General features: G+C 40.2%; 1 protein-coding gene across 6 annotated transcripts; it reads left to right on the forward strand.

The window, feature by feature from the left end:
• Window positions 1-23,325: 23,325 nt before the first annotated feature.
• On the forward strand, window positions 23,326-97,992 carry CYRIA (CYFIP related Rac1 interactor A). 6 transcript variants are annotated; one of them, XM_077812502.1, is made up of 13 exons: window positions 23,326-23,416; window positions 48,611-48,762; window positions 69,003-69,115; window positions 71,153-71,232; window positions 83,926-84,047; window positions 86,121-86,226; window positions 87,561-87,697; window positions 87,782-87,859; window positions 88,160-88,276; window positions 88,363-88,442; window positions 92,626-92,752; window positions 95,170-95,240; window positions 95,690-97,992. In XM_077812502.1, exons 4-13 carry the CDS (start codon window positions 71,163-71,165, stop codon window positions 95,751-95,753), a joined length of 972 nt encoding a protein of 323 aa, XP_077668628.1. In that variant the 5' UTR covers window positions 23,326-23,416; window positions 48,611-48,762; window positions 69,003-69,115; window positions 71,153-71,162; the 3' UTR covers window positions 95,754-97,992. The 6 variants fall into 6 exon arrangements, with proteins under 6 accessions (XP_077668628.1, XP_077668627.1, XP_077668631.1 ...); XM_077812501.1 differs by lacking the exon at window positions 69,003-69,115; XM_077812505.1 differs by lacking the exon at window positions 69,003-69,115 and having other exon boundaries at window positions 92,635-92,752.
• Window positions 97,993-144,179: the final 46,187 nt, after the last annotated feature.

A 144,179-nucleotide genomic window follows, 5' to 3' on the forward strand; every position in this document is an offset into this window, starting at 1 on the left:
GACCCCTCTGGTTGCAGCTGTGGCAGCAGCCCTACACTTTGGTACTTTCCTTTTACTGTGTTTATTACCAAAACCCCGTTATGGCTGTACCTGACTTTGGGTAAGTAAAACGATACCAAAAATTGATTTGTTTATTAGGCCTCACAAATGTTTGACTCACAACAGAACCTGAGGTTGGGGAACTTTCCTTTCCACATCAGTTATCTGTTCTCTCTGCGGTATCTGATTGTCTGTAGTGCTCTATATGGCACACTTTACTCTGAGTCAGGAATGGACCAGTGTTCCAACATGATGTGACTATGCTGCTCGAAGTGTCATCTTTTGTAGGAGATGTGAAACAAAGAACTTAGTATAAAAAGGGCTGTGAACTCTTTTAATGACTATACAAGGATAAAAATCAACTGATTTGTGCTCTCTCATATAACTGTTTGAGAACCAAAATCCATGAGTTTTTGCATTGCCTACATAACAGTTACCACGCGCCTAGTAATATTTTCACCAGGTTTCCAGCAGAATTCAAATGTATTACAGGAATGAGGCTGAAAATAGTTATAATTGGGCTGCTATTTAACACTATCTTCCAGTGGGTAGTTACAGTGCAGTCTTTATGTGTTCATGTCATTGGCATGTAGCAGTAACATAATTATACTGTTCAATTTATTTTTATATTTCAGTATATATTTACAGCGGCTTTCTAATTGTTACCTGTGAAAAAAAGAGTTCAAAAGTTCAAGTCATGAAACAAGGCGTAACCGAAGAAAAAGAGAAGTACTTCTTTAAAAGGCAATGAAGCATCCTGGCCCAGAGGGAGTGGGGAGACCATATCAGGGCATCCCTCTCAATCTGACAGGAGGGATTTAAGAATGCAATGAGGAAGGAAGGAAATGGAAACTGGCTGACAAACCTCAGATTCTAAATTGAGATATGACCACTCCTGTGTCCCAAGAAACCAATTTTGCATATTGGAAGGAATGTTATATAACAGTTTCAAACCACAAAAGGAACTCGACCATTTCTGTAGAAAGGGATAAAGAAAGCCCCAAAGTTCTACTTCACTGTCAGTGTGTCTCCCTTGGTGCTTTTGATTTTAAGATTCACGGAGACTTACAGATAGAGGACCTCATCCCTACTTTTTATTGAAATCAATGGCAAAACTTCTATTGACTTCAGTGATGCAGGATCAAGCCCCTAATACTTGATCAGGTTCATACTGTGGCATTTAGCAGCTAGCCTAACTAAGGGGCAATGCACATTCAATAGTCCTATGGGAAGCATGGGGGAGGGAGTATTCTCCAGGACACAATCTGTTATGAAGTGGCCTGGTGGGCACAGGGAATGTCTAAGTCATGTCCCCACCTTCCCTCTTGAACCTTTTGGGCAACAAGAACCAAGAGCCTAATCCAAAACCCAGTTAAGCCAATGGGAGTCCTCCCATTAATTTCAACAGGTGTTGCATCAGGCTTCAAGAGAGCTGTCCCGATGTTTTTTCCAATTGCAGGGACTGCAGCTATGACAGGCCTGTGCAAGGGGAAGAGGCTGATCACTGTTCCCATGTGTAAAGATCCTATCACAATATGAGCCTTAATGAACTCTCATCTAGAAACTTGTTCTCTCTAGGATTTATTCCGTTATTTATTTATTATAGCCCTCAATATGTATTAAACCTTAAATGGAGTTGACTTTATTACTACCCCTGGATTCAAATCCCAAATCTTTCAGTATGTAGCCAGCTTTCTTCAACACCACAAATCTTTTAGAATTTCCTGAGTACCACGCCGTTTATTGTGGGCAGTGGAAGAATCCTTTGACGTGACCTTAAACGGAAGAAATTCTTTCTGCCCTATTTTGTTTGTCCAGTAAAGATCCCAGGGCCCTTTTCACTGGGCTAGAGGTTTACCCTGGTGTTCTTAGCCAAATATATCTCTGTCCCTTCATGTCTTACAGCTTGGTGTATGTTAGGCTACATCTACATGGCAAGCGAGGGGTGTGATTCCCCTGCTTGTGGGCACAAACTCATACTAGCTCAAAGACAGCTAGTACAAATATAAATGGCAGTGTAGCTACAGTAGCACTGGTAGCAGCATCGGAGGCACCACTGAGGTGGGCTGAGTACAAACCTGCCTGAAACCAATGTGTACGTACTCGGCACAACTCAGCTATGGCTACGCTGCTATATAGACTCACTACCTCAATGAGAGTTAGCACAAGTATTTGTACACAAGCAAGGGAATCACCTCCTCGCTCGTAGTGGAGACTTGGCCTTAGTTAACCACTGCCCTCTACAATTCCCTGCAGAGATGCTGTGTGTTTGTAGTGGCTAAGTGCTTTGGGGTGGATGGTGCTCTATAAAGGTAAGCTAATGTTATGTTCTAAAACTTTTTGCCAAACCCATGTTTACTTTAACTTTTTTCTCCCCCTCCAAAGAACAACCAGTTTGTTAGATATCATCAATGTGGCTTTTTTTTTATATTCCTGGACCATGCAATGCTATTCTCAACTACTCCCAGCCATTGACATTAATAACGGAATGAGACATAAACAAAACAACATAGTCATCACACATCAAACTGTGAATGGAAAAAAGGGACCAAAAATGCCCAAGTGTTCCTTATTATAAGAACATAAGAATGGCCATCCTGGGTCAGACCAAATGTCCATCTAGCCCAGTACCCTGTCTTCCGACAGTGACCAATGCCAGGTGCCCCAGAGGGAATGAACAGAACAGGTAACCACCAAGTGATCCATTCCCTGTCTCTCATTCCCAGCTTCTGGCAAACAGAGGCTAGGGAGACCATCCCTGCCCATCCTGGCTAATAGCCATTGATGGATCTATCCCCCATGAACTTATCTAGTTCTTTTTAGAACCCTGTTATAGTCATGGCCTTCACAACATCTTCTGGCAAAGAGTTCCACAGGTTGACTGTGCATTGGGTGAAGAAATATTTTCTTTGGTTTGTTTTACTCTTGCTGCCTATTAATTTTCTAACCATCAGAGGAGTGAAGTTTTGGAATAGCCTTCCGAGGGAAGTAGTGGGGGCAAAAGATCTATCTTGCTTTAAGATTAAACTCGATAAGTTTATGGAGGAGATGGTATGATGGGATAACATGGTTTTGGTAATTAAATATTCATGGTAAATAGGCCCAATGGCCTGTGATGGGTTTTAGATGGGGTAAGATCCAAGTTACCTGGGAAAGAATTTTCTGTAGTATCTGGCTGATGAATCTTGCCCATATGCTCAGGGTTTAGCTGATCGCCATATTTGGGGTCGGGAAGGAATTTTCCTCCAGGGCAGATTGGAAGAGGCCCTGGAGGTTTTTCGCCTTCCTCTGTAGCATGGGGCACGGGTCACTTGCTGGAGGATTCTCTGCTCCTTGAGGTCTTTAAACTACAATTTGAGGACTTCAATAGCACAGATATAGGTGTGAGGTTTTTTTTTTGTAGGAGTGGTGGGTGAAATTCTGTGGCCTGCGTTGTGCAGGAGGTCAGACTAGATGATCATAATGGTCCCTTCTGACCTAAATATCTATGAATCTATGAATCTATAATTTCATTTGGTGACTCCCCCAGAGCCATCCTGTCCATAGGACGGACTGGAGCAACTGCCCCGGGGTGCTTTGGGGGGCCCTGCACTTCTGGACATTAATGGGGGGCCTGGGGTTGGCACCAGCGAACAACCCAGCCCTAGCCCGCCCCACTCCGCTGGCTCTCAGTGTCGCTCGGGGGAGGGGGCAGAAGCCGGAAAGAGGCAGGGCGGAGACTTGGGGGAAGGGGTGGGGAGGAGGCCAAGCAGGGTGGGAAGAGGTGGGACTGGGGGTTTGGGGGAAGGGGTGGATGGGGGCAGGGAGGGAAGAGGCAGGGCATGGGCAGAGGTTTGGGGGAAGGGATGGAGTGGGGCGGGACTGGGGCGGAGTGGGGGGTTTCCTGGACCCTTAGCCCCCTAGGGATGGCTCTGGTGACCCCTAGTTCTTCATTATTTACTTTCTCCACACTAGTCATGATTTTATAGACCTCTATTTTATCCCCCCTTAATCGTCTCTTTTCCAAGCTGAAAAGTCCCAATCTTATTAATCTCTCCTCATATGGAATCTGTGCCATACCCCTACTCATTTATTTTACTGCTCTTTTCTGAACCTTTTCCAAGTCCAATATACCTTTTTTGAGATGGGGTGATCACATCTGCACACAGTATTCAAGATGTGGGCGTACCATGGATTTATGTAGAAGCAATATGATATTTTCTGTCTTATTATCTATCCATTTCCTAATGATTCCCAAAATTCTGTTTGCTTTTTGACTTCCACTGCACATTGAGTGGATGTTTTCAGAGAACTATCCACAATGACTCCAAGATCTCTTTCTTGAATGGTAACAGTAAAAATCCCCATCATTTTATATGTAGAGTTGGGATTATATATTCCAGTGTGCATTACTTTGCATTTATCAACATTGAATTTTATCTGCCATTTTGTTGCCCAATCGCCCAGTTTTGTAAGATCCCTCTGTAGCTCTTCGCAGTCTGCTTTGGACTTAACTATCCTGAATAGTTTTATATCATCTGCAAATTTTGCAACCTCACTGTTTAGCCCTTCTTCCAGATCATTTATAAATATGTTGAATAGGACTGGTCCCAGTACAGATGACTGGGGGACACCACTATTTACCTCTCTCCATTCTGACAACTGAACACTTATATCTACCCTTTGTTTCCTATCTTTTAACCAGTTACTGGTCCATAAGAGGACCTTCCCTCTCCCCATACTTTGCTTAAGAGCATTTGGTGAGGGACCTTGTCAAAGGCTTTCTCAAAATATAAGTACATTACATCCACTGGATCATCTTTGTCCATGCTTGTTGACACCCTCAAAGAATTCTAGTAGATTGGTGAGACATGATTTCCCTTTACAAAAATCATGTTGACTCTTCCCCAACAAATTATGTTAATCTGTGTGTTTTATACAGAGGTAGCCTGTTCACAGTGAACCTGATCATAACTTTTCCATTAGAAACCTGATTTTTTTCTTCCCTCTCTCCTACCCCTGAACTTTTCCAAAATTCAGCCTGCCTTGGTGCATAATGCCTATGATATGGAGAACAATTCTTCTGAGAACAGTGACCCTTTAGTAATCCCCTAATTATGTTTTCTTTCTTTCTTTCTTTCTTTCTTTCTTTCTTTCTTTCTTTCTTTCTTTCTTTCTTTCTTTCTTTCTTTCTTTCTATAGATTCTAAGGCCAGAATCTGTGAACATCCTCTGATTTCCTGTATAGCACAGGCCATAGAACTTCCCCAAAATGATTCCTAGAGCATATCTTTTAGTGAAAATATCCAATCTTGAGTTAAAAAATTGTCAGTGATGGAGAATCTACCACAATGCTGGGTAACTTGTTCCACTGGTTAATTGCTCCACCGTAAAAAAATTACATCTTATTTCCAGTCTAAATTTGTCTAGCTTCAACTTCCAGCCATTAGATCATGTTATATCTTTCTCTGCTTGACTAAAAGCTCATTAATACAGATTTATTTCCCATGTAGGTACTTATAGACTGTAAGCAAGTCAGTTTTCTGGCATTTCCCCAGTGCTCCAAGACGTTGAAAACCATGAACCCAGGTTGCTTCATACATGAAGCAGTTGAGGGCCAGATCCCCAATTTACACCAGCTAATGATCTGGCCCTTGATATGTTACACATAACTACTGTATACTCAGATTGTGAATTCAGAGCCAAATTATCTTCAGTGGAGTTGTTTTAGGTTCCAATGTAAATGAGAGCAGAATGTAGTCCTTGGCAGGGAAGGCATTATAGAAAGCAGACAAAGCAAATCAATGTAAACAACACTATTAAAGACAGCTTGAAATAAATTTCACTGTGACTTGTCAGAATTATAAAGCTGTGCCTAGTCACCCAGAAAATTCCTTTTAAACTCCCCACCTGCTAGTTGTCATATTAACCTTTTCTTCAGTACATTTGTGGCTATATGATAATGCACGTTTGAATGTTAGCACTGGCAGAGTTTGCTTGTCATTTTTTTGTTTTAATGACAAAAATGTGCACACATGTGTTTCCTGCCTGAGGTGAGATTCGCATCTACAGGATATGGAAAGTTAGCATGATAAATGTAATGATTGTGTAGAAGGAAGTGCACTCTGGTTAACAGGCATCCTATTGTATTGTACTGTCACCTGACACAATGTGCTGCACACCGTCTCAGGGAAACACCAAAACAAGTCTGGGCATAAACTTCATGTACAGAAATTGGAAACTCTGATAGGAAAAAAAAAATCATGGCTGTGTTTACTCCAGAAAAAGGCTATAGGCCAAATCCTTCCCTTAAATGCAAAGCATTCAGCTCCCATTGACTTCATTAGGAGCTGTGGGCATATGTCAAAGTGCAGAATTTAGCCATAAATATTTGGCAGCAAATATTTTTTGTGCAAATGGACATGTACGCAATAATCCTCAAAAGCTGATATGGAAGAGTGCATTTGAACAAAAAATGGTTGCCCAAAACCTCAGTTAACAATGCTATTCCATAAACATATATGCATTTTAGAGTCCTGGTCTCTGCTGCTTTTATGAAATGTTTCACTTTGGGGTAAAACTCACTTATTATTCTTGTAAGGACTCCAGAAACTCTTCAGTGCTGCAGAACTGCTTAGGTTCCACTGCACAGCCGGAGCAGAGATGAAGACTGGAGGCTATGCATCCCCTTCACAGCTTAGCTCCCCATCAACTATCTGTAGGCTCATTCAGTGGGAAGCATGTAATGGAGGGGCAAGGGTGCAGCCAATGACTCTACAATTATGTGGATTCAAAAACCACAAGCCCCCAACAGAGGGATGCAGAATTCAGTTGCTGGATTAGAATTCATTTTGGAGTTGCAGGGCAAACCTATACCCTGCCTGTGGATTGGCAGTTAGATGTCCACACAAAGGAGTTTTTCAGAGAAAGGCCATTTACTTATTAAGCATTTAATATTCTATTAAGACCCCTATATTTGAAAATTGGGCTGTGATTGTAATAGGAGTCACTGAAAACTGTATGAAAAATTGTTACGCAAATCTGCAATTTTTGCATCTTGGAAGAATACCCACAAAGTGGTGAAAAGATTAATAAGGATTTGCTCAGGGTTATATGTTGTTAATATTTATTAATTTATATTTATACAGTGCCATAGGTATGCATAGTTTATACTTTTTTTTAAATTCAAAATCACCAAAGGATGAGGTTGGATGCTGATTTTAATTAGTTCTATGGTGAACTGCCATGTGTCCTGGCTGGTGCTATTGCAACTGTAGTGCACTGACTGTTTAAAGTTCTCTACAATTCTCTACTTACTCACATGCTGTTGTGTCAGTAAGCATTTGTAGGATACAGGCCTAAGTCAGTTGATGTCAATGAGCGAACTGAACTTTATATCCCCAATGGCCAGTGATGGGACTCTGAGTTACTATAGAGTGCTCTGAGTTACCATAGAGAATTCTTTCCAGGTGTCTGGCTGGTAGGTATTGTCCACATGCTCAACAATTTGGGGTTGGGAAAGAATTTTCTCCTGGTTCAGATTGTTTTTGTTTTCTGCCTTCCTCTGCAGCATGGGGTATGGGTCACTTGCATGTATAAACTAGTGTAAATGGTGGATTCTCCACAACTTGAAGTTTTTAAATCAAGTTTTGAGGATTTCAGTAACTCAACCAGAGGTTATGGGTCTATTACAGGAGTGAGGAAGTAAGGTTCTCTGGCCTGTGATATGCAGGTGGTCAGACTAGATGATCATGGTGGTCCCTTCTGGCCTTAAAGTCTATGGGCAGGTCTACACTACAGCCTAAGTCGATATAACTTACGTTGCTCTGGGGTGTGAAGCCCCCCTCTCGTGAGAGAAAAGTTTAACACTGTCCACACCAGTGCTATGTCGGCAAGAGACACTCTCCTGCCAACATGCTTCCACTTCTTGCTGAGGTGGAGTAATTATGTCAATGGGAGAGTGCATCAGCATACTGCATCTTCACCAGACATGCTACAGCAGTGAAGCTGCATTGGTGTAGCTGTGCCAATGTAGCACTGTAGTGTAGACTTGCCCTATGAGTCTATGAGTCAGGAAATAATCTCTCCTGCCTCTAGTCTGTGATGCATGAATTGAATTCTGTCTGATGATATCGGTCACTGAAACTGATCTTTTCCAGGGTGATAACAAGACTTGCTGCTGACTCAAACCCCTGAAAACAAAATTAGTTAAAGCAAAACAAAGACTTTTGAGACTGAGTCAGAGAATCAGGCTAGCAAGCACTAAAAGATTATATTTATAAATTGTAAAATACAACTGAATGTGGGTGCACAAATGTTGGAAATCAGTTTAAAAGATGACAGGTGTTACAATAAAAAATGCATGAATATGAATTGATTTTTGCCACAGCTGCAGCATATAGATGTTGCTCATTTTACAAATCTCTGGGTAGTAAAAACGTATATTCCTGCAAAGAGCAGACGAGATGGGGAAGCTCTTAGTAAGATCCGATATTCTCTCTGAACTTTGAAATTAATGAGCTATGTAATGCTGCTGGGTAGAAAGCTGTCACTAAGGATAGAGCTGTTTCACAGCAGAGTTGCTTTATTAAAAAAAAAACCTCTTCCTTTCCATAGTCCTGATTCAGAAATGGAGGGAGGAGTTACACTGAACTTGACTGTTTAGCGGACAGTGAGAATGGAGCTATTGTATAAAAAACTGAATATGCCTGTCTGTGCTTCTTTTCACAGAGCTGTACACAGCAATTAGCCTTGAAGAGAGAGGAACCCTCTAAAAAGCTGCTATGAGCTGACTGTCGGTGACTCAAACTCTGAAGAACAAAACCCTGAAGTCATAAAGTTCATAGGCCACAAGAGGTAAATATGCAATTTGTAATCCCATCCTCTGTTTTCTCATTAGCCTCAGGTTAAGCAACAGATTGCAAAAGCCATACAGCAAAGATCATGTCATCATCTATGCACTGTACAGCAATATGCACATTGGTGATGCTTGATTAATAATAAAGACTGCCAGGGCAGCAGAGCTGGAAATGTTTCTCTCATACTGTGACCTGAATTTGCTTATTTGAATAAAACACTCATCACTTCATGGATACTTTTGTATTAGGCATCATCTTTCAGGTGCATGGTTTCCTGGTGGGCAAAATGATAAAATGTGATTCAATCTGAAATGTGATGCATGTTGGGAAAAGTTATCTCGAGTGCAGATTTTCAATGGGAGGAAGAAACCTGCCCAGTGGTGATGAGAGATGTAGGGGCATAACGGATAAGAGATTTGAAATGACATTTGTCACCACATAATTTACTCTTTTATGTTGTTTACTGTGGGTTTCTCCACATTTCTGACCCTTTAGTCTTCTAAGATCTCAGAAGGAAGGGCTCTCAGGAAACTTTCAGGGCAAAGAATGGGGTTTCTTATTTCTGATAGCTAAGCAGAAAAATTAAATACACAGAATGGAACTTCATTCCTCCCCTGTCATCCTCACCCAGACGCTGAGGATGTTCTTATTTAATTTTAGTTTTTCCTGCTAGGGAAACCCTTTCTATAATGTATGCAATATAAGACCTCTGCACCACTTAAATCATGCTTAAGCCCTTGAAACAGGACAGGTCTACTATAAACTTACATCAGTATAACTACATCGCTCCAGTATGTGAAAAGTCAACGGGAGGACTTCTCCCTTGACATAGCTACTGCTTCTAACTAGGCTGACAGGAGAGCCCCTCCCACCGGCGTAGTAGGGTCGTCACTGAAGTGCTATAGCGGCACAGCTGCAGCTGCCCCGCTGCCATGTTTTACGTGTGTGTAGCCCTGCCCTAAGTGATGCACAGGCCCCCTGAACAAGATGAATTCCACTCTCTAAGAATAGCTGAATGATACTGTGTTTCTGCAGTTTATCTGAAGATGAGAAGGGAATGAGGCTCTCCCAGCTCATTCGTTTTCCCCATTGTCTCTTTACAAACAGAAAAGCTGCCTCATTCAATGAATAAAAACTGTGGCTTCTTTTTTTTTCCTTCTTGATCCAGATGGGATTTATGATGCAATCAGTCACTCCCTGCTAAGGCTGTCAAATTAGGCAGCAGTGGCTAATTTAAAAAGTCACAGGTGGAGCTGTAAGCAATCATCAGGAATAGAGGCAGTGAGGGTAATTCTATTAAATAAAAGACCTAAAGCAGAGCTTGGGTTTTACTTCTGGGAAGGTAGGACAGTCTGAGGAAAGCTTCAGTTGCTGGAAACGTAGATTTTGGTGGTATTAAAGATATTATGACTCTTTATAGACTCATAGATTTTAAGGTCAAAAGAGACCATCATGATCATCTAATATGACCTCCTGCATATCACAGGCCACAGAACTTCGCCCACCCACTCCTGTAACAGACCCCTAACCTCTGGCTACGTTACTGTAGTTCTCAAATCATGATTTAAAGACTTCAAATTACAGAGAACCCATGATTTATTCTAGTTTAAACTTGGAAGTGACCAGTGCCCCGTGCAGCAGAGTAAGATGAAAATTCCCCAGGGTCTCTGCCAATCTAACCCGGGGAAAAATTCCGTCCTGCCCTAAATATGGTGATCAGTTAGATTCTGAACATGTGGGCAAGACCCACCATCCAGATACATGGAAAAGAATTCTCTGTAGTAACTCAGAGCCCTCACCATCTAGTGTCCCATCACCACTGGAGATATTTGCTACTAGTGGTCACAGATTGGCTACATGCCATTGTAGGCAGTCCCATCATACCATCCCCTCCATAAACTTATCAGGCTCAGTCTTCAAGCCAGTTAGGTTTTTTGCCCCCAGTGCTCCCCTTGAAAGGCTGTTCCAGAACTTTGCTCCTCTGGTGGTTAGAAGCCTTCACCTAATTTCAAGCCTAAACTTGTTGATGGCCAGTTCTTGTGTCCACATTGGTGCTTAACTTAAAATCATGAAATACCCTTGTTGGAACATTGCAGCAAAACTGTTCTTTATTTCTTAGAATTCAGAAAAACACATAAAAACTCAAAATCAGAGAGACAAAACAGGTGGCTCCCTAAAACAGAGAGGCACAAATTACATCATCTAGAGTGGCTATCTACAGACTAACTGCTGCTAGGCCCAGATTGCACACTTCCCTACAGAGCCCCCTAGCCTGCAAGAAGGACAAGGAAAACCCCCTGAAATTTTTAACACAATTTTCAAAACTAAAAAATTTATTCTAATGTAGTATTTGTATGTAATTCCCTAGGACTTTTTTTTTAAGGTAAAAACAAATTATTATGTATAAATGTAACAACCTTCACATCACCAGCAGGGTTTGAACTGCAGCACAGACTTCTGCCACTTGAACTACAAGACTAACTATCCAGAGTGGGGCCATCTGCTGGGTCTGGAGGGGTGATTAGTGAGAGCCTGGCCCAGCTCTCTTCCCCTCTTCCCCCACTGTTGTTACCAAAGCTCCCAACATTGTTGCTGCTTTGGCATCAGCATGCATGGGCCTGGCTCTTTAGAATGTTCACGTTTAGTGAACATTCCATTACTATTCTGTCACATAGCTGTAATTTTCATGCAGGACACAAGCAAGAAAAGGAAATAAATCTATAATTAATCCAAACCTGAACAGAGATTATGGGATGAGTGAAAGGTACATCTCTACCCATAGGGCTTTGTCCTCGCTGAATTTCAAAAGCCTGCTTGCAAACAATGGAGGTGTTCAAGCATCTTTTTAAAAAATGCTATTATCTTTTATAATTAAAAGTGTTAAATCAACCAAAATATAGGGGTTTCTACCAGCTCCCTCTATAATACATATATAAAACACACACACACACACACAGTCTACAGACTGGCAGAATATTTGCTGATAAAATAACCATGGGTGAAATTCATATCTGTGCTGTAGGTTAGAAAAGGCCTATGCATCACTTAAGGTCTGTGACATAGCAGAGACTGATTGAGTTAGTGTTTATAACTGGAGAGCAGGCTCTGTGAGACAAATACTTTTCCTTGCGAGCAAGTGGGCAGGATAGCAATGCAGAAGGATGGGAAACGGGTAGAGCTTTAGTTCTGTCCCTCACCTCCGAAGTACTGGCCAGCAGAACTATAACTATGCATGTGGGGAAATATGCTGCACAATAGTAAGAACTACAATAAATTATTTCCCACCCCACAGATAAGATAAAGGGAGTGCACGGGAGGAACTCAGACTTTGGCTAATAGTTCCTTCCCAGGGTACCACCAAGGGTGGCACACCTATGCAACACACAGGGATGAGTGAAACTTTCAATCAAGAATCAAGCCTTCAGTTTTTATTGAGCAGGCATATTGAGGAAAATGTGTAATATACCATTCTCCTAGATCCCATCTATAGCTCTTAGCTGTAAAAGTCAGCCATCTTGAATTCTCATTATTCTCGCCGTAGCAAATCATTTGCATAAAATGAAAAGACTAAATTGTTAGGAATCTAAAAATATACTGTTGCCAGGATACATCTTGCTAGATGCAAATGTAACTGTGTTTGTGCAGATCAGCTAAAAATAGTTTGGTACTCAAAAAAATTCTTATTAACATTAGTGGTAAGTGAAACGATATATCCACACTGAGCTACTAAAATTCTGGCTATTTGTTGTGAGTAATATGAAAAATAACTTTTGCATTAGAAAAATGGAACTATTTTACAAGGTAATTATAATTCCATTAATAACCTTTTTCCAGTGCAGGTGCCACAATAGAAGGACCACATTGTAAGGGTAAGTATTCTATTTCAACTTCTAGATGCACTTACTTGTACAATAGATTAGTCATTCATTAATGTTGGTTGCAAGGCAACATCCCCTCCTAAAGAAGCAGCAGCAGCAACAACAAATATTTAACTAGCTGTATATAGCAACACTACTACTATATTGTCAATGCATACATATTTTGTAGAATCACAGCTGAGAATTAGTAAACAAAAGTGCTTTCCTAGGTTTTGATTCTGCACCTATTAGAGTCTATAATCAATTTTTAATATATGTCTACTTATTCCTGTTTATCAAAGAAAATCAGAAGAAATAGAATTATTTTTATTGCAAATAATATACTTTAGAAACATTAAATGATTACAAATTGAACATACACACAGGGGCTTACTTTAAAACCCTATACAAGTTAATTAACTATCATTTCCATTGGGGAAATTGTTTAATTGAGCGAGAGGACTGAGCTAACGCCAAATCAAAGATGAGGGCGATTGGAAATTAATGTATAAAAACATGCACATTGGTAGTGTGTACTGTTTAAATTGCCAGCATGTGGATATTGAATAAATCTTGCTGAATGAATTAGATTTTGCCATTTTAAAAACTGATGTTTTTAATATTTCAGGAAGGATTAAACTAAACATGAATCTATACAGCCAAAAATTGTACTGGAATTACAATGTTAAATAAGGAATAAAGGGAGATGTTTAAATTAAAATAAAGGTGGTTAAAAATAGTATTGCCATGACTTCCAAACAGGCAGAAAAACTTAAACTTAGATACTCAGCTGTATCCAGTTCTATGCCCATCCTGGCCCCAGCACACATGAGGCTGTTCTATCCTATACTGGCTGACTGAGGCCCCTGCAAGAGGCCACTGCCAACCTTGGGCTGTCAGAACACGCTATGGCCATGCCCCCTCCTCAGCTCCTACACTGGATGCCTCAAAAGGAAGTGGCCTAGGAGTTTATTATGCTAAGTTTGTGCCCACTGGGAACAACCTCATGCTGAAGGAAACCCCAGCAATGGAGATCCAGGAGCTCTCTGCTCCATTTGGGGAGCCAGAAGAGAGCTCAGGATTCACCCTTGTACTCAATAGGTTTCTTCCTTGACTGGAGAGACGGGATTTAACAAAAACACAGGAAAACCTATTCTTGAAACAGAAAAATGTATTACAGTGTTGAAAAAGGATATTAGATGGCAAAAGCCAATTGCTCCACATAATTCAGAGACATCAGAAAATGGATTCATCCCTCACATACAGTTCATTGGTTTTGCACAGCCATAATTCCATCCATGGCTTCAGTGGAGTTACTCCTGATTTACATAACTGGGACTGAGAAAAGAATAAAGCCCCTACACTCCAGAAAACAGCTCTGGACATGTTTTTTTTTTTTTTTTCCAGAAGGCTCAGCACCCACAATTCCAGCTAAAGTCACATGTGCAATGGTTGGCAGATTCAGGCTAGATATTAGTATAATTTTTTAGCTTCTTTTTTTTTTTGCCATTTTAACCACAAAATTATGGTCCTCACAGATTGAGGGAGTGATTAAGGATCTGATTCAGAGGTCATGACATTGATGAGAGTCTTTATATTGACCTTAATAGTCTTTGGATCAGGATCTAAATCTTTTTGTTAAAGTGATATTACTTCTTTTTGTCCTTCACGGAGAGGCAAAATGAGCATTAACTAGGTTGTCATTTTATTCCACATATTAGGTCTTGGCTGTAATGCTCAAGAAAAATACTCGATAATCTATTAGTTGTGCAACATCAAAAGCAAATAACTCAATCTCCCATCTGTTCTGGGGCCATTGTTTGCACCCAGATGGCTGTTGATGTGGTTTAACGAAATATTTCAGCAATTGCTACCCTCCAGACAGAAAAGGCTATGCCAGGTGAGTAGTCACTTGCCATGTTTTCAAGATGATGTTATGATTGATTCATACTCAAGAATTATTAAAGAGTCTATATTCCAGCAAATCACTAGATTTTTTTTAAAAAATCATGTTTTAGGTTGTTTTCCAAATGTATCCTTAGTATCTTTTTATTGCTGGTCCCTTTCCTACTCTCATCAAAATTGATGGATGTCAAAACTCATATTGATATCAGGAGGAGGTATTGTTATTGTGATGGCCACCCCCTGGCCAGGATAGTGTAGCAGCTTTCATCCCATATGGTGTCCCCTGCCAATGGTCGCTCCATTGTTGCAGTAGTCTTTCTTAATGTAATTCACAGTGCTCTCTCTTCACAACTCAGCCCTCTAGCTAGGTCACTGTGTGTCCCCCTTGGTAGCCTCGCCGATCAGCTGTCCAGATGGTGCCCCTAACAGCCCTGCACCGCTTCCCACTGGCAGGCAGGGAAATGCAGCCCCCCACTTCTATGCTGGGTTCTAACCCAGGGACCCTGCGTACAGCAACTATGGTCTACTTGCTCCCAGTCCATATCTCTGGACTCCTTCCTCCTTTCTTTCTCTATCTTATGGTCCTATCCCCCTCTGGGTTTGCCGACCTAAATTCCTTCCTCCCAGGGAGCAACTGTAGACTACTCCCTTCCCCGGCCCCGACTTCTTGCCAAACTCTGTAGCCCCAAACAAACCTCCCTTCTCCCAGGAAGTGACTGCAGATTACTTCCCCTGCAGTCCCCTTCTTTTCTTTTCTTTTCTTTTCTTTTCTTTTCTTTTCTTTTCTTTTCTTTTCTTTTCTTTTTCCAGCCTTAGCATGTGGGGGGGTTCTGATCATCACCTACTGCAGTTTTCACATAAGCAAAAATCTATTTCCTCTCACTCAGTCTTGTATCCATAAAAAAGCAAAAGTAATGCTTTATTAATGCTATTAAACTTTCCTGGTACTTTCACTAATCCTTTCAGACTATATTCTTTCACCTTGAGGTATCTCAGTTCTTCATAAAGAATCTTTCTTTCTGTGTAATTCTCCTTGTATTGCAACAGCAGATACTCAACTGTTTCTTCGGCTTTGCATGTGTCGCACAACCAGTTTTTGTACTTGTTTAGTAAATATAAATTACCATTCAGATCACAGTGACCTGTTGGCAATCTAAATTGGAATTTCACTTCTTTTATCTCAGCTGTTAAGTATGCCATTATCCTCAAGTTTCACAGAACCTTCATCCATGATGTAAAACTGGTCTTATTAGTACCCTATATAGCATCAGCAATGTATTCTTGTCTGCACCCCACTTTTTCCCAGCAATACTTTTAAGCAGATGTATCCTGTCTTTTCATTTAGTCTTTATATGATCCTTCCAAGTTGTTTTGTTATCGAACATAACTCCTTAGAACTACATGTATTTTTTCTGTATTGAGATATAGGTTCCATTCTTCCCCAACCTTCCTTTTTGTGAAGATCTTTCCATTTGTTTTACCATGTGTCATAAAAATAAAGGGAAGGGTAACCACCTTTCTGTATACAGTGCTATAAAATCCCTCTTGGCCAGAGGCAAAACCCTTTCACCTGTAAAGGGTTAAGAAGCTAAGATAACCTTGCTGACACCTGACCAAAATGACCAATGAGGAGACAAGATACTTTCAAAGCTGGAGGGGGGGAAACAAAGGGTCTGTCTGTCTGTGTGATGCTTTTGCTGGGGACGGATCAGGAATGCAGTCTCAGAAACTCCGTTAAGTAAGTTAGTAAGTACTCTAGCTAGAAATGCGTTAGATTTCCTTTTGTTTAATGGCTGGTAAAATACGCTGTGCTGAATGGAATGCATATTCCTGTTTTTGTATCTTTTTGTAACTTAAGGTTTTGCCTAGAGGGATTCTCTATGTTTTGAATCTGATTACCCTGTAAGGTATTTACCATCCTGATTTTTACAGAGGTGATTCTTTTACCTTTTCTTTAATTAAAATTCTTCTTTTAAGAACCTGATTGCTTTTTCATGGTTCTTAAGATCCAAGGGTTTGGGTCTGTGTTCACCTGTACAAATTGGTGAGGATTTTTATCAAGCCTTCTCCAGGAAAGGGGGTGTAGGGCTTGGGGGGATATTTTAGGGGAAGACATCTCCAAGTGGGCTCTTTCCCTGTTCTTTGTTTAACACGCTTGGTGGTGGCAGCATAGGGGTCAAGGACAAGGCAAAGTTTGTACCTTGGGGAAGTTTTAACCTAAGCTGGTAAGAATAAGCTTTGGGGTTTTTTCATGCAGGTCCCCACATCTGTACCCTAGAGTTCAGAGTGGGGAAGAAACCTTGACACCAAGTGAGAACTTAAATCCCCAAGTATATCTCCATTCTGAAATCCTCCTGAGTACCTCACTGGTTCTCTCCATAGCTATCCTACGTCTTCTATGTTTGGCCTATATAGCACGGTCATCTGCAAATAGGGTAATACTAATTCCTGCCTGTATATTCCCCAGAAAATCATTAATCATAATATTAAACAGAGTGGGCTGATAACACTCCCCTTTGGAGTGCCATTAATAAGTTTATAAATATTCGACAAAGCCTTGCATAATTCTATGACTTCAGAAGTCTCTTGCCCCCCAGAACAGTCTTCCTTTTATTCTACTTCCTGCTAGTTTATACAGCAAGCCTTTCCTCCATAGCATGTCATATGCTTTTTCAATGTCCAGAAAGACAATTATAATAAATTCTCTGATCCCTCCTGGTTTTTTCTAGTTGTTTCTAATCTTACAATATTATGAACTGTGCATATTCCATTCCCAAAACCAGGACACAGTTTATAATTTCATTTTTTCAAATATGCAACTAATCTCTCATTTATCATTCTTTCCATAATTTTGCCAACACACATGATGTGAGGACAATAGGTCTATATGCAGCAGGTCTTGTAATTTGCCAGGTTCTCCTATTGGTATTCCTCATGTTATTATATAATTTCAATTAAATTCTTAAACTCCCTTATAAGATTTCATACAACTGTCAAGCAGAAATAGTCAGCCATCCTGCATTTTGATGAGTCCCTCTTGATAACCCCAGATCTGGTCATCTAACCTAGCATCTTCTGTAACCTGTGCTCTGAGAAGATTCAAATAATCTATATTTCTCTCAGTTGACATAAACTATCCAGTTTCCTTATTTCAAATTCTGAAGTATATATGTTTCTGTAATAAAGGATGTAGAGAACCTGTTTGGTGATAGCCACTTAATTTACACATGTCTGGGATTTCATTTGGTGACAACAAAATCTGACACCTTCTATAATTACTGTACTCATAGATTACCCACATTCCACCAATAACTTGAATTGAAGGTATTTGAGAATTATATCCTTGGAATTGAAGATTTAAGATTTCTGTAGTAAATTCAATTTTCTTCCCCTTGAAATCTTCCTTTTCAAACAGAACTATAATTGGCTCAGAAAGCTTAATGTTTATAACATATAGAGATTTAAGGCTTGTTTGGGGTGGATATCCCATTGCAGACAATTAGGATAGGTTCCTTCTTCTAACACATACTGACTACCAGAGAAATCTTCTTTATAATATGCAATCCAGCTGCCACCCAAACTCTTTCAAGATGTTATAGCAAATGAAACATCAATATAATTGGTGTTTTTCTCAAATATTTGACTGTAACCTTTGAATTCTGATTATGAAAATAACTGGATGTTGAATTTCCCCATTTGGCTATTGATGGTACCCACAACTATGGACTGAACTGAAGAGATCTTACAATTTGTGGCTCGCCCAACCCTCAGTGCTGGGATACAGTCCTCTATCAAGTATGTATTGGTCTCCTGTAAAGTCAGGATTCTCATAGACAACCCACTCTCCACTTATGGATTGTGTCCTCAACCATTCCAAGTGTCTTTCAAATTGGAAATAATTCCTAAAACATCAATATTGGAACTTTTAGTCCCAAAGTATTTTTCACTGATCATATGGGGGTTTATGAAATCTCCTGGATAGGTTGCAGTGACTGTAGCTCTTCACTGTAACCACCCCAATCTTTCCATTCCTGCTTTTTGTGTGATCTTGGCCTCCCTGTGCCCCACTTCCCTGTCTGTAAAATGTGGGTAATAGTACTTTCTTGCCTCAGAAGGGTGTTGTGAGGACAAACACATTAAAGATTATAAGGAGCTTAGACACTATGGTGATGGGGACCACTAAGTATGCCTTACGTGGATATCCTCTTAGTATCTATACCTATCCCCTACATTCATCTCATGTATTCTAGTTAGATACTGGAGAAATCTGGAGTTTTAAAAGAAAAGTTCACCCATGGCCATGATGTGGCAAAGCAAGTAGAGCTATAGTAGCTTCAGCAAACCTAACATACTGCCTTTATCTGGATGAAAGGCTAGAGCAGGGGTTCTCAAACTTTTTTTGTTGGACTTCCCTTTGAAAATATTTCAGGCTGTGATGACCGCACCCCCCAAAAAAAGTGATAGGAAATTACTGTACGTACTCATAAGAGCACTAAGGGAAGCATGTAATCATTATCCCTGCAGTCAAATATGCTGAAGCCTTTCAAAAAGTGTAAAGCAACAGTTTTCAGGAATAAATATGTGGACATTTAAGAAACATGGCGTTTTTTTTGCAGGGGTGGTAGGGAATAGACAACAGGGCACAGTTTGGGGAGCTGGAAGCCTTTTCCTGTGATTTTGGCAATAATCATAACATTGTCCCAAGGATTGTGGCTTTATACGCAACTATATACAAACAAGTTTCTGGATACTTAATGCGAACGTGCTGCTTCTTTAAGGACACAATTATTTTAATCCAGGGAACTGATATCTTTACATTATTTTTGCCCAGTATTTATTCTTTAAGTACATCAAAGCTGAAAAGCCAGATTTGCATAAGTAAGTGGTTGGAAATGGGAGAAGCACTTTACTTGCTGCAGTTGAGATTTGGGTATAGGCTGCTTTGAGAGAAACTCAGAAGTCAGCCAGAGGCTGGGATTGGAATTGGTGCTTCAGAATGGAATCACATGAGATGTCAATCATTTCCTCTTGAGTTTTCAAGGTGAGAGTTTTATTAGGAGACAACTGGCAGTCAAATAGATTCCTTATCCAATTAAATGTGGTTAGGTCACAATCAGTAACATATTTCAAAAACTGGGCTCAGAGTATAGAGACATGTTCAGTTACGTGTTCTTGTATATCCCCAATAGTGACATCATTGGATGAAAGAAAAGGAGTACTTGTGGTACCCTAGAGACTAACCAATTTATTTGAGCATAAGCTTTCGTGAGCTACAGCTCACTTCATCGGATGCATCTGATGAAGTGAGCTGTAGCTCACAAAAGCTTATGCTCAAATAAATTGGTTAGTCTCTAAGGTGCCACAAGTACTCCTTTTCTTTTTGCGAATACAGACTAACACGGCTGTTACTCTGAAACCTATCATTGGATGAGAATTCCAAGAGACTGTTCAGTGTTGAAAATATTTGAAAATTTTTGTTGTTGACTTGTGACTTCCAGAGATCCAGTTTTTTAGTAAAGGCATTAATTTTGTCATTGAGTTTGAGAATGTTAGTTTATTTTCCTTGTAGTGACTCATTCAATGAATTTAAACAATCATAAATGCCTGCTAGATATGCGAGTGCTACCAACCATTTGATGTCACTTAAATGCTTCGTCAGAGAGGAATCCACTTCAGTCAGAAAAAAATGCACTGCATCTCTCAATTCAAACAGATGAGTTGAACCCTTTCCTGTGTCAGCCAGCAAACCTCTGTGTGCAGTAATAAGTGCTGATGCTCCAATCCCATTTCTCCAAAGAGACTTTTTAAAAGGTCATGAATTCAGTGGCTTTGCTTTAATAAAAATATCAATTGCTACATCTTGATTCAAAATTGATTTAAGATAAGGATCCATGTTCATGCTAGCAAGAGCCTCCCTGTGAATCATTCGGTGTCCACTAGGCTTCTGGGGCCACTTCTGTAAATCTGCCTAGAAGTCCATGCTTGGTACCAGGCATAGCTTTTGCAGCATCTGTGCAGATTCCTACAGAGCTGTTCCAGTTAATGTGTTACCCCATTATAAAGGCAGTGCCTTGCAGAAGAGAAAGTCTTCTTTACCTGTGTTTTCTCAAATGTACCGAACATAGACCAGTAACTGTGCTGCTCCTGAAACATCGGTGGATTCATCAGTCTGTAAGGAAAAGAACTGCTCTTGTTAATCCTTTCCATCACTCGCTCTCATATGTCATTGGACATATTGTCAGTATGACAACTCATTGTATCATTTCATAGTGGAATAGAGCTCAGCTGAGTGGCAGAATCTTTGCCAATCATAATCTCACATATTTGTTTAGCTGCAGGAAGAATAAGAGAGGCTTTTTTGCCCTGGTGATTAAAAGCGAAACACCATAAGATGCCTCCAGAGTTTTGGCTGTCACAGTTGCTGATTTATGTATAACAGTTTTTTGTTGCTCAAGTTCATGAAGAATTCTTTTAAAAAATTCAACATATATAAGTCACTGAATTTCATTTGGTTTTAGGCTGTTACTGCCCAAAACTTCACTGCACAAAACACGCTGGGGACTTGAATATCTTCTGAGCCAGTGTAAGTAAATCCAAATGCCAAAGAAAAACGAGTATTTTCTGTTTTTTTGGGCTTTTTTACCGCTCAGAGTGGTTTCCTTTGTCAGTGAGGACCCTGGGGTTCAGAGGTGCATACGTGTGTCAATTCAGCTCTCACCCAAGGAAAAGGGCACCTTGCTTGCTCTGTCAGCTGAGCACTTGCTCTGGCTCACTGCCTGGCCACCTCGCCAGCCCACTGTCAGTCACCTTCTGCTGCCACCGGCCTCTCTGCTGTGACCTCTGCAGGTCAGTTTCTTAGTGATTTTCAGCTCTTTGCAGGCTGGGCAGAAACACTGCCCTATCAGAACCAATTTCACCTCTCATCTGAGCTCATTAACATAACAAAAATGCTCCTCATGAAGCCTATTTAGCTCTATCTTTGAACAGTGGGGCGGAATAGGTTAAACCAGGCTGGGGACCCTTCGGGAGTGTCCACATTTCCTGGCTAGGACACCTGTCCCCACCCCTCTTACTTTCACAGGGCTCTGGCATTCAAGCCCCTGGCTTAACAAGGTTCTTTCAGCTGAAGTTGACCCCCCTCATTTGGGACAAGTTAAGCACAGTTCTGCTCCCCTTTATTCATACAATACCGACAATAGCAACACTGATAACAGCATTTCACTACCCCTGCAAGTGATTTGTAACCCAACACCAGCCAAAGTTGATTACTTTGAGCAACATTGCTCTATCTGCTGGATATCTAAGCAGAGTAGATGTGTTTATGTAAATACAGTCTGCTCCTGAAGTCTCTCCCCCGCTCCTGAAGTCTCTCCCCCGCCCAGCTAGCTGTCAGGGGAGAATTCATTCAAACCCTGCTTACAAATATGCTACAAAAGGGTCACATTCCATGACAACAAGGCCATTGCTTAGGGAAATGACACAATCAAAATGGCCTTGTTGTCATGGAACGCCCAGCTCTGAAGGCAGAGCCACCGTCACCAGCAGCACAGAAGTTAGGGTGGCTTGATATGCAATTGCCACCTTTACCTCTGTGCTACTGATGGTGTCGGCGCTGCCTTCAGAGCTGGGCACCTGGCCAGCAGCTGTCACTCTCGTAACCCCCCTTTTGGGCTGGGACCACCAGTTTGAGAAACGCTAGGCTAGAGAATCCATTTAGCAGCAGATTGGACCTTCCTGCCCCACCATCATACACAGCCCCAAAATAGGCATCCCAAATCTTGCCTTCCCTCATTCATTAGAACCACTCCAGTACCAGCCATAGGTCTTGTCTTCACTACAGTTTTTATCGGGATAGAATACAACTGTGACATTTATAGTCTGTGCAACAATATAAATATCTTGGTTCAGTGTTGAGCTCTGATGGAAATCTGACTGCGGATGTTAGAAGTCACAGGAACAGCACTGGATGGAAATGGAGGGAGCGGATGGGAATTCTCTGTGGCAAAAATATGCAAAGAAAGCTAAAATAATAATAAATAATAATAATAAAAAAGGTTAGGTCAGCCGTGACGTATGGGTCGGAAAGATGGCCAATGAGGCAGAGAGAAGAACAACTGCTTTGCGCTGCCAAAACGGGAATGCTTTGTGGGTGCTGGGTGAGATGAGGTGATAAGCTATGCAATGAAATGGTATCGGCCATGATGCAGGTAGCCACTATTATGGAAAAGCTGAGGGAATATTGACTGAGAAGGCTGGGTCAGTGCATGGTTTACTCCTCCTCTTACACTGGGCCTGGGGGGTCCCAGTGCCTGTTTCTTCACCTTACATTGGGATTGGGGGGGGTCCCAGGGCTTGTCCCCCCTTTACACTGGGGTTTGGGGTTTCCAGTACCAGTTCCCCCCCTTGCACTACAGTTGGGGGGAGGGGGGATCTCAGAGCTTGTTCCGCTCCCTTACGCTGGGTTTGGGGAGGGCCCCAGGGCCTGTTCTTCACCCCCCTCTCCCCCCGGGTTTGGTTGGTCCCAGTGCCCAATGTCTGCCCGTTAGCTCGGTGAGTGGGGAGGTGGGAACCCGCGGCCCCGTCTGTCAGGCGCGAGGAGGCGGGGCTGGGGGCGAAGTGCCCGCCCATCGCCGGCTGGGAGGCTGTGATAGGCCACCAGGCGGAGGGGGTGGAGCAGTGTGTGCCGCGCCCCCTTGGCTGGGCGGGCGCTGGGGCTGCTGTCGCGCGCGGGGGAGGCGTTGGTGCGGATCCCTGTTGCCGGCGGAGCACCGCGGCTCAGGTAAGGGGTGAGGGGGCGGCGTCCGGCCGAGGTCCCTGCGCCCCGCGTAGGGAGAGGTGGCCCTGGGCCCGCGTCGCCGCTTGCGTTGCCCCGGGAGACCGTGCGGGTGGGCGCTGGGACATGTGGGCGCAGACCAGGCTACGGCTGCGCTCTTCCCTGCGAGCTGCCCCCGCCACGAACTGTCCCCCCCCCCCCTGAATGAGGTGGGGGTCCTGCTGGCTCCGGGCTCCCCCCCCCACCTCATTCGCTGTGGAGGCGGGTGGCAACCAGCGTACTGGGCTGCTGCCGTCCCCCTCCCCCCCCCCCCCCGCCACTTCACTGGGCTTTGGGTGGGGAATGCGGGGCTAATTTGTGTCTTCCCCCCCGGTACATTAGGGGTGGGGCGGGGGCTGCAGGGCCCAGTCTGCTCCCCCTCCCCGCGTAGGCGGGGGCCGCAGGGCCTGGTCTGCTCTCCTGGAGCACTTGCGGGGCTAGCACCGCACAGACACTTAAGCAGATAGGTGGGCAGTCACATCCCCAAAGCGTGGACACGTTTATTTCAAACTATAGCAGGTGGATGAGGCAAGCAAAGTGTGGGGGGGAGAGGGGGGAGGGAATAACGCACACCTATTTGGGTGGTTGAAGGAGTGGGTCCTTCGTGTCCACTGGGCTCTGTGTTGGTGTCCTTTCCCCCCTTTATTATAATTTGTGCATCCAGCACACTGCAAAATGTATTTTAGGCTTTGAACTCACCATTCGCCTATAAATAAGGCGAGGCAGTACCAAGCTGAGACTCCATTCACCCTCTTTTCTTTTAAAAACAAAATGTACTTTGTTTTTATTGTCCCCCTGTGATCATTGAGACTGCTCAGGCCTCACCAATGCAGGAAAGTTTTACCAGTTACATTGGGATAGTTATATCTGTCTAAGCCCTATGAGGACATTCCTATTCTGGTATAAGGGTGCTTTTCTTTTTTTAGCTTAAACCTTTTTCCAAGTAAGGTAAACTAAACCAAAAACTGCCTCTTGTACCAGAGTGGAGTGTACTACCAGTACAACTACTGGTTTTAATTCATTCTCAGGTTATACTGAAAAAATCTTTTTCTTCTAGCTGCTGTGACATCTGACTGTAAAGTGTCTTGACTTTTCCTAGACTAAACATGAAAATACTGAAGTTAGTTATGAGGATGGGTGGAAAAGACTTCTGTAACATTGACTCCACCCTCCTGGTTGAATCCCTAAACACCTCTCCATATTGTGATGTATCTGATGTTGAACTGATACCACACTTATTTTACTCATTTTTTCTAATTTAGCTTTAAGGCAGTCTTCCTTTTATTTTATTGATCTGGCTTTCAATATGCTAAGCTCTCAGCATTCCTATTTTATGTACTGACATTGTATGTTCCATAAAGCACTAGAAAGACTTTCACTTCGCACTTTTTTCCCTTTTTTATTTTTGTGTTGTCCTGTCTTTTTTTTATTATTATTATTATTATTATTATTTATTTTCCCCCTTCTCTTCTCCCAGCATCTCTCCATCTGCTTAGTTAGAAATGTATAATAATCTAAACATCATTTTCACTGTGAGCTCCTACCTGGAGGAATGAAATGCATTTGTCACATAAGACTGGAGAAAAATAAAGCTAATTCCTTGCCTGTTCTGTAAGGTGTGATGTTATTAAATTTTCCTTTTTGGTAAAGTATAGAGAATACTTGTACACCAGCAGTTTTGTCATTTTTCTCTTAGACATGATTTCTGTGTGATGACAAAGTTTCTTTCCTAACTCCCCATATGTTTAGTTTAAATAAATAAAACTATGAAACCCTATAGAGACCAGGAATTTCTTAACCCTCCCAAGACTATACTGTAATTTGTTCGTGGGCATAAAAGAAAATTACAGATTACATGAGAGTAACATTAAGAGCTTGATTTAAACCCACAAAAGTGGAAACTAACAGTTAAGGCTAAAATTCTTCCAAACATTACATTTTTGCCTAACTACTGCAGCACATCTAGTTTATAAGATTGTACCTAAATGCAGCTAACGATATCTAAGAGTTTTAGGATTGCTTGTTAATTTCTTTGCGTTCTGAGTACTTCATATTTTAATTTCCTTTTATGCTACTCTCTTGTATCCTTTATGTAGTAACTCTTGAATTCCTGTTTCCTTCCACCCTCAATTAAAAAAAAAAAAATCGAAACATTAGAAGCCATTAAAAAGTCAGTACTTGTTAGTCAAAAGAAAAAATAAAGGTAACGCATAGGGGGAAACTGTAGTGATGTTGGATTAGTTGGATACCATTGCGTACTAACCGTTGGCAAATATTGACACTGTAATGGCCATCAGAGTAGCTGTAATTGTCATAGTGCTGGGGAGATTCTTTATGGTCAGTGTGCTGAGGTTTAGAATGTCTTCATAACACTACTTTATATGCTCTGCTTTTGTCAGGCCCCAAAAAACATGTTGTTTAAAATTAGTGTTTAAAAATACATCTCCAAAGTATCTGGGCAAAACAGTGCAAATCATTTAGACTAGAATGAAAATTTCCACCTTAAAATAGAAATCCTTTTTTGCTTATGTATGAATAACTTCAGACTGGTTAGTCCTCTCCTATCAGTCATATTTATATGTATATCTGAATATCCTGTAATAATAGCTTTTAATTTAATTTGTTTGTGTTGGGCATGATGCAAAATGCTAGTGGCCTTCTTTAAAACCGTTTTAAGACTACATTCAGAAACTCCCTTTCTGCTACATATATAGAGTTTGATCATTCATTTGCTAATTAATATTTTTCTGTTTTTGTAATATTCAAAATCACAAGATTTCACTTTTCACAACTTAATCAGATTATTTAGCTGTAATTCTGATGATCTGATATTAAAATCCTGAACATAAATTTATTATGCTAATGTTAACCCTTAACTTTAATGTCCCAAGTGGACAATAAAACATGTAGTAAATATATGGGGATTTGGGGGCCAGGACCTGCTAGTGCTATCTATGTATGTAGTTCTACTGACTTCACTGCATGTCATGGTTTTGGCCCGTTATTAACACTCTGCTATTGGTACATTTCATGAAACTCATTCCGTTTTACTCTTATTCCTGGGTATGGTGAATAGAGAAAATAATTTGAAATAGGTAAGTTAAAATATTCTATACTGAACTAGTCCAAAAGCTAAGGAAAAATGGGGTAAAATGGAATTTCTCTGAAATTATACATATGGTGCAGGCTATTGGGTTCTTATTTGTAGTTATAAATTCAAACTATGATAGACAATAGTTTCCATAGAAAAGGGTGTAGGACATAATACTGCGAGCCACTGAGTGACCTCCATTTCAGTGAAAATGAAGAGCATGCTTTTATTTTTCTATATGTTTGTATGGTGCCTAATCCTAACTGGAGTTTTTTGATGCTACCACAATACAAATTATTTATTTACATAGGACAGTTTTTTGGGGGCCATATCTGATTGACTATGGGGACACTCATACTCAATTCAGGTGTTTTTAACTGTTTGTAAAGTTTTGTTAATTTTGAGTTCTAGAAATGGCCAAAACAGGGGTAAATTTTATTTTAGCCTAAATAAATATCAGTCAATCCCAGTGAGATTCATATGAATAATCAGTTTTATTTCACAAACTGCTTTAATAATATACAAATCAGTAAAGCACTTTAGAAACTTCTGAGGTATGATTATCTAACTTAGCTCCTGAGTTATATTGATTACAGTCATTTCTCTGGGATTTCACTGTTTGTTCGCTCTCCTAGTTTATAGTTCTGTGTGTCTCCATGCAAATAAGCTTGCAGGATTAGGGTCCTTAGTCAATAGGAATAGTCACTGTGCTTGAAGTGAAGTGCACAATAAATCTTTGCCAGATTGAGCCCTAGATGTTTGAGAGATTACTTTTTGTGTGTGTGCCATTGTCTATGGCAGAGATTCTCAAACTGTGGTCCATGGACCACCAGTGGTCCGCGAGCTCCATTCAGGTAGTCCGCGGATAGTTCCCTCTAAGGTGCACGCCTGGGCAGTCGCACACAGAAGAATGAAGGGCCACCCACCTAATTAGTGGAGCCGTGCAGGTGTGGCTCCACTAATTAGAGGCCTGGCCCCTGAGAAGAAGCACATGTAAGGGGAGGTGGTGGCCCTGGGGGGAATAAGGGGTAGGTGGGAGGGGGCAGTGGGGTGAGAAGAGGGGGTGGAGGGGATGTGGGATGTGTAGGGCTGCGGCGGCCAGAGAAAGAGGCGACTTTCCCCAGCTGCAGGACTGTGGCTGCCTGGGAGAGACAGCCCTCCTTCCCAGCCTCAGCTCTGTGGCCGCCGTGGCAGGGGAGAGACCCCCTCCTTCCCAGCCCCAGCTCAAAGGCTGCTGCGGTGTGGGAGGGGGGAAGAGGGAGAGACCCCATCCTTCCTAGCCCCAGCTTGGAGGCTGACGCAGCACGGGGGAGAGGGAGAGACCCTGCCTCCTTCCCAGTCCCAGCTCGGGGGCTGCCTCAGCGGGGGAGAGGGGGCACATCTATCTCATTAGAAAGATAAGATTACTGATATTAAAATATGAGTTGTGTACTTTTATTTGTAGACCAAAAAATGTTAAAGGTTTTTTTATATATATTTATAGAGCTTTTATCCAAAGTGCTTACAATAGTTAACTGGTGGTACAAACGACATTTGGAAAGATCATTAAGTGGTCTGCTGAGACCCTCAGAAATTTTCAAGTGATCCTCCAAAAAGAAAGTTGAGAACCACTGGTCTACGGTACGATTCTACTAGTATTGGAGGCCATTCTACCCAAAACTATCACTAATCCTGTTTGTTGTGGCACTTTATTGTGGGAATAAATATTGGCTCAGTTTGTGAATGTATTCCTCCTTCAGGGGTGGCCAACCTGAGCCTGAGAAGGAGCCAGAATTTACCAATGTACATTGCCAAAGAGCCACAGTAATACGTCAGCAGCCTCACATCAGCTCCCCCCTGGCTCCTAGAAACTCCCACCCACTGGTAGCCCTGCCAATCAGCGCCTCCCCCTCCCTCCCGATCAGCTGTTTCATGGCATGCAGGAGGCTCTGGGGCAGGAAGGGGAAGGAGCGAGGGCATGGCAGGCTCGGAGGAGGGCGCAGGAAGGGGTGGAGTGGGGACAGGGCCTGTGGCAGAGCCAGAGGTTGAGCACTGAGCACCCCTTGGCACATTAGAAAGTTGGCACCTGTAGCTCCAGCCTCAGAGTCGGTGCCTGTACAAGGAGCCGCATATTAACTTCTGAAGAGCCACATGTGGTTCTGGAGCCACAGGTTGGCCATCCGTGTCCTACTTTGATCTGGAGGACAGTATTGATGTGGCATGAGAATGATTGCTTATATATGTTGTGGAGTGTGTTTATCAGATTCCTGGGCTTAGTTCTCTAGCGCTCTGTGGTGACTTGTAAATTAATGAGTCCTAATTGGGCCTTAGATTTTGCATTCATAAACCTTCCTACTCCATTTGCTCCTGGGGGAATTCTGCACCTAAAAATTTATTTATATATATATAAATTTTTATATATTTTAAAATTCTGCATATTTTATTTGTCAAAATAACACAATATAATCATGCCGGTTTCTATTATTTTGGTAATTTATTTTAAAATATCTCTCAGCAAATATGTTCATAACAATACAGACCAAATAAAAAGATTCTAGTAATTTTTTTGACAGATTTCTTACTGGGCACATTAATACAGAACTTTTGAGTAATTTAAATTACAGTACATAACTGTATTTCCTTCACCTGTCAGAAGCAGTGCAAAGGCTTGGGGGAGTCAGGGGTAATGGAGGACCTGAGAGAGGGAGAAGGAGCCTGGAGTGAACCTGGAGGGTTGTTGGGTAGGGGTGGGAGAAGTATGGAACAGGTTTTTTGGGGGGAGAGAGAGGTGGGATTGTGAGGGAGTTGGGAAGACTCCCCTATGCAGACCCTGGCTGAGCCCAAGCTGCTCCCATTCAGTCAGGCACATGTTCCCCTGTTCCCACACCCCAATGGGTCTCTGCAGCCTCCTCCCCTATTACCATGTGTCCCTGCAGCCCCCCCTCACCATGTGACCTTGCACTCGCACTCCCATTCAGCCCCTGGCTCAACGCTGTCACCCCACAGGCTTCTGAACCCCAGTCTGTGACCTCCCACAGCAGCCCTGCGTGCCCCACTCTGTCTGTCGTAACCTGGCTCAATGGGCAAGGTGCTGTGATGAACTTCTACGCCTGGGAGAATTCTGTGCAACTGTGTGCACACAGATTTTTTTTTGCCCAGAGAAAATACGTTCTGCCCCAGAAGTGCTGCAGTTCTTCCTTTTGCTAACTAGAGGCTGCTGTGGTGTCAGAACAGCTGGCTGAGTTCATGCTGCTGGCTGTTCCGATGCCAGAGCAACTTCTGGTGGGCAAAAGGCAGAAAGGAACTGCAGCACTTCTTGGGCAGAACGTATTTTCTGTGGGGAAAAATAAAAATTATGCAGGACACGTGAATTCTGCACATGCGCACTGGTGCAGAATTCCCCCAGGAGTATCCATTATACTGTTGTGATAGTTCAGTGTTCTTAAGGGGGGGATTGTAGGCATACATTGGCGTTTTAGGACATAGAAGGTCCATGGTATACTGTAGTTCCCTGATGCTTTCATTTTGAAGCAAATTTAATACATGGTTTGGAGGTTTTTTTAGTAGGAGTTTTTTTGTGGAAAACATGGCATTTTTTCTCTCTCTCTAGCTTACCTTTTAGGGGCATTGTGCTTCAGTAAGTCTAAGGCAAGACTTGGCCAGCTTATGACAAGATCATTTGTATATCAACTGACTTCTTTTTTTTTTTTTTCTTGAAGTTTGTTTTTAGTGAGAGCTCTGGGTAAGAGCACAGTTTGAGCAGTGTAATTCAATCATTGATGTGTAGGTTGAACATGGCTGTTTGGATTGATACCATGGTCCTTTCTCCTATGTGTCACTTGAAGGCATGTGTTTGAACATGTAGTATTTTGTTTCACAGAGAATGAGTTGGTACATACGCTAATTAATCCACCATCATTTCCATTTTCCAGAAGCCCAAAGTTCCATCTAGGTTGTCACATTGAAGAAAAGCTCAGTGTAAGCTCAAAAGCTTGTCTCTCTCACCAACTGGCACTGGTCCAATAAAATATATTGCCTCACCCACCTTGTATCTCTGATATCCTTGGACCAACGCAGCTACGACAACACTGCATAGATTGAATCAAAGGCTTTTTGGGGGAAAGAGAAACTTGAAATACACTTCCTAATTTTGTCTTTTTATATGTTGATTACCATTCTGTAGTGCAAAGATAGGGAGAATCTGTTCTGGGTTTTGTGTAGTCCGATGATATTGGCTCATCTTTTGATGATGATCAAGTAACTTGAATCTCTTACTGACATTTCTTCTAATACAGAAGAATCTGTTTTTGAGGGCTGAAGCAGTCCCAGCATGGTGGTTAGCCTGTCTCAGATAAATGGACTCCAGAACTATGTTGAAACACTTCCTATAAGTCTTCTAGGTGTGCACAGTAATAAGATTGAATTTTTCCTTTGATATATTATTTGGGATTTGTTGGGTCTAATTTTCTGTGGATTTTATTTGAAATAATAGATTGGAATGGAAATGTCTGAGGACAGGTTACATAGGCTCCAAGGCCAGAAGGGACCATTGTGATGATCTAGTTGGACCTCCTGTATAACATAGGCCGCAGATCTCCTCCCAAATAATTCCTAGAACATATCTTTTAGAAAAACATCCAATCTTGATTGAAAAATTGTCAGTGATACAGAATTGAATATGAACCTAGGTAACTTGTTCCAGTGGTTAATTACCCTCACTGTCAAACATTTACACCTTATTTCCAGTCTGAATTTGTCTAGCTTGCAGCTACAAGCCATTGGATTGTATTATATCTTTCTCTGCTAGGCTGAAGAGCCCATTATTATATATTTATTTCTCATGTAGATATTTATAGTCTGTAGTCAAGTTACTTGTTGTCCTTCTCTTTGTTAAGTTAAATAGATAGGCTCCAGGAGCTCAATTTCTATAAGGAATATTTTCTAATCCTTTAATCATTCTCATGGCTCGTCTCTGAACCCTCTCCAATTTATCAACATCCTTCTTGAATTATGGGCATGAGAGCTTGACTCGTTATTCCGGCTGTGGTTGTACTAGTGCCAAATGCAGAGGTAAAATAACCTTTGTACTCCTACTCCAGATTCTCCTGTTCATGCATCCCAGGATGGCATTAGTTCCTTTGGCTACAGCATCATATTGGGAGCTTATGTTCAGCATACTATCCACCATGACTCCCAAATCTTTTTCAGAGTCACTACTTCCCAGGATAGATTCCCCTATTCTATAAGTATGGCTTACATTCTTTGTTCCTATATGTGTACACTTACATTTAGTCATGTTAAAATACTTATTGTTTGCCTCACCTCAGTCCCTGGAAAAACCATGGAGCAGGTCCTCAAGGAATCAATCTTGAAGCTCTTAGAAGAGAGGAAAGTGATCAGGAACAGTCAGCATGGATTCATCAAGGGCAAGTCATGCCTGACTAACTTAATTGCCTTCTATGACGAGATAACTGGACTTGTAGATGAGGGGAAAGCAGTGGACATGTTGTTCCTTGACTTTAGCAAAGCTTTCGATATGGTCTCCCACAGTATTCTTTCCAGCAAGTTAAAGAAGTATGGGCTGGATGAATGGACTATAAGGTGAACAGAAAGCTGGCTAGATTGTCTGGCTCAACGAGTAGTGATCAATGATTCCATGTCTAGTTGGCAGCTGGTATCAAGCAGAGTGCCCCAAGGGTTGGTCCTATGGCCAGTTTTGTTAAATATCTTCATTAATGATCTGGAGGATGGCGTGGATTGCACCCACACTAAACTAGGAGGAGTGATAGATATGCTGGAGGATAGGGGTAGGATACAGAGGGACTTAGACAAATTAGAGGAATGGGCCAAAAGAAATCTGATGAGGTTCAAGAAGAACAAGTGCAGAGTCCTGCACTTAGGACAGAAGAATCCCATGCACTGCTACAGACAAGGGACTGAGTGGCTAGGCAGCAGTTCTGCAGAAAAGGACCTAGGGGTTACAGTGGACAAGAAGCTGGATATGAGTCAACAGTGTACCCTTGTTGCCAAGAAGGCTTACGGCATTTTGGGCTGTATAAGTAGGAACATTGCCAACAGATTGAGGGACGTGATCATTTCTCTATTTGGCATTAGTGAGGCCTCATCTGGAGTACTGTGTCCAGTTTTGGGCCCCACACAACAAGAAGGATGTGGAAAAATTGGAAAGAGTCCAGTGGAGGGCAACAAAAATGATAGGGGGTTGGAGCACATGACTTATGAGGAGAGGCTGAGGGAACTGGGATTGTTTAGCCTGCAGAAGAGAAGAATGAGGGGGGATTTGATAGCTGCTTTCAACTACCTGAAAGGGGGTTCCAAAGAGGATGGCTCTGGACTGTTCTCAGTGGTAGCTGATGACAGAACGAGGAGTAATGGTCTCAAGTTGCAGTGGGGGAGGTTTAGGTTGGATATTAGGAAAACCTTTTTCACTAGGAGGGTGGTGAAACACTGGAATGGGTTACCTAGGGAGGTGGTGGAATCTCCTTCCTTAGATATTTTTAAGGTCAGGCTTGAGACAGCCCTGGCTGGGATGATTTAGTTGGGGATTGGCCCTGCTTTGAGCAGGGGTTGGACTAGATGACCTACTGAGGTCCCTTCCAACCCTGATATTCTATGCTTGTGCCCTGTTTACTAAGTTATCTATATTGCTCTGAATCAGTGACCTATCCTCCACATTATTTACTCCAACTTTTGTGTAATGAGCGATGATTTTGTGTGTGTGTTTGTTTTTCTTTCAGGTCATTGATAAAATGTTAAATAGTGTAAGGCCAAGAACTGACCCCTATGGGATGCCACTGAAAACACATCCACTCAGTGATGATTTCCTGTTTAGAATTACTTTTGCAGTTTTTAATCCATTTAATGTGTGATATGTTAATTGTATATCATTCTGGTTTTTAAATCCAAATACTGTGCAGTACCAAGACAAACACGTTACAAAAGTTTGAATATATTATGTCAGCACTATAACCTTTATCAACCAAATTTATAATCTCATCAAAAAAGTTATCAAGTTAGTTTGACAAGATCTATTTTTCCATAAACTCATGTTGATTACGTTAATTCTATTACTCTCCTTAATTTCTTATTAATTGAGTCCTATTATCTTGCTGGGATTGATGTCAGGCTGATGGGCCTATAATTACCGAGGTCATCCCATTTACCCTTTATAAAAATTGACACAATATTAGCTTTCTTCCCGTCTTCTGGAACTTCTCCAGTGCTCCAGAGCTGATTGAAAATCATAATTAATCTTCCAATGACTTCCTCAGCTAGCTCTCTTAAAATTCTTGGATGCAAGTTATCTGGACTTTATTAGCTTTTGTTTAATATCCTCCAGAGGTACTAGGATGAAGGATGTAGGATGAAGAGTATTTTTATTGCATGATGAAACTACATCATCTTTTCCCTCAAATACAGAACAGAAATATTTACTGAACACTTCTGCCTTTTTTGCGTTATTAATAATAATGTAGTGTTGTTATGGACCCATATTATTGTTCCTAATATATATATTTTTTAAAAACCTCCTTATTGTCCTTAACTCTACTGGCCATAGACTTCTTCTTGTGTCCCTTGGCTTCCATAATCAGTTTTCTATAATTTTCTAACTTCTGGTTTATATTCCTAAGAATGAGCTTTCCCTTTCTTTTGTTATATATTATTTTTAATTTTTTTGTAGCTGTCTTCACTTCCCCTCTAACTGGTTTTTTAACCAGCGCAGTCTTCTTCCTTAATCATTGGATTATGGCTTTTTGGGAATCTAGTAAGGTGTTCTTAAGTGATTCCCAATTATCATTCACATTGTTCTGAGTCAGTTCTTCCTTCCAGCTAATTGGCTCATGATTGTTTTCAGCTTTGTGAAATTGGCCCTGTTAAAGCAAAATAAATAAATATATATAAAAATTAATTACTGGGTTGGACTCATTCTGCTTGTACATTATAAATATGATTTATACCAAATCATGATTACTTGTAGCTAAGCGAACATTAATTTTTTGTTCTGTGATCATCTCCTTGTTAGGACAAGTTCTACACTAATACATTTTTTTCCCCATGTTGGCAATACAATTTTGTAGTTGGGAAATTTGTAATCTGTAATGTTTAGAAGTTCCGAAGAAATTTTAGTACTGGCAGCATGAGACCTCCAACATATATCATTTAAATTGAAGCACCCCATGATCACATACCTTTTCTCCTATGTATTATGGATAGGGCGCATAAGGCGGTTAGCCTTTTCCCTATTGTGATTTGGTGGTCTGTTAGAACATTGATGCATAAGCATTCAAGATCATTTTCTTTTGAGTTATCAGTGACTTGGAAACAGGGAGGAAGGATTTTCTCATAGTATTTAATATTATTTATTTAAATGGCTTGTTTCTAGATTGGATCCTTTACATAAAATCTGGAAGTTGAAATTGCTAGGATTGTTTCTCTTCTGAGTTGTCATTATTTCTAGAAACTATTAGTGTCTAATGCTTCTTCAGCCTGATAATCCCCTCCTTCAGTGTAATTTGATTTCCTCTATTAGTATATCATTATGTAATTTTGTAGTTCTGCAGTTCTCAAACTGTAGTGTAGAGTAGACTGCTGGTGATTTCCATAGAGGATGTTGTGTGCTGCTTCAGCCTTGTTTTCAGATCTGAAGGGCTTGGACACCTGTAGGAACAGCTGGAAACAAGGCAGAGTCACCAAAACGGATTCCAGTAGAGGCTCCTCCTGCATAGAAGAGGAAATGGGAGCTGTTTTATGTTCATCTACATTACATTTTTAATATCAGTGATGTAAGCTCTAGTATAGACCATGCTTAGGCATTTTCAGCACTGTCTCAGAGTAGGGTTTCACAACATGGTACTGAAAATGTCAGACGCTATCACCAGTGCAACTGTATCTGTGCTGGAGAGTGGGTATGAAATTCTGTAGTGTAGACAAGGCTTCAGGGACAGGAACTGTCATCTACCAGCTAGAATGGAGCTACCAATTGTATCAGGAGCTGTCAGTGAGACAGGAGCAACCCCTACCACTACATAACTCTCTTGTGGCAGTCCCCTTCTTCCTGCACATAGTTCTGGGTGTGGCAGGCTAGTATTGCAAGGGAGTGGGGGAAGAATCAATGAGTTGGGAGAGAAATAGTTGCACGTAGCAAGGGGAAAAAGTGTGACTTCCCTCCAATAACAGGACAAAATAACAAACATAGCAAACACAGTAAACAATATCTAAATACTTTCCTAATGTTACATTTCCATATAAACAATCGTAATTACCACAAGGACAGTTAGTGATTACAAATAAGATCAGGAGTGGGATATTGGAAAACGGGGTCCATGAGACTCTCTCAAAGGTAGTCCATTTGAGAACCCCTGTTAGTGTGAAAAGTATTGAACAGATTAGTGTCTATATGGTATATGTCTTGAGGTTCTTTATCTTTTTCCTTCATATTTTTGCATCAAATATTACCTCTTTTTAAAAAATTTTCTGTTGTGTGCTTTTAATCATTTATGTTGGTTGATTTCAGATCTTGAGGTGAGTTTAGGCTATATTGTTTGATTAACTGATTGATTAAATTTTCTATGAGTAGAGAGGCTCATGGTTTGAATATTTTCCTTTTAATTGTATAGGTTTTGTGAACAGATCATAAAGGTTTTAGGTGTGTGGCTAGTTGCTTATCCATTAATATAATGGATGTAAAACCAATTAGTTACATTTTGACAAGCATGGTTGGGATTGGACTATTTATTTGTTCATTATGTCATAGATAGTTGGACAGTGTCTTTTACTGAACTTAAAGAAAATCTACCTAAAAAAATTCCTTTTGTTCTGCTACTGAAGAACTTTGTGGGCTGCCAAGTCCTTGCAGTCACCACAATTGTAGTAAATGTTTATACTTTTGTGAAAGCAGTTATTCAGTATGATCTGTTTTATTTATAAATCAAAGGGTTACTGTCAGGTTAAAATTCACATTTAAGAAGCATATTCCTTGCTTATGTTTGAAATAATATTTGATTATGAAAACAAAATTAAAAACATTTGTCACTATTTATGCTGCTAAATGCAAAGAGCAAATCCTATGGCTATAAAAATTAGACTAGTAAGTTTTCTAACAAATTTCACTTTTAGGTTCTCATGTACTAGCAGTGATAGGCTCGCAAAAAAAGCCCAAAACCAAGTTGTTTAAAAATGGTCACATAACCCTGCATTTTGAATCATATTTGACCCAACAGTGTCCCTTGTTAAAAGTTTGCATTTCTTTCGGTTAGTTTTAAGGCTGTTATTTCAAATGCTTACACATGTTCTTAACTTGGCCTGTGATCCTGCAAACACTTACACTTGATTAACTTTGTTTGCTGCATCAGTGCCCAAGAAAGCAGAGACAGCTTAGTTACAATATTAAGTGAAAATAGCTGAGTGACAACAGGTGGATTTTGGATCTGAGTCTGTAGCTCACATCCTATGGGGCTGGTGACTAGGCTGGACCTAGAAGTAATCTGTATAAGCAGCTATAGTTATGCAAATGTGTGCATGTCAGGCGCATCATCTTATGAGTTGGGCCAGGCTTCCTAATTGTTGTATGAGTTACTGAGGCCCCAAACTGAACTTTGTCTTGCTAATAATGCAGATCAACAACACTCACTGAAGGCATGCCACAACGGTGTGGAATGGCATTTACCTTTCTACAGTTTGGAGCCTTAAGAGGTTGACAGTGTTTTCTAGAAAGCCAAAGTTTTGTAACTTACATTATTAGTCTCTTTTCTGGTCCCTTTTTGTTGAGCTGCATTTGTTCAACAAGAGGATGTGGCGGTAGACACCAAAACATTATAGAACACATATAGTAATGTAGCCTAGTAAATACTGTATTACACAGTTTTTTGTATTTTACTTGCAGTTCTGAATCATTGTCAGTACATTTGACTCCAAAAGATAAATTCATATACTAGTGATATGGCAAATGGCATTAATACAAGAAGGGAATGTTAGGTAAGCAAATACAAATAAATGTCCTGCAACTTTTAGTTCTTAATATAGTCTTTAAAGTCTAGCCCAGAAACCATGATATATTTTGTGACAAGTAACTGCGTATGTATTAGCAAAAATGTTGATTTTTGTGTTCTACGTTTGTGCTTTCAGTGTATGCACTTTTTTTTTCCACTGAGATAGGGATGAGTGAATAGGAGAGCAGCTCACAACATCCTTTTTCATATGTCGGTGCTGAAGGGAGCAGCTCTTGTAGTGGTGCTGACTTCCTTCTATTCTTTTGACCATAAAAGGAGAAAAACGCTACCATATGACTTGCACTGGAGAGAATCACAAGGCAAAAAATGCACTTTTTAAAAATCGCTTTAGGAAGTTTATTCTGTTACATTGCTTGCTGTATTCTATTTCATGTTTCTACTTTGGTAAAAATGTCTAAAGTAACTCAGATCTGAGGTCTTTTTATACTCCCCTTCCCCCCCCCCCCCAAGTTTTGTGCATCTCAGTTCTTAACAATTTTTTTAAAAATAGAAAGGCCATATTACTGGTAAAGTGAAGAACAGCTTTAATTCTTCCTGGGAATATTTGATAGTAACATCTTCAATGAACATCTGCAGAATTGAAATATATTTTGTTCTGATGAATTTTTTTGTTAAACAACTTTGAACTGAGGCCCCAATTGCTCGTTCTTTCCCTTGATGAGAGAGGATTCTGATGGGGAGCTGGATGTAAAGAGGGTGGGAGGTAAATTCCAGCTCTTTCACCACCCATTTCTAAACCTTGCAGAAACATTTCTCCTGGGGCTGAGAAGAAAAGCTTTCCAGAGCATTCTCCCATCCTGTGTCAGTGACTACACACACAATCACTCAAGAATCACTTGGATTTTACAGCGTACCGTACAGTTTTGTCAATAGCATTGTTGTTTTGGCTACTTTAAGCTAAAATAGACCAGCAATTTGAAAATATATAGCAAAAAACTGGGATTGTAGATTAGCAGCTATACAAAATCCTTCCATTGTGTGAATATTTGTATACTTTCAAAAAATTGCACATACATTGCACAGTGGGGACCAGATTCTTTGCTGCCTTGCAACCCTGTGTAATCATTTACACTTATGCAGAGTGGGTTAAAGCATGTTTTTTTGACTAGGCCAATGATACTCAGACCTCTGTGGTTCAGGAGCCAAATTAATGATCAACATTACCCAAAAGAGCTACAGTAGTGTGAATTCATTGTTTCATTTACTTTAGTAGTATATATTCATGTTTAAACAATATGACAGGAAATATTTAGTGTGTGTATAATTATATAATAAAAATTCTCACAGTAAAATGACTGACCAAGTATTATTATTTTAATCACTTACAATTGGTTAATAACATAGTAAAAGCATCCTGATCGGTTAATAAAATCACCCAGAGTTTGAATATCACATGCTGCAAATAGTCGCAGGAGATGCATTGAAGAGCCTCTCACTTAGTCTGAGTATGTCTGAAATAGGCAGCAATTGATACCCACTTTGTACCTTGTGTAGCCATTTATGTAAACCACTGGAAAATCACACCACTGGTGATTAAAGAGCCATTGTTTTGTTTCTTGTAATCACAAATCGAGGGGAAACTATTGTAACTATGAAACCTTTAACTATGAAATTAAAATCTTAAAAATCTTGAGGTTGTGACTTTTCTTTAGGGGGAAAAAAGTTCTTTTAACAAATTGATATTAACAAACGAAGAGGATTATCTAGTCTGAACTAACTGCTATCGTCTACATCTACTAATCTGTTTTTGAAACAAGTGAAAACATAAGTAGATGTCACCCCCGCCCCATTATTCATAAACAGTAGCAAACATACAAACTCCTAAAAATTGGTGATTTTATTTTACATTCTCATTAGCTTCTCAAAGAGATCAAGTTTCCACTCCAGATCCCCACATAACAACCAGCCATCCTAATGAGTGGCAATGGAAGGCCATACGGTCAGCTGCTCTGTCTTGGCGTACCTTCATTGAAGCTAGTGGACCTATGCCAATTTATAGCAACTGACAATTTGGCCCAGAGTCTCTTCTGGTATTGGAAGCAATCCAAGGCGATTAGAATGAGGAGTCAGATGCTCAAATACAATAGAGGTGGGTACACTGTTTAATAATAAAAAATAACTAGAGATTGAGAATTTCCAGGCTTCTAGGATAGAAGATGTACTTAAAATTCCAGATATTCCCCAAAGTGCCAAAAGTGTAGAGAGGCTGTTGCCTTTGATCACTGCAATATGTGGATTGATATACACTCGCTGAGGATCAGGACCTTTAACTTTTATCTAACAAAATATAGCAAACCTCTAATAACACTTTTAATGAAATGTAAAAAGGAGCTGCTATACCTGGAAACTCAAAAAGATACTGTGTGCCGTGTCCCTGGTTAATTTTCAGAATTGTTGCTTCTGGAAAGCAGTGTCTCCAGAAATGGAATTGCAGAAACCCCCACTCAAGAGTATTATGTGAAGTATCACTTTTCAGGAAATTGTGATTCACAAACTTCCCATTGGTGCTGTGGGGTAAGCTATGACTGGTTTATCTTTAGACTTCTCAAACGATTGGCTATAGGCATCCAGCATGCCGACTATGGCTATTGGAGGAGGCCTTCCAGATAATTAAATTGAAGGCCGCAGCTTGGCAGCATGGTGATAGGCACACTCATAATCAGCTGAAGCGAAAATTTAACAGCTTACACTCCACAATCACGAGGCATATTATAACCAAGTGGCGGATGATGTTGAATTTGGCTTAGCCGGGGTGACTTGAAGCCAGCATTCTGTGCCATTTGCAACCTCAGCAGTCAAGAGGTAGTCACTACAAACTGCATCCTGAATGACAGCCAAGGCCACCCATGTAAATCGGATGATGACCGTCTCTCACTGTGGGTGGAACATTATTACAGTGTCCTGAACCGTCTTCCAGCTGCTGCTTATTCAGAGTTGGATGATCTGGCAGTCACTGCTGTTCCAGATCCAGACATTTGTACTGATGCATCAACATTGGATGAAGTGAAGTGTGCCATCTCTAAGCTGAAAAACAGACATGCAGCCAGTGCTGATGGCATCCCCTCAGAGCTGCTAAAATGTGCTATTGCTTCTATAGCAGAATCACTTCTGGCCATCTTTCCTCTGGTGTGGAGAACTGGAACCCTGCCAACTGCCTGGAAGGACAGTTTTATGATTTCACTCTATAAGGGCCCATGTTTGTCTAGGGAACTGGATGTCAGCACCTTTTACATCAGTATCTGGTGTGAGGCAGGATTGTGTTCTGGCCTCTGCACTCTTGTCAGGCAATGGATTTCATAATGCAGCATTCTGTCAAGTCCATAGCCACTGAGATCGGTGATCTCTCGCTCACAGACCTTGACTACGCTGATGACGTTGTTCTTTTAGTACAGAGCCCTGACAGGTTTCATGAGACACTCCAGCATATGGAGGAGGAGTCAGCGAAGATAGATCTCCATGTTTCGTGGTCAAAGACAAAACTGAAAAATCTAGGACCAGGTCCACCTGCGACTCCAATCTCTTTGAACAACGAAACCGTAGAATCAGTTTCTCGCTTTTGCTATCTGGGTTCTGTACTTACCAGCTCCTCCAGTTCTCAGGTGGAATTTCTCCATCGGATTGGCATCACAGCATCTGCCATGGGCCGTTTACAATGGATATGGAATCAACATCTTCATCTTAATATGACGACCAAATTCAGTATGTATTTGAGCTGTATCCTTCCCATACTGTTGTTCGATTGCATGGCACAGTGTCCATGTTTCGCAGACTAGACAAACCTGGAGACTTTCTACACGAAATGTCAATGTCTATACTGGGCATAAAGTGGAATGACTTCATCTGTAATGCAGATGTTTGTTTGTTTGAGTCTACAGACTGCTGGGCGGTCTTATGCTTTTCAGACGGGCGACACCTTATGCTTTTCAGACATGTCGCAAGGATACCACAAGATGTTCCAGTGAATGCCATTCTCCAGGTAACTTCTTGGGACATCTGGGATAAAATTCCACCAATTGTGGAGTGGAGGCAGAAGCAGACCTCCTAATACTTGGGTTCATCAAGTCAGTTCTGATGTTGGACTCAGGCTGTCAAGCCTTTGTGGTTGCACAGGAACGGACCAAATGGCGAATGATTGCTACGGCCAATTGGCTAAGCGTTGAAGAGAAGAAGCCAGCTGCAGGGGGGATTCTAGCCACATTTTAGAAAGTAAGAAGTGATATCTGGAAAAAACTGTTAGTATTAAAAATAATTTGAGGGACTCAGTATTGTGTAAGTGGTTTCTTTGGGGCATGTTTTATGTACAGCCAGCCTTTTGAAAAAGGTTTCTCATTTAAAAACCAAAACACTTCTAGTCACTTCAAACTTTTAAATAAAAATCTGTTAGCAGATTTTTACCCTGCTCTGTGCAGAGGATATGCATGCTAGCTAGAGTCCAAATTTATCCCCATCTTCAGGTTTGCTTTGTAGTTAGTTAAAATAACAGCACCAACACACAAACATAACCTTAGTGTGGCTGTTCCTAGGGTTTCCTCTGCAGAATCTCCCTGCTTTTTGGAGATGCTCGTACTGCTTTTTATTATGCTAAGCTTAAACCAACTGGACAAGCTTACCTAACCTCAAAGATTTGGCAAAAATACCTCTGCTTCTTTAAGTAGGGTTCATACTGTTGGTATCCAAATGACTTAACAGAAGACCCCTAACGACAGGTGCAGGATCTCCCCTACATTCCTTTACATAATAGTTAAATAATACGTCTGGTATGGCCAAATCCTTACCTTATTGAAACCATAAATCTTTACAACTTCAACATACCCTTAAGAGCTTCTATTTTTTTGTTTTCTGAAATCAAAATACAGAAAATGTAATTTGATTTTAGACCATGAAACTTGGTACCTTAAGTAATGAAATTCTGAATTTTGAGGTAATTTTGTAGTGCCCTTATTTAGAATCTGGTGTCTTCTTTATATTGCATACTACCTTATTTAACCATTCTGTTTTGTCTGTGGTCTGCAACAGTCAAATTTGCAGTCCTGTGTTTAATCTACTTTGCTTTGCTCTGTACATGTAAGTACTTCACTATTTATGCTCTGTTGAATACTGATCATATGGCTTTCGTTATTTCTTAAACAGTGGGAAACTTTCATTGTAGCAGCTGTGTATTGTCTTAAGTTAAACTGGGTGCAGAGTAAGACTGTTCAGAAATCTATGTGTAATAAGCTTGGCTCCAGGCAGGTTCACTCGACTGTTGTGCTGAAGATACTGAACTGATTCCTCCTATGCTTCATTTTAAAGTGCATTTTAACCAGCATTAAATTGAGTTGCTAGGTGGCACCAAAATAGTAACAAAACTAAGGGTAACTCAAAGAGGACAAACATCACACGTTAATTTGGCATAATGCTTTTGCTAAATTTGAAAGTGTAGTGATATTGCATTTTATTGGCCTTACAGTGAAAGAGAAACCTACAAGTACTGGCAGCTGTGAGAGAGGTTTCAACATACTGTATGAATCTGACGTAACAGTTACTTGTACATATCTTTGCTCATTCCTACTTAGGACAGAATACTACAGAAAGGGTAATAATTTTGATAACATACTTTAACTATTTTCTTGTTTCTTTGTAATCTATCTGGGGCTCCACTGCAGCCACTTTTAAAATAGTATTGAAAGTTTATTTACAATTTTGCATGTAAAGAAGACTGTTATGTGTTAAGTATTCTGCTTTAATTGACAACATAAGAATCTTTGAGGAATATTCAGTTCTTAGAGACTTTGCTTCCCTCTCTCACTGTGCAGTTTCCCAATGGTTGGCATTTTTCTCTCAAACAACCCAAATGTTACTCCGTGGGGAATTCTGCACCACTGGACAATGCAGAATTTTGCAGAAATTCATGTTGTGCATGCAGAATTTCCTCTTTCCTCCCACAGAAATGGGTTGCAGAGTTGCTGGCCAACACTAGGGGCCATTGGACCCGGCAGAGCCCCGCTCGTAAATAAAATACACTATCGGGGGAGAGCAAGGGAGCTGGAGGGTTCCCGGCAGCTGTAGGTCCCAGCGTGACCTGAAGGAAGGAGGCAGCGGCGCACAGGAACCTTTGTGGAAGCCTGGGACCAGCATCAGCCTGTTTCTCCCTCTGAATCTCTTGGCTCTAGGAGGGTAAGGGGTGTGAGTATCTGAGTGGGACAGATGGAGCTCTGCAGCTGGCCTCTGGGAAGTAGAGGGTGTGAGGGTCTGGGCCAGGAGCCTGCAGCTGGTCTCTGTGGGGAAGGGGGCTGTGAGTGTCTGGGCGAGCGGAAGGGGTGGCTGGGCTCTGCGGGGGAAGGGGCGTAAGTATCTGGCTCCCCAGCTGGGCTCTGTGGCAAGGGGGAAGTAGGAGCTGGGTTGTCCTAACGCAGGGGTGGGCAAACTTTTTTCTTTTGAGGGCCACCTTGGGGTGTGAAACTGTATGGAGGGCTGGGTAGGGAAGGCTGTGCCTCCCCAAACAGCCTGGCCCCTGCCCCCTACCTACCCCCTCCCGCTTCCTGCCCCCCTCAGAACCTCTGACCCATCCAACCCCCCCTGCTCTTTGTCCCCTGACTGATCCCCCCATCCTATTACCCCCCCACTCTCTCTCCCCTGACTGACCCCCATCCACACCCCTGCCCTCTAGCAGATTCTCTCCAGGACTCCCACACCCTATCCAACCTCTTCCTCCCCCCCCCCCCCACCTCCTGCTCCCTTATCCACCCCGCCGCCACCGCCCCCTTACCATGCTGCTCAAAGCAGCAGGAGCTAGCAGCCCTACCGCCCGGATGGAGCAAGCCGCGCTGCTGGCGTGGCTGCAGGGGCGGGGGGACAGCAGGGGAGAGGCCGGGGGGCTAGCCTCCCTGGCCAGGAGCTCAAGGGCCAGGCAGGACAGTCCCACGGGCCGTAGTTTGACCGCCTCTGTCCTAAGGGCTTCTTTAATTCTCTAATCCTGTGGGAATTTTTGTGTGTGTCTGTATTGTTAGACATACTTGCTGATAGGTATTTTGAAATAAATTGCCAAATAATTGAAACTGGTGTTGTTATACAGTGTTACTTTGACAAATAAAATTTGCAGAATTTTAAAATTATTATGTGCAGAATTTTTAATTTTTTGACACAGAATTTCCCCAGGAGTAAAATGTTTCTTGCCTCAACAACTTTTGCCTTGCAGGCCATTCACACATTCATTGCTTGCTTTATGAAAAGTATTTCCTGACATCTGTTTGCACTCTTCTTTAAATTTTTCATTTTATGCCTCTGCACAGATAATAAGACAGTGTTGTGGTGGCACGATCTGTGTCACTGCCTCTGTGGTTTTTATATGCTTCATTTTAAATTGCTTCCTAATTGTTTTCTAGATATATAAACCTCTCCCTGATCAGGCCTTACGTTCTGGAAATCCACCTCCTCACTATTTCTTATGGTATGTCTACACATCCCACAGGAGCGAGCAAGCCTCCCAGCCTAGGCTGACAGACTCGGGCTAGCAGAGCTCATGCAAGCGCTCTAAAAATAGCTGTGTAGCTATTGCTTTGAAGTTGAGGCTCAGGCTTTTGAAACCACCCCCATTCATGCTTCAGAGCCTAGTTCCAGCCTAAGCCTCAATTCAAACATGTTAGTTATTTCCTGTTTAAATTCCTTTTGAGCATCTTTTTATTTCTCTGTTCTTTATAAATGTATTGCCTGTGATGTACCCTATTCCAGTATCAATCATACAGAAGCTGTTTGGTTTAATTCTTTATGCATTTAAATGTGGGGATTTTTTTCTTTGACTGCAATGAATTTAAAGATTTCCAGCAATGACTTTTTTAATTCTTGGACAGGACTTGAAAAATTTGACACCTACCACTTTGAAGATGAAGGCAGCTTGAAAATATATCTGCGTTTTCATACAAATCTCTACTCCTTCCAAAACAAACATATCCTGAGCATTTTAAAGGAATGAGACCGTTTTGAACTACAGTATATTTAATTATGACATTATTAGCCTACTTTCAATTTAGTGGAAAATTAAATGAAACATTAAAACTAACTTACTAAGTCTCCCTTTCTGTTTTTGTGCTTTCTTTCCCTTACTGACATCAGTCTTCTGTTTTCTTTCATGCAGTACTAGGTTGCTGTTACGGCTGTAAGACTGATGATTATGACTTCTGCAATTAAAAGATTATAGTCTTTCACCTTGATCAGCTGCTTTTAAGCAAGAATCTGACAAATTTAGCTCCATATGTGTCCAAGTCGTAAAGAGTGTTTTTTAAAGTTAGCTAACTAGCTAACCACTTTTAAACAGTTTTTCTACAAAATGATTTATATTCTCTCCCATGGCCAAACCATGACTTTTTTTTCTCATTTTCCATAGCAAACAATTTGATATCAAAATACTGTGTGCCAGACATCTTTTCTAAACTAAAATTTTGACCTTTTCCCCATGACAACCGGATATAATTGTGCTGTATTTTTATTTGCATAGCTTTCAGTTCGTCCTCTCTTTTTCACATGTCCTCCTACAAAGAGCTTGAAAAAGATCCCAGATGCCTAATAACTGGAGGACTATGTTTTTAAAAGGAGGTGCTTCACTGCCCAGTGGTAATACCCATTTGAGAATCCAATGTTCCCTTCCTTGTCCACTGTTGGGTAAAGGAAGTGGTCCTGGATTACTACCAGGTTCTGTCCCTGGAATTTGCTTGTGTGTGTGGGGGTGGGGAAGAAATGTCTCCATTTTCACATGTTTTGGTTTTTAAGTTTCTGATAAACCTGAAACCCCCAGCCATCCTCTGGCTACTGGAAGGGGGAAAGGACATTCTTCTTGTTCCCGTCCTGGCCTGGCTGATGAGAGCAAATATGGTGGTAGTTATTCTGCTTCTTCCTTGGGATGTTCTTAGCCTTCTGCTGCAAGAGGGGAGTGTCCAATACTGTATCCATCCCATAACTCCACTTTTTCTGTTGTCCTCACCAGTGAATAGCTTCAATCAATGCTGTTGTTTGATTATACTATGAGAAGCTGCAATGACAAGCAGAATAAAATTGCCCAGTGTTTTGTCAGTTTCACTTCTGCCTTCATGGGTTCTCAATAGCTGCAATGGAAACTGACAAGACTCTGGTCAGCTTTAACTGTGGTGTAACATGGCAAAGCTCTGAAATTTTTTATTTAGCACTTTAAAAATGCATTATTAATAGTCAACTTTCATGTTCTGAGATAAATGACTCTTTACTTGAGATGTAGGTTCCTTTATGATGAATTATTGTGCAACAGAGTTTGTTACCAAGAAGACTTGCTCTAATGTCTTGTAGGCATTTGGTCAAATTCTCTTACATTTCGTTAATGATAAAAGGATGCGTTTTCAGACTTACTTATTTTATTGGTAACAATTATTTTAACGTGGTCTCTAAAACTGACAAATTGCAGTCTCTGCCTAGATGTCTACAAGGCTATGGAACATCTCTACGGAGGTAGGGTTTAGCTCACGCCACAAAAGTGTTGCTTTTTAATGTATCTCAGTTTTCTAGAAAATGGTTTCCGCTGTTAATTCTCAGCATCTCTGAAAAATCTGCTATTGAGTGCTGTAACCTACTGATGCCTTCAAAATTCTTACTAGCTATGATATTCCAAGACCTTTTTTGAGGCCGGCATAGAATGACTAATTAGAAAGACTGATTGTTTTCTCTCATGCAGTAAATTCTTGGACTCTGGTTAGGCGAAAGAAGACAGATTCTCTCTCTCTCTTTCTATCATGGAGTTTTGTTCGGGTGTGCAGACGTGCAGGCAGAACCATAACACTCTAGCAGTGGTGCAGGAATTGGCGCCACTGCCTTATGAAGCCCCACTCATGTGTGGCCCCCAGACTCACTGCTCCCAGAAAGGGTTTTTCCCTGCTCTACATCAGCTTCCCTTCAGAAGAGATTCTAAAAGGGCAGATAAGCCACTGAAGGAAAAACTACCAAGGCAGAAAGAGCCTAACCAATTCTGTTTTGCATGATGGGGGATGGGTGGCTTTTATCAATAATGGTTTCTTCCTTTCCTCCATATGGATCTGTTTTCCCTTCAGAGTTTTGAGAACAAAATTCACCTTCAGGCAGAGATCAAGCATGAAAAATTTCAGAGAGTGAAAACCTGTGATTAGATTGGAAACAGTTACTTTAGATTCTACTGTAATGACAGCTATAGAAGTGCAGCTCTGGGATTTCAAGAGTCAAGTTTTCTCCCAGTAGCTTATTTGCCTGATTACCTCTTCCTCTAAACTTGCACAGCAGAGGGAATAGTAAACCTGGATACTTAGAGAAGAGACTTCTCTTTTCTACGACCATATTAGAAATATTGTGGTTATGGGTGAACTGGCATTTGAATTCAAACCTTTTGTTTAGTGGCTAGTAACTTTTTTAAGTTGATTTTGTGTCTGTACTAGGAAAAGCATGAGCCTTCAAAAGTAACTTCGTAAACAAACAAACAAACAAACAAAAACAACTATGCGGCTGTTCTTGAGTATGGAATGAATGGTGGATTTTTAGCCATAAAAAAGAGAGATTGATACGCTAGAAATAACCCTGGTGTGTGGTTACTTTGTTTTTCCCTAATAGTGACTTGTGATTTTTTTATTATTTATTATTTTTAAAGCTTTGGTAATCTTCTGAAAGTATGAGAGCCAATCTCAGAAATCTTGCACTATGCAAAGGATTTTGGCAAAAGCAGTTCGTTTACATAAATACTTGTTTTAAATTAGGATAGGTATTATGACGAGCAGCTAAATTTTACAAGGCATGTGTCTCACGCATTCCCATAATTTAGTTGAATTCTTAACATAATGCACATGCCTCAGCTGCATGAAAACAACCTGCACCAATCTTGGCAGCAATTCACCAATTTATTCCCAACTAATGTGTTGAGACAGTTCAACAATAGTTAAATATTTGCATGAATAAAAATTCAGATTAAATAATTTAAAAAATTCAGCTCCGCCACAGGTTTAAAATGGTTGTTCTAAGTCTGTTTTAACAATGTTCCAAATTTCACTTTTTAAAGAATGAGTAAAGGCTTTCTTTGATAACCCAGTTTTTCTTTTTAAGGTAGGGAAGTGTCATCTGCAAAGTTGAAGGAAAGGAAAAGCATAGTGATTCTGGGTGTGATTCCTGTGCGTTTTATGTGACAGACGGATGCAGAGTTTCTAAGTCCATTATTCTAGATTATTGAACCTGAACTGGAACTACTACCTTACTAGGTAAGAAATTGCTAAGTGTGTGAGTGATTTATATGCCTCCCCCTTTGCAGTGTTTAAATGAAAGTAAATATATATTCTGAAATGTAGCATATTGTAAACTTGTAGAGTGTGTATTTTTGTTAAATGTGTTTGGCTTTATTGGAGTGCCTGCACTTCTTAAATGATTGGTACAGCGTCCCCACGAGAGAGACAACAGCAACAGCTCTGCATGGACAACTTTGAAACAGCTGGAAACGTCAAAGTCTACTAGGGAACTTTTAGTTCCCAGCATGTTAGAGCACTGTAGATTTATACCCCGGCTTGTGATGCTCTAAGTTGCCTTATAGATAATCTTTTGGTCTCCCTCCAAGAAAAGACTTTCGAGGCATCATGAATGAGAAGGGAGCCTGGTCTGAAAGACCCTACAGACTCCATGGTACTCTCTCCTTGACTATGACTTCTCCCATCACACTTCTCTGTGGGGGAAAGCCTTGCTATTTGGCTACTGCTGTTCACCCTTGAGGGGAACAAAAACTGAAGAGGAAAATATAATGCTCCTGTTAGCACTATTAATGATGTACAAGTTCTTGATAGGAAATGTTCTGGATCTCTAGGGCAGCATGTCGCCCAACTGTTCTCATCAGCTCTGACTTAGACAAGCTGCTCTTCACCAGTTCTTATTCTTAGCTTGTTTGAAAACTTTGGCAGATGTTGGTGTTTGAAGCGGACTGTCCCTCAGATAGTGACTTCTTGTCAAATCCTAAAGGGAGGGACAATTTTTTGTTTTCTTTGCATAGTGTTTATTTTTGTGGGACAAGGCTCATTAGAGGAAGTCAGTTTGGGCTAGTGGTTCCTAGCAGAAAGAAAAAGAGCCTGCAGCTGTGTGGAAATGAGTCTTTAGGATAGCTCTTCTCTACTCTGTCAACAGGACAGCTGTTTTGCATTATCCAGCATAGTATGCTATGAGCAAGTGACTCCCAAAAGAAACATCAAAGAAGAATCAGTGTTATGAGCAGAAACAAATCAGTTCATCACATCAGAAGTCTGCGTCATTGGGGATATCAACAAAACAGATTTGGTTCAGCCACACTCAGATAAACGCAGGGAACTCAATGCTAATATTATAGATGTGATGTAAAAGGAACAGAATAGAACCACCAGCAAATTTAAGGATTCACTTTTTTAAGGCCAGAAGGGACTAAAATGATCATCTAGTCTGACCTTCTTTATAATATAAGCAATAGAATTTCACTCACTGAGTCCTGCCGTAGAGGGAAGTATTCTCTACCATGTAATATGACGCCATCAAGTCCATAAGTAAATACATACTGAGGTGCAGTCAGTAATCAACATAGATGCTTTGGCATTTGGGTCTCACTTATTTTTCTTTCTTGGCCCACATTACGGGGGTCCTTCATGAAAGAATCCTATGGGATTTAACAGAAAATTATTACTGGCAGCTTTCCACAGGATTTGTTTTTTAAGTATAAAAAGACATAAAAGTATAGAAAGGGTATAGAGAGGATATTGCTCTCAATTAAATTCTAGGGCTCATGCTTCTTTGAGAGAGGGAATGGGGGCTGGGCAGCAGTGCAGCTCATGTGCTGCTGCCACTTTCACAGGCAGGAGCTGAGGGGCTGCATAGCCAGAAGCTATTGCTCTCAGCTGAATGGGGGAGAGGAAGTTGAGTGAGCCAGTGAGTGAATGGCTGTAGGTGGAGGGGTGTGTGCATCTGTGTAGGATGGAGAAAAAGAGAAGAGGGGGGATTAATTAAGGCACAGGACAGAGATATTTTGGGTGGGGGGGAGTGAGGCAAGGAGGACAAGGAAGAGGACTAAGGTGAAAGTACTGTTGAAAGAGGAAAGGATATAGGTGGGTGAAGGAAGAACAAAAATGAAGAGGGTCTAACACAGAGAGTCTGATCTATAATAAAATGTGGAGTAAAGGTAGTAAGGGGTAATGAGGAATAACAAAAGCATAAGATATAGTTAATAACCATTTTTTAAAGTTTATTGAATAAAGTTAAACAGCATTCTGGTCAAATACAAAACACTACTGTCTTTGTTCTGTTAAGTGTCAGGGTTGTGGCTTATAAAGGCTCTTTTGATATAATTATTTTTTTTCACTTGAGATACTGGTGTTTGTGAAAATTCTGCAAGCCCTGATTATTTGTTCATTTGTTTCCAATAAATTATATATCTAACACTTCAGTAACTTCTTACCAGATGACACATAAGTGTGTGTGTATATGTTGTCTACATTTGCAGGAACTTGTTTTAAGTTCTAAATGAGTTGCTGATTGTTTATCTGAACTTTCATAGTTTGTTGGATACTTTTCTTACTCAGAGGTGTGCTCATGAAACTTTGAAGACTTTTGCCACTTCACTCCACTCCATTTGCTACCAAAAGTGGGTTCCAGTAGAGCTATTTGAAAAATGAAGAAAAATTGCAAAAAATAAATTTGAAAAGCAGTTTCTACTTGGCAGGGTTTAAAAAGAACCGTGTGTGTGTGTGGTGTTTTTTTTTTTTAATTGGCAAATGAAAACTTCCAGAGCTATTGTTACCAAACACTGTGTGGAACTGACAACACTTTGACATTGCTTGTTTTTTTTGTTTTTGTTTTTGTTTTTTCAGTTTTTCTTAATGAAGTATTTTGTTTGAAAGTTTCAATTCTTACCTTTTAATATGTATTTCTGGAAAACTGAGATTCTTAAAGAACTGGTGAGAGAACTACAAATGCATTTTTTTTACTATCTGAGCCCAGATAAAGTGAAAAACTAGTCCCTTTCTCAAAGAGCTTACAGTTAAAGTATCGGACAAAAAAGAATGTTTAGATACCTTGTGCACTGTTTACAATAGTGAGATCAAGATTAGTATAATCATTGCATTGTAAGATTTCTGGGGCAGGGACTATTCTTCTTGTTCTGTTTGTACAGTGCCTAGCATGTTGGACCCTGGTCCATGACTGGAATTCTTGGGTGCTATTTCAATACAAATACATAATAAATAAGCAGCTTTCTAATCACACCCACTGTCTAGTCATTGTCAAATGTTCTGTCAGCATTGTGACATAAGCGAGTCTTAAGGAGAGTAATGTAATTGTAATGCCTTATGTGTTCCTTTGGAGGAAGGATTTTGCAAAAAGGTGTAGGATTTTTAGAAAATGGGGAGGCATAGACTTATGCTCAATTTTATCTTCTCTGCTAGGTTGTTTCACAGTCAAGTGCCCGGATTGGAGAATACCTTTGAGTCCTTTGAGAGTATCACCCTGGCTATACTCTCAAGACTGGAGCTGTCTCAGTGGGCATGAATGGAGAGGTGTTCTCTGATGCAGCTTGTGCCCAGCCTATTGATAGCTTAAAATATTATGGGTAGGATTTTCAAAGGCACCTTCGTGACTTAGGGGCACAAGTCCCATTGAGTTTTCATGCCCCAAAACCAGGGCTTTGAACTGTCACCAGAAGCAAACTGAGAGGCCTTAGGGAGTGAGTACAGTGTGAATTTTTTTTAATAGAACTCATTTTTATTGGCCTGGTGTGAACTCTGCTGTGCCTACACAAATCAGGAAAAATCCATTTTTAAAAACAGAATGGCCTCACTCCTGCAAGCGTTGAAGCATGCAAATTTAGCTATGCACATGCTTATGTATTTCCAAAATTGGGGCCTAAATAAGGTAGTCGTTATCTAGGCCACAAGTCAGATCCAAGACTGCACTCTGCTCTTGTACATACTGATGCAAATTCTCCACTGCCTTCTGTTTGTGCCTAATGTAGTCATTTACAGTTGTGCAAAATGGACATAAAGTGCTACCAAAACCAAATAGTAGTGTTTCATGCCTACTTGCACTCACTCTTCGCAGCGGTAAATGACTACACGAGGCAAATGAGGCCCGTTCAGAGGCTAAGCTAATTCTAATGAACTAGTTCTTTGCCTGTAAACACTGTGAGTGCATCTTAGTCAGTCTGAAAATACTTCACTCTAAGTGTAGTATAATAACTTTTGGAAATACTAAGGGCAAAATCTTCAAATATTGCTGCCTAAAATTAGGCATCTAAATAGCTGGCATGATTTTTAGAGGTGTTGAGCACCCACAACTTGAATTAGCTAGAGTTGTGAGTTTTCAGCACTTACTTACAGATGCCTTGATATGCATCTAGGTTTCTAAATTTGAAGTATCAATGTATGAAAATATTATACAGTCCTTGGTTGAGCACTCTGCTTCCATTGTACTAATTTCAGAGTGGTAGCCATGTTAGTCTGAATCAGCAAAAACAACGAGGAGTCCTTGTGGCACCTTAGAGACTAACAAATTTTTTAGGGCATAAGCTTTGGTGGGCTAGAACCCACTTCATCGGATGCATGGAGTGAAAATACATGAAAGGATGGGGGGTTGCTTTACCAAGTGTGAGGTCAGTCTAACGAGTTAAATCAATTAACCGCGGGATACCAAGGGAGGAAAAATAACTTTTGAAGTGGTAAGAGTCATCCATTACAGACAGTTGACAAGAAGGTGTGAGTAACAGTAGGGAGAAATTAGTATTGGGGAAACTTAAGTTTAGGATTTGTAATGACCCAACCACTCCCAGTCTCTATTCAGGCCTAATCAGATGGTATCCAGTTTGCAAATTAATTCCAGTTCTGCAGCTTCACGTTGAACTCTGTTTCTGAAGTTTTTGTTGTTGAAGAATTGCCACTTTTAAGTGTGTTGAGTGACCAGAGAGATTGATGTGTTCTCCTACTGGTTTTTGAATGTGTTATGATTCCTGATGTCAGATTTGTGTCCATTTATTCTTTTGTGTAGCGACTGTCTGGTTTGGTCAATGTACATGGCGGAGGGGCTGCCACATGCTGTTTTTAAAAATAGATTTTTCATGATTTGTGTAGGCACAGCAGAGTTCACACCAGGCCAACAGCCTATTTTACACATCCACCTACCACAAACATTTAGTGCACATGGGCGAATCTGCAACCAATTCTTCACATCAATTAATTCAAGAGCTGTTTCAAGAAATTCCTGGGTGTTTTTAAAACCGTAAACCTGAACCAGAGTCTAGCCAGTCCCTGGGTTTCTAGGCACGCTCTCAGAATACAGATCTTCTATATGATACCCCCTTGAGAGAGCTGGAGCCTGCCTTCCAGCTGCCTACTCCCTCTTGGTCCAGCAGGGAGCAGATTCCTCTCTGCTTAAACACCTGCTGTTCCAGATTCCACCCAAAAGGTGTGAAGCATCTCATTTTATAGTTTAACTCTCTCAGGGGCTGTCATAAATATAAAGGGAAGGGTAAACCCCTTTGAAATCCCTCCTGGCCAGGGGAAAGCTCCTCTCACCCGTAAAGGGTTAAGAAGCTAAAGGTAACCTCGCTGGCACCTGACCAAAATGACCAATGAGGAGACAAGATACTTTCAAAAGCTGGGAGGAGGGAGAGAAACAAAGGGTCTGTGGATCTGTCTATATTCTGTCTTTGGCAGGGATAGACCAGGAATGGAGTCTTAGAACTTTTAGTAAGTAATCTAGCTAGGTACGTGTTAGATTATGATTTCTTTAAATGGCTGAGAACAGAACTGTGCTGAATAGAATAACTATTTCTGTCTATCTTTTTTGGAACTTAAGGTTTTGCCTAAAGGGGTTCTCTGTTTTGAATCTAATTACCCTGTAAGGTATCTACCATCCTGATTTTACAGGGGGGATTTCTTTACTTCTATTTACTCCTATTTCTATTAAAAGTCGTCTTGTAAGAAAAGTGAATGCTTTTTCATTGTTCTCAGATCCAAGGGTTTGGGTCTGTGGTCACCTATGCAAATTGGTGAGGCTTTTTATCCAACATTTCCCAGGAAAGGGGGGGTGCAAGTGTTGGGAGGATTGTTCATTGTTTTTAAGATCCAAGGGTCTGGGTCTGGGTCTGTAGTCACCTAGGCAAACTGGTGAGGCTTTTTACCAAACCTTGTCCAGGAAGTGGGGTGCAAGGTTTTGGGAAGTATTTTGGGGGGAAAGATGTGTCCAAACAGCTCTTCCCCAGGAACCAGTATTAGTTTGGTGGTGGTAGCGGCCAATCCAAGGACAAAGGGTGGAATATTTTGTACCTTGGGGAAGTTTTGACCTAAGCTGGTAAAGACAAGCTTAGGAGGTTTTTCATGCAGGTCCCCACATCTGTACCCTAGAGTTCAGAGTGGGGGAGGAACCTTGACAGTGGCAAACAATGGTAGAGAAGCAGTTCTCTTATAGAAAGACTCTCTCTGCACAGTAGCTCTCTAATACATTTATGCTCTTTTACTTAATCATTTAATGCACAGGAGAGTGCAGATCATAGAAAACAATAAACACTGCACTTGTGTCCCAGCGTTCCTCACTACTTCAGGACAGTTTTTGGCCTGTCGCAGGTTGTCCAGAGCTCTTCTGCTTCCATGCCAGTGCATGGTTCATGGCTGCCACATGCTGGATTGCTCTTCCGTTGTGGACTGGAGAAAAATGGCCCTTGTGCAGACCAATTTCTGCTCTTTTTAAAACCTTCCCCCTCCTCTCCCTCCCCGATTCAGATGACACCCTTGACCAACTTTCCCACATGACAAACCCTGTCAAATGACTTTGTTGCCAAGATGACCTCCACCTGGCTATGTCTGTCCTGGGCAGGAGTCACTCTATCTAGAGTGGATAGATTTCCAGCAATTAAGTACTTAGTCAACTATCCGCTATTGGTCAGCCCTGTATCTCTGTGTATTGGGGCTTCAGTCCACTGTGGAGGTGAAGAGGCAATAGAGAGGGTGAAAAGCTGCACATTCAAAATTAAGTTTGCAGCCTCATGCAGATACATAGTTCATAATTTTATAAATCATACAGACAGATTCCCAAATTATCACAGCATGATATGACATTTCTGTTTTGCATCTTTTTCATGATTGCTTTGTGCCTGGACATTTCTGCTATGTATTTACAATTGTGTTGACTGAAAGAATAACGTGGTAGTGCCAGGTTACTAATAAGCTTGAAACCTGTTAGTTAAATTGGAATAATGCTTAAATCTTTGATTATCCAAAATACTGTTCTTCAGTCTATTTATTTTTAGGAAAATATTTGCATTGTGTTCAGATGATGATTTTTGCTGTATTGCTATAGTTGAGTAAATAATGCCACTTAGTGGGTGACTGCTATCACTACAGCTTCTTATGAAGAATTAAATATGGTTCTTTATACTAAAAAGAAAAGGAGTACTTGTGGCACCTTAGAGACTAACCAATTGATTTGAGCATAAGATTTCGTGAGCTACAGCTCACTTATACTGTCATTTTCTTTTATTTCTAGATAGAATATACTAAAAGTGTCACTTTTTCAAATGACATTACACAGGTCCAACACTCTGGTAAAAGGAGAAGATGGTATGAGTGGAGAAGAGGTTTGGAAAAAAGTAAAATTTTTAAAAGTGCAGGATGGGGATGGAAATAGTTCTTTCAAATTCTAATGGAGTCCTCCTTTGGTTTGCTATGAAATCTAGAGAGGAATTGAATATATTTTTTTCTAAACACAGAATTGTGTGATAAGATGCAGATGCCCTATTAGAAGTATGTTCTCTAGTACTTTACACTGCCCAACAAAGTAATAACCTATACCAGTGTATCTGAGCAAGCTATGGTATGAGATTTTGGATGTGTCCAAAAATCATGATGAAAGTAATTAATTATTAATAGATTAAGGCCAGTTTTTGAGGAAGTAGCAGGTGAGGAGCAGTGCAGCTTTAGACCAGGCAACGGTTGCGTCGGTCAGATATTTATGCTCTGACAGTTATGGGAGGAGAGAGGAGGAACTTAAGGCTGTTTGCTGTTCTCCTCTACTTCATGAAGGCATTTGATTCAGTTTGGAGGTAAGCATTATCGAAAGTAGCAAAATCCTATGGCATTCCAGATAAGATCATTGTAGTTATAAAAGCTGTATATGAAGACTCTTGCACTGCTATAAGAATTGGCGGAAAATGAAGCAACTGTTTCAAATCAGAGTTCAATGTAAGACATTGGGACAGGGAATCATCATTGATTTTCATTGTGGTTTTTAAACTGGATGAAAATGGAAAAATGTTGGAGGGTGTGACATTAGATGACCTAGAGTTGAGCTCCTTAGTTTGTGCATTGTACAACTGGTAGGCATGCTTGTTTGAATTCATGATACTCTTCACTCCTCTGGAAAATTTGTGTACTTGACTTGTACTTGCAATAAATGCCAAGAAGATTTAAGTGGTTGCATCTTGGAAAAGGGGCAGTAGACAGTGTTGAAATACAGCAACGGTGAAGTCATAAACAAGTAAAATCTTGTGTACCTAGAAAACTTGGTTAGTGCCAATGGCTCCATAAAGGTTCTAAGGAGTTGGGCCACAGCTTCAAGTGCTGCATAGACATTGACAAAATAGTGGCTGCTATAAACATTCATTTTGCTTCCAAAGCATGCTGACAGTATTATGCGATAGTTTAGAAGCAGCTGCTTTAAATGAAACAGACATCATAAGGCTGGAAGTAGTAAAGATGAGGTGTGGGATTTTTTTGTTTGTTTTAAAGATGGCTGATGTAAAATGTTCTGATTTTAAGATAAATTGTTAGGAGCAGAATACAGTGTGAAATCAGGATATGGGATTGGCGATAATCGAAAAGATTAGGATGGTGAGGAGAAGACAAACATGATAGGAAGCCAAAGAAAATAGTGCAAATGCAACCGGTGTGATGTCAGGACACTGTATGCAGGGACACAACCAGGGTGGACTTATCGGAGGAACAAGCCAGGACAGGAATGAATTGTGACTCTTCACAGCTCCCCTTGTCTGCAGAGATGCTTTGGATGAAGGAGAAGCATTCTGCTTTTGACCTTGTGCATCAAAGCCACTCGAAGTGCATTCTATTAACGTACACCCTGAGATGACTTGTATTGTTAGATCATGGCTTCTGAATTTTAAAGCTAAAGTCTTAAAAAAATCTGGATGTATGGTTAGACTCATAAATCCTTTTTTAGGGGCCGAAATAAGTGGCCTGATCTTTCTGCAGTGCTGAGCACCGAAAAGCTCTCATTGCCTAGCTTAGGCACCCACTTTTAAAAAATTGTAAACTAAATGTTCAAAAACAAATAGAGGTTTGGATGGCCTCAAGGGAATATATCCCTTACACTATGAAAAAATGATTCCTAATAGAAGGGGTGGGGAGCAAATAATAAGGGGAAGTTACACTCTCTTTCTCTACTGTCTTGAATATATTCATGTGTGCTGTTGTCTGGACCCATTTTCCCTAAATACATTTCCATTGCTTCTCACGAGCCTGGCTGTTTTGTTTTTTTTCTAATTGCTTTAGTGGGCTTTGGAACAGGCCCTAGATTTCAACTGCAGAATTTTTAATGCATCAACAGGAAAGAACGCAATTTGATTTTCAAAACCCAGGATGAGTTATTGATTAAAGATTCCCGCCCCGCCCCTAAACTGATCAAGATTGCTGTGGAAGTTACTTAGGCAAAAAACATATAACTCCATATAATTTTTAGTCTCTTCAGAGTATGTTTTCATACTTCAAGCTTTTTTGACAGTTGTAATACAGTAATAGTATGGAATGTTTGGAATAATACAAAATACTTGAAATATGTCTCTTCCTTGTAGTTGCCCTTGAAAACAGCAGAGGGCACTATATAATCAACAAATGTCTCATTCCGAAGCTTGTTTTATCCCTTTTTCACATGAAGCCATATTGAATGAGCAAATGTCTATAGACTGGTCTGTGAGTTTTAAATGTCTCCTTCACAGGAAATCCACTGAGTAGCATTGCAGGGTTGTCAAAACAACTGCACAATGTCCACTTTTGTGCATGTGTTTAACTTTTCTCACATCACTGAACAATATGTTTTCTTTGTATAATGGAGCTTTCTGGTCATGGGCATCTTGTAATATGAAGGGAGTAAACTGAGAATCATAAATGGGTTTATATGATTAGTTACTATGCAAATTTGACCTAATAGTAGTGAATTGATCTAAAATAGTAGTGTATAACAAAGCTGAACTTGAACATAAGCTCTACTGTGTATCAATTTTATTGTCTTAATAAAAAATCACTGCAATTTTCATAGCTAAATTAACAGTAGTGTCTGATAGTGATTTGCCACAGTTAAGTCTGTCCACATATTTTAAATTTCCTTTACCATTTTAACAAATTTAACTTTGAATTGCTAAATCTCATCGTGTGCTGTGACAAGGTGCTTTGTATTTGATCAGTTGCTGGATTTTTATTTCCAGACCATCTGTGGGATTATTTAACTGCCTTCTTCACATTGCAGATTTTCTTTTATGATGACTTTGGAAAAATAAGACTGTAAGATTCCCCCCCGCATGAGCAGTCTTGTGAAGCTGATATTTTACATTCTATTTTATTAAAGAAGATTCAAGTTTTGTCTTACCTAGCTAGGAGTTTCTAGGATGTCTGCTATTAGAGCAGTTTGATCTTTATTTGGATCTTTATTTTGCCCTTTAAGGAAGCTAATGTGGCAATTAGCAAAAGGTGATATGCAAGGAGAGAGAAATGGCCCTGAGTGTTTTTGTTTTGTTTGTTCTTCGACTTCTCCTGTCTTCAAAGTGCATGCATGGGGAGGTCTGCTTAGGCTGATATTAGACAGGACTTGAACTTCCAGTGGAGAAGACTGAGAGTTAGTAAAGTAACAGCAAAAGAGTCAAGAAAATTTTAAATTTGAACAATTGAGGGTGGGGTAGGGGGAAGAGTTAAACTGTCTAAAACTTGGAGGTAGGGTGGAGGGGGCTGTTCTTAACTGTTTAACTTGAATGGCTGGCTAACATTTTGGAGGAAGAAAGTCCTAAAGAGTCAATATCTTGGTTCCTAGATTAAAGTGTGATTGTTCACAGTATACACCTTTTGAGACATCCAGTAGGTATTCATAGAATTGGAAGGCACCTCGAGAGGTCATCTAGTCCAGTCCCCTGCACTCATGGCAGGACTAAGTATTATCTAGACCATCCCTGACAGGTGTTTGTGTAACCTGCTCTTAAAAATCTCCAATGATGGAGATTCCACAACCTCCCTAGGTAATTTATTCCAGTGCTTAAACACCCTGACAGGAAGTTTTTCCTAGTGTTCAACCTAAACTGCCCTTTCTGCAATTTTAAACCCATTGCTTCTTGTCCTATCCCCAGAGGTTAAGGAGAACAGTTTTTCTCCCTCCTACTTGTAACAACTTTTTATGTACTTGAAAACTGATACGTTGTCTCTTCTCCAGACTAAGCAAGCCCAATTTTTTCAATCTTCCCTCCTACGTCATGTTTTGTAGACCTTTTAATCATTTTTGTTGCTTTTCTCTGGACTTTCTCCAATTTGTCCACATCTTCCCTGAAATGTGGTGCCCAGAACTGGACACAGTACTCCACACTAATCCATGTGGAGATGAGCTGAAGAATTACTGCTTTTGTCTTGTAAAACTATAGAATGCTGCTTCTAATATTTCTGAAGTAAAAAGAAGAGGGTAAAACAAAACTTTCATGCCCTCCTTATAAATTGTCAATCAGTAATGTCAGTGCCAGTCATCAAGCTACCCTCCTTATATTTGTTATTCATATCTTATTTTTAAAAAAATCTACCTGGCCTATGGTAATGCATGTTCTTAATGCTGCTTCCTTAATCTCTCCACCCTTCCCAGTCCTTCTTAGTGCTAGTTATACTTACTGCTGCATCTTGATTTAAATTAGGCTGTAAACTCTTCAGAGTAGGTCTATCCTTTTACTTTGCTGGTACTGCACAATGGAGCCCCAATCACTTTTGGGGCTTCCTTACATTAATGTAATATACATAAGAAAAAATAGGAATGTGTGTTCGTGTTCTCTCTCTCTCTCTCTCTCTCCCTCTCTCATATCTTTCCCTTGCTGTCACTCAGAAATAGTGCCAGGTCTTAAACTAACTAATTTGAAACTTCCAGGTGAATTAGAATCTTAATAGTAGCAGTCAAAATATGTATGATCTAAGTGCCCCGCTAACCTATTTGCAATGTTGTAGAATAATGCATTTTATTCTCTGGAAGTGTCAATGGAATATGAAAGGGTAATATTACACAGGAGTCAATGACCATTGTTACTTTGTGTAACAGAACTATCAAATATAGTCACCACCTTGCATATTAAAATACTAAACCGACTTTATAAAGTCTTTATAAAGACTTAACATTTCATCCTTAATCACAACGTCTTGCAATATTATTGCATACAGTGTGTCAATAACCACTATTTCAGAATTCTGGTGCTATCACAGAATTTCTTGTCCAAATAAATTGCTTGCTTAGCATTATAAGATAGCATTTGTCAAGGTGGAATACTTGCAAGTATTAGTTCAGATTTGTGCTCCATAGTTTACCTTATTCATAAATACTACAAATAAATAATATACATGTTCAGACTGGGGATAATACAAGCATTAGCTACTTGGTGCTGACATTTGAAGTGCACATCACCAATTACCTCAGGATTAATATGGCAGGTTTGATTGAAATTAGATTTGATATTTTGACACATACATAACAATGGTGATTAAAATATTTATTCATTTCTGTAGAACTAGGGTAAGATTTCTCTCAAAGCTCTAGGGTATGAAAAGGCTCTTTTTTTTTTTTTTTTTTTTAAAGCATTTGTATTGAATTTGCTCTGAGTACAGTTCCGTATACTCCATAAAGCACCATCAAGAGCTTGAATAACAGATAAGACAATCAATGGTGGACAAAAAGTTACATTATTAAAGTACTGTGTAAGTCCTTCTTTTCCTAATTTTCTTCTGCATTTGTACACCGCATCTGATCAGCAATGATACACTTGCATTTTCTACCGCTGCATGTTCTATAGGATATTTTCCAAATAAATCACTTCAACCAGTTAAACTTGCAAATTTCTGGAGGGGGCATTTATTGAGATGGCTTCTCTCTTCTTTCACTGTGATCTTGTTGTGGGTTAAGTGGAGGAACATCCTGTGATATCTTCTGTAAGACTTATCCCTGGCTGAAGAACAACTGACTCAAACTCAACCCAGGTCTACACAATGTGAGTACATAAGAACGGCCCTACTGGATCCATCTAGCCCGGTATCCTGTCTTCCAACAGTGGTCAATGCCGGGTGCTTTAGAGGGAATGAACAGAACAGGTAATCCGCAAGTGATCCATCTCCCATCTCCCATTCCCAACTTCTGGTAAACAAAGACAAGGGACTCAATCCCTGCCATTGACGAACATATCTTACATGATCTGATTTGAAGGGGGCAGGACTTTGAATTAGGCAAAACGTTGTATTCCTTTTTCTATCAAAGGCATCTTCCCCATTTCTCAAAGTGAGCCAAAGCCTTGACATTCTTCTTTGCTTTCCTCTTAGTTTGGGTGACCAAATAACATTGATGATGGGATTAGGAGAAAGAACCTCTTTCACTTCCTGCCTGCCTGCGTACAAACTTTACCTCTTCTCGTAGATGAGTATCTACGAACTTGATCTGTATGTCCATTAGATCGAAACTGGGTACACGGTACACAAAACTGATTGAGGAAGCAGTGAAGAACCTGTGCAAAATGTTCCCATCCTGCCATCTCAACCAAATCAAATACATTAGTCTGGTGCTCCAGTGCCTCCACTGGCTTCCATTCCACTTCTATTAACTATGTAAGGTCCTGATCCTGACCTGCAAATCCATCAGGACTAATATGTCTCACAACATCATTTCCATGCCATCAAGATAGCTCCTTCTGGGATGCTGCAGCCTCCGAAGCCCAGGACAAAGTATGTAGGAAGTATTGGTGGGGAGGAGGTATTGTTTCAAGATAAAACCAACCTGGAGGGGGTTGGATGTGGAACAAAAAACATTAACACTAGACAAAAGACTTCCAGTTCAGAAAAATTAAGGTATTTATAATCTGAGGTCATCCCTTTTTATTTCATGATTTTGGTGAGGTATCTTTGGAGTGTGTATTTCTGTTGTTGCAGGCTCTGACAATGCTGGCCAGCTCTCTGGTGTGATGGAATCAGGGGAATTATTTATCATAGTGGGTTATTTATTACGCAGTGATATATTAATCCCTTCAGATCTGTAGAATGCTTCCTATAGTTCTCTCTCCTGATTGTATGCCAACAGTCTGCGTGTGGATTCCAGACTTGGAGCATTATCTGTCTAGCTCTGTACTATGGCAGTTCTCTCCTCTTTGAATGGTTACTCTTCTATTTGGGATTGTTTGCAACTTGCTCTTTAGCAATGATGTATGTCTTGTTCCATCCACTCTTACTCTCAATCTTGTGGCCTACTCTGTGCAGATCACATAGCCCTGCTTTCCTTTTTTCATTTGTTATTTTGTTGTAATTCAGGTATGTTACACCCTGCTACCAGTTAATGTGTGGGTAAATCTTTCCCGATTATTATTGATTTTAGTTTTTGTTGTGAAATTATTTATGCAGTTTTTTTAAAAGGATATGTTTATGGGTCATAGTGGGGCTGAAATGACTGGCTCTTTGGGAATGTGTAATAGTGTTGCCTTTGGTGTGTAATCAGAATGATCAGTTTGTTGCTGAGGATAGGTGTAGGTAGTGCAGTATGAAAGTTCTCTAGGAACAGCCTCTAGCCTTATCAGAGAAATGCACACTCTTTATATACTGTAGGATTAGTTCCAGTGATATTCTGGTGACCTACTATGGCCATTCTTCTGTCTCTTATAAGGTCACCCACCTCTGTATGCATGTGTCTTCAGCTATATATTGATTATTAAGAGTTATCAATAACAAGTGATCTGGCTGCTTTTATGTCAGGAAAAAATCAGTCTCGTCTTGGGGAGTATTTCTGTCACACACACATTTTATCCACTCCATGTTCTTTGTCATCTGTGGTCTCTTTCTTGAACCTCAGCTATTGAAGACAAAAGGAATCAATATCCCTTGTTGGATTCTGTTCAGAATAAATTGAGAAATTCTACTTATGCTTCAGATTTAATACAACAGTTTTGAGGCAAAAAAGCCTTTTTCATGGATTCTAAAGGGTAAATCAGTTTCAGGCTTATAATGAAAACTTATTTGCAACCTTAGCTGATAAGTGTCTGCTCTAATAATGTGACAGACTGAAATTAGTATGCACCTTTCAATCTAGTCATTTGACCACTAATCATTGTAGCCTAGAACTACAGCTAAAATTTCAGATATCTAAGCCGTTTGAGATGGGTCAGATTGGACGGTGCAGGGGAAGGTGGTAATACTCTTGCAAGCTCTACCCACATAAGTCTAGGAAGAAAGAATGTAGGCCATTCCTATGGAGGGGGCGGGAAATATACTGGAAAGCAGTGACTCTGGGGAGGCGATTTTACTTGTGTTTATAGCATTGGTGAGACAAATACTGGAAAGCTCGGTCCGGTTCTGTCATCATTTTTAAAAGGGTTTTGAAAAATTTGGAGATGGCGCAGGAAAGACCCGTGGAAATGATTCAAAGATGAGAAAAAATGCCTTGTAGTGAGAGACTTAAATTTCTCTGTTTAGCTTATCAGAAAGATTGAGAGGTGTCTTGATTACAATGTATAAGTTCCTTAATGAGGACAAAATACCAGGTACTAAAGTGATATTTACTCTGTCACAGAAAGGCTATACCAAGAACCAATGGCTGAAAGTTAAAGCAGAAAAATTCAAATGGGAAATCTGAGCAGAAAATGTAATAGTGAGTGTTTAACCATTGGAACAAACTATAAACATAAAGTAATGGATTCTCCATCTCTTGATATCTTCAAATCAAGACTGAATGCTTTTCCGGAAGGTATGCTTTAGCCAAACATAAGTTATTGGACTTAATGCAGGGATAACTGGGTGAAATTATATGAACTGTGTTATACAGGAGGTCAGGCTAGATGATCTGATAATTCTTTCTGGCCTTAAACTCTGTGAATATATGAATAATTGCTGATTTATCAAAATATGATTTTGTGTGGTCTCTGAGTTCCTTGAGCTTGGCTTCCTTGAATGTGCTCATTGGCTTGTTTACTGGGCTTCTTGACTGACTGGTGTGTGGGTGGTGAAGCTCAGGGGAACGCTATCTGGTTGTGCACCAGAATAGACATCACTTTCAGTAAACTGTGAAAATCTGATTTCCCTCCCGCCCATTCTTTCTTACATGAGGCAGAATAGATGTTGGTGAGTCCTACGAAGAGGTTGGTAGGAGTTTGAGAACATCCTTCCACAATCTAGTGTTAAGGCACAGAGTTTGTAAATTTTTTTTTTTATCTTTCTATTGTTCTCCTTTGCCCCCTCCCCCTTCCCAGTAATGGTTAAACTTTCCCTCCCAGCTCTAGTTTCAGTTTAGCTGAAAGTTTTCCCACTTAATTTTTTTAGGGCAGGTGATGTAATGATCACTTTTTCCCTTCATTATTACTTGTAGCACATTGGTATATTTTGCTACTGATATATTAAGTTATAAAATTAGAAACAAATTTTATTTTAAAACAATGAAAACAAAGTAAATTTTACATCGTGCCCTGAAGGCAGTCATATATGTGAGAGCAAATTCTCAAGACTGGATGCTCTCCCAAAGACCCCCAGTCCTGCAAAGATTTAACTATTCCTGTAGTTTAACTATTTAGAAGTAAATATTCCTGTATAATTTAGCTATTCTGGTCAGTTTCCCCCATGCATGCAAGGCCTGAGGCAGTAAGTGTCCTCCTCTTCCCCCCCCACCCACCCCCGCTCCATCGATTTCAATGAATGTAGAGAGACAAGGTGAGTGAGGTAATATCTTTTATTGGATCACCTTCTGTACGTGAAAGAGACAAGGTTTCAAGCTACACAGAGATCTTCTTCAGGTCTGATCCCAGATGCCCGCTTATAAGCGTATATAACGACATAACCTCCTCAACCCTCACTGCTTTTTATTATGACCTCTCTGGTTTTATTGTTTTTTGTTTTGATTTGTTTTTTTGTCTAGAGCTTCAAAATGGAGCACTTAAGGAATAAATTGGGACTTGATAACTGTCCTGAAAAATTATGTAAATGAAATAGAAAAGAGATTTTTCTTATATGCTTGTGTAAATTCATAACTAAATTTGAACTGTTTGGAGAGCCGAAGAAAGCATAAATATATAGCTGAGATTCTGATGTCAGCACTTCATTGATTTAAAGCATACCACTGAAAGGTAAGTTATTTCTAGAATTTTAAGTGGTTTGGACTCTAAACAGAATTTGGAACCCCATTTAGGAGTATTACAGTACACACATTTTAATCATGTGTATGTTGAGCTGGAGCTCATCTTTTAAACTGAGTCCACAGTACTAGAGAGCAAATACTTTCCAGGTTAGTGAAATAGAACATTGTGCTCTTCTAAAACTAAACTAATGATTATACATGATTTGCTAGTCTATCAGCTTTTCACTTGAGTATCTACTCTGGATGATCGAGGAGACAAGTTATAGTGACACCCCTGAGCTGAAGTAATTAGTAATTACTTCAGCTGCTATTTTGTAGAGTTCACCATTACTACAAAAGATTCTTTATCAGATTAAAGTTTACAAGCAAACTGGTAAACTTCTACATCTTCATTCACGATAAAGCTTAAAATACTGCATTTGAGATTTTTCCAGTGGAAGTTATTTTGTAGAAATTCTGCATTTTATACCCTGAAATATGGTAGAGCGGTCAGCTCTCCACACAAATGTATTTGTCTGAGGTTTGAGCTAGAACAATTGTGAAATATGAGACATATTAACATGTTGTATTTATTAACTGTTAACACTGCTGTTGACCCTATGCTAGCAACACTCATAGCTTCCCCTGCCCCAGTAAGGATCCTGAATAGGCCTTTCCTATATTGGAATGTTTCAACTGGTGGAAACAACATTGAGAATTGTAGTTTAATGTAGCTCAGAGTTACAGGCATTTTTAACATACTGTAGTCAAATATTATATGCACATAAATTTTTTTGAGTGACTTTGAGTCAAAAACTAAAGGCAGGCACCCTGAGGGGAGGGGTGGATGTTTAGGGCGGGGGAGTCCTGCATTTTTTCTTTTCTGAAACATCCTTCCCCCTCACCTCCTTGTTCAAAACCTTTCTATTCATATCCCTGAAAACTGTGGTAGAACCTTGCTTAGGAACCTTGCTTAAAGTTAGCTGTCCCTAGCACAGCAGTGGGCAAACTTTTTGGCCCGAGGGCCCCATCTGGGTATGGAAATTGTATAGCGGGCCAGGAATGCTCACAAAATTGGGGGTTGGGGTGTGGGAGGGGGTGAGGGTTCCGGCTGAGGGTGCAGGCTCTGGGATGGGGCTGGATATGAGGGGTTGGGGGTGCAGGAGGGTGCTCCGGGCTGGGACCGACGGGGTGGGAGGGGGATCAGGGCTGGGGCAGGCGGTTGGGGCACGGGAGGGGGTCAGTGTTGGAGGCTCCGGGCAGCACTTACCTCAAACAACTCCTGGAAGCAGTGGTGTGTCCCCCCTCCAGCTCCTATGTGGAGGCGTGGCCAGGTGGCTCTGTGTGCTGCCCCATCTGCAGGTGCTTCCCCTCCCCCCACTCCAGCTACCATTGGCCTCAGTTCCCAGCCAGTGGGAGCTGCGGGGGTGGCGCTTGGGGCCGAGACAGTGTGCAAAGCCCCCTGGCTGCCCCTACATGTAGGAGCTGGAGGGGGAACATGCCGCTGCTTCCAGAAGCCGCGCAGAGCCACGGCACGTGCAGAGTGGGGCACGCCCCCGACCCCACTCTCTGGCTGGAGCGCCAGAGCAGGGCACGTCCCATACCCTGCTACCCAGCGGGAGCTCAAGGGTCAGATTAAAACATCTGAAGGGCCGAATGCGGCCCCCTGACCGTAGTTTGCCCACCCCTGCCCTAGCGTGATTTCATCCCTTCTGGTGTAATAGTCTCACACTCTGCCTGGTCACGTGCCATGTGAGGCACATTGCGCATATGCTGAGAAGACTGTGCCTAAAATCCAAATTGAACTTCAATAACTTATTGGCTTGACAGGCTTTGTGAGTGTTTCCAACAGATACACAATGTCTCTTATTCCTGAGATTTATGGGCTTTCTAATTAGGAAGAGCTATATTTATGTTTCAGGTTGGGATACCAAGATGGATAAATGGATAGATGCTAGTTTCTCTAGAGGGTTGAAGGTGACTACGTTAGAGGTCTCTCCAGAATTAAACCAGTCTGCCTAAAATTTCATGTATATGATCTTAGCTCAACATAGTTTTTTTTTTGTTTGTTTTTTGTTTCCCCCCCCCTCCCCCCTGCAAAGTCTAAAGCAAATCTTACATAGAGTTTTTGGGAATTATGAGTATTCAAAGATAAGGTAATCTCACTTTTTCAACACTATCCTAAAGTGTGTTTGGTTTCTCATAGCTCCAAGCTAACTAACTTGGTATATAGAGACTCCCAACTTGTTTATAATCTTTTGCTTTTTGTGAGAACTTGTGATTATGTTTAGTTTGTGAGGATGATTGTAGGTGGAATTTAGTTCTTTAAAAGCTTCCATGTTGTTGAGCTACTGTGGTGTGTATGCACATAAAGTACTGGTCTGAGTCTAAAGACTGCTGCCAAACAAATCTACTAACTCCATCTGGTTTACTATTCTCATAGTGGAAGAAGTGGAGTGCTATGTAGAAGGAAAGAATGGGCCCAATGTGAAGACTGGGAAATAGGATGTTTAGTTTTTTTTTTAAATAGTTGAAGTTGGATTTTCCATTTAATCCATGAACAGAAACCCTTAAGAGGATGTTGAACGTTGTATTCTAGTCTGTAAGTTCAGTAATTTGGGACAAGATTTTGTTTCAACCCCATATCTCTTTGGTTTTTATTGTCCTTTTGATTTTAGTACTACAAAACAAGGAGCAACGTTGAGTAATCAGCGTCACCAAATCTTTTTGATATAGGAGTTTTCATGTTTTTGTTTATGTAGCTTTAGACACCAGTGATAGAGGATGTTGAAGTCTCCCCTTCTAGAACATCAGAAGTGGTAGCATGACCATCAGCAGTGATCACTATGAAATCACTATTTGTTAAACGATCCTTCTTTATGACGGGGAGCAAATGAAACTTGAGGTCAAAATAATTTAATTACCTGACTATTCCGAATGGGGGAAGGAAAATGCATTAAAATGGAAGCTCAGGTATATGTAACTTAAGTCCAGGAAAATTTACTTGCATGAAATGTATTTAGAATTTTTTTTTCCTTAGCCCTGGAGTGCTGCACTACAGTGTATTCATAACATATCTAGGGTGAGAAATAAGAATTTTAGTCTCAGACTAGTGTGTTTGTTTTTTGGAAAGGGAACTGCTTTCTTGCTGTTTCTAGCATGCTATCAAGCAAGCCACTCTTTGGATGTAGTGCTGACTTTGGAACTAGAAGAAATTGCTTCATCAGATGCTGTCTGAACAGTGAGGTAAGACAAAATTTAAAAGGAGTTGGAAGTGAGGAATCCAAAGTGGGACTAACTGGGTCATGTTAACTGTTTTCTTAAAGCAGAGGTTCAATAACAGTGCATTGCTTCTTCCATGATTATGAAAAGGAAATTGAGATCTGCATATTGTTTCTTCTGCATGATTCTGGTAGCAATGTATTACCATTGTTGGGAAGAAATGTTAAATTACTGAAGAAATACATGATTTACTACTGTAATTTACTACTGATACATGATTTACTACTAAATTAATTTTGGTTCCGTTTGCATTTTGTTCATTTTTATAATCAAATTTGGAACATTAAACTCAATAGTTATAATACAGACCTTGCTTTGAAAGTTTAAAAAAAAAATCTTTGTTTTTACATATGAGCTGGTATAACTTTCTGAAAAAACTGATGTTCACGTTTTAATATTTTGAATGCAATATGTTGCTAATTGTAAAGGGCTTGACAGTCTGCTCGTTAGAGGTGTTCTGGAAAGGAAACTTCTGGATAGTTGAATTCCATGAAAAATATACAGCCATTTAAAGCCTAATATGGCTTCCTAGATGAAGTGAGATCATATATCATTGGCTGTTAATTTCATTTATAACACTTTATGAAATAAACAGGGCTGCTTTAAAATCCTAGAAACATTCCACTACAAAGCTATTCCTGTTCTTCCTTGTCATGGAAAAACATCCTTTAAATGTGTAACAGGCAGGTGTCATGTCACCTTTCATTCCCAAGGTTTTTAGGACCATTGGAAAAAACCTCGCTCCTCAAATTGGGTATATGAACACTGTATGTGTGCTTAATAAGTCAGAGTCTTGTGTGTGGTCTAATACTCCTTTAAATGAACAAAGGAGGAGGGGGAGAGAGAGAGAGATTAAACTTAAAAAACGGATGACTATCAGGTGCCAGTCCGAAGATCTATGGATGATAGGGTTTGACAAACATATATGCCATGCTAAAATTGTCATTAATGTAGTGCCTCACTTATCTTATAATATAGTACTTCTGAAAGAGGCAATTGTGTAGATGAAGGTAAAGGGAAATATTGTGGTTCTAGATTGCTATGGGCTTTGTCTAAACATGGAAGTTTTTCATATTAACTTAGTTTAACACTTTCTCTCCTATTATAACCCTTTTTCAGTTTAGCTCGTCTCTCTCTCTCTCGGGAAGTGGGGTTAAACTAACCTGAAAAAAGTCTTTTTATACTCTGCCAGAATAAGAGTCTCCATATAGAAAGATTTAACTGGTATAATTGGTAAAACTTTCCAGCAAAGACAAGGCCATACTGAGGTCCTCTTTCATCTCTGTCAATGAGACACTCCACTTTTTCAGGAATTTCTGTCAATTTTTTCTCTGACAGTGGGAGGTTTTTTTTCGTTAAGATGGGGCCTGGGTGTTTCTTAAATCGCTAACGATGCATATGAGGTTTAAGGGGTTATCCATTTAAAAAAAAATAATTATACTACAATGAAGGGGTAAAGTTCAACAGTTTTTGTAGTAGTGCTTATGATGATAATGCTATTTAGAAACACAGAGAACTGTAACTTTTTGGTTCTGTTCCTTAGATTAATGGATGGTGGTTTTTTTGTTTTTTTTTCAATAGATGACTTCTTGGGTTTCTATTTTTAAATATAAATCCAGGACTGAGACCTTGTTTTTCTTTGGAATATTCCCGATTCACCAATCGGGAGGATTCACAACCATTCAGGGTTTGTCAGTTCTGCAAAGTGAAGTAACTCCGACGTATCTTTGCCTAAATGTAAGGGTCAGTACAAATGCATGTAGCCTGACTGCTGACCGTCTGTTTCTCGATCGGAGGTATTTCCAAGTATAGACAAGGCCTCACTCTTTCTGCATTGGTATGTAAATAAATACCACACAATTAAGTTCTGGACCTTACAGAAAATGTTTATTATTACCATGAAATTTAATAGATGTTGCAGACTGTGTCAAGCCCTTAGTTTTAACTTTCTAATTTTGCATATGCGGTATAATTATTTTATGATTTTGTTGCATTCACTAGGTTTGCTGGGATGGGTAATCTTCTTAAGGTCCTTACCAGGGAAATTGAAAACTATCCACATTTTTTCCTGGATTTTGAAAGTAAGTTCAAAAAATTACAATACAATGAGAGAATCTTTTCCATGACTTAAAAGCTAGTAGAGAGAACTTTTTAATGATCAAATAGAGTGGCAAGTTTCTAGCAGAATCAGAATATCCAAATCTATGTCTAAGATCATTCATTCACTCAGAATGCCTGTTCTTTCTTTTCTGTTTTTCAGTAACCACATGTGAAAGCTTTTTAAAAGTACTCACTTGCACAGAACTTGATCAGGGGGCAAATTTTTTCCTTGACTTTGAAAGTGAGCAAAACTTCTTGCCTTGCTTGCCGCCTTTATTCCTAATAATTTTTTCCTAATAGTGAATGGATTTATGCATCATACAGTATTTCAAAAGAGATTTGTAAACAAATTCATGTATGCTTCTGTTTAATATTGAATTCCGATAAATACTTGTAAAACATTTTACTGTAAAATGGCTAAAATCTTGTTGGGCAAAGAGGATAAATGTAAGAGTAAAGTCTCGTCCTGACTTGGTTTCAGTACACATCGTATCTATCCTAAAAGTAAACACACAAATACTAATGTTTCTGATGAAAGGCTTTGATTGCCTTATCCTTTTTTTTTTTTTTTTTTAAGGATCATGTGGTGATGGGTTTTTTTGTTTGTTTTTTTAAAACCACAATATTTAATTTGTTACTTCATCATATAAAAGGTTTTTTTTAAATAAATACCAAATATATCAATAACTACAACATAAATTGTTCAGATGGCACTTTTCTTTGCATTGTTCAATACTGAATAAACTGGGTGATTTTTATAACTCCTAAAAATGAAAATGTGATCTGTATATATGCTTTATTGCATCTCTTTGTCACACGTCTGTCAGCTTGCAAAATGTAATGTTACATGCTAATTTTCTCACCACATCTGTACCTTGATGCAAGATAATTCATTTTTTACTGGTTAGTTCTCCTGCATGTATTCTAGGCATTCTCTTGAAAACTGGCCATCACATTTTTAAACATAGATTGAATCTTAATTTTGCTACTTATGTTAAATGCCTTTTTAAATTATACCAATGCATGTTGGCATGGCTTTTTTTCTTAGAGTATTTAAATACCTTTATTAAACGATGGTTCTGGCAGAAATAATTAATTACAGACTTCTATCAAGTTCTTTTGGAAGAATGACAAGGACAATTTCAGTCTGAGTCCAAATTTCTACTTGTCCTAAAATACTCTGCTTAAAGAATTTGATACCCACCTGTTTTCTAAAGTCATACTTTTAAAAGATTAGATCCACTTAAAAAAAAATCTAGTCATTTATTTTTAATTCTTAACAGAAAAACAATGGCATTATTTACACACTCAGGTCAACATGTTCTTAAATCAGTGCCTGTTCAAGAAACCACTTGAGTATGCTTTCCTGAATTGAGGCTACAGCTTGGAAATAGTGTTAGTTGGACATACAACAATTTCCCCTCCCAGAGCTTAATTTACTAAGTTATGAAGAATCCTGCTGGTACTACCTGTAGAGTTTAATCTGTTAGTTCCAATAAATAAACAAATAAATAAATAGCGCAAGTAGAAATTTGAGTTTGTAAGCCTTGCATCCTCTCTCTTGTCCAATTAATGTAAATACTTTTTATTGTAAAACTGGGGTGTCAAACTTTTGTAATCCGGTCTATCAAACATTAGAGTATTCTAATTGAGCTCTACACCTGCCTCTATGCTTTTATAGGGGCATCTTACTGCCTTGGGGATGCACTGTTCAATCAGTACCATCATGTCATGGATTGGAAAAAACGGTATTTCTGCCAGAACTGCAGACTTGGCAGGAGACAGGTGGTCTGGCTGTAGGAGGCCTTGAAGGAAAAAATACCTATTTTTAAAATCTTGGCAATGGAACTGGATTTTCCTGAAGTATGTTGCCAACAAGAAATGAAGTGGGGTAATGCAGAGAACACCCACTCCCCAAGGACAGCGACTAATAATTATTATTATAGGCACATGCATATACTTGTCTGCCACTCCCAACTATGGAGGAGCAAAAGTGCCTACAAATTTAAATTAGTTGACACTGCTGAGTGAAAGGTTAATAATTCTGTGGTTTTGTTATTACCTTTAAAGGTACTACATGATTGAATTGGGTGAAGTCTAAAATGTATAAAATAAATACATCAGAAGATTCCCTTAGCTGCATGCTTGAATGTACTTTACATTTACCCCATTATAGCATAAAAAAGAGGCTCTTAAACTAATGTGTATGCATAAAAATGTACTTGAATTCTTGCTGTTCTTGTTTTCTAACTTCCTGTATTCTTAAGGTTTCTAGTTTTAGGTTTAAGTCAATTAAAATGCCACCAAAGCTGACACTTCAGAAGGCTTTTCTAAAATACACACTAACCAATATCCTCCCCCAACTACTTTTTTTGCATTGTTGAATTTTATTTGAGGGGGCGAGCATACTGTAAAGTTACCGGGAACTCATCCACCATACTTCTGGACTTGGGAAGTGGCCCAGTTTATTTTGATACACAGTGAAACAAGATACTGCCCTTCATGGGAACCTCCTCGCTTTAGAGACCACCCTAAAGAATTCCCAAATGTATGCCCTGATCCTGCAAGCACTTTGCTCATATTTAAGTCTGAGTAATGCAGTCAGTTCTATGGGACTACTCACATAGTGGTAAACACACGCATAAGTGGTGGAGGACTGGGGCTATATTGAGCACAGTTCTGTTCCATGTTCATTAAGAGACCAGCTCTGTTCTGCAACCAGTTGTTGTTGGTCCCTTGCATGATTAAGACTGTCTTCACTGTATTTCAATAATAAGATAATTTTCACTCAGAAAACTAATTTGCCTAAAAAGCAAACAATAGAAACAGGAAAAAATAGAACTGTCTCACTCACACACACACCCTCTTTTATAGCCTCTGTGCCCCCATCACTCCTCATTATTTATATAGGGGCAAGTTTTCAATTGTATCTTTACATTTTATTAAGATATATATTATAGCTATTCTTCTCAGAATATAGTTTTACATCTGAAAACAGTTGAGTTCAATCATCTTTCAGCTTTTTATGAAGTTAACACATTTATTTTAGGACTATCAGAACTCTTTCTACACTTCATTGCATGAAACACACAGGCTTTGTGTCACAGACCTTCCTGTTTATCACAGGTGCACAATAGCCAAGCGATGTGTCAGGATGGTTTGGAGATAGGGGATGCATACAGTGTATGTGTAGTCTTGGTTTTAGATTTATAGTTCTTAAAGTGAGATTGTTATGTAGCAATTAAACAATAAAAGCAATTTTCACCTTGAGTGTTGTCCAACATATCTGGAATGTAACTTTAAAAGTGCTGAGACTTTAATGAATCTGACCATGTTCTACTGCTTTAGAGATTATGATGAGAACCAGTAGGGAAGGGCTAATAAACGTTAGATCTTTGTTACTCGGATGTTACTCTAAATGTGTCAACTGAAATCATAAACCCAAACCAGCTCTGTATTCCTCAAGCTTAGGTAATCATCTAAGTCCAGAAAGGTCTTAGTACACTTAACGTACGGTAATGACATGTCTGATTTACTGCCCTCTTAGTCAATATTAGTTTTGTTTGGGACAACTGCCTTTGGTAAAGCTATTTTATTTTGTGATTGTATGGTCCCCAGATTGGAATTTCTGGCATGACAGTGTTTTCCCTGACTCCACGGCTTTGTATTATCTTGATAGTCTATGGTTTGAGGACCTCCAGTAACTGGTAATATTGGCAGATTCCTGAATGCATTTCTCCCTTCCTGACACCATTATTTCTTACCTGGCTCGAGCCATTTGCTCTTCATCCACCTGCTGACCTCTCTAGGCACTGGGACATGTTGGTGATGGCATGGCCTGCCTCCTCAGAGAAGGAAATAGACAGCGGAGTGTCACCAGCATCAGAGGTTCTGGGGTTCTTCAATATCTGCATAACAGAGCTTGGAGAAATTGAGTGCATATTGAGCCTTGCAATACTCCCTATGCTAGTGCCTTGGTGCCCAGGAGTAAAGGCCCCTCCCCCAACTTCTCAGTGGGTTTGGGTAAACAATGAGTACCAGCAGAACTATTTCAGTGCCATATCTAGATATCTGACAGCTGATTTATGATGACTTCAGGGATGCTGGCAGAGAATAGATACCAATGGAGCTTGGGTGTTACCGCTGTCTCAATTATCTTGCCAAGAAAACGAGGCTGAGGGTAATGCAGACAAGGATACAGGAAATGTATGACAAATCAGGATGCTTTCAAAGTGGTAAGATACATTCATGCTAAAAGCCAGATCCTACCCCATACATTCTATAATGGAGTGCAAATGGCACTCTCCAATGCATTTGGACCCTTGATGTATTAATGCTGTCAAATATTATGGAGGAGTCCATTGTTAAGGTAGTGTTGAGCTTTTCACTTAAAGCAGGACTAAATTTGCTGTGTTTCACATATTAATTAGTGAATTCAGTCTCAAAATTTAACACCACTATTGTTCAGGGGAGAAGTAAATTTTATGGAACGTTTTCTGGATATAATACTTGCCAACTTCTCTGGAGAAAACAGATTTTTTTAAAAATCAACCATCTATGAAATTTTAGCCCTAAGTATTTCTGATATTTATTGTTAACTATAGCTGCACAATCACAGTCACTACAAACTGCAGAGTTCACATATGTTCTATACCAGTGTCTTTTCTTAGGCACGGGCCACCACTGAAATTTAAAATTCAAACAAATTAAAGAAAGTTATTCGTCATAAGAAGCGTTATTTCCACCAAAAGAAGCAGATGGAACTATCCCACTGTAGGATTACTTCTGTTTTCAGGCACTTTCTTCCTGGCCCTGCTGCTTGGCCTGTCTCCCTGCTTCCTATCTCCACTCCTCCGAATTCACTAGCCTGATCATGGGGATGTAGACTGAGCTGTGGCATGATGAAAGTAGAATGACAAACATGCAGTATTACTTGATACGGCTGCTCCCCAGCTGTGCTGCTTAATTTGTCCCCTATCTGCTTTAAAATGATGTGGCATCTTTTGGTTTGGCTGAGTAGTCCTGCCTGTAAACAGACTCAAGCCAACCACCACTCTAGCCTTTCTGTAGCTCCCTGGCCCACTCATTCCGGGCCCCTGGCAGATGTGATCGCTTCCACCAATGAATGTCTGCACCTGACACATCTGCTTGGTTCCAAAAGACTGAAGCCTCTTTCTGGCAAACTACAAGTGGACCCCAAGAAAAAAATTGCCTCCAGAGTTTAGGTGGTGGCCTGCGGTGCACACTATTTTTTGTAAGAATCTCTTCCCTCTCTGCTCGCTATTAGATGGTGTAAAAGATCAGATAGAGAAGGAGACTTGCAAATTAATATACCTGAGGAGCAGATCTTAATAGCTCAGGTCCTGAGGGTGCTCTTCCCTCTGAACTTCCCATGGCTTGCTGAAGAGGAGTCCCAATGTGAGAAACCTGAGCATGTTAGCTGCACCCTACAAAGATGGGTGGGAGGGGAGCGCCTCTGGAACATGGCTGGAGGTTAAATGATCTTATACTAAACACACTGCCACTCCCAATTATGCTGTTAGAAAACAGGCTGAAGTCTGGGGGGTGTGTGTGTGTATGTGTGAGAATCAAGATATGGGTTGAGGACAAATGGTTGAGCTGAGACTGTGTAAGGATGTAGGTGAGCAAGAAGCATGTGGATAGGGAAGAGGGTGTCCTGTGCTAAGTCATCAGTAAATGAAGGGCTCCCTAGAGTATCTACAAAGCAGCACATGGAGAGCTCTTGATATGCCAGTGCCTCAGTGCAGACATTCCAGATTCATACTTTATGGATGTAACATGTTGTTACAGGTATTTCTACTAACAAAATATCTTAATCTGGCCCAGGTCTGAGTTCATGTTTTATATAAGTGTTCTCTAATCATAGAGTGTGTGCATTGTGAGTGATGTTATAATTGAAAGAGTTTGTGGTATAGCTGTGGAGTTTGTTGTGCAGTGAATTGTGTGTTTTGTGTGGGAAGACCTGGGAATTAAGGCTGGTTTGATATGACTATTTGCTTAACTGATGAGTTCCTTGATTATTTTTAATTCGTTGTGTTAAGTGGGATGTGCATTTGAACATTAACTCCGTTAGTTAAGATTTTTGTTGATAACCAGAAGTACAAATATAGGTTTCAGAAAATATGCACATATATCTAGGTAAATAAGGACAAGTTGGTTACTTATGTTAATTTTCTCAAGGCTGCAAAGATTCCTTTTCTTGTTCAGCATATATTTGACTATACTGTATTTAAATCAAGTCAGTATTGGTTATCTCAGTTCATTCCGTATCAAATACAATGTATAAAATGGGTCAAATTAGCTATCCTCTTTCTTAAACATTTTTTTACCAGATTCATGAATGAATCTTGGATAAATTTAGAGGAATGATAATCTGCATGTATGCATTTACAGGGTTTTATTCTAAGCACATATCACCTGTGTGCCAGGGCAGCTAGATCTCTACAAAGTGATGCTTCTCGTTAAAAGGGGCAGTGTTTTAGCTCAGTGCATTCCTTCTTTGGGTTCTGTTTTCCTACAGTTATTAAAATGAAGTCCAACTGAGGCAAAAAATGTTGTTTCAGCCATTGCACAGAATAACTGCTCTTCAATAGCTTCCTTGGGTGTGAAGTTAATTTGCAGACAAACATACAGCACTGTGATTTGGAAAAGCAGTCTGGAGAATGTTACTTTTTTTTTAAAAAAAAAAAGGTATTTGGGGACAGCAAATTCTGTTTACTGCATTTTGTAACTTAACAGGACACTGTACTCTCAAAATGTAATCTCTGCATCAACTCAGAAATATATATCTTTGTAAATTATCTTGCAATTCTTCACTAGCCCTCGGGATATATCAGCTGAAAAGTGGGGCTTATGTGAGATGACATATCACTTCATGTCATGGATACAAAATGTCACACTGGATTGCAGTCCCTAATGCTTTCTTTGGCAAACCAATCTTTTTGAGGTAGTTGAGGTAGTGCAGATCATACTTACAGCCAGCTATCTTCTCCCAGCAAAGTAGCATGTTACATGTTTGTTAAATGCTGATTCTCCATAGCTGTTGTTTCTGGGTTGACCAGTAATTCTATAATTTAATTTGATACAGATTAATAGCAGGACATCTTCACTTTAGGATTTGAAAAATCCTACTATGTAATTTTCAATTAACAATACATAAGACTCCAGTCTACTTCCAACTGCTCTTTCTTTTCATCAGTTGAAGGATCTCACTATTGTCTCAAACATCTATCACCAGCCTGCTCTTTTAATCTTTTTGTCCTTTAGTGTCTCAAACTCTTTTGACATAAAATTCTTGACTTTCTTACTAGGGCTATTTGGGAAAAAAAATGAGCTGGGGATTCTTGAATATTTGTGTGAAAATTCTCTCACACACACCTTTTTAATTCAAAATTTGTAAAATTTTGACTAGCTCTACTGTTGGCTGAAAAATAGGTGAGAAGGATGGAAATCCTCTCAGCTTTTTCTTTATCCAAATTTTGAAATTTCATCAATTTCAAAAATGTTGACCAGCTCCATTTTCTTACATTTCATCTGTGGTGCTTAGGGATTTCAGGTACAGAAGAATCTTTTACCTCTCTAATTTTTTTTCATGTAACCAACTATGTGATCAGTTTAATTTTTCTTCTGGTGTTTTCCTGTGTTATCTTGACAAGGAAGTATACTTCTAAACTGGAGCTGGAAGTAGGAGCTAAGGAGGTAATACTTCTCTGTAATATTGTCTTGCAAGCAAAGGGAGTTCTGCATACACAGGAGTAGTTTTCCTGAGTTGGGCAGGTACTGTGATGATCAGTGCCATAAGAACCTAGACAATTTTTTTAAAAAAAAACTAGACAGGCAAAAATTAAAGCTGTGAATCACAGCACATATCTCAATATAATAGCTGAGTAGATTCAGCAGCTTCCATCATCATCTTTCACTCCAGACTTGAAACCAAATAGCAGTGCCCAAGACAGTCTCTCCAGCAAATGATATCCACTTCAGGAAGCAAGTCTTATCTCCTGAGAATGGGGGGGAAAAAAGTAATTTCAAAAGCCCCTTCTGTAAGAGTAGGATGCAGACCAAATAAACATAAGCCATATCACTTTGATAAAGGACTACCAGTATAATCTTTCTTTACTTCCAGCAATAAAACAAATGAGCATTCTTCTTGAAGCACGAGGCATTGGTGATGCGGGCATTCTCATTCAAACAGATTTGGACTTGGATTGATTAGACACCTCCTATACTTCTTCCCCTTACCCCATCAAATTTGGAGTTAATAGGTAAATGATACAGAACCAGAATCTTAACTCCCAGTTGGTCATGTGAATCTTAGGTATCACAACTAATGAAAACTTTTATTATCACTTATGGTGAATTTCATGATGTGCATTTTGTTAATTCAAGGGGCACTGTACTGTTTGGGTCTGACCATGTTTAAATTAATGGCTAATAGACTGAATCCTGAGTACCTGAGGCTATTCTCAGCAGGCTCTGAATTTTCTCTTTCTCATAAAGGATTTACTGCCAGAGTTTATTGCTGCCCGTGGAGGCCCTTCTTCAGGGGGTACAAAGAAAGCTGAACAAAATATCTTTCTGGGAATTCTTAGGGAATACTTTGGAGTTTTCTTAAAGCAACAAAAAGAGTCAATTTTGAACTTTGAAGGAGTTCTGTTTTTATAGCAGCTTCACAAGTTATTTTGGAAGTTTTTTCTTGAGCAGGTCTTCTCTTCCATGTACTGCTTCTCTTCTGTCCCCCTGCCCTTAAAATACTTTTCAGTTTCTAAAAAGCCAGGGGCTCTTCCAAAACGTTCAGTTCCAAATGGTAAGTTAAAAAGTGCCCTACAGAACTTGACATTCCATTTTTGAACTATTAGCCAATATTTGTTCTGATTTCTATTCAGGTGACTTTCAAAAATTATGATTAACTTTGGAACAACAGAGGAGAGAATTTGGGACTGTTAGTATAAATAACCATTTTATTCCCAAGAGATGCTAAATCTAAGACCAACACTTTCGAAGTAGATGGTCTTAGGTCTGTATTTAGGCACCTAAGTAAGCAGCCTTTTTCTTCTTCTTCTTCTTCTTCTTCTTCCAGGCCAATTATAGTTGTGGGTGTTTAGCATCTTTGAAAATCAAGCTGGTGACTAGCTGCCTAAATGGGAATTTATGTGCCTAATTTGAGACACAAGGGTCTGAAAATGTTGACCTTCCTGAACTCTTCTTCTTTTTTTCTTTTTCTTTTTTTTTTTTTATTTTAAATACCCCGACTGGTATGCTGTCATCCAAGACACTTTTTATTCATATCCCAGTGATTTCTGAGCAAAAAAACAGTGGAGCTTCAGTTCAATTCAGTTAGAAAAGTTATTGGGTCTCAGTTAGTTAGATTGTCAGCTAATTACAATTTGCAGAAATAGTCATAAAGCTTCCAAGGATCCCCTCTTCGGGCTAGCTACCAACTTGACTGTGGTCAGATATTGTCAGCCCCATTGCTCGAAGCATTTGCAACTTCTGGATGGACAATCAAGTTTCCTGTTAATAGATGAATAGAGGCATCAACCATTAGAAGAAGTAGTAGGTATCTGTAGTACATTATGTTCTAAGAACTTAAGACAGTTGGAACTTATGCTCCTCCTATTCCCCTCAGATCTGCAGAGTGAAGGCCTGAGAGCATGCGGATGCTGAATGGGTTTGACCAGGCCCTTTGCTTAGGCATCCACTTTTGCAGCTTCACACTGGGGAATGCAGTTCTCCCATGAATCCCAGATTCTGTTCCTTTGCAAATGCATTGCATCCAGGAAGTAATGTGTGTTGTGAGGTTGACACTCCCTTAATGGCCTATTGGTACTTTCCTTGAGCAGAAGTACCCAGGGCTACTTAAAGTTCAAGAAGTTGGCATGCGGGTGTTGTGAACTTCCTAGACTCTGAAAAAACAGACATGCAAGTTCCTTTAACATACATAAGTGCTTTTAAGTAGCAATAATTTCTCCCTTATGTGTTCCTTCACCCTTCAAAAAAAAAAAAAACCTCACAAAAGGTGCATTGGTCCTTGAAAGACCAACAAGTTTAGAAGGGAAAGCTGTGTTTGGAGTTGGAACCAGAAAAAGTGAAACCACTGCCTCTTACTTTTTTTGTAAACACCTCAATGCAATGCCTTCGCTGAAAACATCCAAAATAAATTCTCCTTGCACATGATCATACTCATGAAATTTCTGGTGACTTGGTTTCATTTTGACTAATTTAGAAGGTGGGAAACTCAAAATCGAGTTTATAAGGAAAGCTGATTTAAATCTTAACCATAGAGAGGTTAACATCTGTATCCGAATACTTTTTTGGGGAAAAAAAATCATTGCATTTAATGGTGTTTGGAGTCCTTTTAAGTATAGTATTTGCTGTAACAAGTAATGCTGGGAGAGAGGAGTATTCAAGCTCATAAAATACCTTTTGTATAATTGCTTTTGATAAATGAGGGTGGGGACTCAATGTTACTGTGACGTTAAACTTAGACATGACTACAGCATACATACAGTATCTTTCATTCTATGCTGTTTTCTGTATTAGTGCTGTGTGATGAGCTGTGCATTACAGCTGTGCAGTAATGGGCAGTGTTGACAAGATGGGGCTCAAAGCAATGCCTTCAAGGCATCATGCTCTCTTAATGTTCATGTCAGTCAAAGCCAGACAGGTGTGATGCTTTTGGCAGATATGATGCCTCACCCAGTGACATGCCAAGATTCAAAAGGAGACATTTTAACTTGCATTTGGCTTCATTTTCAACTCCCTGAAGAGGCCATTCAAGACCTTGCATTACCCCAGCCTCATTAGCTTCAGTGCCTTTGCTCCACATCACAAATTTCTTTGGGACAGCAGGATGTATTGATTGGCTTTATATTGTCCTCCATGTCCTACAATTTTAGTGATATCCCAGGTATTTGCACCAGCTTCACCACAGAGACAATCCTCTGTATATTTGACTGATAAGCAAGGTGCTGCCTGACAGTGGCTTTTGCACAGCTAATGTTGATGCATACTTGGCAGTTGCTACACTTCCAGCAATTGCATGGTCTGAAACATCATTTGAATCAGGGATGTTAGACTCTGAGGAAACTGAAGGCAAGTTGGGTTTTTTCCCCTCTATAAAGAAGGAGGAGACACAATGATTTTTTTCCCCAGAACATCTGACTCCAGTGTTAGTAGGAAAATGGCCTGGATTGTCCCTTCTGCTTCAGAGCCATTAGGACCCCATGGCAGGCATTTTGAGGAGTACCTCAAGAGGCTGCTCTTACAGATAGCGTAAATGATTACCACTGTTCTGTTCATGACTAGTTTGTTGAATAACAACATCCTTGCATCTCCCTGTCTATCTCTAATGGGGCTGATGAAGTATTTTTTTCTCAAGGGGTTACAATAGTTATGCTTACCACCTTCCCCATGACAATTTGCTGGTGGAGGCTGTAAAAGCAAAGCCAGTCTGGCCACTTTGGAGGCTTTGATACAGGATTTACCACTTGGTAGTGCTGGCAATTCATATTAGGCAAGCATCACTTGAAGCTGGTGATGTCTATTTTATTTCCTCCAAGAGAGATGCAGTGAACTTTCAATGATAACCAGTGAGCATATAGGCAACGAGACTTCACCAGCATCACTTGAAACATCAGCACCTGATGTGTCACTGAAGGCAGTTGTATCTAGCATGGGTGCTTGTTGGCTCTCTTGGCTGTGTTCATACTTTTACAGTAGAGCTCAGAGTTATGAACACCTTGAGAATGGAGGTGGTTCATAACTCTGAAATGCTTGTAACTCTGAACAAAATATTATGGTTCTTTCAAAAGTTTACAACTGAACATTGACTTAATACAGTTTTAATTAATTAAAGTCTTGTATTAATTTAGGAAAATAGAAGTGAATTATCTGGGCTGTCACAGTTGTCCTAACTAGAGGGAATTTCATGGATGGGGCTGTCTCCTGCTGCCAGGGACTGACAGGTCCGGTTCTACACTCAAGCTGCAAGGAGGCTGAAGTAGCCATTGTAATGGATGTTTGGACCTTATTACTCAAAGAAAGGAAACTTTCAGTTAAGCACAGTTAGGTTGTCCTAGTTTCTAATTTATTTACTTCTGAAAAATGCCTCTAACTTTTTTCTATGCAATGTTGTTGTAGCCATGTGAGTCCCAGCATGGTAGAGAGACCAGTTGGATGAGGGTATATCTCTTATTGGGCCAACTTCTGTTGGTGAGAGAGAGAAGTTCTCGAGCTTACACATGAAGAGCTCTTGTTCAGGTGTAAGCTTGAAAGCTTGTCTCTCTCACCAACAGAAGTTGGTCCAAGAAGAGAGAGTACTTCACCCACCTTCTCTCTCAATATTTTGAACATTTGAGTTTATTGACTTGAGAGGAGTGGGGGGGAATTGAGCAAAGCCACTGGTTCTGATCTAAAGCCCACCAAAATCAATGGGAATTGACTTGGATCAGCTTTGGATCAGAGCCTGATTCTGATCTTCCTTTCTTTGATATAAAGGAATAACTTCTTTGAAGTTAGTGGAGTCATACCAGAATAAAATCAGAATCAATTATGACTGATCCAATTGGAGTTAACTCCATAAATGGAACTGAATTATGTTGACATTCATATTTCTTTTCTAATGTGACGTGTATTTGCTCTTTGTTTCTTAGATGCACAGCCTACAGATGGAGAAAGGGAGGTATGGAATCAGATCAATGCAGTTTTACAGGATTCTGAAAGCTTGCTTGCAGACCTTCAGGCTTACAAAGGAGCTGGACAAGAAATAAGAGATGTATGATAATATAGCAATGACATTTCTCTTGAAGAAACATCAAGTAATAGCCTGCAGTATTTATTTCTACTTTGCATGCCAGATAGTTCACAAAAGTTATTTATATTAAAAGTACTCAGTAAAACTGTACTTATAAAATACATTAGATATTTAGAATTTACATTAACTCTTTCAATGATAAAAGAAAAGGAGTACTTGTGGCACCTTAGAGACTAACCAATTTATTTGAGCATAAGCTTTCGTGAGCTACAGCTCACTCAATGATAGGTATAGTACGGTTAGTGGTGTTTCATTTAGACATCTTAATGTTAATACAATTAAATACTGTACTTTGCTTCTGAGAACACATTTTATGTACCCTTATGGGGGGAAAAAATTAACGTCCATATTTAGAAAAAATTTCAATATCATTAAGGCACTGTAAAATTACATAGAAGAGAAACTATTTTGCATTTTTCCTAAAGACTGTAAAATGACACCATAAAAATACATCACAATTACAATTCTACAGATGATCGTCTAAGGAAAAGCTTCTGAAATGCTCCAATTATCTGCTAGCATTCAGAATTGTATTGATCTACTTTAGCTCTCACTTGACCTGGGGTGTTTTCCAAGTTAGGGGTGAGGGTCTCTGATACAAGATCTTCATGATTATCATTAGTGAGAGCAGTTGGTTACTTAACAGCCAAAACCTAGTTCTAAAGTAGTGACGGAACTCCCATTCACTGCGAAGGGCCCAAGCTTTGACCCTGTAAACCCTTTTCAGTGTGAGTGTAGTACAAATGGCCTTCGTTAATGTTTCTGCTATGGATAATTTGACCTAAAAAGAAAAGGAGTACTTGTGGCATCTTAGAGACTAACAAATTTATTTGAGCATAAGCTTTCATGAGCTACAGCTCACTTCATCGGATGCATGCAGCAGAAAATACAGTGGCGAGATTTTATATACACAGAGAACATGAAACAATGGGTGTTACCATACATATTGTAACAAGAGTCATCAGGTAAGGTGAGCTATTAGCAGCAGGAGAGAGGTGGGGGGCGGGCGGGCGGGGAACCTTTTGTAGTGATAATCAAGGTGGGCCATTTCCAGCAGTTAACAAGAATGTGGGGGGGTGGGGGGAATAAACATGGGGAAATAGTTTTACTTTGTGTAATGACACATCCACTCCCAGTCTTTATTCAAGCCTAAGTTAATGGTGTCCAGTTTACAAATTAATTCCAATTCAGCAGTCTCTCATGGGAGTCTGTTTTTGAAGTTTTTTTGTTGAAGAATTGTCACTTTTAGGTCTGTAATCGAGTGACCAAAGAGATTGAAGTGTTCTCCGATTGGTTTTTGAATGTTATAATTCTTGACATCTGATTTGTGTCCATTTATTCTTTTACATAGAGACTGTCCGGTTTGGCCAATGTACATGGCAGAGGGGCATTGCTGGCACATGATGGCATATATCACATTGGTAGATGTGCAGGTGAACGAGCCTCTGATAGTGTGGCTGATGTTATTAGGCCCTATGATGGAGTCCCCTGAATAGATATGTGGACACAGTTGGCAATGGGCTTTGTTGCAAGGATAGGTTCCTGGGTTAGTGTTTTTGTTGTGTGGCGTGTGGTTGCTGTAGAGTATTTACTTCAGGTTGGGGGGCTGTCTGTAAGCAAGGACTGGCCTGTCTCCCAAGATCTGTGAGAGTGATGGGTTGTCCTTCAGGATAGGTTGTAGATCCTTGATGATGCTTCTGAAGCATGCTGCTGTATGTGGGTGCTGCATTTTGAATGAATAGTTTTAAAATAGTTCCCAGGACTTCATTAAATGATACTGTTTCTACCACAGCTGAAACAGATGCCTTGATATTTTTGTTTTGCTATTTTTTAAAAAGCCCTTGACCTTGTATTTTTGGCTCTTTTTTTTTTTCTTTCATACAACAGCTTTTGTCTTACAATTGTTCTAGATCTTTTTCAAGAAATATTTTAAAAACTACCATACTGGAAATCTTCCTATATTTATACATCCACAAAAGCCTGTTTCTTTATTCCAGTGTCGTATGTATATTTACAGTAATATTGTCATTGCAGGCAATACAAAACCCAAATGATATCCAACTTCAAGAAAAAGCTTGGAATTCAGTGTGTCCTCTGGTTCTGAGGTTGAAGCAGTTTTATGAGTTTTCACTCAGACTAGGTGAGTGCCTCATATATTTCTTTTAACCGATATTATTTTCATATACAGGTATGCAAATTTTCTCTTTTTCTGAAAGCTTAGAGCAGTGGTTCCCAAACTTTTTCTGCCACTTGTGCAGGGAAAGCCCCTGGCGGGCCGGGCCAGTTTGTTTACCTGCCACATCCCCAGGTTCGGCCGATCGTGGCTCCCAGTGGCTGCGGTTCGCTGCTCCAGGCCAATGGGAGCCACTGGAAGCAGTGGCCAGTTCGTCCCTCGGCCCGTGCCGCTTTCAGCAGCTCCTGTTGGCCTGGAGCAGCAAACCGCAGCCACTGGGAGCCGCGATCAGCCGAACCTGTGGACACGGCAGGTAAACATACTGGCCCGGCAGGGGCTTTCCCTGCACAAGCGGCGGAACAAGTTTGGGAACCACTGGCTTAGAGAGTTGTACCATTAATTCGACTATAGTGCCTAGATTTCTATCTTCTGTGAAGCCTGTAGGTTCTGTTTTCACACATCTGAGCATAAATATATCCAGATGTAATTTTTGGAATTTATTAAAAGCAGCATGAAGCCATATGCGTTAACATTTAGGGTTCTAGCCAGCCCTTGAGTATGTTTTCACTATCAGTACTTGTCAATTTCCTGAGCTAAGAGAGAGTATCTAGAAAGAGCTGGGAAAGAGGGTCTGGGTTAGGATTCCTGAGTGGAATGGGGAACAAGTATAGACAACCTTCAGGTCCACTAGGCTGAGTTTTCCCCTCCCAAAGCCTTTGTAGGAGATTTTCCCTACATCCTGTATTGCCAGGTCCCTCACTTTGCACTCATAATCCTCATGTTGGATCCCAGTGGCATCGGTGATGAAGGTTGGATACTTTTTGGCAGAGTCCCAGAAGCATCTTCATATTGAAGGGTGGGGGTGACCATTAGGGGGAGTAAGGTGGATGAGAAGTCTGAGGGACTGCATGCAATAGATCTTTCTTTAGCATTTGTGTATGGGATGGACTGTCAAAAAATTAGGGATGTGGAAGGTCTCTTTTGAGAGAGGAGAGAGAAGACCAAGATGATGTGAAGAACTGGGAGTGATGGCAGAGAGTGAGGAGCCAGGTGGTGGTGGTGGTGGTTGTTGGTTTTGATCCCATCCCTCATTTTAGAATCCTAAGGACAATTACTAATTATGTCCTTAGGGCTCCGCAGTTTACAGAGGGCCTTTCTTCTTGAAAAATTCTTATTTAGAAATCAAGTTTGTTACAAAAATAGTTATACATATGGCATAAAGCATCAAGATACAAATTGACATTGTGTCAAAAATGCAAAAGCCATGACTTACTACACATTGTGCTTTTTATCTTCCTTAGAGAAAACACTACAGAGCTTATTAGAATCATTGACCTGTCCACCCTATACTCCAACTCAACACCTGGAACGAGAACAGGCTCTAGCCAAGGAGTTTGCAGAAATCTTACATTTTACTCTCCGCTTTGATGAACTTAAGGTTAAAAATATTTTTTAAATATACACTGAAACATTTCCTTGCATTTTGAAGTGTGTTATATACTGATTCTTTTTATCCATTAAGATGAGAAACCCAGCCATTCAAAATGACTTCAGTTACTACAGACGGACAATAAATCGCAACAGAATAAACAATATGCATGTAAGTAAATGGAACTTGGACTTTTTGTTTTCACTCTGGAATTTATGGATGTGCATTCCCGCCACTGGTGGTAACGTTTTTTGCAGTGGTTTACAAGCTGCCTACATTAAAGGCCATATTGTCAACTCCGTACATTGGTGAGCAATTAATCAGACAAGTTGTACCATTAACTGTAATGAGACTACTTACGTAAATAACGGCTCACTGGTGTGAGTATACAGTTTATCTGTTTCTCCCTGCTGGTAACATTTTTGAAAGGAGTGTCATTTATTAACTATTTTTTCTTCATATTTTTATCAGATAGACATTGAGAATGAAGTAAATAATGAAATGGCCAACAGAATGTCTCTATTTTATGCAGAAGCCACACCAATGCTCAAAACACTCAGCAATGCCACAACACACTTTGTATCAGAAGTAAGTGATAAGATTTTTTGCATTATTTTCTAACATTTAGTTGTACAATTTGGTTTAATGATCATGGTTGTGTTTAATTTTTCTAGAACAAAACCTTACCGATTGAGAATACAACAGACTGTTTAAGTACTATGGCCAGTGTATGTAAAGTAATGTTGGAAACACCGTAAGTTTATTTATCAGTTCAATCTTTTTGGGGGAGGGGGGGAAGGGTCTGTTTAAGTAGCCATCTAGCATGTGAGCAGTTTTTGCAAACTAAGTCTAGTATGTATGCCTTTAAATTAAAATATCTTTCTAATATCTTAGATTTTTATAGAGCAACCAGCCTGGTAGTTGCTCTATAAAAATTTAAGATAGATATTTTAATTTAAAGCATACATACGAGACTTATGAGTAGACAAAGAACTAATATAAGCAAGTCATGCCTCCTGTCTTGACTAGTATGAATATTTTTCATTAATAAATTAACAGTTTTGCCCAGGGAGGTTCACAGCATAAGGCTCTGATTCAGCAGAGTGTTAGAACTGGTACATAGACTTCAGTGGGACTACTTGCATCCATAAAGTTATGTGCATACTCCTGCGTTCTGCTGGATTGGAGGTGTAATTTCTTAGAAGATTCCCAAACAATTGTATATGAGGTAATCTTCCTGTAGTTGATATCACAAAACCAGATACTTCAGTCTGAGCTATGACATTTTTATAGACAAACTGGTGGAAACAAAGATAGTCTTTTTGGGTGGTGGTTAGGGTTTTTGTTTGTTTCTGAAAATACTGGAGGGTCTGGAGAAGTATATATTCTATTTCTTGATCAGGGAACTTGTTTATTTAAATTGAATCTCCATTTTGCTGTAAATCAGCCAATGGGGAGAGTTTTCACTCAGTTGTGATGTTTGGTCAAGTCTACCTTCATTGCAACAGTTTTTATATAAAATTTATCTAAATAGATAGAAGATAAATAGAACAACAACAAAAAAAGACATCTTGAAATGCTCCTCTGCTTTGATGCCTACAAAAACAGCTGTGATATGACTATGGCTTACCAAGTTGATCCTAGTCATTTGTTACTCTGTGCTCCCTCCCCAATTTGTTTGTATCCATTTCCTATTCAGATTAAGGAAACTCTTGGAAGTAGAGACCATCTTCTCATTATATGCTTGTACAGTGCCTAGTACAATGGGTTTGGTCCTCTAGGCATTACCACAGTATAAACAGCAAATTTTATCAGTACCCCCATTGTAGAAGAGAGGAATGTAAATAACAGAATAACTGATTTCTTCCCAAGCACAGGACCCCGTTGTACGTTAGCAAGGAGTACATGTGTCCAATATTCTGCAAACATTAATTCAATCCTCATAATACAGCTGTGAACTCCTAGATCAATATTTTCACATTGGGAAAGCATAGCTGCAAAAGAAAATACCTAAAGCCATATAGGGAGTTGGTATCCGAGCTGAGAATCCCTCTGCTCAGTTTCTGTACTCAGCTGACAAGAACAAAGGGAGAGTATACTAAAATGACAAAAGGAATAGACTATATTGTCTTTACCTTTAACTCAAATGTCATTACTCCTTTTAGAAAGGGACTATTACATAATTTTACTGGGTCCAAGGGATTTATTTAAATAAAATAAGCTAAAGATTGTGTGATGAGGAAGCCAGTGCTTATTTTTTGGCCTTTTTTAATTGTAGTCTAGTTGTAGTTTTCATTTTGTACAATCCACCTTTATGAAAGGAATCCTTTAATTTTACTTACTGTTATGGCTTCTGCTGCAGTTTATCTACCAGTTCTAAAATGTCCTGGCATGATGCTTTTAGGCAGATGGTGGGAGGAGATATTGAAGGTCAAAGAAGGTAATAGTAGTACATCTCCAGTGAACTCTCCTTTCGTTTACCCTAACTTTCCAGGAGCTATGACATACTAAAAATTATCATTGTCCTAGGAATTGAATTAACAAAGCCTTAAATATGATAAAATGTAAGATACAATATTTTATTCTTACTGATGGGGGAAAAAAAATCTGGTGACCTTTTTTAATTCATCCTCCCTCTGCTCCATATTTCATATCTTAGTGACCCTTAATCTTAGCTAAGGGTTATTACCGAGGGTTGTGGTGGATTCTCCATCACTGACCATTTTTCTTAAAAAGATGCTCTGGGAATTACAGTTAAACATGTTCTTCGTTCAGAAGAGAGCAAGAAAAAGTAACTTACGTTAGGTGATTCAGTTTTTGATTGCCCATCTTGACATCTGATAGGAAGCTGATTTTCATAAGTGTTGAGCATCTGCCACTTTATTTTGAGTGCATCAAATTTTTCGTACCCATCTTGACACCTTAATCAGTTGCTTTTCAGAATTTAGGCCCATGAGCTTACAGAAAGAGGTAGCAGCATAATTAAGGAGAATTTTAAGGGATTAAAATCATTCAGATAGAGTGGCTAATAGGTGTAATGGAATTCCAGTTGATAAGCTAAAGGGGTGTTTGTTTTGTATTTGCTGGCCACTTGGGTCAGGAGCAGATGTTTTCACTGAAAATATGCCTATCCCTAGACTAGTTACAGTTATTCTTCGCAAGAGATTGTATTGCCATCCTGGTACAACTGTTGTTTTTTAAAGACAATAAAATAAGGAATGGGACATTTTCAAAATTGCACAGCTTTGTCCTGTCTGCTTCATATAAGTTTTACCACTGACTTCATTGGAAGCAGAGTTAGGCAAATGCTGATTGCTTTCAAAAATACCAACTGAAAACTTTTTTAAAAGCATAATTTTAACATTGATTTTTAAATCATAAAGGAGACAGATGAATAGTTATCAGACATTTCCCAATGTCAGTGCTCATAGCTGGTTTCTGATTATATGCTATTGTTACTACATTATTTAAACAAGAAAAAATAGAGTTCAGGAACTCAAAGTAAAGGAATTGTGAAGTACAGCTTCTAGTTTTTGGAAATTAACAAGGTTCACCATTCTCCTATTGGTGACTTTCATTTAAGAAATCAGCAGAAAAGTCGCCAATTAAAACAATAAAGGAGTTAATCTGAACCTCTGATGTAGGTAGTGGTTGAGAAATATAGCATAGACTAGTCTCAGGCCTCTTTTTTGCTCAATTCATTTTTCACCTCCCTGATGATGATTTCAAGGAGTAACTGTTGTAGTGACTGTTTTAACTTTGCCATCCGCATATAAGGGTATGTCTACACTACGAAATTAGGTTGCATTTATAGAAGTCGTTTTTTTAGAAATCGTTTTTATATATTCGAGTGTGTGTCCCCACAGAAAATGCTTTAAGTGCATTAACTCGGCAGAGTGCTTCCACAGTACCGAGGCAAGCGTCGACTTCCGGAGTGTTGCACTGTGGGTAGCTATCCCACAGTTCCCGCAGTCTCCGCTGCCCATTGGAATTCTGGGTTGAGATCCCAATGCCTGATGGGGCTAAAACATTGTCACGGGTGGTTCTGGATACATATCGTCAGGCCCCCGTTCCCTCCCTCCCTCCCTGAAAGTAGCAGCAGACAATCGTTTCGTGCCTTTTTTCTTGAGGAAATGAGATTCAAAAGTTTGCGGTTCTTTTCTTGTCTACCTGGCCAGTGTATCTGAGTTGAGAGTGCTGTCCAGAGCGGTCACAGTGGAGCACTCTGGGATAGCTCCCAGAGGCCAATACCGTCGAATTGTGTCCACAGTACCCCAAATTCGACCCGGCAAGGCCAATTTAAGCGCTAATCCACTTGTCAGGGGTGGAGTAAGGAAATCGATTTTAAGAGCCTTTTAAGTCAAAAAAAAAAAAAAAAAGGGCTTCATCATGTGGACGGGTGCAGGTTTACATCGATTTAACGCTGCTAAATTCGACCTAAAGTCCTAGTGTAGGCCAGGGCTGAGGCTTCCATTTGAAAGGCAAATGAAATCTTGATAGGAATGTTACCTGTTCACTACTCATATTTAAACAACAAAAGTAGCTTTACTTTGAGTTCCTATCGTTTTGGCATTCTAATAGTGAATAATGAGCACTGTCTATCTTTATAACCTTCCATATCTGTGGAGACCTCCAGCAAATGTCTAAAATTCAGGGTTTGATAGAGATGATAATATGATCTTTGAAGAGGTAGTGGAAGATTTTACTGTACCATCAGTTGTTTTCTGTTTTTTTTTTTTTTCTCTCTCTCCCTCTAAACTGCCAAGTTGATTGATTCAAGGATCATTACTGGTGTTGGTTTCCTTAAAAGCTTATAGATTTACATTTATTGATTTCCATGCACTAATACTCTAGTTTGAGAATAAAGTTCTCATGTGAAACACATGAAAAAATAAAATTGTGCTATGCAGAATCAGTCAAGAATTCTTTTTTTCCAGAGAATACAGAAGTCGGTTCACCAGTGAAAAGACTCTTATGTTCTGCATGAGAGTAATGGTGGGCGTTATTATTCTCTATGATCACGTTCATCCCGTGGGAGCTTTTTCTAAGACATCAAAGATTGACGTAAGCGTAATTTACAAAGATGATTTTTTTTTAATGCTCTGTAGATTAGCTAAATATTTGTCTATAGATTTCTTCCATAGAAGTTTAGGCTTTTATACGACTCATTTTCAGTTGTTTTCGAATTTTGTATCAGACACTGGTGCTCATTTGTCGTGTATTAAGCAGTTCTGTTGCTTTACTAGATGTTCTATTACAGTAAAATTGCAGTGTAGACATTCTGGGATAAACTAACCTTGTAATTTGTCAGTTCTAAAACTCACTTTTTGGAAGTGTTTTTAATCTAAATAACCAGCTATTCCGTGTGGTTACTAGTTTGGCTGAGACCCAAACTAAGCCTAAAGTTTATCTGTTTAATGCTGACTGAGAACTTTTAGCTTAAGTTTTGGTGAGCATAGTAATGAAGTGAAATCAACCTTTAATGTCTTACATATATACAGGAAAAAGTACCTACCTGTTTACCCAAGGTGCTTTGGACAAATTTAATTCTACAATCAGTTAAACAGCTAACCTTCAACAAAACTAAACTACAACTGACAAAAGAAAAAAAGTTTTCCCTAGCAGCTTCCCCTCCCACATACAAAAAAATTTGGGCATCTGTGTTTTTTTTTATAATATTGGTGATATTAGCTTTCATAGTATATTTCATCTGTTGATCTCAAAGCACGTTACAAAGACTCTTTCACTGACTCCATATTACAGTGAGGAAATTGAGGCACATATAGGCAAATTGACTTTCTCAAGGTCACAGAGCAGGACAGTGGTAGAGGTGAGACCAGATTTCCTTATTCCAGTGTCTTACCCAATGGACCATGCTGCCACAGAAATACAACACTTGAAATGTTGCCAAAAGCCCAGTTGTATATGATTAGCTTTCCTAATATATATGACGATTGTTTCACAATGCTGTTATCAAATGAATGTGAATCATTTGCCTGGCACTTTATTATGTATTCTAATCCAAGTTTATAACAGTGTAGGTAGCTAGATACAAAGTAAAAAGGAATTGGCAGGCAGGAGACACTCAAGTCAGTTTTTAGAGTGTGCAAAGGGGACCCAAATCTTAATTTCAAGTGTAAAGTGCATGTCCTAGTATGAATACTTCCAGTATTTCAGACTCGTCTATTCAAATGGAAGGTCAGTTTTCTGTAGAAGGCAATTCTCCTCTCCAAGCCAGCAATCTCTTGGGAAAAGTTTTGGCGCACTCTACAGACAGTGGAGAAAATGAGCCATTTCTTACCCTCTGAGTTTCCTAGGTTCTGATTGTTTCTGTTCTTGAAAAAAGCTGCTTTCCTGCCGAGTAACTTGGGTGACTGTTTTGGGCAGAGCTTCTGCCTTAAGCTGCACCCATCTATCTGTGGATTGCTGTGAGCTCGACTGGATTTCCCATACAGGGAGAATGAGTAACTGGCTAATGTCCATTTGATTACTCAGTGAGTAAAGACTGAGACAGACATTTTCCAGATCATCTTGTGCAGCTAATCCATAGACCTGGCACTAGTTAAGAGCGTCTGGGAAGTGCTTAACTGAACCTCCATTTATTGACCTACAGATTTAGACACACATTGTTATCTCAAATTGAGAGGAAAGACTGACCTGTGGTTAAAACTCTGCAATGGGTCTCAGCAGTAGAGTTGTCCAGACGATTCTGTTTCCCAGATTTTCAAGTTTTGAAATTTTGTTTTCATTCTGCATAGGAACAAAACCAAAACATTTTAAATGTTTTTGCAAAAAACAAAATTGTCAGGGGAAACAGTAGGGGTTTCTGTATGGCCACCACCTGGTGGTTAAGATAGTGGCTGGGGATGTGGGAGACCCAGATTCAGGTCCCTGCTCTGCCTGATTTTGAAGTGATCTGGGATGAAAAATTTTGTTTGGAATCAGGTGGGGCAGGGACTTAACCTGTGTTTCCCACATTCCAGCCAGTGCCCAAACCATTAAACTATAGTCTCTTCTCTCTCTCTGCCCCCCCACCCTCCAAAATAAAATAAAATAACCCTTTCCTAATTAGAGTTTTAGAGAAATACACATCTTCATAATGTGGTATTCAGTTTAGTTGTAATTGTGTCGGTCCCAGGATATTAGAGACACAAGGTGGGTGCGGTAATACATTTTATTGGACCAACCAACATCTGTTGGTGAGAGAGACAAGCTTTTGAGCCACGCAGAGCTGCTCTTCTCTGGCACGGGTTGTCGGGCTTAAAAATTGCTATGTAGACATTCCGGCTTGGGCTGGAGCCTGAACTCTGGGACCCTCCACTCTTGCCCGTTATTTAGTATAATGACATTTTACTGTTCATGTTCACTGGCTGTATGAGACGTATCTGGAAATAAAGCTGACCTGTATTGGTTAGGCATTTATCTGTTTTCAGATACTGCAAATTCTATATTGTTCAATAGTCATATGCTTCTGTTCCCAGATGAAGGGGTACATAAAAGTTTTAAAGGAACAGCCTCCTGATACCGTGGAAGGCCTTCTGAATGCTCTCAGGTATGTACAGGGGTAGATAGAAGAGTATAGTGTGAAGTGCTCAGGCCATATGGTAAGGGAGCAGGGAGGCATGCACAGATCTAAGGTACGTAGATGTACTAAACGAGGATTCCAAAAGAGCAGAATATATTTTGATTATTTCTAAGCAAAATTAATGAGACTGTTTTGAGAGCATGGAGATGAAATGGATGAATGGTAATGGAACCACTGACTGTCTTCTATGAAAGTGTTAATATCCAACCATACAACTACACCATCCATTTTAGAGTTATGTTCCCAGTAGTAGCTTTGTTTTCCATAGGGAAAATGAGGAAACTATGTTTAATATACATAAACCTACTATATTTAGTAAAACTTCATATTAATTTGCAGAACCGCTAACAAAGCTTTGAGGATGTCCTAATTCATGTTCATTATTTGTATATTACACTTTCACTTTGTATTCCTAGATTCACTACAAAACACCTGAATGATGAGTCTACTTCCAAGCAAATTCGAGCTTTGCTTCAGTAGTCCCTTCTGAGACAAGTGGATCTATGTATTGATCACAGAAGATGTGTATGTTTACATAATTTAATACAGATTGGTGTTAATACTTGTGTGTATGTTCTTCACATCACTGAAATCTATGAATCTTTAGTCATAATATGACTGACTTTATGTAGCACAATCTCCATTTACATGTCCGCCTTATCTTTTTACATCAGCTACATCTATAACAGTCTGTTGTTGTCTGTGTTGTTTAATCCAAAAAAAGCCGCCTCTTTCACAGAAGTAAGCAGTAGTAAGGACAAAATGGACTAAACCCTAGGGGTGAAATCTTGCAGGAGAAATTTAATATGAATTAAAATAAAAGTCAAATTGTCTCATTTTCTTTTTTAGTGTGCTGTTTAGTTGGAAATTTAGTTTTACATAAAGTTCTCCATTGAATTTTTATGGAATGAAGGTCATTTGAATGTTCAGCACCATTGCATGAGACGCAACATGTTTTGTATTAGGCAGAAGGAAAAGTGGCCACTTACTGCTCATTCTTGCCTGGCTGATAACAGCCAACAAATTCTCTTGCCAAAGAAGACATTTTGTCTCTTCGGTTTATGATGTAACCCTTTCCATTCCACAGTTGAGAAATTAATATCCTGTTTCAGGTTTAATGTACTTACTTGTAAAATGCAGTTCAAGACTATCCTCCGATTCAGACAACTTTGTATTACTGAAGAAGAAAAATACTCTTAGGCCTAATGCCTGAAGCTTGGAGAATAATGAGGAAGTACAAAAGCTTTGTGTACACTTGAAATCTTATGCCAATTTCCCAAATAAAATCTAAGGGTCTGTCTATACTGAAATAAAACACCTGCAGCTGGCCCAGGTCAGCTGACACTGTCTCAAAGGGCATGGGCTGCAGGCTATAAAATAGCAGTGTAGATGTTGGGTCTTGGGCTCGTAGAGTCCCAAACCCTGGGTTCTAACCCAAGCCTGAATGTCTACACTGCTATTTTATATCCCCAATCCCCACAACACGGGCCAGCCACAGGTCTCTTTGTAGTGTAGACATACCTTAAATGGGCAAAAAGCCTTTTTGCTGGTATAACTGTACTAGAGCCTTCTGCTGATATAAAAACATTGTAAAGACTCTCTCACCCCTAACTGATATTATTATACCAGCAAAAGTTTCTAATGTAAACCTGGCCTTATTAGAGCAGGAGTGATATAAAGAGGGTTTGACTGTGTTTGGGAGTTGAGCTATTTGTAATTGCCCTTAAAGTCAAACTCCTTTATAGGACTTCTTATCAGCCAGTACCATGTGAAAACTGAGAAGTTTCAGTTGCTTGCTTAGCTGTTGTTTTCAAATGTGACTTATACTTTCAAGAAGTTGAGTTCCTCACTGAGTTACATTTGTTCTTATTTTCTCCAGTTGAAGGAATAAAGGTCTTTTGCAAAAACCAGAAAAGTGCTCTTTTGAGTGTCTGAGTGACCTGCAGCAGCTGTGAATTTTCTAGCAGAGAGGATCACGTTTTCAAAAACGTGCACTAAATTTTGCATGCTTGGCTTACATGTTGCATGTAAACTCTAAGGCATATGCATAAACCCTGATTTGTGTATCCGTATATATGTCGGAGTTTGTGTGCAGTCACTGGAGTTTTCATGAATGTACTTCAGAAAATGTGGCCCTTTAATGTTTTCGAGGTGTAACGCTGCACGCTAGAAACTGTACTGCACTGCTACAAAGTTACTTATCAATGTCAGTTCCTAGGCAGTATTTAGTTTGCAAGCTCTTTGGGGTAGGGGATTGCCTTCTGTTTTATATTTACACAGCACTTATTACTCTGAGGCTTCAATTCTGATTGGGGCCTCAAGAAGCTAACGTAATGCAGATAATAATCTTTCTGATTCTACTATACAGCTGCTGCTGAGTACTCAAGTGTCATCAGAAACAGTTTAATATAGGGATATTTACCAAATGTTCTTGAAAAAAGTACTTTTGCCATTGTCAGCTAAATGGACTATAGATTCGTAGTGGATCTGGTAGATTCTTTATTTGCTAAATTTCCTAAAGTTAATACTTGCCTATCTGTAATTATAATTGTTAAACATTGAAGTCTTTTAAGAGTCAAAAGAGGAGAGCTGTATAATAAAGAAAAATGTAAACCTGAAAGCATTCTTAAAGTTGTCATGCGCTGTTCGCAAATGTTTGCCTGGTGTGACGGGGCTATTTTGTACAGAAGTTTGTTTGAAATAATAAAAAGTTTGGTACATTCACAGCATTTGGATTGTCTGTATTTATACAGTGGGTAATAAGAAAGGAGGATATGGATTGACATTTGAAAGTTCCATTCAGTATCCCTAAATATACCCAATTTATAAATGTTATACTTTTTATACCAGTAATATTATAGATACTACAGTTGTTAGACACTTGAACAGCTCTGCTGGTTGAATCTATCCTATATAATTACTCTTGGGGAAAGTCTGCACCGTTGCACAGTGCAGGATTTGCGCAGAAATTAGTATTATGCTCAGAATGTGTTTCTCCCCCCCTCCCCCGAGAAATGGGCTTCAGAGCTGCCAGCCGCCACTAGGGAGCACTAGATCCAGCAGAGCCCAACTCACAAATAGAAGACGCTGCTGTGGAGAGGGAGCTGTAGGATTCCTGGTAGCTACAGTTCCCAGCATGCCCTGAAGGAAGGAGGCAGCATGCACGAAACTCCATTCAAGCCCAGAACCCAGCATCAGGATGTTTCTCCCTCTGGATCCCTGGGCTCTAGTGGGATAGGAGGCGAGTGCGAGTATCTGAGTGGGGGTGGCACACCTGAGCTTTGAGTGCAAGGGTTCTGGGAATCTGGGTTGGGGGAGGTCCTGCAGCTGGCCTCTGGGAAGAATGGTTGTGAGTGTCTGGCCCACCAGCTGGGCTCGGGGGCGGGGGGGAGAGAGGGTAGAGAAACAGGAATTGAGTTGTTGTAGGGGTTTCCTTAACTCTCTGCTCCTCTGGGAATTTTTTATATCTGTATTGTTAAACATAGTTGCTGATAGGTATTTTGAAATAAATTACCATAATAATTTAAACTGGAATGATTATATAGTGTTATTTTAGCAAATAAAATCTGCAGAATTTTAAAACTGTGTGCAGAATTTTAAATTTTTTAGCAGAGTTTTTAACTTTTTGGCGCAGAATTGCCCCAGGAGTATGTAATATACCTTTCTGTGTGGTGGGCATTATACAAGAAAAAGCCTCCAACTTTTACCTTACATTTTTAATTGTTTTTAAGCGGCTTGACATTTGATTACTACTACATCATCTGTCTAAGGGCTGAATTCGAGTCCTTCATCCTGCAGGATGCTTAACACTTTCTAGTCCTGCGTCACACCACTGTTTATCGTAGAACAAGTGCAAGTACTTACATATTAATTATGAACCTCCATCTTCCAGGTGATGAACACTAAACCTCCATCTTCCAGGTGATGCCCCTAACCACTGAGCTATAGTCATTCTCTCACTCAATGACTATTTAAGTATTTCATACAAAGTAGAACAGCTTCAACAGGAGAGACCCATCCCACAATATCCTACAATGCAGTAGTTAAAGAACTCAGCTGGGAGACGGATTCATGTCCTAGCTCTGAATCTGTCCCTTGGTCTCTTGTATCATGGGCCAGTGTTCTAAGCAATAACCTAAAAAAAGGTATCCCACACTCCTCCTCAGCTGTTTTCTGTGGGCCTGATCTAGTAGGCAGCCATGCTGGGACTTCTCTCTCTCTCTCTCTCTCTCTCTCTTTCTCTCTCTCCTGCTCCCTTCTCTCCTATTGATCGAAGACATTCTTGCCTCATGTAGCTAATGCTCCAATTCTCAGGTGCAGTGAGTCTCAACCAGGATTCCTGGGTTCTCTTCCCAGCCTTGCCACTGACAAACTGCAGTAAACCACTCACCCAGTTTCTGCCCCACTTAAATAAGATGAGATTAAAAGACAACTTGCTGCTGCATCTTTCCAAAGGAGTTTTATTTGACCAAATTAGAATCCAGGTTTTAGTTCACATTTCAGTGTTCAGGAGACTAAACAGTTGTGTGCCAAAGCCAGAGACCAGGAAATATTATGGAGCAACCAATGCCTGAGGCCCCTATGGCAGCAGGGAATTGATTAGATGACCTGCTCAGATAACCCTTGCAGATTATCAGTGCTCCATGCGGCAGAGGAAGGCTAAAAAGTTGCAAGGTTCCTGTCAATCTGAGCTGGGTGAAAATTCTTTCCTGGTACCATATTGGGTAATCAGTGTGAGCCTGAGCATGGGAGCACCTGCTAAGCATCTGGGAGAGAGGATTCTCTGTATGTCCTTGGAGCATTGGTTGATCTCATCCTGTGGCCTGATTCCAGCTGCGGCCAATATCTGATGCTTCAGATCAGATGAAGTTTGAGGGGAAAAAAAGACCCAGAATGCAGCTGGCCAAATGTGAATCAGGCAAAAAATTCCTTCCTGACCCTTGTAGGTGACCTTCTGAAGCCTGAGGTTAGATTGTAGTGATTGACTAAATGCAGAGCGGCAAGTGTTATGTACATGATGAGGGCAATTCCTGTTCTTTCCAGAGCCCACGAAGGGAGGGAATGAACAGGGGAAAGGGAAGGAGTTATGGCCTTTATTTGGCAGTGAAAATGGGAGTCAGGAGAGGGTAGGGACAGTCCCTCCAATGAACTGTGCGCTTACACAAAACAAATCCAAACAGGAAAATTCCATGTGATCTTCCTTCCGTTGTGTGAGAGCAAAGCACGCTCACTGTACTGTCCCATTATGGAATGATGGCCTTGCTGATGGGCTCCAATCGCTCGTCCGGCTCCCTCTCTGTGTATAGACTGAGGATGCTTGTGCTGAGGACATGTGGAAACAAATTAGCATTCTTGTTATAATAATGTAAACTTCTATGTGACATTGACTGGTTTGACACTTTGGGGTCCAACCCAGACTAGTAAGGGATTTTATCACTGCCTGCCCTGTATATCAGAGCCCTGACACCAACAGCATGCTCACAGCACAGTAGCCTCATCCTGGTTTCCACCAGCCTGGTTACTCCTTGCAGAGTGACACCAACTCTCTCCCAGTTCTGAGTTCTCCCCAAGAATGTCTGTCTCTGCAGTGCCCAGCCCTTCCTATTGTAGCACCCACAAAACCTTCTCAACTTTGCTGTTCCTTTCAAGAGACTGTACACAGCAGCGTATTAAGTGGGATTGACAAATCCTCCACTTCAGTCAAAGCACTGAGTTGGATTATGGTAAAAGTAAAACAATTTTATTAAGAAAAGGACATAGGTTTAAGTGATACCAAGTATGAGGAATTGGTATAGAAAGCATTGCAAACAAACAAAGGGAAAAATACATTTCTGAGACTAAAACTCAACAACCTAGAGTCATTTGTTCAAAGAAGTTTTTCTCACCAGTCATTCTTCCAGCCTGGCTACCCTGTTCCTCAGCCAGGACCCAACACGCAGTGCTCAAAGCACTTGGTTTCTGTGACTCCTCAGGTGAAGGCTAAGTATGGGGTTTGTTCCTTTTCTTTTTATAGTAAACCTTTGAAATGTATTCTTTGAAAAATAAGCTCAAAGGTTCTCACTCCTGCTGGAATGTAGATGCCATGCTGTGTTTTTCCCTGCTTGATAGCTTTGTTTACCTTATGTGTAAAGGTGCCTTCATTGTTTCTGATGACCAGACTGGTCAGACAAGCAAATCCACATTCCTTTGTCTAGCGCAGACTGACAAGCAATTCACAAGCCCAAACACATTTAAAAAACCTAATTCTAGCATCTAGTTGTACACACCCTATTCATACACCACACAATGATTTTCAGGACCAGCATGTTACTAGTTCATATATGATACCTTACTTGACGCCTTTTAGATGCAAATTATGACAACACTGTGTTAGGTGTGGTGAATATGTCAGGCCTGACAAGAATTGCTGACACAAACTGGTGAAACACCAGTTGGCCCCTGTATCAGAACTGTGTCTTTCCTTCCTCATTCAGACTCCCGTTGACGGTGATGCCATCCCCAGTGGGCTATTAGTAATGATATAACTGGCGAAATGGTTGCTCCCCGGTTCACGGGGTCAGGACCAAGGAAACTGAAGGAGAGAGGCTGGATCGGACAGAACCTCTCAGGGTTCAGTGACACCCCTTTATTCAGGCAAACTGTTCTGAAGAGCTTTTGACAAATTCAATTACGGGATTCTTTTTCAGCAGAGCTCACCGAAAATTGAATTTCCATCTTACGGGAAGATCAGATATTTTGACATTTGTCTTTGTCCTAAAACAGGACGTAAAGTTGAAGTAATGAAATATTTTGAAGAAGAAAAAGTTCCCCAAAAGTGTTTACTCAGACTTAGCATAATGTTGCACTTCATGTTTGTTTGGCATTAAAGAACATCTCCTTTTGGTGTAGTAGTGCCTCGAGAGAGTTGTAGTTTGGGTATCTTTTACTCCTACTCTCCTTTATGGGGTTGGCTCCCTCACGTCTCCCACAGTGCATCCACAGTCCCGTGACACTCATGATACACCAGGTGGATCAGCAAAAGGCAAAATCGGACAGCGAGGATGGCTAACCATTGGAACAGTTTATGTATGGGTGCAGTATTATTATCAATTGTCCATTTGTATTATGGTAGCACCTTGGGGGAAGGGCCTCACTGTGGTTGGCTCTGTACAAACGTATAGCAAAGAGATGGTCCCTGCCTAAAAGAGCTTACAGTCATAAATTCTCCATCACTTGGAACCTTTAATTCAAGATTATATGTCCTTCTAAAAGACATGATCTAGTTCAACCACAAGCTGCTGGGCTACATGCAGAAATCACTGGATTAAATCTGTGGCCCTGTGTCGTTCATGAAGTCAGATTAGATGGTCATAATTTTCCTGCCTGACCTTAAAAAGTTATGAATCTATGAAGTTATAACTTCCAAAATATCATATATAAAAAGACAATAAATAATTGCCATCTCTCATAATTACACCCCAAAACAACAATCTGGTTCTGATTGATCCCTCACCTGTAAATCGGGGATTATTCTGCTGTAAAACAGATGGGAGAGCAGACTGAAGTGCTCTGGTGTTTGTATTTTTATGGGTAGGTGAAAAATTATGACAAAAATACTTTGCTATTTTTTTTAATGAGGACTCTTCTCCCTCTCAGCTTTTTGTATTCTCCTGCCAGCTGGCTTAGTTGATATCTAGTGCTATCATAAGGGGATAACTGAAATAAATGGGACTAGTACCCATGAACTGGGCAGTACACAGCCCTTAGAATTCACCACCCGGATTAAAGCTCCATACCACAGTGGAATTGGTGGAGATCACTTAAAATTTTTCAGTATTTTAGGAACAAAACTATAATGACCTAAGGATGAGTGCAATAAATTGGGCAATCTTGTGTTGTGTCTTTCTTTCATTCCCCACCGGTTTTTACCTATATAATACTTAACAATGTCCATGTGTACTTTACAAGCATAAATTAATAGCCACACAACACCCATTTTGGTGTAGGTAAATCAAATTTTCAACCTTATTATGCAGATGATGAAACTAACCGTAGGAGGATGAGACATACTCCATGCCACCGAGTGAGGTATTGTCAGAGCAAGGATTAGAGTTTAGGAGTTCACATATTCTAGGCCTCTCACAAAACCACCTCTTGCCAGTATTATAGTTGTGTATGCTGAAAGAGTTACATATATATCATGGCCAATGGACTGCTCGGAACTATATGATTGTATGGGCATGGGAATTTGAAAAGCCAAGTTCTGGAATGCAGAAGAATTCCAGGGCCCATGGTTGTAATTACAGGCAACACACACTACAATATGGGAACCAGTGGGCTGAAACAATTATAAGATTTCCACTTGCAAATAAGTGAATGAAAACCATTTTGTTTGCATTGAAATATGACTCCAGTTCTCCTCAGAGATCATTAGCCAAAGCAATAGTCAACTCTAATGGCTCCTTTACAGACTAAATACAATAATCTGTGACTGCAATATTAACAAAATTCTTTAAGCCTGATTCTATCATCACATCAGTTTTACACCAGTGTAACTCAACTAATTCCAGTAGAAATAATTCTAATAGATGCTAGTATAAATCTTACGCTTTGTGTTTTCTCACTCATAATCTTCCTCTTTAGTTAAAATAACGAGGAGTCCTTATGGCACCTTAGAGACTAACAAATTTATTTGGGCATAAGCTTTTGTGGGTTAGAACCCACTCCATGCATCTGATGAAGTGGGTTCTAACCCACGAAAGCTTATGCCCAAATAAATTTGTTAATCTCTAAATTGCCACAAGGACTTCTCGTTATATTTGCTGATACCGACTAACATGGCTACCACTCTGAAACCTCTTTAGTTACTTATTACTATAAAATCGAGGCTTCTGTTAGTGCAGATCAATGTATAACATAAGAACCTTGTTGAAATCTTCTACTCATAATCTGTCTGTAAATGGAATCTAGAAATTAACAGCCAAGAAAATGTTTCAGAAAAATTAATAGATGTTTACAAAATGCTTTATTTGCTGAACTAGACTGAATAAGGCTGAGTTTAATGAAGATAATGATGATAATATCCTAGACTTTTTCCAGTTGATCTAAATTTAGGGCCAGCGGATGTAAATTTGGGAAATGCTTTATTTACCCCACTTTGTAAAATTGTTAAGCAAGACACAAGGTTAAAAAATGCTCTGTTTTATAATACTGCTTTTTTTTCTTTTGCCTTCAAATCCTGGGGTTTTTTTTAGTATCTCTGTTATTTATGATTGGACAACAGTAAGATTACCATGTCAACGCACACTTTTATGTGGTTGGGTGCTAACTGCAGTAAGTGTTAATCTCCTTTCAACCAGAATGATTTTCTAATTGAATAGTTTGTTTGGGAACACCACATTCTCAATTGGGCACAGAGTGATCATTTTACATTTTCGTAAACTAGGTCACAGGCAAAGAGTACTGCAGCTCAGTTCAGCACATTGGAATATCTTAGGCTGAGGACCATGGGTGGGATCCACAAAGGTAGTTAGGCTGAGCATGATAGCACCTAACTTTTAGGCACATAGAAAAATCACAGGAACAACACTGTAATCCACAAAGCTGAATTAGGCACCTAGGCTCCCAATTCTATGAATGGGGGGAAATCATACCTAAAAATGCAATCTGCAAAAGCCAGCCCACTAGGTGGGAAGCCACCTAAGCTCATCAATGGGGGATACCAACCAATGGAATGTGAGCAAAGCTAAATCCAGGCTTCAGGGAGGTGCCTAGCTACCTGGAGTCAGTGCCTAAGGTGCGTCTTGAAGGATGAGTTAGGAGCCTGCCTTGCTCTACTTGAAATGGCCAGAGAAGGTACCTACCTTATAACATTTAGCTCAGTGGTTAGTGCACCTGCCTGGGATGTAGGCGACTCAGGTTCAAATTGCCCCTCTCTACCACAAGGGAAGAAAGGATTTGAACTGTGATCTTCCACCTCTCAGCGGAGGGCTTTACCCATTGGGCTACAGATTCATACTCATTCTTCCCCCAACCCTCAACAGGAGAGACTGGGGGAGGCCCACATCAGAGTATCTCAGATCCCTCTCCTGAGAGATGGGAGACTCCTGTTCAAATCCTTTCTCTCCCTTAGGTGGGGTGTGGGGGTGAATTGCACTTATGTCTCCCATACCCCAGGTGAGTGCTCTAACCATTGGGCTAAAGGTTATAAAACGGGCACCTTCTCCGGCTGAGTTTTGAATAAACCCTGATCTGGTAGGTGGGCGTGGGGCATAACTACCAGATCAGACCCCACCTGAGACTTAGGCGACTGAATCTCTGTCTTTCCCTGGGCTGTGAATTGCTCTGGGACTTAGGCAGGAGAGAGGCATCTGGACATCTAAAGGGAGGTAGGACCATGCATACGAAAAGGCTGAACCATAGGTATCAAGGGAACTTTTATTTGAGAACTTGGGCACTGAGTAAGTATAGGCACCTACATGATTTGGCAGGAGTGTTGTGGATTGCAGTGGGGCCAAAACTGTGACTTAGGACCCTACACCTGAGACTTAGGCGCCTAAGTGTGTGGGGTATGCCAAGGTGCCTTTGTGGATCTGGGTTTGTGGGTGTGTGTGTGTTGAATCCCTGCTGCTTGCTTGCCAAAGGACTGAGCCTGCACCTGTCCATGTAACTGGCAACGTTCCCTTGACTCACTGAGTAAAGGTCTGAGCCCTAGGATTAGACAAAAAGTTTCCGTTTCAACTTAATTTCTATTGGAAAATTTAGTTTTTGACTCAATGAAAATTTTTCTTGAAAATATCTGCTCTCCTCCATGGTTTTATTTGAAAGCTTTTTTTTTTTTTTTTTTTTTTTTAAGTTCTCAGAAGACTTTGGGTGAACATTTTGGGGTTTTGGTTGCTGAAAACATTTCGGCAACTTGTCAACTGAAGTTGAGATTTTCTAGTAAAACTTTTGACAAAAACAAAAAAGTTTTTGTCAAAGCTTTCCGGGTGCTGGAGGGAAGGAAAATACATTTTTTGACCAGCTGTATCGAGTAGATTACCTACTCTCCACCTCCCAGCCATCTCCATTTACCACCTCTGCTGCTATGTCCTGTTCACTAACTCTTCTCTTCTCTGCTGTAGTTCATATTTTACTCCTGTTTAGTTCTGTTACAACTTTTTCCACATCTGAATATTCCTCAACTATATGAGCAGCACCTAGATCGGCCTATCACACGATTCACCCATCGTTAGGTCAGACATCGGTTAAAACATGTATGTTTTAACTTGTTTGTGCCCAACCAACACAACCTGGAGCGAATTGTATTACAACCAAGTTTGTCCATACCTGAATTAAACTCACTGTTTTATAGTGCACGCAGAGATAGTAGTATAGAATCATAGAATATCAGGGTTGGAAGGGACCTCAGGAGGTCATCTAGTCCAACCCCTGCTCAAAGCAGGACCAATCCCCAATTAAATCATCCCAGCCAGGGCTGTCTCAAGCCTGACATTAAAAATATCTAAGGAAGGAGATTCCACCACCTCCCTATGTAACCCATTCCAGTGCTTCACCACCCTCCTAGTGAAAAAGGTTTTCCTAATATCCAACCTAAACCTTCCCCACTGCAGCTTGAGACCATTACTCCTTGTTCTGTCATCTGCTACCACTGAGAACAGTCTAGATCCATCCTCTTTGGAACCCCCTTTCAGGTAACTGAAAGCAACTATCAAATCCCCCCTCATTCTTCTCTTCCGCAGATGAAACAAACCCAGTTCCCTCAGCCTCTCCTCATAAGTCATGTGTTCCAGTCCCCTAATCATTTTTGTTGCCCCCCACTGGACTCTTTCCAATTTTTCCACATCCTTCTTGTAGTGTGGGGCCTAAAACTGGACACAGTACTCCAGATGAGGCCTCACCAATGTCGAATAGAGGGGAACGATCACGTCCCTCAATCTGTTCCAGTTAAATCAAGCATAAGTACCCTTGCAGAATCAGGGCCTTAGAAATCATCCTCCCCAACTAGGGTGATGAAATAGCCCAATTTTATAGGGATAAACCTGATATTCAGGGCTTTGTCTTATATAGGCACCTATTACCCCCCACCCTGTCTCGATTTTTCACACTTGCTATCTGGTCACCCTATCCCCAATAGAAGAATTCAGAAAAGCAGACTTTGACTCCCTCAGGGAACTGATGGGCAGGATCCCCTGGGAGAATAACATGAGGGGGAAAGGAGTCCAGGAGAGCTGGCTGTATTTTAAAGAATCCTTATTGAGGTTACAGAGACAAACCATCCCCATTTGTAGAAAGAATAGTAAATATGGCAGGCGACCAGCTTGGCTTAACAGTGAAATTCTTGCTGATCTTAAACACAAAAAAGAAGCTTACAAGAAGTGGAAGATTGGACAAATGACCAGGGAGGAGTATAAAAATATTGCTCAGGCATGCAGGAGTGAAATCAGGAAGGCCAAATCACACCTGGAGGTACAGCTAGCAAGAGATGTTAAGAGTAACAAGAAGGGTTTCTTCAGGTATGTTAGCAACAAGAAGAAAGTCAAGGAAAGTGTGGCCCCCTTACTGAATAAGGGAGGCAACCTAGTGACAGATAATGTGGAAAAATGTACTCAATGCTTTTTTTGCCTCTGTCTGGATATGAGTCAACAGTGTGCCCTTGTTGCCAAGAAGGCCAATGGCATTTTGGGATGTATAAATAGGGGCATTGCCAGCAGATCGAGGGACATGATCATTCCCCTCTATTCGGGGAGGCCTCATCTGGAGTACTGTGTCCAGTTTTGGGCCCCACACTACAAGAAGGATGTGGAAAAAATGGAAAGTGTCCAGCAGAGGGCAACAAAAATGATTAGGGGACTGGAACACATGACTTATGAGGAGAGGCTGAGGGAACTGGGATTGTTTATTCTGCCGAATAGAAGAATGAGGGGGGATTTGATAGCTGTTTTCAACCACCTGAAAGGGGGTTCCAAAGAGGATGGATCTAGACTGTTCTCAGTGGTAGCAGATGACAGAACAAGGAGTAATGGTCTCAAGCTGCAGTGGGGAAGGTTTAGGTTGGATATTAGGAAAACCTTTTTCACTAGGAGGGTGGTGAAGCACTGGAATGGGTTACATAGGGAGGTGGTGGAATCTCCTTCCTTAGAGGTTTTAAAAGTCAGGCTTCACAAAGCCCTGGCTGGGATCATTTAGTTGGGGATTGGTCCTGCTTTGAGCAGGTGGTTGGACTAGATGACCTCCTGAGGTCCCTTCCAACCCCAATATTCTATGATTCTATGATTTCTAACATAGGATTCCTTAGAGTGGACCAGGATCTTATATGAGTTTTACAGAAAATAGTATATCTGGTCTCAGTTACTGATATTTGGCTAGCTCAGTTTATGCTTTCTAAGGTGATAGATGCCATGGTGAGGTCAGCCATTTAAACACTTGTAAAAGTAATAACTAATTGTGGAACAAAACTTTTGTGACCCCAGACCAACCTTATTAGGATTTACATTAAATTCTTATTATGTGTATTAGATTAAAAGTATGTATTCATTATGTTGATATTTTGATTGCATACATTTTTATTGAAATATTTGTTCATAATAATATCTTAATATGTATACCCTTAAAGATTATTTCCAGCTCCTAGCCCAGCCAATTCTGTGTAGCTGTGTTTTAAAATTACAAAGTAAAGGCCACATTTGTTTAATTTAATCTGTCAAAATGACATTTGTTTTATTAATTAATGAGTTAAATAAGCTAATGAAGATTTCTTTGTTCAATGGTTTCATGTTAAGGCTTACCATTCTGATGATGTCTTGCACAGCTATGATTATTTTAATTAATTTAGTGGGATATGCATTTACGCTTGAATAATTAATCTTTATTTTTATCACTCATGACATAATTGCCCAGATCCTCAACTGATGCAAATTGCTCTTGTGCCAGTGAAGTGAATAAAGCTATTTCAATTTACATTTGACCCAAATAATTTAAGCTGATTTGAGGTCAAACCAGCTACCACCAGTCTTTTTTATTTTACAGTGGCAATGATTCATATCAGAACATCTAGAGATAATTAAATGTCAAGGATTTTACATTTGGTAATGAATAGTAGATAGGAACCCAATAAAAAAATAAAGAGCTACTCCCCTTTATAAGTGCATTGACCTTGTGGCTCTGCCTGCTTTCCTGCTGTTTGTTCTCAATGGGTTTTTTATGGTGCTAGCATTAAGATAATACAGCCAAAGTTATATAGAAAAGAGAAATTAATGACTTTAATAACTGATGGCCCGCTCTGAATACTGAGAGTCTAGTGCACATAAGGATGTGTGGGGTCCAATTCTCTCACTTACACACATTTTACATAGTGTAAGTTCCTGGCTTCATTGAAATCAATGGCCATTTGGCCACTGACATCAGTGGTAATGCTCTTGATTTATACTGGTGTGAGCGATATCAGAATTAGATCTTATGGCTCCAGTTTTGATGTGACTAATGATCTCCTTGTTGTCATTTGCTTTTTAACTGATAATAAAACAATCTTGTTTCCATTGTTTAGGTTATATGAAGTTTTTACACTATTAGACTTTGGAATGACAACTAGGTCTTGTGAGACAGTGCTAAAGCATTTTTGCCTTCAATAGGTTTGTCTAGCTGTAACTGAATGAAACTTAATAAACAAGTCTGTGGATAATGCACAAATCGGAATAAAATCCAGCTCACAGTACATGTGTTGGCTACACAAAGTGAACAGGAGTAAAATACAGTAAACATTTAGGACTTGCCTACATGCACATTCAGTTTGTGGCAAGCTGGGGTGTGAATTTGCTCTGCAGTAGTCTGCTGTGGACCAACTGACCACCTGCACCCTTCTGAAGCACATTAACAGCTCTTTAGAACACTTTGATCTAGTCATCTTTGAAACAGGACTGGCTCAAAGTGCTCTAATGAACTGTTAACATGTGGGGTACACACACACAACTAAGCCAAAGAAGGCTAGTGTGGGGTAGATTTGCACCCAGCTTGCATTGAACTAATTGTGTAGAGAAACTATGATGAGGTGTCCACTCCACACAAGGCAGAGATGGTTAAAGTAGGTTAATTAATCTGATAGGCTGCACCTGGGGAGAGCCAGCCATTGAAAGACTGATTCATGATGGAGTCCAGCTGAGGAGGAACAGGTGGGTCTGCTATAAAGCCAGGAAGTTGGCAGTAAAAAAGGCCGTAAGGAAGTAGTTTTCAGTCAACCTTTGGGAGAAGAGAGGTGTGTTTTAGGGCTTTGGAGTTGAGTAGTTACTCCTTGGGATTTGGGCTGGTAAACCCAGGGAGCCAAAAGATGTAGGAAGGATTCTAGGGAAAGAACAACAGGGTTTGGGGAAAAAAACAGACTACAGTTGCTAGACACAGAGTCCCTGGGACAGAACCTGTAATAGAGGGTAGGCCTGGGTTCTCCTACCAGCCACTGGGCAAGTGGTACAGACTGGGCAGTGGAGAAGAAGATTGCCTGGGACTGTTGTCTAATAGGACTTCTCTACCCTAGAAGAGAAGGACTATAGTGACCTAGCTGGAGGGCCAAGCCATGAAGAGAATACCTTGAGTCACAGAGAGAGATGGCAAAAAGGGGTATCAGCCCTGAAAGGAGCAAAGTTCCCCAGGGCAACCAGGAGGAGGCACCATAATGGTCCTCTGACACAAGTCCTTATTTTAGCCACTACAGTCAGCAGCTATTATTCTGAATTAGGATTGTAATTCAGTATAGATAGTATTCTCTGTGGAAAAAATACAATTAAGTAGCTTTCCGCTTTGACCAGCAAAGGGAACAAAATTTTCAGTTTTGCTTTGTCAGAAAAAAGATTTAAAATGAAATGAGAATTTCTGTGGAAAGAGACCTTTTGTGTGAAAATCGAGAATTGAGTGTCAACAATATTTTCATGGAAAATATTGCTTTTGAAGAAAGCCCAGTCTGTAACCATAATATCTTTTCCATTAAAATTTTTCAATGAACACTAGTATTTATGTAGCTCACATTTATTCTGCAGAATCTAAGATGTCACTTTTTATAGGAGTGAAAGCTTCTAGTCCTCATGGTTGTGGCACAAACTTTATAAGTGCTCTCTGCCTGAGTTTGCTGGGAGTCTGAAACAATGGCTCTGTCAGGGAATATATAAAACATACCTTCAGGACACATCTATACATACAGTGCCTCTGCATCACATCTGGTGAAGACCCTCCATACCAATGAGAGAGAGCTCACCTATCAGCATAATAAAACCACCTCTTTGAGTGACAGAAGCTATGTCAGCGGGTGAAGTTGTCATACAGACAAGCATTGATGTAGACAGTACTATGTCGGTGAAACTTACGTCTCTCAGAGGGAGCGGTTTATTCACCCCGCTGAGTAATCTAAATTATGCCAACATAAGCTGTAGTGTAGATACAGCCTCAGCTAGTCTGCAAAGCTTCTTGCTTCTCTTCCTTCAAATCCCTCCCCAAGAATCAATCAGGTATGGTGCCTACAAGTAATCAGCCATCAAAGTTATTAAGCTGAGTGAAAGTTGCAGCTTGCTTTCTTTTTACATATCGTAACTGAAGAATAACAAGCGGAAAAGAAGAATCGATACTCCTTAGCAGGATAGGGGATGCTGAATTTAGACTAATTCAGATGAGGATTCTTTCATATCTTATCAGATTCAGTGTGAAACAAGAGTCAAGTAAGTAGGCACAGCTCCCAGTGAAATAGCAATTTTTATCCTAGTGCGGAAACTCTCTTAAGGCTCTGTGTGTGCCTGGGAAGCTCATTTTTCATGGGGTTCTTGTTCCATTGTATTACACACTATGGTAATTGTAACTGCCTCTTGCTGGGTGTACTCCTTTGACATAGCTTTTATTGACTTCCCAGGTCAAGAAGCATAAAAATGAAAGATAGTGTTTTAACCCCTGCAGTGGTGGCCACTTACCTCTGTGATCTCTAAAGCAGTATGAAAACAATTCATGGCCAGAGTGCTGGTAGGAGAGCAGTTAAAAAGACATTCTCTCAACTACTTTTTAATGGGATTTAATATTATTTTTACTAGCTGCCTCCTCCTCCTCCACTTAAAAACTTGAAAATAAAACTCCTTTCCCTGGCCTATTCTCTCCTTGTCATCTGGTGCAGGGTTTATTTCTTCCAAGTCCTCTTTTGCAGTATGTCCAAGGGAACTGAAGTGAACCCTTGGAAGTCTATACTTCTGAATGCTGCCAGCAAAAGACATTGCATGAAATATATTACATAGGGTTCCCCTTTTGTGCTGGGAATCATAACTGTGGTTGTTCCCTGCTTTGTTTATGCACCAATATCAGCACAATTCTGGGAATGGCCCTCTCCTCCTGGACTCCCAGCAGACTCAGAGGTGGCTTTGTCTGGGTCAGCATGGAAAAGAAACCCCCTGGCCTCTCTACAGATGGCACTCAGACCCTTGTTTTCCTCCCCTCCTCATGGACCCCTCCTCATGGGCCTGAGGAGGATGGCTTAGGCTGATTGGTTCGGCAGAAGGATTCAGCATAAGTCTATTAGCTCCTATGCACCCAAGGGGAGGATTTATAAAACCTTTTGCCTCCTTGGGATTACAATAGGACTGTTTTTTTTTTTTCCTTTGCTGTGAGCATCATGCTAGTTGCCTTTTCGGGGCTGGGAAGGGAATTTTTCCTCACTGCCAGAATAGTCTGGGAGGGGTGGGGTTTTTTTGCCTTCAACTCAGCAGCCCAGAGACCTTGTGAGTAGGTGAGGCTGTAATATTCATTTTGTTGCAACTTGGCATGTGCCCACTGCAGGTACTTGTTCAAGAAGGGGTTGGAATTAGAAGTGGATTAGAGGAAGACATCTCCTAAAGAAGGTGAGGAATGGGGTTTTTCCTCACTCCCTTAGTCTTCAGATAAAGGGATGGTAATAGGGGCTCACCAATGGTGCTGGGACCAGGTTAATAGGGTGTGGGACTGATGGCTGCCACTCTAGCAGGTGGAATGGAAGGAGGACCTGCACTGGATGAGTTATGCTGGATAGTTGCCAAATGCATAAATTAATAAAATGGCAGCCCAGTTAAACCACATTCCTGGCATCCTGTTGTGCTTATTGGGTCCTGTGATAACTGCCCCACCTCCAGCACAGCATAGGGAGTACATCAAAGATGCGAGAAGATATATCAGGGGAAGAGCAGAGCTCTGTTCCACCCTATTGATCCACTGGCATATGTTAGAACTGTCTCTAAGATCGACTGGCCCATCAAATCAGGCAGCCATAACTAGCACCATGACAACTCTTGCCCTCTCCTCCATAATTTCCTCTCATAATAATCCCTCTGTTCATTCAGATCCCCCCGGTGTGTGTCAATGGGAGAGACTACAGAAACAAAGCTCCATAATAATGGGGAGTTTCAACCATCCCCATATTGACTGGGAATATGTCACCTCAGGATGGGATGTAGAGATAAAATTTCTAAACCCCATTATAATGCCTGCTTCTTGGAGCAGCTAGTCCTGGAGCCCACAAGGGGAGAGGCAATTCTTGATTTAGTGCTAAGTGAAGCACAGGATCTGGTACAAGAGGTGAATATAACTGAATTGCTTGATAATAGCAACCATAATGTAATTAAATTTAACATCCTTAAGAGGGGCGGAGAGAATACCAAAGAAACCCACCACAGTAGTATTTAACTTCAAAAAAGAGGAACTACACAAAAATGAGGAGGCTAGTTAAGTGGAAATTAAAAGGAGTCGTCACGTGAGTGAAATGCCTGCAAGCTGCATAGAAACTACCAAAAACTTCCTAACAGAGGCTCAAACTAAACATACATTTTTTTTTAAATTTGGAGTAAGAGGACCAAAACTAAAGAGCAGGGTAAAAGGTGATCAGAAGCAAAAAAGCATCCTTTAAATATTGGAAGTTGAATCTTCGTGAGGAAAATACAAAGGAGCATAAACTGTAGCAAGTCAAGTGTAAAAGTATGATTAGGCAGCCAAAAAAACAATTTCAATGGCAGCTAGCAACAGACACAAAAACTAACAGCAAAATATTTAAGTACACCAGAAGCAGGAAGTCTGCCAAACAATCAGTGGGGCAACTGGATGATCATAGTAGTAAAGGACCACTCAAGGAAGACAAGGCCCTGGCGCAGAAGTTAAATGAATTATCCATTGCAGAGTATGTGAGCAAGATTCCCACATCTTCACCAGTCTTTATAGATGACAAATCTGTGGAACTGTCCCAGATTGAGGTGTCAACAGAGAAGATTTTTGGGAACAAATTGATAAATTAAACAGTAATAAATCACCAGGAGGGGAGGGTATTCACCCAAATATGAAATGAAGAATTACGAACTGTGGAATGTATCCTATTGTTTAAATCAGCCTCTGTACCAGATGACTGAAAGATAGCTAAAGTAATGCTCATTTTTAAAAAAGGCTCCAGAGGCAATCCTGGTATTTATAGGCCAAATTCACTACCAGGCAAATTGGCTGAAAACTCCAGTAAAGAATTGAATTATCAGACACATAGATGAACACAATTTGTTGGGGAAAAGTTAAGATGGTTTTGTAAAGTAAAATCAAGCCTCCCCAATATATTAAAATTCTTTGAGGGGATTAATGAGCATATGGACAAGAATGATCCAGTAGCTATAGTGTAGTTGGACTTTCAGAAAGTTTTTGACAAGGGCCCTCACCCAAGGCTCTAAAGCAAACTAAGCTGTCATGAGATAAGAAGGACGGTCTTCTCATGGATAAGTAACTGGTTAAAAGACCAGAAACAAAGGGTTGGAATAAATGGTCAATTTTTGCAGTGGAGAAAAGTAAATAGTAGGGTCCCATGGGGATCTGTACTGGGACCTGTGCTGTTCAATATATTCATAAATGATCTGGGGAAAGGGGTGAGCAGTACGATAGTAAAGTTTGAAGACAACACAAAATTATTCAAGATAGTTAAGTCCAAAGCTGACACTGAAGAGTTATAAAGGGATCTCACTAAACTGGGGGACCGGGCAACAAAATGGCAGATCAATTTCAATGCTGATAAGTGCAAAGAAATACACACCGGAATAAATAATCCCAACCGTACATAAAAATGATATGGGGTTTTTTTAGATGTTACCACTCAAGAAAGAGATCTTGGAGCTGTCATGGATAGATCTCTGAAAACTGCTCAATGTGCAGCAGTAGTAAAAGAGCGAACAATGTTAGGAATCATTAGCAACGGAATAGACGATAAGACAAAAAAATCATAATGGCACTATATAAATCCATGGTATGCCCACACCTTGAATACTGCCTGCAGTTCTGGTTTCCCCATCTCAAAAAAGGCATATTGGAATTGGAAGAAGTACAGAGAAGGGCAACAAAAATCATTTGGTGTACAGAACACCTTCAGCACAAGGGGAGATTAGAAAGACTGTGACTCTTCAGCTTTGAAGAGATGACTAAAAGGGGATAGATACAGGTCTATAAAATCATGAATGGTGTTGAGAAAGTGAATAAGGAAGTGTTATTTACCGCTTCACATCTTCACACAAACCAGGGATCACGCAATGAAATGAATAGGCAGCAGGTTTAAAACCTAAGGAAGCACGGTGGATGTTGTGAATGCCAAAAGTATACCTGAGTTAAAATAAACATAAGTTCATGGAAGATAGTCCATCAATGGCTGGTAGCCAAGATGGTCAGGGTCACAACCCCATGATAAGGGTAACCCTAGACCTCTGACTGAAAGAAACTGGGACTAGATAATGGGATGGATCACTTGATGATTGCCATGTTCTGTTCATTCCCTCTTCAGCATCTGGCACTGGCCACCACCAGAAGACAGGATACTGGGCTAGATGGACTATTGGTTTGACCCAGCATGGCCATTCTTATGTTAAGTCTAGCTTTATTATCTTTTATTGACAATAAATAAATAAGAGATCCACTAAGATATGTCCATGCATAATCGGAGCATCTGTTTGGTGGTAAAACTGCCTCCTCTGTCCTTTCTCACGCTGTCTCTTCCTTTCTTTTCCATTCTATTCAGGGTCTTAACCATCCTTATTATCATCATGTCTGAGCACCTTCCTGAAATGCATTAAATGATGTGACTACCATGTGGCTCATTCTCTCCCCAGGAAGAGAATTGTGTGCACAGGGAAGTCAGTTTCTTTGTTGTTGGAGATGTCTTGTTTTTTAGTTTTTCATGTACATGCTACTCTGCATATATGTTAGGAAGGCAGGTCAAAGAGGTGCACCTTGGACTTGCAGCAGAAGGAGGGGAGGATTGTTATGAGAGTTTCTGTGAAATGTTGTTCCACAAGCTGATCTCCCTCTGAGGAAGCTGTCTCCTGCACAGATAAGCTATATTCTTATGGTAGAAAGTCCCATTGTGCCCAAAGAAGCAGAGACATTCCACTATGGTCCTCATTCCAGAGCTTTAGTTGATCTTTTAGATATGCTGGGCCCAGGCTATGGAGTGCCTTAAAATAAGGATTGAGATCTTAAACTTTAATCTATATGCATAAGAAGCTAGTATAGATGGCAGTAGACAAGCTGGATGTGCTGTTGGTAGCTTGAGTAGCTGAGGAGAAGTGCTGCTCCATTCTGAGGTAGTTGGAGTTTGCTAAGGGTTGACAGCTTCACGCCCAGGTACATTGCATTGCTGTAGTCCAGATGGGAGGTGACAAAGCTGTGTATAACAGGATGGGATGGAATCTCCTTCCCTAGCCACGTAGAGATGGTAGAAAGCATTACGTGCAGATACTGCTATGTGACAGCTTAGCAACAATGAGGAAGTCAGGGACACATTTAAATGACAGACTGAATTAACTGATTGTGGGTGTGCAATCAAAGGAAAATGTACCATGACTGCAATCTCACCTACACTGGTCACCTTCACTCACCCTGGTGTGTCTGAAACTTAGGCTCCTCTCCTGCAAGCTGATGGATGGAACTTCATGACTATGATTGGATTAGTGTTTAACCAACAGCACATATTAACAATTATAATACATAGACACCCTCCCCCCCAAAATGATTGGTGTATATGCGCCTAGTACTCTGAGTCCTACCAGGCTGAGGTGACAGCAATTGCCAAAGCAGAAGCGCTTGGATCACAGTGGGAACAACGGACAATAAAGCCAGTGAGCTGGCTCCCATGTAGCTGTTTCCTTAGAATCTGATCTAAAGCCCCTTGAAGTCAATGTGTTTTGGACTGAGCCTGTTATGAACTTTAAAAAGAAAACACAACTAAAAAGCAGTTATTTCAAGTTCTAACATTTTTGTTTATTCTTCATGTACCCCAATAAATCTTCCTTTTTCTCTCTGGTGGCGACAGGCTACCTGACAGGTTAACCAGCAATGCTAACTTCTCCAGAAGGGTTCAGCAGTTCATCCTTACTGGGTTACTTGGAACTCCTTTTCACTTACTCTCTCTGGGTCTCTCTTCCATCTGTGTCCGCTTTGAACAGAGATCCTGTCCAATGCTACTATGTTTTAAGACATGCTCCATTTGCAGCAGCACAAGTTTTATAGCCAGCCATAATTGTTTAGAGCTGACCAAAAATACCCCAAATAGCAATCTGAACATGAATGTGTACACTCATCACACATCATAATTTTAAGTATCTTTGAGAATTTTTCTGGTTTAATAAAAGAAATAGAGAAAATCAGTTAATCTATTTTCCCCATCAGCAAAGAGAACACATCACACCAAATATTTAAGGAACTATGCTTATTCCTGATTTAAAAAACAAACAAACAACCCACTATATCATCCCTACAGCATTCAGTAGAGTTGCAAATATTGAATAAAATGTTCTGAGAATATTTGAGTTTCAAAATAAATTGGCCTCAGTCATTTTCATGCCCCTTGTTGCATATGCTTTGCTTTATCTTTCTGGGAAACAAGTTTACTGGTAAGAATGTCTGTGGATAGGGTTATGGACTCTGTGTTTTTTAGAATATTCATAGAAAGTGAATTTTATTTTTTTAATTATGAGGAATTGCTCCAAAAATCTGATTCTAAGACTTCTGCTCATCCTTTCAGGGAACAGGAAACACCTCATGCTGTCCGACTTGAAATTTGAATATTGGACATTTGCAATAAAATGCTCACAAGCTACCGTCAAATTATTTATTTTAAAAAAGGTGAATAATTTTGAATTATGAATTTTGAAGAAAACTATGATCTATTGATGGACAAATTGCCTTACTGAGATTAAACACTCAGATCTTATATTCGCTTTCTGGTCAGCCTTCATAGTAGAGCTGGATGAAAGTAGAGCCTGCTCCAAAGCCTGAGAAATAAATGAGTTTTTTCCATTGACCTTGTTTGGATTGGGATCAGGTCCTCAATGAATTTTGCATATTTTCCAGCAAAGTTCCCATTAAAAGTATGGGAATTTGTTTGAGTAAGGATTGTAAATTGGGCCCATGAAGTCTAAATAAGGTGTTTACCATGTTGGTAACTTCCTTTCATTGGGTCACATTCTGCTCTGACTTAGGCCTGTCTCCTAAAAACCTTTTCTTATTGTAAAACTCCTGCAACTCATGGACCATATTCTCTACTGAAATAACCCCACTGAACTCAAAGTACTTACCCCAGCAGAGAATTTGACATTTTGACTAAAATATGTCAATACTCCTATGAGCAAGAGGTTGGCAATGAGCTCTGTGTCAGTCATACGGTATATCATATATACATATATCATAGCATAGAGCAGGGTAGAATGTGGTCCACTGTAGAAAAAGAAACGTTTGCTACAGATGCTACTGAATATTATACACTATGATCTATAGTCTCACCTACCTAAGCCTTTGATTTTTCGTCAGGTTTTTCATTGAGTCAGTTTTCTCCTTTATTACCAAATGATATTCCCTGTCAACTCAAATGTGCTTCCTGCAGTTATTTCTTAGAAGGGAAAAATAGCAAATCATAACTTTTCACTTAAGAGTTTCTGCTTCTAGTCAGATCTGCTTTTGTCTTATGTAGAAGGAGGGAAAAAAAGCCATTATGTTATCTCATGTTTCAGCTCAGTCTAGCATAGCTTTGCTTAGGGGGGAAAAAGGTTGAAGGAAAAAAGGAAAATGTCAAAAATGAATAATAAATGGTATATAAACAGAAGCAGATTTTCTGCGATACATTACCCCTGATAAACTTGATAATGTTTCCCAAATGTGTTGACTTGGTTCAAAGCCAAGTTGACTGGTCAGGTTTTATGCGCTATTTTGAATTTTTACTGCTTAAAAAGCTTGACATCATCCTGTAGGAATTCCCTCCTACTGCATAGCTGCATCTAGTTATTTGTATGTTAAAATTCATCTTTATATTGATTCATATAAAACATGTGTTACCACAGAGGCAGCAAAGAGTCAGAGCTGGGTGGGTAAAACAAGCAGGATTTGCAATGAAACCTTTTTTTTATTTTTTAAATGAAATATGTTTTCCTTTGAGGTCACTCAACTGTTTGATATTGTAGACTCGAAGGTCTTTCCATTCAGTAAACTTTCCTTGCCCTTTATGCAGTGAAATCTGAATGTGAAATGTGAATGCAAGCAACTACGGACAGGGGAACATAGAGACTTTTGGGTTTCACAAAGTCTTTAGAGCTATATAATAAACTCGGGAGGCTTTGCAAAACCATTTAGCTTTTATTTAATACATAGAAACAAAGGGCCTGATTCTTCTCCCCGCCAGCATTACACCAATAAAACTCTGTTAACCTGAGAATTTACTCCAGAGTTACGTCAATGTAAGTGAGGGTAGTTAGATTCAAAGTAAAAAGAAACTTGCTCTGTCTCAGAAGAAAATATTATAGGGCTACAAGATTTTAAAGGGCATTAAAATGGACCAAAGACACAAAGGAGATACTGGCAGTAGGAAAAAGTAGCACCATCAGTGTGTTTATGTATTGTGAAAATGTTGAAATCAATTGTAATATTACAAAAACAAAAGGGACCTACACACTAAAATGTACCCAATTTAAAATAGAAAACTACTTTAATGTCATATGTAATTACCCTGTAGAACTCACTACAATAGGATATTCTTGAGGCAAATAGCTGAATAAGATATTAAAAATAGATAAAATGTTTAAATGAATAATGGTAGCCCTAGTAACTACACATGCTATCAAGCAATTAAAATATTAATCACAAATGTGCTGTTAAACAATAATAGAATACCATTTATTTGAATATTTTGGATGTTTTTTCTACATTTTCAAATATATTGATTTGAATTATAACACAGAATACAAAGTGTACAGTGCTCACTTTATATTTTGATTATAAATATTTGCACTGTAAAAATGATTAAATAGTACTTTTCAATTCACCTCATACAAGTACTGTAGTGCAATCTCTTTATCATGAAAGTTGAACTTACAAATGTAGAATTGTTTTTGAATGCAGTTATATTTTTTGTACATAAAACAGTGTAAAACTTGAGAGCCTACAAGTCCACTCAGTCCTACTTCTTGTTCAGCCAATTGCTACGAGAAACAAGTTTGTTTACATTTACAGAAGATAATGCTGTCCACTTTCAATTTACAATGTCACCTGAAAGCAAAAACAGGCATTTGCACGTCACTACTGTAGCTGGCACGGCAATATATTTATGTGCCATATGAGCTAAAGATTCATATGTCCCTTCATGTTTCAACCACCATTCCAGAGGACATGCGTCCATGCTGATGACAGGTTCTGCACGATAATGATCCAAAGCAATGCGGACCAACGGATGTTCTTTTTCATCATTTGAGTCAGATGCCACCAGCAAAAGGTTGATTTTTCTCTTTTTGTGGTTCGGGCTCTGTAATTTCTGCATCAGAGTGTGGCTCTTCTAAGACTTCTGAAAGCATGCTCTACACCTTGTCCCTCTCAGATTTTGGAAGGCACTTCAGATTCTTAAACCTTGAGTCGAGTGCTGTAGCTATCTCTAGAAATTTCACATTGGTACCCGCTTTGCATTTTGTCAAATATGCACTGAAAGTATTCTTAAAACGAACATGTGCTGGGTCATCATCCAAGACTGCTATAATATGAAATGTATGGCAGAATGTGGGTAAAACAGAGCAGGAAACATACAATTCCCCCTCAAGGAGTTCAGTCATACAAATTTAATTACCACTTTTTTTTTTAATGAGAGTCATCTGCATGGAGGAATGTACTCTGGAATGATGGTCGAAGCATGAAGGGGCATACGAATGTTTAGCATATCAGGCATGTAAATACCTTGTGATGCCAGCTACAATAGTGATATGCAAATGCCTGTTTTTGCTTTCAGATGACATTGTAAATTGGAAGTGGGCAGCATTATCTTCTGTAAATGTAAACAAACTTGTTTCTCTTAGCAATTGGCTGAACAAGAAATAGGACTGAGTGGACTTGTGGGCTCTCAAGTTTTACATTGTTTTATGTACAAAAAATATAACTGCATTCAAAAATAATTCTACATTTGTAAGTTCAACTTTCATGATAAAGAGATTGCATTACAATACTTGTATGAGGTGAATTGAAAAGTACTATTTAATCATTTTTACAGTGCAAATATTTGTAATCAAAAACAAAGTGAGCACTGTACACTTTGTATTCTGTGTTGTAACTGAAATCAATATTTGAAAATGTAGAGAGAAATCCAAAAATATTTAATTTCCATTGGTATTCTATTGTTTGTTTGCACTCTTAACGCTGTGATTAAACAGCCATTAATTCACAGTTCTAGTAGTTAAATTACATATGATAAATATAACTATGCACCATCATATTTTCAGGCAAAAGCTTTTCACAGAGGTCAGGCAGCACTTCCCCAGGATACCGAATCACACAGTTAAGTAAATCATGGAGATGTTATGCTTTGCTTTGAAACATCGGGTATAAACATCTTAGGTATATTAGCCTAAATGTACTGCTGCTCTGTGTTGATATGCCAGTTTCCATATTCCTATTAAAGTAATTTTAAATTCTTAAAAAGCCTCCTGTCCTTTAATGATTTGGAAACTAAAATAAATCCAGAGCCTGCTTCCATTAGCATCAATGGCAAAACTTCCATTGACTTCAGTGGGAATAGGACTGGGTAGATAGGACCCAACCCTGAAATGAACTTAGCATGAAACTCATCTGGAAGGTACTCAGATACTATGATAATAGCCCACTTGGAGCTCATAAGAGAACTGCTGATATAGTTTGCATTCATATTTTCATCAGGAAAACAATATGCAAAGTCTCTTTCTGTAATTACTTATTTTAATAATCATAAATGCCACTAATTTTTGATCATTTTCCCTAAAATGAATGACCTTTGTAGGAAGAAAAAGTAAGGTAAAAGGCATACTGTATTTTAAAGAAAAAAATGTAAGCCAATAAAATTTCAACAAACTCTTTTAAATTAATGCCCAATGCCCACTGTGTTTTTGAAAAGTGGTGACAGTTTGCTCTGCAGAAAGTACTGCTCTCTTTCCACCCTTTTACAGCTTCCATCTCTTTTTTTTAAAACTGGCAGTAGTGGCGAGAAATTGGGGCTTAGTAGAACCACCTTGGCGCCTGCAAATTCTAACATTGTCTGAGCCTTTTAAGTGGGGGGAAAAAAACTAGCTACTCTTATCATTTAAGCGCACAGAACTCAACATTGAACCCATTTTAGTCATACTGATTTCCATAGGAGCAGAAGCAGGACCAATATATACAACCTTCCCTTCATGATTTACAATATCCATCATTCAGTTACATCTTTTTTTCTTACACACACAGTCTTATTTTCCAGGATTGTGCAAAACACTGACACCTAAAACTGTAATGAGTCATATGACCAGGAGGTAGAACAATCATTTACATACCGGGCCCCTGTTTATAAATACTGGACTGAAACAACATATCTTGATTTGTACATGAATCCCCTGCAGCACCGAACAGGTGCATCGGCTGAACAGTATTCATCACTGTGAAATCCTAGCATATCTGACAACATATTGGCATCTGGGCAGGGTGGACATTCAGGATGCTTGAGCTCAGATTTCAAAGGCAGGAAGAGGGAATCCCTCCTTTTAGCAGCTGTACGTAGTACAATATACCATATATAACTAGGATATTATCGAGCTAGACTAACTGTACACTGTGCCCTGAATAGAGTGTGGTGCCTAACTGTACCTCCCCAGAAAAAAGTACAGAATGAACTGACACTCACAATTGCGCCCCTGCCCCTTGCTGAAGGGAATAAAGTGGAATAAGCTACTTTGTCACTTTTCATGCAGCAGCTTATTACCCTGATCTGCTCAGCCAAGCATCTCCCAGACCTTGCCACTCTTTGTGCTTCTTGACCAGGGAGTATCAGGCAAGTGGCTTTTGTTCTCTACCCCACAGCCAGAGTCACCATCTGAGCAAGCTGGAGTAAAGAAGTAAGGGAGGTCTCACACCTCACTTCCTTCGTACTCCCTTGTGTGGCTGAGCAAAGGTTCCAACAATCTAGCCCAGAGAGTCCTTTCCTTTTTAAAAATGTGTTTAGTGCCAAAAATTGCATGTGACTGTACAGAACAGACAGTCCCCACCCAAAGTGCGACCTTTCTCAAATATCCATTCAGAAGACTGAATGCAAGTGGGAAAATCTTAGCTGGGACTCATTACTATTGTCTAATATTACTGCTAAATTCACTTCTTGTGAGCATCACTGATGGGCCTCAAGATGTGATTGCTTTTTATAGCACACTTTGCTTCTGTGATGACTTGTGAGCATCACTGATGGGCCTCAAGATGTGATTGCTTTTTACAACACACTTTGCTTCTGTGATGACTTTTGGGCTCACTTTGCACCATCTTGCTCCTATGTCTGTGTAATATTTGTGTCTGAACTGTTTCGCCCCTCTAACTATATTATAAATCCCCTAAAACAGGGACCATCCTTCAGGGCAGCACCAAGCCCTTGGCCAGCACTTAATAAATAAATTAATATTAATATTTACACACTTTTAGAAACAGTCTTATTTACTGTCTCCAGTTTTATTTAGTGTATTTCCTTTTTCAGTTAAAAAGAATGAAGTTGAACAGTTAAGAGTCTTTGACTGGAAGCGTTGCTTTTTTGTACATTCATAATTAGCCAAATACTAGGATCCTGGCTCAGGTTGTACTGAATCCTTACTCAGGCAGAACTCCCACAGAAGAGAGTGGGAGGTTGATCAAGATAGTGACTTTGGGGCTGGGTCCATGCTCTGACACCTCCCGCAACACCATGGTACCTGAGCACCTTCCAATAGTGCATTAAGAGGCATGGTGAACATCTATCACATGAGATATGTTGTCTTGTTCCTTCCCAGGAGGGAAGGGGGGAATGTGTGGGCAGTGGAGTATTTTGTTTTTGTAGGGGGTTGAGGTGCTTTTTAGGGTATTGCATTTCGATGGCATTAAAGCCAGTGGAATTACACTAAAATCTAACTGATGTGAAGGAGAAGAGAATCAGGCCCATTAAACTGTGTTTACAGAGGGGTTTGGTTAAGGAAAACCCTTCACTAAGCCATACGCACATCATCTTCTATGGAGTGTGGGTTGCATAAAGTTTTATTGTTCCCTGTTCCAACTCACTCAAAGGTTGTTTTCTCTTTTTTCCACCCCACCCACCCAATCTTATATGCTGCCTGTTCTCTTTTTTTATTCTTACTGCTGCTGTGTTTCCTTTTTTGGCCTCTGGGCAGGATGTAGCAGAGCCTGGGCTCCCACCCCTCTGCACATGAACAGCATATCTCTCTTCTAAAACAGCCTGCAAACCACAGGAATGCATCATTACATCAGCACCAGGCAAGGCCTACCAGTTTCTCTAAATAGCTCCTTATATCCCTGGCCGCTGAGCAAACCACAGGGTGGTGAGGTTGGTGGTTTAGCGTCTAGCCTATGTCAGCAGTAACTCACATGTCCTTGCTTTTACTCTATAGGTACATTAAAAAAGATTCCCAGAAAATAAAAAAGCCCTTCATATCGGATTCAGTGCTTGCTTTCAAATATATTTGTGCTCAATGACTTAGTCTAAAGAGGGAAAGATTTTTTTTTTTTTCCAGGTCAAATCAATGAATGTAGAGATGAAAGTAAAGATTTGTTCACATAATTTAGCTTTTATACTGCATCCATGCTTACTAAATCCATCATTATAGTTACTGGATTTCCTTTTATTTTTGGATTGATTACTTTGACTGGTAAATAATAATAATTATAGGTTTGGCCTATAAGTATCACTTATTTTACAACATTCCCAGATTATATTAATTATAATTAACATTTGTAGCACACCACTCTCATGGAACTAGGAATAAAGAAGATGGATCAAATAAGGAAAGTAGGCCAAATTTCATCCCTGAGGTCTTTTCATATATTTTGGTGTTAAACCACTGATGACCTTGGTCAAGCCTAGTATTATCCCTATGTTATGGATGGGGAAAATAAGGCACAAAAGGTGATATTCATCCCAGAAGCTAATGGAAAGCCTGTGTATCCTTTCAGTGCCATTTAAACCCTTCAGAGGTATTGTTTAGTACTTATAGTAGCATCTAGAAGTACAGCATGGAGCAACCCTTACATTTTAAATCAGATGGTTTCATTAGAGGGAAAAGGTAAATGGCATCATGTTTTCCTTTACCCAAACCTCTAGGAAGATAGTTAGTTGTCTTTTTGCACTCATATCTTGCTCTGCTAAAGGTAAATCTTGTTTCTTTCTTCCATTACCAGAAGAGGATATCCTTAGAGAGAAAAGGTTCCAAGAAGCAAGCCTTTTGGAGGCAGGTATCCCTCCAAATTGTATGAGACACAATTAGATTTCTTTAAATTTAATCATAGTCATAGGGCTAGAAGGGATCGCAACAGTCATCTAATCTAACCCCCTACCAAGATGCGGGATTTTTTGTGTCTAACCCATTCCAGACAGATGGCTATCCAGTATCCAGCCTCCTTTTGAAAACTTCTGGCGAAGAAGCTTCTACAGTCTATCTACCCAGTCTATTCCGTTGTCCTACAGTTCTTACAATTGGGAAGCTTTTCCTGAGATTTAATCTAAATCTGCTATGCTGTAGTTTGAACCCATTGCCTCTGCTTGTGCCCTCTGTGGCAAAGATAACAACTTTTTGCCATCTTTTTTTGTGGCAGCCTTTCAAGTACCTGAAGACCACAATCATGTCCTTTCTTAATCTCCTCTTTTCCAAACTAAACATACCCAGTTCCTTCAGCCTTTGCTCATAGGGCTTGCATTCCATTCTTTTGATCCTGTCACTCGCCTCTGGATCCTTTCCATTTTCTCTATATGCTTTCTATACATCAGTGACCAAAGCCGGACACAATATTTCATCTGAGGCCTAACCAGTGCTGAGCAGAACAGTACTATAACCTCCTGTGACTTGCATGCTATGCCTCTGTTAATTCAACCTAAAATTGCATTTGCATTCATTCTGTTACCATGTATACTTCAGTCATATTTTCTCCTTTCCCCTGGACTTCTACTCCACATGAATAAAGATGAAAAATTTGGGGTCTGGATTTCAATGGATAGATCTGTTGTAGATAATGAATTCCATAACTTTCATTACAGTGTATCAAAACTTCATTGGAGCAAAAGTCTCAACTTAGTATTTCTGTCTAATATAAACAACTAAATCCAAAATTTAGGTGTCATAGGCATACTCAAAACCACTGTTCAGCTGCCTCCTAATGTCCCATAGGTGTCTAAATTTATGCCGGTGGTCATGTGAAAGCCACCTAAGTCCTGAAGTTACTCCACAGCTAGCAAACTCCTTGGAGCACTAGTTCATGCCTAAGCCTTGGTGGGATTCTCAGATTGGTTGTTTTCCCCAATCTATCTTACCAGTAGGACCTGATCAGGCAGGCATGCTCAGAGTACACCTAAGGAGTACAAAAGACAGCTGGAGTAATCAAATCAGAAATTTTGGGGTCTGTCTGCAGGGGTTTCCCCCCCAGAATATCCAGTGGCCCAGGGCACTGACATGGCAGACCGAGGTTTGAATTGCCACTCCGCCTGATTTCAAGCAGGAAATTGAGCCAAGGTTTTCCACATCCCAGGGAAATGCCCTGCTCACCAGGCAACAGGATATTGGAAGGGAGAATCTCTCTCAATATCTCCTTTTGGAACTGTTCCGCTTCGTATAAGTAAATAAATATTACCATGGCCACAAATTCCCAGCAGAAACTTCCATTGGCATGAGGAAAGATTGAGCATAGATATGCTGGATCTGACTTATTTTTCCTACCCTGGGATATGGGGTGGAGAGAGTGACTGATGGAGCTATGCCAATTTTCCACAGGCATAGGATCCATTAAGGCAGCAGTCTGGACACAAGGGTCGATCCTCGGGCCGGTTTTGTTCAATATCTTCATTAATGATCTGGAGGATGGCGTGGATTGCACCCTCAGCAAGTTTGCAGATGACCCTAAACTGGGAGGAGTGGTAGATATGCTGGAGAGTAGGGACAGGATACAGAGGGACCTAGACAAATTAGAGGATTGGGCCAAAAGAAATCTGGTGAGGTTCAAGAAGGACAAGTGCAGAGTTCTGCACTTTCTTGGTGACACTTTATTGTAGATTTTCTGACGTGCTGAGGATTTACATTTCCTGTTGACTACTTAAGTGAGTAAAGGTTTGCAGAATCAGCTCCTTAATTCGTCCTAGTCCTAGAAACATGGAATAGAACCTTTATTATACATTTTCCAACCCCTGGTTCATATAAAAATTTATAACCTATGACCCCAATGGGCACTAGGGAATGAATAATATTTACTTATTACATTTTGTTTTAATGATGCTTAATGCAAGGCTCAGGTATATTTTTGGTCTGGCTGGAATGAACAATCTACACCATTTCCAGGTTAATGCACAAAGCCTTCATACAGAATCAAAGGGGGGCCCATTATCCGTTCATGTTTAGAAGTGACTTCAGTCAAATATGAATCTATCTAATCTATTTATAAGGGAATTCTAAAGGCAACCTATATATTTCAAACTCCACTTCCTGGCATACTCAATAGTTCTGTCTAGACTGTGGGTTAAAGAGGGGTGGGATGGGGCCAGCCAGGCCAAACTAAACTCTGCTCTAAAGATCAACGCTTTCTTTCTTATAGAAATCTGGGAACTGAACTAAATCCTAGATGTCCTCTAATGGTTTCATAAACATATTTTGAACTATCAGAAACAAACCACTGATCATGATGCAAGAACATAAAAGGTTGTTATAAGGAGGAGGAAGAAAAATTGTTCCCTTTAACGTGTGACGATGGGACAAGAAGCAATGGGCTTAAATTGTCACAAGGGCAGTTTGGACATAAGAAAAAACTTCCTAATTGTCAGGATAGTTAAGCACGGGAATAAATTGCCTAAGGAGGTTGTGGAATCTCCATCATTGGAGATTTTTAAGAGCAGGTTAGAAAAAAATACCTTTTAGGGATAGTCTACATAATATTTAGTCCTTCCATGAGTGCAGGGGACTGGATTAGAAGACCTCTCGAGGTCCTTTCCAGTCCTATGATTCTGATATTGAGGTTAATTAATCCATGTGTAATGTACATCAGTTATTCAATTTCAATGTGTACAGCAACAAGGTGAATATTTTGACCTATGAAGACAATCTGGTCCTGATCACAGATAATCCTGAGAGTCTCTTCCGACAGAGCAGACATCTGAGCTATTAGTAATTAATTACCTTTGAAAGTCATGGAAGATGGGAGGAATTTTGGAGGACTGGAAAAGGGAAAATATAGTGCCCATCTATAAAAAGAGGAATAAGGACAACCTGTGGAATTACAGATCAGTCAGCTTAACTTCAGTAACCAGAAAGATAATGGAGTAAATAATTAAGCAGTCAATTTGCAAACAGCTAGAAGATAATAAGGTGATAAGTAATACTCAGCATGATTTGTCAAGAACAAATTATGTCAAACCAACTTAATAGCTTTCTTTGACAGGGTAACAAGCCTTATGGATGGGGGGAAGCAGTAGATATGGTATATCTTGACTTTAGTAAGACTTTTGATACTGTCTCGCATGACCTTCTCATAAACAAACTAGGGAAACACAACCTAGATGGAGCTACCATAAGGTGGGTTGTAAAACTGTTCCCAGAGAGTAATTATTAGTGATTCACAATCAAGCTGGAAGGGCATATCAAGTGGAATCCTGCAGGGATCAGTTTTGGGTCCAGTTCCATTCAATATCTTCATCAATGATTTAGATAATGGAATAGAGAGTACACTTATAAAGTTTGCAGATGCTACCAAGCTAGGAGAGGTTGCAAGTTCTTTGGAGGATAGGATTAAATTTCAAAATGATCTGGAGAAATGGTCTGAAGTAAATAGGATGAAATTCAGTAAGGACAAATGCAAAGTACTCCGCTTAGGAAGGAACAATCAGTTGCACACATACAAAATGGGAAATGACTGCCTGGAAAGGAGAACTGCAGAAAGGAACAGTGTAACCCTGTGGCAGAAAAAGTAAACATCAGTCTGGGATGTATTAGCTGGCGTGTTGTAAGCAAGTCACGAGAAACAATTACCACACTGATTAGGCCTCTACTGAGTACTGTGTCCAGTTCTGGGTGCCACATTTCAGGAAAGACATAGACAAATTGGAGAAAGTCCAGAGAAGAGCAACAAAAATAAGTAAAGGTCTAGAAAACATGATCTCTGAGGGATGACTGGAAAAAATTGTTTGTTTAGTCTAGACAAGAGAAAACTGGGGGCAGACATAACAGTTTTCAAGTACATAAAAGGTTGTTACAAGGAGGAGGGAGAAAAATTGTTCTTAACCTCTGAGGATAGGACAAGAAGCAATGGACTTAAATTGCAGCAAGGGAGCTTTAGGTTGGACATTAGGAAAAACTTCCTAACTGTCAGGGTGGTTAAGCACTGGAATAAATTGCTTAGGGAGGTTGTGGAATCTCCATCATTGGAAATTTTTTAAGAGCAGGTTAGACAAACACCTGTCAGGGATGGTCTAGATAATACTCACTCCTACCATGAGTGCAGGGGACTGCAGTAGATGACCTCTCAAGGTCCTTTCCAGTCCTACAATTCAATGATTCTAATTAGGACTAGAGTGAACTGTTAGGTCCAGCCCCATGTCTAGCAGTATGTAGTTGCAAATCCCCAGCAGAAGCATGGGGAAGTAATTGTGCCTCAGAGATACTCCTTTTTGGAGCTCCCCTTATCTGCTGTGGGAAGAGTATGCTGAGTCAACTCTTAATCAGGCAGAACATGTCCCTCCATCACAGCCAACCAGCTCTGCTACCCAGTGTGTGGGTGGTTGAAGACATGGCTCTGCCCTGTCCCATCTGCTCCCTGTCCACTTGCACACAGGAAGGGGATATGACATTAGATGTGTAGCTCCTGCTTTTCCCTTTTCCCCACTACTCCTGGACCCAAGAAGGTGCTGTGTGGCTATACAGCAGTGTTCAGGGGCAGGCAGAGGGAGTAGGTACTGTGTGGCCAAATACAAGCAGTGCACAATCCAATCATAATAATAATAGTGTATGATATGTTATTATAGTACCTTTTAATTCAAAGGATCCTTCTACAGTTTACAATATTCACACTGAACACAGCAGTGCTTCAGTTAGTAAAAAAAGACAGCAAACCCCTGAGAAAGTGATTGTGTAAGCAAGGCAGTAGAGGATAGATGGCCTTGTGATTAAGTCACTAGAGGGGGACTCGGAAGATCTAGGTTCAACACCTTGGTCTGCCACAGGTTTCCAGTGTGACCTTGGGCAAGTCACTTAATGTCTCAGTACCCTAGTTCCTTGTCTCTACATTGAGGAAAATACTATTTCCTTTCTCCCACCCTTTCTCTATCTTGTACGTTTTGACTATGAACTCTCTAGGGCGAGGAGTGTCACTTACTGTGTGTTTGTACACTAATTAGGAACGTGGCATGGTCATGGTGAGATCTTGTATTATACATAATAATGTGTGCACCTCAAAAGGGTTATTTCCTTTCCTCCGGCTGACAGTGGTGAGACCTGCCCATATCCTCTCATGTCCATGTTTATGATACACAGGATGGTCATCCCATTAACCACTCAAATGCAGCCAGCCTTAGCCTGAAACATGGCAGCCAGTTAACAGCATGCAGCAAGCCACCCAACAGTTTAGGACACAAAGTGAAGAAGAAAATGAATTCAATTGAAATTGCAGTGATTGTGCTGCAACTGTTTTGTAATGTGATTTTTTGGAGCAACGGATGCTGTAAGTTACACCAATGTAAATCTGGAGTAAGTCCCTTGGAGTTAATGGGGTTTGTCAGGGTTTCCCCCCACCCCACTCTGAACTCTTAAGGTACAGATGTGGGGACCTGGATGAAAGACCCCCTATGCTTACATTTTATCAGTTTAGGTTAAAACTTCTCCAAGACACAAATCCTTTTCCTTGTCCTTGGACTGGTATTGCTGCCACCACCAAGTGATTTATACAAAATATTTAGGGAAGGGTCACGTTTGAAATCCCTAACCCCCCAAAATATCCCCCCAAGCCTCTTCACCCCCTTTCCTGGGGAGGCTTGAGAATAAACTACCAACCAGTTGCCTTAGCAATGTGAGCACAGACCAGACCCTTTGTTTTCAGGACACTGAAATCAATCCGGTTCTTAAAAGAAGAACTTTATTTAAAAAGAAAAAAGTAAAAAAAATCACACCTGCAAAATCAGGATGGAAGCTAATTTTACAGGGTAATAAAAAGATTCAAAACACAGAGGATTCCCCTCTGGGCTCAGCTTCACAGTTACAAAAACAGGAATGAAACTGCCTCTGTAGCACAGAAAAATTCACAAGCCAAAACAAAAGATAACCTAATACATTTCCCTGCCCTACTCACAGTTTCTGTGGTTTTAGATGGATTATTCAAGGTATATTTTCAGGAGATATTGTACCTGCTTGGCTTTTCCCTCCATCCGGAGAGGGAACAACAAACAAATCCTTTCCCCAGATTTCAAAGTATCTTCTTTTTCATTGGTCCTTCTGGTCAAGTGCCAAGTAGGTTATTTGAACTGCTTAACCCTTTACAGGTAAGGCAATCCAGTACAGCTGCCAAGGATACATAAACATTGCTACCCTTCCCCCTATATTCATGACAGGATTACACTATTTTGACATCAGTGTAAGAGGTATGAATCTGTCTTTATAATTCTGCAGGTTATCCTGTTGCTTAAGTGTCCCATGGAGGGAAACCACACACCGTGTGCAAGATGGTCAGTATGGTGCACAGCCTAAGTATGCTAGTTGCAAGTCTCCTTTCAGAGTTCAGCATAATGATCTAGGTGTCCAATACTCTATAGGGTGCAGACCCAGTCACACACCACTCTGTGATGAAATCAGTACCAGGCTTAAAAGAGGTGGAGAGTAGGGTATGAATGTCTCCAGGGTAGACAGAGTGGCCTTAGCTCACCTTGTTTGGAGTTAGATACTGCAAGATTTTTTACCTTCAGCCATAAATTGGCCGTGATCTGCTTTTACACATCAATTTGGCTTGCTTATCTTCCATTGAAACTGCTGACCTACAGTCAAATTCAGCAAGATGTAAGGGCACAACTTAAACACTGCCATGGGGCTGCATGCGGCAGAGGCCAGTGGAGCAGATGAGCAAGGTGTCTCTGTGGTCCCCGTGCATTGCACAAGGACTTTTTATGCACAGAAAGGCTAAAAGTGCAGTGATGGGGCAGGCTTAGGGTGTGTGGGGGAAGCATGGACAGATTCCATTACAGGAAGGGGGGACATGATGGAAAAAGTTTGGGGACAACTGCTCTAAGGGGTAGAATTAACAAAAAAAAGACCCTCTACCAACACCTCCCCCACTCTCCTTTTGTGACTGCGTAATGCTGTATTAACAGATACCTGCACACCTAGCTGCCAGATTATAACACCTTCATTAGACAAGTGGGTTTTGTGTACATACATTTTTCCTCTTACACGTTCAGGTGTTAGAATCTAGGGTGTTCAAAACATGCACACTTTGATGTTATTATGTACACACAAAAGAAGGGTTGTATCTGGGAATAAGGCCCTTGATGTACACTGGGCCTAAGATTTGTAGTTTTGGAGTATCCAGGTGGGCATTTTTTGCAGCGCTAGTCAGACACACTCAAACCAGGAACTTTCCCATACAGAATTTTGAAGGGTGTTTTTACTACACCTTCTGCCTGTATTCTTCCAGGACCCTGTGCTCCAGTCTCATGTGTCATTCTTTGCATCAGATGCACATCTTGTGCCAGATCCACAGCTGGCATAAATCAAGATAGCTTCATTGAATTTAATGGGATTATGCTGATCTACTCCAGCTGAGAATCTGGCTTTAGAAGTATAGCATTCAGTTCTGAAGAGTATGTCAGTTTATAGTTTAATTGAATTCTCTGTGCAGCAATACAGGTGCCCTAAAAACATTTTTGGTGTTAGACTATAAAATAAAACAAAATGGCAAAAATCTACAGGGCACAGGAGGTGACAGATTTTATGGACTTTGATTTTTTTTTTTTTTTGCCAATACTTTGGAGGATAGAGCTAAAATTTAGAGGGATCTTGATAAACTGGAGAACCGGGCTATAGTCAACAATCAAATTCAACAAAGACAAATGTAAATTACTACACTTAGGAAAGAAAAAAACAAATGCACAAATGCAGAATGGGGGGGAAACTGGCTTGGCAGCAGCACTACTGCAAAGGATCTGGGAGTTGTGGTGGATCACAACATCAATATGAGTGAGCAGTGCAATGCTGTTACGAAAAAAAATAAAGCAAATGCAATTTTAGGTTGCATTAATAGAGGCACAGCATGCAAGTCATGGGAGGTGACAGTACCATTCTACTTGGTGCTGGTTAGGGCTCAGATGGAATACAGTGTCCAGTTTTGGTCAACAATGTATAGAAAGGATCCAGAAGCAAGTGACAAAGATGATCAAAGGGATGGAATGCAGTCATATGAGCAAAGGCTGAAGGAACTGGGTATGTTTAGTTTGGAAAAGAGGAGATTAAGGGGGTGGGGGCATGATAGCAGTCTTCAGAGACTTGAAAGGCTGGCATAAAAAAGATGGAGAAAAATTGTTCTCTTTAGGCACAGAGGGCAGGACAAGAGGCAATAGGTTCAAACTACAGCATAGTAGCTATAGAGGAAAAACTTCCTAACTGTAAGAACAGTACGACAACGCCCAGGGAACTTGTGGAAGCTACTTCACTTGAGGTTTTCAAAAGGAGGCTGGATCGCCATCTGTCTTGGATGGTTTAGACACAACAAATCCTGCATTTTGGCAGGCGGTTAGACTAGATCAGTGCTACTCAAAGTGGTGGTCCGCGGACAGGTGCCGGTCTGCGAGCCATCGGCTGCCGGTCTACACACACATTGGAAAAAAAAATTGCCGGTCCCCCACATCAGATAGCTTGAGAAGCACTGGACTAGATGACCTTCATGATCCCTTCTAACCCTATGGTTCTATGATTCTATGATGGGTTTGGGAGTCAGGGAAATATTTTCCTAAAGTGGTTCCTGGCAGTGAAATCAATGGGTGTTAAGCCTCTAAATACCTTTAAAAATCTGATCCTAAGAGAGCACTGAACTCACAACTGCTGACACCATCAGTGGCTTGCCTGATGAATAGGAACCCAAAGCACCAGCAGCCTCTTCCTCCTCCTCCTCCTCATCATCATCAAAATGAAGATAAATGAAAGGGGATTAAGTCCCACATTAACATTGTGCTTAAACCAAGTCAATAGCAGCCAAATACTTCAGATTCCCCAGGAGCTACAGTCAGATACTGCAGGATGGGTTTTAACTTCATCAACTTTAGCAAGGCAATAAACATTTTTATACATTTTGGTCTCTCGGTCCAAACTTCATGTATAATTATTTTAAGAAAAGCATTGCAGATATTTGGGATCACATATCCGATCATCCCTAGGGGCACTCTCAGACATAAACAGAATGGAAGCATCCTATGTTCTGACCCTCAGAACAGGAACAGCAGAAACCAGGGATGGATAAACCACATACGGCATTTAATCCACTGAATAAATGCTACCTGGTATACTGGCTGTTCTGTTCTGTTCACCTGTCCTTGCTCTTACTGACAGCTGCTGCTGTCATCAGACCGGAACTAAGTACGTTGATCTGCTAATCAGTGCTTCTAGCTGGATCTGGTTGAAATGGGATTGTGTAGGTTGCTTTCGTAGTTTGCCTGGCCAGTTCTGGGGGCATAACAGGGGATGCACTCCCAAGACTCTGCTTTCTCCTAGCTTCTCCTTGTCCTGACGTGCATCCCTATGGCCACATAGTCTTTGCACAACCCTGAGACCAGGTTCTGGGATTTGCCCAGGTCCCTGGTCAAAGCACTGAGTGCACAAGGGGAGGACGGTGTCTTGCCTCCATGTGTCTACCTCACATCAGTGCAAGGACCAGGGACAAACTGGGCCTGTTCTAAACAAAAGCTAGATACCTCACTTCTGCCTCCTTGTGCAGTCTTATAAACAAGACGCCAAAAAAAAAAAAATCCTTTTGCAGATCACACTTCATAAACAATTGTAAAGGTAGGGAAATATCATCTCTCTTGTATCTCATCCCTCCAACTTATTCTTCTTTCTCTTAGATATTACAATGCCTTTTTATTTCAAAGCCACTGTCAGGTGCTAAATAATATCAAGCTGACCAGGAGCAACTCAAATAAAAACTTGAACAAATCCAAATGTCAGCTAGTGAAACACCCTTGGTATTCAGTATCCTGCTTTGAAAAATTGTTGTCCCCTAGTTCCTGGTAATTTATACCATGCATGGCATAAAAAAACATAATTCACAAGATCAATAACAATCTGAGAATGTGGAAAACATAGGACCAAATTCTCAGTTGATGTAAAGCAATGTGATTCCATTGAAATCAATAAGATATGTCAATTTCAACCATGTGGGGTGCGGGGGAAACGTTTTGGGGAGATCAGCACAGGGGTTTAATAAACAAGTGCTAGAAAGTTCAGTGTGGTTTTTGGGAATTATATTCTCTCACCCCTTTGCCACCTTAGTTTTCTTTGTCCTTAACAGTTCTTGGCAGTCCACAGAATCATATGCACTCCACATGTGGGAGCATAAGGGTGAGGAAGGAGAAAGCAGCTTTCAGCTCCCTGCAGCAACCTGTTCTAATTGTGCTTTCTCAGCATTACTCAGTATCATCTGCTGCAGAACTGTGAGGTCATCCTCAGAGACATTTCACAATAAGGCTGCTGGAGGTTTGTTCCAACCCAAGGAAAAAACATTTCCAAATACCACTCTGAGGTTTCCCTGATCAATGTACTTAGAGAGAATTGTAATTCCATCAGGTAAAATAAATCTAATAAGATTTAAAAAAAAAAATCACGGATGCAATTGCTGCCTTTGCATTACTAATGAGAAAACCTTACTTCAGGGACTAAGAGAACTGAAAAAAGCCATCAAGTATGGATGGGCGAAATCTAGTGAAATCAAATGCTGAAATCTGAATGCTTGTATGGGAAGGATTTTGTTATGTTAATCTTTGGCACAAATGGTGATGCGATTCACCTTACATTGGTACAGATTTCATAATATTAAATAGGGTGTAATATGTTATAGTAATAAGTTAATGTTATTAGTAACAAAGGTAAAGATGGGGAAAATACTGCTCACCTCACTCATGTGAGTGGTTTCAATTAAGCTATTGCAATTTTCTGTGTGCTAAGTGAGCTGTATTAGGTTTGGTCTATACTTAAAATTTGTATCAACATAGCTACGTCAGTCTGTGGTGTGAAAAAATCAGAGGCAGCAGTCACATAATCCCCAGTGCAGACCCAGTGAGGCTGCCAGAATGTTGCTTCTGTTGACATAGTTAATGTCGTCTGGGGAGGTAGAGTTCCTACAACAATAACAACCCCCCTCCCCCACAAACCGTTCTATCTGTCTGTATAGGCTTGATGTACACTACAGGGCTCTGACAGTATTGCTCCGCTGGTGCAGACTCTGTAGCATAGACATACCCTCAGACTAGTTTTATGTTGTAACTACATCTGATAGTCGTGTTCACTGTGTCCCTTTAATTAAGTAACAATAGTGAAGCAAACCCTGAGATCCTGACTCAGTTCTATGCAGTCCTTACTGAGGCAGGCAAAGTACCATGGATTTCAGAATCTAACCTAGTAACTTTATACTGGGCTATTTCAGTGGCAGTTCTGCCTGCTGAAGAATATCAAGACAGCCTGGATTCCAAAGGACTTTAAAGACTGTAGACCTGATTTAGGAAAAAACAACCTCTCCTTTTGCTCCTGCAAACAACTTTGCCCAACATTTATTGGTGAGTGAACACTGGGGGAAAGGGAAGACGAGTTGAGAACCTGTTTAAAGATCAAGTCCTCTCCATATATCTTTAATATAGAGAGGATCCCTGACATATTACTGAAATGTCTCTGAGAAGGAACACATCTTAGGTATTTATACCATTACCGTAATATCTGAGCACCTCAGAATCATTACAAGTATTAATTCTCACAACACCCCTGTGAGGAACAGAAGTACTATTATTCCCATTTTGCAGATGGAGAAATTGAGGCAATGAAATGACTTTGCCCAAAGTCACACAAGAATTATTTATCAGAGCAGAGAATTGAACTCAGATACCTATCTCCTCAGCTAGCAATGTAGCTACTGGACCATCCTTCCTCCAGAGACCAATTTCTCCAATTAAAATCACAGTTTGGTAGAACATGATTACTCAGATTGGAATTTTACCAGGCCTCTGATCTTATGAAAAGTGCCATGGGGAACTTTTCATGAGCGCCGTTGTCAGGGCCTCAGATTTACAACTGCGCCATAAGAGAACACCTCCAGTCCTACAGCTCCCTTGACATTGTATTGGGGAATTAGGCCCTGATTCAAGAAAGCTGTTAACCATCCCCTTGCCACAATACTGACTCATGTCATTCAATTTACCTGAATAAACTCACTGATTACTTGCATAGGTAAATACTATCCAGGGTGATAAAGGGTGCAGAACTGGGCCCTCCATGAGAAGACTAACACTTAAGTCAACTCTACCAGCACCTGAGTTTTCTAAGGACTGACCAAGCCCAACTCTGTTGAACTTCTTTCAGCAGCATTGGAGGTGGCATGGCTGCAGGCGAGCTTCTAATTTCAAAATACAGTTTTATACAATTATTGTAGGTCTATGAAATATAAACATCGACACTAATGGCAGAGGGCCATGTTCTTCATCCAGTTGGTCAGAAACAGCCCTGTCAGCCTTTTGAGGTGCTGCCATCACTAAGTTTAGAAGGAAATCCTCTGAAAACTAATAATCAGAAATAAGTTGCCAATTTCCCTTTAAAAGCCTAGGCGACTCAGCTGTATTCACCGCCACTTCATTTTTTCCCCCAGTCCATCCAGCTATCGTTTACATTCTTGTTCAGCATCATAGTATATTATTCAGCAATGCCACAGCACACATTTTTCACGGTTTGACTGAAAGTTTGGACTTATAAACCTGTCAGCTATATAGCTCTATTGACTGGAAGGCTTTCATATTAATCAATTTTGCTCTGTTCCGCCGAAGTGTTAGTCTTTGTGTACTTGACTTGGAAATGCTGGGAATACTAGGAAAATACATGGCTGCTCAATCAAGGTCTATCAGGGACAAGTATGGATTATTTTTCACTGCTTTCCCCCACAAGCTTTTTATGCCTCTGAATAATCATCCACCTCCATCATTCATATGGACAGAGAACAAAACACTGATTCCTCTCTGTGATTTATGACTAAGCAAGGGAAAGAAAAGGTAGCTGTACTTAGTAATTGTGTTTGCAGGGAAAACACACAGTTATATTAAAACATAAATGAAGGGCACCATAATGACCTTTCTATACTATTCTTAAAGGGCATGGACACGTGCATACTCTCAAACTGTACATATAAAACACACCATTAAAAACAGCTCTTTGTAAACATCACTTACTCCTTAAGTCCATCATACAATTCTAGCCTCCCTGTACCCAGTTTGAAGGCCTGTAACTAATTACACTGTTAATCTCTCCTCTCTAACATCTCTGTTTAATCCCACATGGTCTTTCTTGTCTCATTATTTGAAACATAATAGAAACCTGGTGAAATAATCCAGGTTAAATGGTTCAGAACTTCCTGCTTTCCTGTCAGATCTGCTTTTTTAGCTCACAAAGTAAAGTCACTGCTGTGCAGAGAGGACAGCTAAGGTTTAAATTCTTTTGTTTAATTAATACATATCAGTTTGAAGTGCTATATCCCAGAGGACTTCAAGTACCATAGGGCAGTGCTCCAAGTTAACGTCTGTTTCTCTGAAGTACGAACCAAGCTACTGTAAAGGTATGTAGTAGGCATTTGTTCCTATGGAAGCAGCTCGGCAGGGAATAGAAACCTTGACAATTGAATGCTTGCAGTGCAGGATACATAGTACTTGTCCAGTTAGATAAGAGGTATGAGCACTGGCTAAAGTACTTGACTAGACCTAATGAGAGCTGGATTCAGTTGTCAGGTAGGATACTACCTTCCTGAGATACCTTGAGTAAATCTGTTAAATCACTGTGTGCCTGTGTCCCCATTTGTAAAACTCTACTACACAGGTGTGTTGTGGGAATAAATTCATTAAAATTTGGGTTGTGCTCAGATATTATGGTAATGGGCAGTTAGTTTCTCAGATACCATAGTGATAAGCACAGGACCAAAAATTAAAAATAATAGAATAGGGTATATAATGCCTATACATGTGCAGGGCCATGAGGTAAAGCTTTACATGAGTAATGCCAATGAAATCAGTGGGGCTACTCACGCTATCAGAGGCTCGTTCACCTGCACATCTACCAATGTGATATATGCCATCATGTGCCAGCAATGCCCCTCTGCCATGGACATTGGCCAAACTGGACAGTCTCTACGTAAAAGAATAAATGGACCCAAATCAGACATCAAGAATTATAACATTCAAAAACCAGTCAGAGAACACTTCAATCTTTCTGGTCACTCGATTACAGACCTAAAAGTGACAATTCTTCAACAAAAAAACTTCAAAAACAGACTCCAACAAGAGACTGCTGAATTGGAATTAATTTGCAAACTGGATACAAGTAACTTAGGCTTGAATAAAGACTGGGAGTGGATGGGTCATTACACAAAGTAAAGTTATTTCCCCATCTTTATTCCTCCCCCACACACACACACACACTGTTCCTCACACGTTCTTGTCAACTGCTGGAAATGGCCCACCTTGATTATCGCTACAAAAGGGTTTTTTCTCTCTCCTGCTGGTAATAGCTCACCTTACCTGGTTTCAGAGTAGCAACCATGTTAGTCTGTATTCGCGAAAAGAAAAGGAGTACTTGTGGCACCTTAGAGACTAACCAATTTATTTGAGCATAAGCTTTCGTGAGCTACAGCTCACTTCATCGGATGCATGAAGTGGAAAATACAGTGAGCAGATTTATATGCACACAGACCATGAAAAAATGGGTGTTTATCATACACACTGTAAGGAGAGAGATCACTTAAGAGGAGCTATTACCAGCAGGAGAGTGGGGTGGGGGGAGAGAAAACCTTTTGAAGTGATAGTCAAGGTGGGCCATTTCCAGCACATTTCCAGGAGTTCCTCAAGAACATCTGAGGAACAGTGTGTGTGGGGGAATAAACAACGGGAAATAGTTTTACTTTGTATAATGATTCAACCACTCCCAGTCTCTATTCAAGCCTAAGTTAATTGTATCCAATTTGCACATTAATTCCAATTCAGCAGTCTCTCATTGGAGTCTGTTTTCAAAGTTTTTTTGTTGAAGAATAGTCACTTTTAGATCAGAAATCGAGTGACCAGAGAGATTGAAGTGTTCTCCGACTGGTTTATGAATGTTATAATTCTTGACATCTGATTTGTGTCCATTTATTCTTTTACGTAGAGACTGTCCAATTTGACCAATGTACATGGCAGAGGGGCATAGCTGGCACATGATGGCATATATCACATTGGTAGATGTGCAGGTGAATGAGCCTCTGATAGTGTGGCTGATGTTATTAGGCACTGTGATGGTGTCCCCTGAATAGATATGTGGGCACAGTTGGCAATGGGCTTTGTTGCAAGGATAGGTTCCTGGGTTAGTGGTTCTGTTGTGCAGTGAGTGGTTGCTGGTGAGTATTTGCTTCAGGTTGGGGGGCTGTCTGTAGGCAAGGACTGGCCTGTCTCCCAAGATTTGTGAGAGTGATGGGTCATCCTTCGGGATAGGTTGTATATCCTTGATAATGTGTTGGAGAGGTTTTAGTTGGGGGCTTAAGGTGACAGCTAGTGGCGTTCTATTGTTTTCTTTGTTGGGCCTGTCCTGTAGTAGGTGACTTCTGGTTACTCTTCTGGCTCTGTCAATCTGTTTCTTCACTTCAGCAGGTGGGTACTGTAGTTGTAAGAATGCTTGATAGAGATCTTGTAGGTGTTTGTCTCTGTCTGAGGGGTTGGAGCAAATGCCGTTGTATCGTAGAGCTTGGCTGTAGACAATGGATCGTATGGTGTGGTCTGGGTGAAAGCTGGAGGCATGTAGGTAGGAATAGCGGTCAGTAGGTTTCCGGTATAGGGTGGTGGTTATGTGACCATCGCTTATTAGCACTGTTGTGTCCAGGTAGTGGATCACTTGTGTGGACTGGTCCAGGCTGAGGTTGATGGTGGGATCGAAATTGTTGAAATCAGGGTGGAATTCCTCAAGAGCTTCTTTTCCATGGGTCCAGATGATGAAGATGTCATCAATATAGCGCAAGGAGAGTAGCACTAGGGGATGAGATTAGGGGATGCGAGCATTAGGGGATGAGAGCTGAGGAAGCGTTGTTCTAAGTCAGCCATAAAAATGTTGGCATACTGTGGGGCCATGCGGGTACCCATAGCAGTGCCGCTGATTTGAAGGTATACATTATCCCCAAATGTGAAATAGTTATGGGTGAGGACAAAGTCACAAAGTTCAGCCACCAGGTTTGCCGTGACATTATCGGGGATAGTGTTCCTGACAGCTTGTAGTCCATCTTTGTGTGGAATGTTGGTCTATATGGTAACACCCATTGTTTCATGTTCTCTGTGTATATAAAATCTCCCCACTGTATTTTCCACTGCATGCATTAGATGAAGTGAGCCATAACTCACAAAACCTTATGTTCAAATAAATTTGTTAGTCTCTAAGGTGCCACAAGTCCTCCTTTTCTTTTTGAATGAATAATTGACTTTTTGGTTCATTGTCTGAACCAAAAAAAATCAAAAATAAATTCAGTTTAGGTCGACCCCAAATGGATTTTTTTTCAGTTTTTCTCACTTCCACAAAAAACTGGGGGGGGAAATGTTTCAGGTTGAACAAAATTCTAAATTCAACTTGAAATGAAACATTTCTGTTTTGTTTTGGGTTAACTAGAGATTTTGCTCGACTTGGACTATTTTTTTTTCCAGTTTATTTGGTTGCGGGGCAGGGTGAGGGAGGGAATGGGTGTGTAACAGGGTGGCTTGGCTGGAAAGCCTGGCACTAAACCTACTGTGATGACAGGAATAGGCTTATCTGAGAGGAATCAGGTGATTTCAATATAAAAGGAACAGAACACTGCAGCATATGGGGAGAGGGCAGTTCAGGAAGCTGTGGCTGAATCTGCAGAGTGAGGCCAGCACTCTAGGTACAGACACCTGGGAGAGACTGCAAAGAACCTAGGCTGGAAGGTCTGTGAGTAGGAAGAGAAACCTTGGGTTAGGTGTGTGGACTTCTGAAGGGACTTTGTTTTGTGGGTTTGAGTTTTGTTTACAGTTTATTTTACTTTAATAAACCCAGTCCCCAAGTAGGGGTATTTTTTGACCAAGACAAAGTCTGAAGTGAAGTTTGTTTGAACAGTCCAAGAGTGGAAACTGAGACAGACTGCCTATAGCATGACAGGAGGGGGTGTGTGAGAAGCAGCTGGCCCAATTATGGTGGGGAAGGGATTACCTATTTGGTTGGTTTTTTTTTTTTAATAAATCTAGCTCATTTTCTAAATGAAATGTTTTGAAAGTTGAACTGTTTCCTTTTGAAAATGTCAAAACAAATGCTTTGACTTAAAACAATCAAATATTTTTTTGCTAAAGCTCTTTGCTGAATTCAGCCTGAATCGATTAATAGTTTTGATTCTCAGGAAAATGCAGTTTTAGGTCAAACTATTCATCAGACAACTTGCACACAGCTGTAGTCCCTATTTGATATTTACCTTCCCTTACAAGCCAAGTGATACCAAATGCTTGAAATGAATTGTACTTTGAACCTAAACCATGAGGCCCTTTACTTAGTCTGACATTCTTGGCTTAGATCCCTCTGATGTGCATCTGTCACCTAAGGCTTCCCTTAAGGTGATTAGAAAGTACTGAATTATAACTGGTTTCAGAGTAGCAGCCGTGTTAGTCTGTATCCCCAAAAAGAACAGGAGTACTTGTGGCACCTTAGAGACTAACAAATTTATTTGATCATAAGCTTTTGTGAGCTACAGCTCACTTCATCGGATGCTGTAGCTCACGAAAGCTTATGCTCAAATAAATTTGTTAGTCTCTAAGGTGCCACAAGTCCTCCTGAATTATAACTGTGAATTGCACATTAGTGACACAGCTCAGTCTGTACAAGCCACTACATGATGATCTCTTTCTCAAGGGCCCTGAAACTCTTGGGAGCAGCAACAGCATCTCTCACTTTGCCCTTTTAGGGGTCCTAATGCACAGGCCTTTTAGATTAATTTCCTCTTACTATGAATGGTATCTCTCTGTTCCTTGCATTGCAAACCCCAGAGTCTAGAGACATATATACCACTTTGTCCTGTATTAGCTGAGATTGATTGTTTTCCCTTTTTGCTTCCTCTCATCCAGCAGATGTGCAAATTACCAGTCATAATATACCCTGTATTGATCTCTAGGTGGTGCTGCTGTATCAGAGGCTGGGCCATCTGTCAGCAGGAATG

This window comes from Eretmochelys imbricata, chromosome 3 (assembly GCF_965152235.1).
Source record: "Eretmochelys imbricata isolate rEreImb1 chromosome 3, rEreImb1.hap1, whole genome shotgun sequence".
NCBI lineage: Eukaryota > Metazoa > Chordata > Testudines > Cheloniidae > Eretmochelys > Eretmochelys imbricata.

Coding starts and splice junctions, on each gene's coding strand:
- CYRIA (XM_077812502.1), top strand. CDS start 71,163: ATGGGTAATCTTCTTAAGGTCCTTACCAGGGAAATTGAAAACTATCCA. Junction 84,048..86,120: donor CTGGACAAGAAATAAGAGAT/GTATGATAATAT, acceptor TTGTCATTGCAG/GCAATACAAAACCCAAATGA. Junction 87,860..88,159: donor ACAGAATAAACAATATGCAT/GTAAGTAAATGG, acceptor TATTTTTATCAG/ATAGACATTGAGAATGAAGT.